This window comes from Petromyzon marinus, chromosome 33 (assembly GCF_048934315.1).
Source record: "Petromyzon marinus isolate PM22_M1 ecotype Great Lakes invasive population chromosome 33, UKy_Petmar_22M1.pri1.0, whole genome shotgun sequence".
In the NCBI taxonomy this organism is placed as follows: Eukaryota; Metazoa; Chordata; class Hyperoartia; order Petromyzontiformes; family Petromyzontidae; genus Petromyzon; species Petromyzon marinus.
The window spans coordinates 1152373-1272635 of record NC_133699.1 but is presented as its reverse complement, the minus strand read 5'-3'; the positions used below and the strand labels follow the sequence as shown (position 1 = coordinate 1272635).

The 120263-nt window shown below is 48.0% G+C and overlaps 5 protein-coding genes across 11 annotated transcripts; 2 read left to right on the top strand and 3 right to left on the bottom strand.

The window, feature by feature from the left end:
• Window positions 1–530: 530 nt before the first annotated feature.
• On the bottom strand, window positions 531–12333 carry LOC116948246 (legumain-like). The gene is made up of 14 exons (XM_076071430.1): window positions 12215–12333; window positions 11792–11941; window positions 10942–11039; window positions 10621–10702; window positions 8799–8884; window positions 8320–8395; window positions 7782–7844; window positions 7264–7330; window positions 5962–6080; window positions 4173–4262; window positions 3440–3652; window positions 2659–2835; window positions 2028–2095; window positions 531–755 (listed from the first exon to the last, which is right to left on the bottom strand). The coding sequence occupies exons 2-14, from the start codon at window positions 11933–11935 to the stop codon at window positions 713–715; spliced, it is 1326 nt and encodes a 441-aa protein (XP_075927545.1). The 5' UTR covers window positions 11936–11941; window positions 12215–12333; the 3' UTR covers window positions 531–712.
• Window positions 12334–26628: 14295 nt separating this feature from the next.
• LOC116948280 (uncharacterized) lies at window positions 26629–48594 on the top strand. 2 transcript variants are annotated; one of them, XM_032964794.2, is made up of 3 exons: window positions 26629–27103; window positions 31326–31433; window positions 46198–48594. In XM_032964794.2, exons 2-3 carry the CDS (start codon window positions 31346–31348, stop codon window positions 46812–46814), a joined length of 705 nt encoding a protein of 234 aa, XP_032820685.2. In that variant the 5' UTR covers window positions 26629–27103; window positions 31326–31345; the 3' UTR covers window positions 46815–48594. The 2 variants fall into 2 exon arrangements, with proteins under 2 accessions (XP_032820685.2, XP_032820687.2); XM_032964796.2 differs by lacking the exon at window positions 26629–27103 and adding an exon at window positions 27130–28032.
• A 1398-nt stretch (window positions 48595–49992) lies between these two features.
• On the top strand, window positions 49993–62258 carry LOC116948279 (uncharacterized). 3 transcript variants are annotated; one of them, XM_076071427.1, is made up of 5 exons: window positions 49993–50389; window positions 52886–52935; window positions 53712–53805; window positions 54819–56062; window positions 57783–57896. In XM_076071427.1, exons 1-5 carry the CDS (start codon window positions 50263–50265, stop codon window positions 57879–57881), a joined length of 1614 nt encoding a protein of 537 aa, XP_075927542.1. In that variant the 5' UTR covers window positions 49993–50262; the 3' UTR covers window positions 57882–57896. The 3 variants fall into 3 exon arrangements, with proteins under 3 accessions (XP_075927542.1, XP_075927543.1, XP_075927544.1); XM_076071428.1 differs by having other exon boundaries at window positions 49996–50389; window positions 52889–52935; XM_076071429.1 differs by lacking the exon at window positions 57783–57896 and adding an exon at window positions 58313–62258 and having other exon boundaries at window positions 49998–50389.
• Window positions 62259–65573: 3315 nt separating this feature from the next.
• On the bottom strand, window positions 65574–71238 carry LOC116948278 (anterior gradient protein 2 homolog). The gene is made up of 4 exons (XM_032964792.2): window positions 70809–71238; window positions 68941–69017; window positions 67349–67412; window positions 65574–65847 (listed from the first exon to the last, which is right to left on the bottom strand). Exons 1-4 carry the CDS (start codon window positions 71020–71022, stop codon window positions 65714–65716), a joined length of 489 nt encoding a protein of 162 aa, XP_032820683.1. The 5' UTR covers window positions 71023–71238; the 3' UTR covers window positions 65574–65713.
• A 7637-nt stretch (window positions 71239–78875) lies between these two features.
• On the bottom strand, window positions 78876–117570 carry LOC116948276 (inositol-tetrakisphosphate 1-kinase-like). 4 transcript variants are annotated; one of them, XM_032964791.2, is made up of 11 exons: window positions 117277–117570; window positions 95068–95175; window positions 93391–93415; window positions 91089–91214; window positions 90691–90808; window positions 89163–89267; window positions 87975–88015; window positions 87025–87190; window positions 85527–85594; window positions 83453–83618; window positions 78876–81523 (listed from the first exon to the last, which is right to left on the bottom strand). In XM_032964791.2, exons 2-11 carry the CDS (start codon window positions 95151–95153, stop codon window positions 81459–81461), a joined length of 966 nt encoding a protein of 321 aa, XP_032820682.1. In that variant the 5' UTR covers window positions 95154–95175; window positions 117277–117570; the 3' UTR covers window positions 78876–81458. The 4 variants fall into 4 exon arrangements, with proteins under 4 accessions (XP_032820682.1, XP_032820681.1, XP_032820680.1 ...); XM_032964790.2 differs by lacking the exon at window positions 117277–117570 and adding an exon at window positions 106295–106427; XM_032964789.2 differs by lacking the exon at window positions 117277–117570 and adding an exon at window positions 106287–106424 and having other exon boundaries at window positions 89163–89261.
• Between the last annotated feature and the right edge of the window lie 2693 nt (window positions 117571–120263).

The window sequence follows — 120263 nt, the reverse complement described above, 5'->3', positions numbered from 1 at the left end:
TTCTTTCGCACCGTATGTAGCCAACCGTGCTCAATCAGAGGAGGTGACACGGTGGATAAACTAAATTGGAATCCAGGCAGACGCCTGTAATTAAACTGGGGTCTCAAGTGGATTGGATTGATGCTCTCAGCCCGATCACCTATGTCTGCATAACATTTTTTTTTACTAAAGGTTGGGTTTTCACCTTGGCTAAATTTCAATTCTAAGAATTAAAATAATGTTTCGTCATGCAACAAACACCAGTCTCGTAGCAAATATAAAAAGGCAACTTAAAGAGGGTTTTTCCAAGGTTCTGTTAAAAGCTCTTGCTGACATACTCGTTGCCACTGCTCTGTGAGATTTGTGCAAAGGTGATTTGTCCCACGAAGTGGCACAGAGAGCACTCCGTGAATGAAATTGGGGGGAAAAAGACAAAAAATAGTGATATATTTTAAAAGTATCTACAGCAGTACCAGAGTCAATAGTGGCCTCCACGCAAGTGCATACGATGGAACACTGCAGTCATACGCTCACATACAACGAACACATCCTCAAATCTCATTTCTTTTATTGATAATGTTTAAAAAAATACACTTGTAAATTACAAAACAATCACGTTGCGCTCATTTCGTCAGTGTAGTAATGAGGGCGGTGTGCACTTTATTTTTTCTTTGGACACGTGGTGCTGCTGCTGCCGCCGCTTGCGATTCCTCTGCCACGGAGGGCGACGTTGCTAGGCCACAGCGTTGCACACCTTGTCCATGGCCCGTAACATGCTGCAGAGGGGCAGACAAGAACAACACGTTCATTCTCCTCGATTTCTGTGGCCCCCATGAAACACACACACACTGAGTCATACTTTACAAACCACCACCCCCCTGCCAACTATGTTCACATCTTCATCAAAATATTAAGGTCCATTAAACGCCAAGTACTGTGGAAGTTCAAATTGACCGTAGAAAATATGGCAGGTTAAGGACATCATTCTAACCGTGATAGAACATTAAGGTTGGCTTGGGCAGGACGTGATGAAATGTGTGTTAAAATTGTAGGTAAAATGATTACTTAAACCAACAATAATTCTGTTTATGGGGTGGAAAATGAAGCAGTCACTTTTAAAATGTTAATTAAAGTTGTGACATTTTCTGGGGGGTTCGTCTGCGATATGAAATGTCACAGCCTGAATTAATATTTGAAAAGTGGTCAGGTTAGAAGCAACCGAGAGTCTGTCTACCGAGGAGATGGAGCAATGACATCAGCTCGCATGCAGCTGCTATGTGGAATGTCACATTGCAGGTTCATGAAATATGATGATGGATCGGGGAAGTCTTCATCCAGCAGTGGATTATTAAAAGCTGATAATGATGTTAACTAAAGATGTGAATGAGTCAATTGTGCCCCTCTCATCTCGAACCTGCTGTGAAAGACTGGGAGGGGGGGGGGGAATGGTTGCAGCAACACCACTGATGATGTAGAGATGATTTCTTTAAAACGATCAATCCTACGGCGTAAGTGTTTGTGGTTGTGCTGTACAGCTGTCCGGGGCGTTCTCGGCTAGTACCGCGCGTTGTTCGGCACGATGTCAGACGTTTCGCTCCGCGTGCTGGGAGCTTCTTCATGGAACTGAACTGAAACCGAGCAGCTCACTTTCCATACAATCAAGGGGGGAAAGTGAGCTACCCATTTCACTTCCTCAATTAGCTCCCAGCACATGGGGCGAAACGTCGGCCATCGTGCCGAACAACATGCGTCGTGACACGCACCCCTTGAGACCCAAACAAATTACATTTCATTGATGTTTACCAGGAACAGAAACGCACTACGTTCATGTTTTAACACATGGCCCTATTTAAAAAGCCTTACATTTCAAGACAGCCCTCCACCCCTTCCTTTGGGAAATGTCCAGATCCACCACCTCTGTTGGGAGTCTCACGCATGGATCACGTTGGAGTCTCGTGTACGTACAGGTAAACTGGTTAACCCTTCGGCCAAACATCGAACGCTGATTTCCTCTTCACGCGGATCCGTGATCTGCCCCCTTCACTCACCTGGCGAGGGGGATGCGCTCTTCGCACATGCCCAGGAAGGTGTAGACGTAGCGCAGGGCGTGCTCGTACTGCGTGCCACAAGGAGGGGTTTCATCACAGGCGCTGTTCATCTCAAACGACTTCGCATTGCGCACGGGAAGTAGGTCAAGTCAAGATCGCTGTGCTGGAGCGTTACAAATAAATCGAAAAGCTGCAGCTTCCAGTGAAAACAAAGTACGGCAATCCCTTGCCAACCGCCTTCTCCCGCATCCGCCGTATTTATGTATCCACGGTTTTCCTTCGGCATACCAATTTGCTAACCGCGTGGGTATGCAGTTTTGTGTATCCTAGGGTTGTGCTGTATAGCTCGCTGACGCATTTTTGAGTTGTACTGTGAATTGTTTGACATGGTGTCCGACGTTTCACTTCGCTCGCCGTGAGAAACAAAAAAACGCGTCAAGAGGTAAGTAACCATCGCAGCGCCCTCCCGCCATGCTCTGCATCGTTGTGACTTTCTGAGCCGCGCCCGACTGACATCTGTGAAAGAGCTTCACAGCTCATCGGATTTCTCCAGGACAAACGCAGAGACTCCTTGTCCCGACACCAACGACTCGCTACGAAGTCGCTGAATCCCCGAGAGGCGCGTCCGTACCAGCGGGGTGTTCCAGTTGAAGCAGCGCGTCTTGAAGTGCCGCGTGGCGGCGCGGTAGCACGCGTGCTGCGTGAGACGCGGCCGCGGGGAGCCGCTGAGGACGGCGCTCGCCTGCTCCTCCGTGGCGGTCGATAGCCCCACGATGAGCTCCACCGACTCGCGGATCAGACGCCTCGCCTGCACAACGACGGACGTCAGCTGCCTCCCCCCACCACCACCACCACCCCCCACCCAACCCTCATCTCACCCCCTCCTCCTCTTACCAATGTAGGTACATTGGTCAGCGAGTAGGTCCGTGTGCACGTGATTGGGTAGGCGTTCAGGGGACACAGCTGGAGCGCGCGCGCGCGTGTGTGCACGCGTGTGCACGTGCGTGCGTGTGCGCACGTGTGTGTGTGCGTGTGCACGTGTGTGTGTGCGTGCATGTGTGCACGTGTGTGTGTGCGCGTGTGTGTGTGTGTGCACGTGTGTACGTGTGTGTGTGCGCGTACGTGTGTGTGTGTGTGCGCGTGTGCACGTGTGTGTGTACGTGTGTGTGCACGTGTGTACGTGTGTGTGTGTGTGCGCGTGTGCACGTGTGTGTGTGCACGTGTGTACATGTGTGTGTGCGCGTGTGCACGTGCGTGTGCACGTGTGTGTGTGCGCGTGTGTGTGTGCACGTGTGTGTGTGCACGTGTGCACGTGTGTGTGTGTGTGTGCACGTGTGTACGTGTGTGTGTGTGTGCGCGTGTGTGTGTGTGCACGTGTGTACGTGTGTGTGTGTGCGCGTGTGCGGCCGGACCTGCATCTGCGCGTCGATCTCGCGCAGCAGCCGCGCCTCCTGCGCCTTGCCGTCGGCCTGCTGCAGCCTCCGCGACAGCACGGCGAGCACCACGTCGGGGCTGGCCACGGCGTCGCGAGGCGGCCCCGCGCCACCCGGCGCCGGGGGCAGCGCCCGCAGCGAGCGCTGCTGCTCCTGTCCCTGGAACTCGATGAGCATCAGCTTGGAGATGGACTGTGACGTCAGGGTCACGTGGGGGGTGAGGGGGCGGGGCGATAAACATAGAGGCACGTGTCGCTACTTGGGTGTTTCCGTTAACATCGACGATTGTCGGATTGCGGCTGTTTGGATTCTTCTTTCTCATCTCGTGACGTGCTGGGTTTTTGTCTGGTGACCCAATTTTATCCCGATTTTGTTTTCAGCCGCGTCAAAGTGATGAAATGAAGAGTCCCACTGACAACTCTCGCCGAGAGGCTTGCATAAAGTAGATAGTTTCAACAACAGGATTTTGGCATTTTGCACGCAATCTAGCATTCCATTACAACTTTCCCACCAGCAGATTTCGATGCAAGTCTAAATTGAAAACGAATTTCTTTAGAACTTATTTTTTGTGCGTTTATTTTGTTGTCCTTCCCCCGCACCTCCGATGAGCACGGTTGGCTACGTACGGTACGAAAGAAGAGCAACATTCGTGCGTACAAATCTGGACTCTTCCATGATCTTACTTATCGGGGGAGGCAACTCGGCCCTGTACCTTGTCACCGAATTCCATGACGTGGCTGGTGTTTGTGTTCTTCTTCACGACCTCGTACTGCTCATTCAGATTCACTTTGGTCAGGTCCGCCTGCAAGAAACAATCATCATCGTTATCGTTACGCATCGTCGCCATTCACCACCATCATTGTATCATCAGTATATTATATTAAAAAAAAAATTGCTGACGTTGTTTTTGTGGTATTAAAGTTTTCCCTTCTTATTTAGCAGCGAGTAACCCTTCAAAATAAACTTGTTTTAGTGAGTTCGCATATTGTTTCAAATTAGTCTAATGTCACCATCAACACAACAATAATAATAATAACAACACTGCCATCACTGACGTTGTTCGCCATGGCTGGGAATCAAACTCAGGTAGCCAGGTTCGGTGAGCAGTACAATAACCACCAAGCCACCGCCGCACCCCATGCAAACACATATATAGACACTGCATAAACTATAACCATTCAATGTGAATCCAGTATATCTTGTGTATACCAGCTTGCTACTGACAACGAATCGTCACAGCAGCCGGTGACGGCCGTTCAGTGTTTGCGGTCAGAGTGAACAGCGCACCGGTGGCCACTTCCAAACACGTGGGTCCCGGTTACATCCACAGCTTCACTGAGCTGTGGGTACACGCCCAGCTTCTCACGTGTGCTTGGTAGGGGCTGGGCGGTAGTGTACGTATGTAGGGGGGGGGGGGGGTGTACGTATGTATGGGGGGTAGTGTACGTATGTATGGGGGTAGTGTACGTATGTAGGGGGAGTAGTGTACGTATGTATGGGGGGTAGTGTACGTATGTATGGGGGGTAGTGTACGTATGTAGGGAGGGTAGTGTACGTATGTAGGGGGGGTAGTGTACGTATGTAGGGGGGGTAGTGTACGTATGTATGGGGGGTAGTGTACGTATGTATGGGCGGTGTTGTACGTATATACTCCAATACCCCGACGGTTTTGGCAATCACGGGAGTTTTCAGGAACCTAACCCCCGCGAATGGCAAGGGAATGCTGTCTGTTGAAAGTTTTTCGCACCTCCGATGAGCCAACCGTGCGAATCGGTGGTGCGGGGGGAGGATAGCGAGCTGCGCTACGAATCCGGCGACCTGAGTTCGATTCTGTGTACCGGGCCTGGGGATCCCCTATGTCGACTAAGCCTCAAATGAGTACCTGGTGTGGTCGTAAACATCGCCACTGGGGAGTCAAAGGCGGTCGGACGTGGTGCTGGCCACCCACCCTCTCGTGCGCCGTGGTTGCCTTCATAGATGCTACACGCTAACAGCACTTTACCCTGCAGCCTGGTAAGACTATAACGGAGAATCTTTGGTGAGCGGGATGAGTGGGTGGTGAGCGGGATGAGTGGGTGGTGAGTGGGATGAGTGGGTGGTGAGTGGGTGGTGAGTGGGATGAGTGGGTAGTGAGTGGGATGAGTGAGTGGTGAGCGGGTTGAGTGGATGGTGAGTGAGATGAGTGGGTGGTGAGTGGGATGAGTAGGTGGTGAGTGGGATGAGTGGGTGGTGAGTGAGATGAGTGGGTGGTGAGTGGGATGAGTGGGTGGTGAGTGGGATGAGTGGGTGGTGAGTGGGATGAGTAGGTGGTGAGCGAGATGAGTGGGTGGTGAGCGGGATGAGTGGGTGGTGAGTGAGATGAGTGGATGGTGAGCGAGATGAGTGGGTGGTGAGCGGGATGAGTGGGTGGTGAGTGGGATGAGTAGGTGGTGAGCGAGATTAGTGGGTGGTGAGCGGGATGAGTGGGTGGTGAGTGGGATGGGTGGGTGGTGAGCGGGCACCTGGTCACTGTGCTCCATCCAGTTGACGCTGTACACGTCTCCCAGGTAAGTCTGCCTCTCGTCGTCGTAGTAGCAGGCGTACGACGACTCCTCGCTATTGGCAGCGGTCGTGGCGTAGACTGCGGCGAGACGTGCGTGAGAACATTTGTACTGTTTTATTTCCTAATTAGTTTTATTTCCTAATTTAGTTTTAGTTTGACAGCTATACAGCCTTTTTTTTCAGAAGCGACGGGGCCATCGCAAATGATTGCTCAACGAAGTGGCTTATCGTCACGTGGGAATTTATAGCAGCCAAAAATTAAAAAAGCGCGTTAATTCTAAATGTGGAGGGGAACACCGTAGGAGCCCGGAGAAGAATCGACGTGACCACGGGGAGAGAGACACGCAGACTCCAAATATACAGCAGGTGTCAGGGTCGAACCCCCGACCTCCTGCATACCAGGCGAGGTAGTTAACATCTCCTAGTCACCATCATCTGCCAATAAGTTGGAAGTCACGTTTTCCAAAACCATCACAGCCAAATTCGATTTGTAACTGGAGCACAGAGAATAATCAATAATCCCCTCGCTCGTGATAACGAACGAGGAATTGGGTGTCGTTGTGAATCTGTGCGTTTCTCTGCGGCTCTGTGGGCCTCAGTATACGCGCGTGGGTCGACAGACCTCGTTGTGTCTCCGCACGCATGCAGTCTGCGCCAGACCATGAGAGGGCCCCACGCTCCTGTAGATGAAGGAATACGGCGATCCCACGAAGGGTTTATCTCCGGGCTTCAATCATCCACTGGGCAGCGCTGTGTCTATGGTTCTCTCGGTGTGAGAGTATCCACGTGAACTTATACTCAGTTGCCCTTAACAAACGCCGAATAATAACTTTAACGCGCTCACTCCCGTCGTGAGAGAACGACTCAGAGGTGCGAGGAACCAAACGAGCGGGAAGGCAGCGACACGGTGAGACGGAAGCGCCCTGAGACAACCCAGGCGTGCGAGGGGGAAACGCTCTATCCGAGTGCTCTTCATTGCACTGGCGGCCCACGACAATGCACAAAGAGTGACAACACCCCCCATCATCATCATTATGGTGTGGCGGCACTCACGCTGATGGTGTCTTATCGGCGAAAGTGGCTGCCCCGCTGAAAATGAGTGAAAAACACTGCCCTTTCCCATTCAGTCGGAAACCGGAGGAGTCCGAATTTCAGTTATACTGCGTTCTCCTGGTGAGCCAGGGCACGGCACCTCCTAGATGAACACGGGACGAGAATGTTGCAACGGTTGTGAACGAGGGGGAGGTGTCCGTGGCGGTCACCATTGATGTTGGCGGGGAGGTTTTCCATCATGGATCCGGACTCGCACGCCTCGATGTAAATCACCATCTGCAGCAGAGGAAACGTCGGCCTCATCACGACACCGAGCAGAGCCTCAGGCTCCCGCATGAGTTCCCACAGCCGTGCTGTGGTCGCAAATCTGATGCGTTTGTTTTTAGGTTCAAGCAGCTACCAGACACGCAGACATTCAGTTCCCGAAGAAGCTGCCAGCACGCGGGGCGAAACGTCGGACAACGTGCGGTGCACCTAGAAAACGCGCCAAATACTCCCGTTGACAGTTTAAATGGGTGCAGCGATAATGAGTTTAGGTAAATGTAATCATTTCAAAATGTCGTATTATAATCTGTATCTTCTATATGTTATGATAGCCCCTTCTACAGAAGGGTCATTGCCTATTATGTATTTTCCATTTTAAGGTCCACCATGTGTTGAGTTACATATTTGTACGCAAAATACGTTAAACGTAGAGTTTTAAAACATTGTTGTGTGCAAGGCTCACCTTGGAGTACATCTTGTTGTCGTACATGTACTGGATCGTCTTGTTCAGGTCGTCCACACTCAGCTGATGGAAACGGTGGGCAGAATCGACGTTAGGAACTCTGAGCGGCCGTGCATCACCAACATCACGGTGGGACACACGCACCAGTCGCTAGGTTCGCGAAATTGGTTCGCTGTCGCGTTCATAATGAATGGAAACACGACTCTGAGAACCAGCGAATGTCAGCCAGGCGAGCAGGTGGACATGTGAGCAGGTGGACATGTGAGTAGGTAGACATGTGAGCAGGTGAGCAGGTGAGCAGGGTGGACATGTGGACATGTGAGTAGGTGGACATTTGAGAGATTGGGAGCATGGAGGAAAGGATGGGACAGTAAGAGATTATCTACCAGTAGCTTCCAACCATCGACACTCAGCCATCAACGGGCATCCTAGCTGACGACACCATCCAAACGCAACGTGCGTGACAGGACAGAGTCACCGCCGTGAAGCAGCGTGCAACCATTCGCCGTGCTCGTGATCTTCACCGATGAACCGCTACCTCGTCGTTGGGGAAGGCGATGATTCCCGGGGCTCCGTGGTCGGTGAAATACACGAACACGTGGTCGTTGGGACCACTGCCGGCGACATGAAAAAAACATCACGAGGATTCACAATTTGTGTATACAGCGAATGTGTTTGATTCCCGCCCACGGCCACCACCAACACCAGTGACGATTATCTGAACCGGTCCAGGGCCCTCCCCCCCCCCCCCATGTCAAATGAGTACCGGGTGCAGCGTGTAAACCTCGCCCCTATGGAGACGAAGGCAGCCGGCAGTGGGGCTGGGCACCCACCCCCTGGTGTGCCGTACCGGCCTTAATCGTTGCTCACTAACAGCACTCGCCCCAAAGGTCTGTTAAGACTACACGGGGGAGATTTGTCTTTGTGGCTAAGTCAAAATATGTGTGCGTGTCTGCAGAAAATTACGACATCTCAACGCATTGTCCATCACGTGAAGAGCGAGCGTTGTGCACTCGCCTCTTGAGCACCTTCCCAGAGCCCTTGCCCTGCACACCCGACTCGTCACCTTTCAGCACCGACAGGAACACCTGGGGAGTGACGTTCTGCGGGAGCACAACGCGGCCAAGCCAGGGTAAGGGACAGCAGCAGCGCTCAGCGGACAATCCAGAGATCACCGGCCAGGCAGGGTTGGTGGATCTCATATTTTTTCGTTTCCACAATTTTATGGCGATTGTGCTATCGGCATCCCGCCACCAGACGAACACAGCGCAGTGCAGCCAGGCCTTGGCGCTGGAGAACGGCTCACGGAAGTGGATATCACAGAGCTACCTCTGATCACCTTCAAATGACCTTTGGTCCACACAGAGTAGAAAGCAGCGCTCCTTACTTGCTCGGCAAATTGCGTGGTAATGGAAAAAAAATGTGGAGTGATGATGCTGTGGTTAGCACACCGCGCTGCGAACCCGGCGATCTGAGTTCGATTCCTAGCCATGTCTGACGTCGGTAGCGAGTGATATCTTAAGCGGTCCTGGGCTTCCCCCCTTCACCAACCGGCACTGACCAACGTGGTAAAGTATGGCCAACAGCACTGAGGATGACCCTGGGAAGTGGATATCTCAAGAGCTACTTCTAAGATCACCTTCAAGTGACCTCTGGTCCACACAAAGTAGAGGCAGCACTTTCTCCACCCACTCTGCATATGAGAGCAATGGTTACTTCCTGAGCCTGCCCTTGAAATGTTGTTCTAAAGTGATAATAAATGGTCCACTTCTCAGAGGAGAGGCAATGTTGCCTGCAGAGGCTGTGTTGTTATTTATTACCTGTGCCAGCCGTGACAGTCAATGATGGAACGCGCTGCAGTAGCGGGAGGTTAGGCGCTCACCGTAGGCAGAATTGACCTTAAATTTTTATGTGGCGATCCCTGTTTAATAAGCGAACAAGGCCAAGTGAGGCCAGGCGAGTAAGAGTTTAGAAATATCTTTCACGCGCGGTTGCGTGGGACATTGGGGCAGTACTCTACTGAACATTTGCTTTAATTTTTTGTTAGTAATTTAAAGTAGAGTTAATTTATATATGTGTATAAAATCCAGTTAAACCCAAATGTTGAGGTAAAACACGAACAAAAACAAGTGGCTAATTGAAGTCATTTTCTCAGGCTTGGCATTTAAAATCGATTCGAATCAAATCAAAATATCGGATGTTCGGTCTCATTGTCTCCAGCGAGTGGGACATTTGGGAATCTCCCAATGGGCGGGTCAACCCCTCACGTGGAGCGCCACACTGAGACGAGCGGGAAGCAAAATTATTCCAGCCCTGGTCAACAACAAGACACCATTACAAGGCAATGATTTACATAGAAACTGTTACTACGCTTGTTTACCCGGGAGATCCTCACCGAGTCTCATGACACTTTTGCAGGAGGGTCCTGCCAAAGTTTTCTCAGTAGGGGGCAACCATTTTGCCGTGGAGATTGAAATCGGGTGATTTGCGTGTCATTTTTCAAATTTGGCAAAATGTGCACCATTTAAGGCGTACGGCACACCGGCGCTGTTGAGGGCACAATAGCTGAGAGGCGATAACGTTTCTCGAGCAAGGCGAAGAGCAGGGTACAAACTTGGGAAAAGAGATGACGGGGGGAGGGAATTCCAAAGTGGAGCAGTGCGAGGAAAGCAGCAATTTGAGAAGTTGTTTTGACCTTGAGTGTGGTGGCCGACACAATGTGGATGCCCATACGGTCCAGTCTGTGTTGTGTGGGCCTAGACAAGAGATAACTAACAGCACTTTCTGTAACAAATTATAGCATGGACAGCCAGAGGTATATACAAAAAAAAACACTCACTTCTCCAATGTAGTCCTTGGGAACTCCGCTGTAAACATCAGGCCCCTTGGGCTTATTGATGATGATGCCCTTGGTTGGATTTCTGTGGAGAGGGTGGGGTGGGTAGAATATGGTGGAGGATACGTGGGTGGTGGAGCTGGGGTTGTGAAGGTGATGGTAGCAGCAGATGTAGCCCTGGTGTCGATCGGGGTTGATGAGTGTTGGCGACAATGAATTTCGGTGTCACCGATTGGGTTTCAGTGTCACCGAGCGTCAGTGTCCATGAGTGGTTGTTGTGTCAGCGCGCGCCGGCGTCGATAGACCGCCGGGGTTGCCACTCACTCGTCGTTGCCAGCGATGTCGTCGTACATCATGACGATGACCCTCTCGTCGGGCACTCCTGCCTTGTGCACGATCTGGTACGCGTGGCACGCGTCCGCCTGACGCGACACAGAGACAACGGCAGACGATGACGGCCTGGGAGCGGCGGCGCAACTGGCAAGCGCGGCGAGTCTGAGCCTGGCACGCGGATGGGCGGGCGGCTGGTAAAATTGTGGCATGAAGTGCCATTAGTCACCTAGCCATGTCTCAATTATAATTATTATTGTACAAAGTAGGAAGAGGCTCGTAATGTACGCGTAAGATCCAAACACGTGTGGTGCAACCAGGCTGTCAAAGTGTTTTCGACCCAGCAACCAATCAAACCAGCAAAGATCATCACTTAATGTGGACACTGATAAAGAGGATGGAACAACAGCTCTGAAGTCCGTAAATAAACAGAGATAAATGCGTGCTCGCAACCGCGCTGGGAGACAGAAGGAAGCACGCGCATTGGAGAGCGTCACGCAGGTTAAGAGACGAAGTTTCAACGATTAAGACATGTGACTGGGCTTGAGCAGGACGCGTGACAGCTCGAAGGGACGACGGCCCATGGGCGAGAACAAGGAACCGGCGGCAGCCAAAGGGGGAAAAAAAAAACAGAGTGCCCAAGATCACGTCCACCGTGGAGATGGAGCGACGAGATTGGCTCGTGCGTAAGATACTTGAGTGGATTGTTACGTCACAGGCCGGAGGGGGCCCTGGCACTGGGCTACATTGCGGGGAGATATTGGACAGGGCTCCCATTGAATTCCTGACATTCGTGCACCACGCACACCGAGGCGATGCCACTGAGTTGAGGAGAGGAGGCTACCTGGTGGCGGTAGTTGTAGTAGCCGTTGGAGCCGGCCACCAGCACGACCCACGTGTCGGCTCCATCCTCTGGCATCCGGAAGGTGAATGCGTGGACACCCGCGCCCAGCAGAGCCACCACAGCCAGCAGCAGCGTGCTCTTCATGTTGCCCTGCGATCAAAACAAACGCCGCAACGCGGAATCGCTTCCATAACGATTCCAATTGCATCACAAACACTGCCCTGGTACGTCGAATGTGTTCACGTGAGGAAACAGAACTACTTTATGAAACTAAAACTGAAAAATAGGTTTGTACCCACGTCCAATCTGAATCGTGCGACCTCCACATCTGACAGTTACTCCCTCAGATAACTAATGGGCCAAGGAGAACCCACCGCTGATGTACGTGCCAGTGAGGTGTACCTGTGCAGTGCGTAGCCTCACCTGTGTCTGTTCTCAAAGGAGCTGGCTTGGATTGCCAGCACCTGGCGTATAAATATGAGAGCAAAGCTGCTGACACAATGAAGGACCTTGAACCCATAGTGAGACTGTGATCGTGCGCATGCCGTCAAACGAGGGGTGGGGGGATAGAAGCAAACGCAAACCACCCACGCGGCTCAAATATTCACTATGTAACCAACGACAGTAAAGAAACAAGTCAGATGAGCATTGAGGCAGTGATAATTTATTTTTTACAGCCATAAAGCTCTTTTTCACAGATGTCCAGTAGGGGCAGGTCAGAATAAGTTCAACATACATACATTCCTATAGTGGGGAGGAGCCCAACCACATGACAACCACCCTCGACTCACCTTCATAGTGGTACTCAATTTATCGACCCCAGAGACATGATGAGCTCAGTCAACGCCTCAACCAGGATTTGAACTCACGACCTTCCCGCTTGCAGGTCACTCGCTCTGCCGCTGAACCACCGGGCCGCATTCCACGTGCAGTAAATATCCCTGATGTGAAACAGTCTGAGTGGTCGTGGCAATCCCCTTGTGATTGTTTTTTTTATGTTATAATGAAGGCAGCTTATTGTAGTTGCTTCTTTTGAGTCCAGTGTATTTTGATAATGGAAAACTATCGATGTTTCACGTTGCTGTCCCTTGGGGGAAATTAAAATACGTCACCGTGGAAGGGGAAATGGCAATTAATCAAAGCCCTTATTTTTTCCGGGTTTCACTTGCAAAAAAGAGTGAACAATGTCTAAATGTGCTCTCACCTACTCACCTATTTCATGTGTTCAAAAGATGACGCTAATTATACACAGTGGTATACTTTATAACATTGCTTTCTTTGCTCATTTACATTTTATTGTTACACATCATTCATAGGCAACGTCTAGCTTTTGCCGACTTCGGAGTAAATAACTGATCACAGTTCTGGGCTGATAACAAATGGAATGTCAGAGTATCTTGCGCATTCCATTAAGTGCAGCTAAACACACCTCATAAGTGGTTACTCAAGAAGATTCCGTGGCCGTGGTTGCACGAGTTGGCCTTGGAGGCTTTGGGAGGTTTTCATCCAGGAGTGGATTGACCACGGCTGACGAGAAAGTCTTGGTGGGTTTAAGATCCTATGGCACCATTAGCAAAGAGTAGATCTTGAAATTACAACCCAGACAAATTTCCTGCAAGCGCTTTCCCTTAAACAAATATATATATATAATGTGGCATCTCGAGAATCCCATTAAGCATTATTAAATGTAAGTGATCAATCGATTGATGAAGATCTCACTGTTCGGTGTGTGTGTGCTCTATCCACAGTTTCTGAACCTGGAAGAAGACCTTGACACCATGGCCCCTGTAAAACATCACACACAAACACGACCATGTTCCTCCTGCCTTGATCATTCAGCACTGACCATCGTGGTGAAGTATGGCCATGTAACCACCCTGATCCACACATGGCACGGGGAGGGCTTTATCAGCAGTGGATTGATAGAGATCTCAACATTAAACGATATGCGTTTCATTGACATCACAACAGATTCACCAATAATGGAATGTGCCAGGTCACAATTGATTATTTTTAATTGTAATACGAATGCGTTTATTTAGTAATACAGTTTTCTTTGATTGTTGAAGGGTTTGTATGTTACTCAATGATGAGTAAAGGGTGACTATGCCAATATAAATAAAACTTAACCAGAAAATGTTTCAAATATAATTCTTATCTGGGCACCATGGTATAAAGTGCAGTCTCTAACTCTTATCCACTCAATCTCTTCTGCAGAAGGGCTTAGAACATCACCAATTATATCTACTGTATTTCATTTTAAGGCAGTGTTCTTGAAAAAAGACGTGTTGAGTGTTTTGTTCTTGTCGTTGTTGTTCGTGCTATTACACAACTGCCAGCGCAGCAGCAGCAGGTAATGAGTGTTAGACACGACACTGTACACCCACGTGCTGCAGTCCACGCGGACGCTTTAATGGTGCACGCGCACCACGCGACCAGCAATGCTCTGCCTATGTACCTCAGAGGAAGCCAGGGGAGGCTGGCAGACGGATTCATGGGAACATCCGAGAGGTTGCCACCATTGCTAACCTCGCCGAGGTGGTCATAGAACTGCGTGACCACGTCCGCTCTGGTTTTGTCTCACCTCGTCGTGATTCATCGTCTCGCAAACATCTCGTCCTGAGGTTCAGAACCAGCGAGCATCCTGGTCACAATTCATGAATTAACCTTGAACTACTGAACAGCACTGGCTACATTCTGGATACATATATTTACATAACAAAAGCCTTAATTGGTTAACATTTATTGCGGCACTTACATCCTGTGCTTCCAAGTACAATACAGTACTATTATTGTAGCTGGGTCATTGCCTACAGTGTCTCGTCCATTAATATTAGTAGAGTAAGATGAGATCCAACATTCCCTGCTTCGCTTCGGGTCTTCAACTCCTTCTACAGATCCACCCCGGACATATTTCTCAGTCAGCACGAGGCCGATCATAACTCAGTCCGCCTACGTCTATGAAATCTGTGCAGTTTACTGGATTGAAGTTCAACACCATGCAGTTAACAGATCTTGGTGCCAGATGCCACATTGTCTGGGTCACCCAGGCAGGTGACACCCCTGACCTTGTACAGCCCTAGCCTTCTTGTCACTAAAGCCCCACGGAAGCCCGTGATCGGGCACGTGCCCTGCGATGACTTCGGTCCAAAGTGCATCGATGGTCATACGCGTGACCAGAGGCACGGATATCACCAAGACGCGTTCGTCGACACAAATTTATATTTAATTACCAAATCATCGCCAAGAAGACTGCCTCCGGTCTCATCACAGATCTCGGCAGCTGAACAAGGTGGAGCCTCGATTGTGCTCGGATGGGCGACCACCATGCATAACAGGCGCTATAGGCTGTGGGCGTTATATGTCGTGGGCATCAGTGGGCAGTGCAGCAACATTCACAGCTGTACTGCACTTCTATGCTGCCAGGTTCCTCCCACCATGGTCAATCAGAACTGACCATCGTGGTGAAATATGGTTGTATAACGACCATGACCCATACGGCATGGGGAGGACTTCATCCAGCAGTGGATTGACAGAGCGCTCAATAATAACTTACATGTGGTTCACATATCATGACAACAGGTCCACCCATAATGCAATGTGCCAGTAACATCTCATCATTGTACTTATAATACAAATACGTGTATTACGTTTGATAATTGAAGGGGCTGTTACTTAATAGCTACTAATAGGTAACTATTCATATGCAAACAACTGTTCTTTGGAAAACGTGTTTCATTTCATTATTACCTTTGCACTACGGGGTAAGTGCAGTCTCCACATGTTGTCTACTCGATCTCTCTGGCCTCTCTGTCATGCAGAAACCCCATTTCCCGGAACATCAGCAAATATATATTTGTATCATTTTCGAGAAGTGTTATTGACAAACGTTTTGAGCGTTTTATTTGTGCACTACTGCAAACGCAGCAGTATTACCAGATCATTCGTGTGTATAACGGTTGTGTGTTTCAATATGCTGTACTGTATTGATGTTTACGTCTGCAGTGTGCGCGTATCTATATATATACTGACAAAGGTCATCGATCCGCTGTACAGTCTGAAAGATTGTAGCTGCAAGCACTCTTACACGAGGGATCTGCAACCAAAACAATGAGACGGGTTTTTTTTATCGAATTCTGGAAAACAATTCAATATTCCAAGAGCCACAATGCCAGGTGAACACGAGACGATGGCCCTGAATAAACAAGGTCGCGATTCGGTCCTTAAAGAACCACCGCATCAGTAGGTCTGCTGACCCCTGCCCATGGTGAACTGCACTTCCCATGGTCAGCAGTCGGCAAACAACAAGAGTCAATTTGTTTTTCCAATTTCAAGTCACCGCAGGTTAACGACCCCCGTCTTCGACTGCAGCAGCATGCCCAGCTGCCTTTGTGTCACCGCTGCTGATGTTTACACACACACAGAGAGAGCGCCCCAGGTACTACTCTACTACATATTCAAGAACGAGTTCACCTGTTCCCACACAGATTCCCCGATGGTGAGCACCTGGTGACGCTCTTTGAGAAGCTGTGGCCGTAATTTTATTTTTGCTTGGCCGGTATCCTCAGGGAGCACGTGGCTCGCCTCGTGAGGCCCGCACGAAACCCCCGCAATCCTTTGTGCGTTTATTGTTGCATGGGTGAGCCATGAAGAGTGCAAAACAAATAAAAACCACGCCGCGTCACACCTGGTGTTTCATTAAAGCAGCACGGGATTATTTACAGTCGACAGCCAATGCGTTATGTGGTGCACAAGAATGTCACGTTGACAATTTATTCATGTATTGTTGCCAAGCCGTGAAGAGACCTGTCCAGCTTTCTACAGTCCACTTCATTTCCAGTCCAGCTTTGAGTGGATACCAATGAAGAGAGAGAGAGAGACGTTAAATGAGAGCCCAATTATCCCCCCCGCCCCTTCACTCAGCCCTGCCACGCCGAACTCTGGCTGCCGCTGCTGCTCGCGGATTTTGTGTTCCCGCTCCGTTCTGTGATCGGCGCTTTCTACCCAGCTCACTTTGAGTTGTAATAAAAGAAATTTTTAAAAAAGCCGAGACGTTACATGCTTAGTGTTGAAGGCTGTATGTAAAGAAGAAGGCCGGTCAATGCAGCGTATCTTGTTTGGTCGTCGATTGAACGGGATATACAGTATTTGGCTCAAACTCCATCCATCCCGTCCGATCTTGAGCTTTCTTGATTTCTTTACGTGGCCCGGTTTCTCTCCTTCCTTCAAGTGACATCTTCCTTCTCTGCCTCTTAGCTTCTTTCCTAACATCCTTCCAGATGATAATAGGTTTTTTACCCTTTTATCTGGCAACAAAACTGACACCTTTTTACAAGGGATCATGTTTGCATTAACCACAATACCTGCGGTCAAAATGCAAACAAAAAACAGCACTCTGATAATGTATGTGGCATTGTCCTTGAAATTGATTGGTCCACACCAGAGACAGCTTTTGTTAGAGCCCAGTCTCACGTGGTGTTCGACCAGATGACGCCAAAAGGCGCACAACTCAAAGACAACGCGCCATCAGAGTATTGAGAGCTCGGGGTAAGCATTTACACCATTTACATCATGGTGTCAAGGTGTTAGTTTTGTTGCCAGATAAAAGGGTAAAAAACCTATTATCATATTTTGCTACTGGCAAAGGTCTCGTGATGTAAATCCTTCCAGATCTTCCCTCCTCAAGCTTCCATCTGTGAGAATGTGCTGCATCCACATTTTTTTCCTGTTTGGGATTTTTTTCCAATTAGACTTCAGTGCATTTAAGAACTTTGTAACAAAATGTGAGTGGGTATGACTGTAAGGGTCAGCAAATGTCATCCCCGAGTTAATAAGTTAGTCAGAGTGCATTAGGTTTTACCGCATTTATGAATCTCGACGTGATTGTGGCCAAAACATGGCCCAAAACCCACCCAGCAAAAGAGTCCTCTAAATTTCGATTTAAAGCTTTCGTGACTGCAAGGATTCATTCATCTTCTTTGATTATTTCGGTAAAGTCACGTAGAATGAGAATAAAATAATAAATTGATAAAATAAAATAACGCAATAATATTCTCACGACGTTTCGGCCATGAAGGCCGCTTGTGTTGTGGCCGAAACGTCGTGAGAATATTATTGTGTTATTTTATTTTATCAATTTATTATTTTATTCTCATTCTACGTGACTTTACCGAAAGAACCAAAGAAGAAGAGTCTTCTACATTTTGATTTAAAGCTTTCGTGACTGCAAGAATTCATGTTCTTGGTTCTTTCGGTAAAGTCACGAAAAAAATTATCGCTATGATTTTCACACCGGATGATGATTGCTTGTGTTGCAGTCGAAACGTCGTGAGAATTGTATTGTATTATATTTTTATTATTTTGTTTCCCTTCTACGTAACTTTACCGAAAGAACCAGGAATAAGTCCTCTACATGTCGGCACGGGAGAAAACATGTATGACGTCGTTGTTGGCAGTGCCATACCGTAGGACTCTGAGGCACACAGTTAGGACTGTTAGTTTATTTGTGGAGCCTAAGAATTGGTGATCTTTTAGACATCATTTATTTCAGAGACCATAGTGGAGAGAGTTGCCGTCATCGAGTTCGGATGTGATGAAGACAAGCATGAGGGTCTCACCGACCGGGGTGTGGAAATGGTGGATGTGGATATACCTAAGTTCAGAGTGTACCTCGGACAATCGGTGGCTCAGTGTTATTGACGAACGTGTTGAGTTTTTGTTGTTATATGTGCTTATGCAACAGCGCTAATGCAGTATCACCAAATAAGTTATATACTCATGGATGATAGGATATATGTGGAACTTCCTGGAGACTGCTTCTAATGATCCCTAATTCTGGATAAGCACAGATAATCGGACAAGTTTAGCACTTGCAGGAGATGACTTCTGGGCAGCGCATCTACAGATAAGCAAGGATAATATAAATAATTGTGCCGCTTCAATATGATACTTATGTGCAGATAAGTGTGGTCATTATTCATATCTAGGTTGTACTGCCTGTCACATTTTACTATTCCAAATAAAGTTGTCTTCCTTTTCACCAAACCCAAGTGCCCTGTTAAACATATCCCTCGACAACTTATATAATGCCCTTAACCCCACACCTCAGTTGTCTACGATTTGCCAAATCCAAACCCAAACATCTTGCCCAATTTCATATTTTTAAAAAACGTATTTATTTTACCAGGTAAGGCCCACTGAGCTATGTAGCTCTTTTTCAGACGCTACATGGCTACAAATGATCGCTCAACGAAGTGGCTTATCACGTGGAAATGTATAGCAGAAAAATACTCGAAACGCGTGTTTTTAAATGTGGAGGTAAAAACTGGTGGACCCGGAGAAAGATCCACGCGACCACGGGGAGAGCATGGAAACTCAAATATACAGGTGTCAGGGTCGGGGTCGAACCTGCGACTTACTGCGGTACAAAATTCTACTCACCTGGTATCGACAATCAAGGGTATTTCCCTGTCCCCAGACGACCTGCTTGTCAGTTTTGTTCTAGTTTCCTTATTCACCAAAGTTCCTGTACCTGACACCATCGCAATCATTGAAGACTTGGTTCATCAAGGACTAAACACTGAGGTACCCCCCCTGGTGAGACACTGTTTAACCAATACATACTTCACTTGGAATGGAACTTTCTACAAACAAACTGAGGGCACCCCAATGGGCACCCCCCTATCTCCGATTATAGCTAACATTTTCATGGAGAAATTTGAGACTGACACCATCCAGACTGCCACTCTGCGCCCAACCTTATGGAAGAGGTACGTGGATGACACTTTTGTCATCTGGCCACATAGCCGGCCTGCTCTAGACCAATTCTTCGACCACATCAATTCCATACACCCAGCCATCAGATTTACCATGGAAGTCGAAAAAGATGGCAAGCTACCTTTTTTGGATGTCCTAATAAAAAAAAGATCTGATGGTTCAATGAGCCACTCTGTCTACAGGAAAGCTACCCATACGGATGCTTATCTGAAACCGGATTCCCACCACCATCCATCACAGAAGAATTCTCTCATCAAGACTCTTTACCATAGAGCCCAATGCATATCCGACCAGGAACACATAGGCAGTGAACTCAAGCACGTACACCAAGCTCTTAAGGCTAATGGCTACTCCGACTATACAATCCGCAAAGCTATCACTCAAACCATAAAGAAGGACCCTCTTGAGGAGCCTTTCAAAACCATCACTTTACCAGTCATTGCGGGGATCAAAAAAAAGATCTCCAAAATCTTGAATGAACACAAGATCCAGGTCCGTTTCAACACATTACATAAAATCCGTGATCTGGTTCCATCTGTAAAAGATGTGATTCCGGACACACAGTACCCTGGTGTCTACAAACTAAGTTGCCTCTGTGGTAGTAGTCACATTGGAAAAACCAAACGCCATGTCTCGGACCGCATTCGTGAACACAAAGCAGACCTTAAACATGGTAGGACCAACACCTCGGCCATGGCAGATCATTGTTATAATTCAGTAGGCTCACATGAAATTGATTTCTCCAAGACAGAGGTTCTTTGTAAGCCATCTGGCTACCATGAGAGATTCGTTCATGAGGCTATCCACATATACAAGCAAAGAGACAATTTCAACCGAGAGGATGGATTCTGGCTTAGCAATCATTGGAAGGATTTGATAAACCATTTCAGGTCTTAATTGATTGTTCACGCGTACGGTGGCTTTCAGACAGCATACATTAATTTTTCGTCTCCCCCCTCCTCTTTTCAGAACATAGATGGACTCGTCCTTCTAAGCAAACTGCCAAATCGCTGCGCGTGGTGCCGACGGTTTTTTAAAAATAAATAAAAAACACCATTTCAAAATAAATAAATAAATGCGAACCGCCACTTCTTTCAAATGTTTCTTGCCGTTGGGTTTTCACACCTAATGACGACCGTTTGTGTTATGGTCGAAACGTCGTGAGAATTTTTATTGTTTTATATATATTTTATTATTTTATTGTTTCCCTTCAACGTGACTTTACCGAAAGAGCTAAGAATATGAATTACTGCAGTCACGAAAGCTTTAAATCAAATTTAATGTCCATTTCAATTAACTTGCCAGGAGACTGAACCAGTGGCTCCTGGATTGCAGGTCCACTGTGCTAACATTGCAAGACGGCAGCATACCCTGCACCGTAGTATACATACGTAGATCAATACACTAATCCGTGTGATGTGTCCTGCTTGAAATAGCTGTGAGCCTGACATTTAAATGAAGGTCTGGGAGATCGATGAAAACTTCCATTACACAATGCATCCATGATTAGAACGTGAACAAGGATGTATGCAGGACTACGGCGTGAAAACCCATAACCGTGAATGCAGAAACACTGTGCAGCACTAAATCGTGATGCCGTGACAAGCACGCATCACTTGCGCCTGTTGGGGCAAGACGCGTCTCGTGAGGAGCATTGGGACCTTCCCGTCATGCGATCTCGCAAGACGAAACGGCGTGGCTATCGCGTGTGAATACTGCGTACTTACTACCAGATGGTGGAGTAATTCTGAACGTTGACACGCGGCTAAATGGTGGCAATGAGCAGTTGAAACAATGGTGCAGGCTTCTCAAATCCTCCCTGCCGCTGTCCACCAAGCAGTATTAATTGAGAACACTGCAGTGAATCGGCAGGTCACGTGTTGTGGGGTAAACTGTGGGGACTCCCACCTCTTCCGAGATGCCTGGCCGGTGTGAAAGTGTAGACCAAAAAACCCTCTAGATGGGCTTCTCCTCAGAGCTCCCTCGAGTGGGCAGCCTTTCGCCAGCATTGACATGAGCAATCAATTGCAGGGCTTCGGCTTTATCATTGTGTGTGTGTATATACTGTATACATTATATACAGCTTCTGTGGGCAAGTCGCCATGTGCCCCTCTCTGTCTGGGATGGGATGTGGGTTATTTATATATCAGCAGTGTGGGATGAACGGCTTCGGCCACACGATGCCTCTAATGGGGATGCAGGCGTCCTGCCGGTTGACCTTTTCATTCTTGAAATGCAGGCGGAGAGAAGCGGCGGTGGGCGGGAGGACGGGAGCATCACATCAATCATCCCAGCCCGGTGTCTCCTTTTTCTGCAGCAAATACAGCATTACTATGGAAGAAAACACGTGTCTATGTTTCTCTATCACGCACACACACATACACAGATCTCCTGTTCAGCACTTGCCGTTCATCACCATCAGCCATGATCGATCCACTGCTGGATTAAGGTCTCCCCAAGCCGCTGCTATCTCTCACGGTTTGGCGATGTAACAAAGACAAAGATCGCCCGTATATCCTTAACAGGCTGTTGGGACAAGTGCTATTAGCGAGCACCTATGAAAGGCTGGCACGGCACACACGAGGGGGTGGGTGGCGATGTTTACACACCGCACCACGTACTCACTTGAGGCTGAGTCGACCTAGGGGAGAGCCACAATCGGTTCAGATAATCGTCACTGGTCTTGGCCGTGAGCGGTAATCGAACTCGGGTCGCCAGGTTCATAGCGCAGCACCATAACTACTACACTACCGCTCCCCACAATGTAACCATCCACCTAGCACCTACACACGAGCTGATTTAATCGCTCCATCTCCTCGGTGGAGGTACTCAGACATGTTAAATTGTGATGGAGTGACTACCATTCTGCCACTTCTGTTAGCAAGTAGTTAATACATCTGGAAAGACTTGGGCATGGCACATGAAGAGGTCACGTGGCCAGAAGCTCTGACGATGCCCACTCACCTAGCTATACATTGTGCTTATTAACCCAAAGGCCCAGATCAGGTTTAGATGCCACTTTGTACATGGGCAGGAATCAAACACATATCCTGTAGTGTAGCATAATTTGATAACCGCTACACTGTCACGCCCGCCTCCATCACAATTATCACTTGCATTCATCATAATCAAGTTACAAAAACGATAAAAGCCTACACTTTAACACTTAGAAATAGAAACTAAGCCAGGGGTCGGGAACCTTTTTGACTAAGAGAGCCATGAAAGCAAAAAATTTGGAAATTAATTTCAGTGAGAGCCATATAATATATTTTAAAAGTGAATTCAACTAAATGTCAGTATAATAAGCCTCTGAATTTATTCTTTTAAATAATGTTATAACACTCACCATTAATGCGACTTCTGGTGCTGCATGGATTTGCTGATGTCTTTGTAGTCGGGTTGGTACTTTGTAGTCGGGTTGGTACTTGGTGAGGTTAAGCTTCATGCAAGCGTTGAGGCTTTCATCCGTTAAACGTGATCGTAGGTTGGACTTGATGTTTTTAAGATGTGAGAATGACTGCTCACATGCATACGTAGATCCAAACATGGTCAATACAGCAATACTCACACGCTGCAGTGTGTGGTATGTGACAGGAAGCGCGTTCCAAGTTTTGAGAATCAGCTGGTCTTCGGGTTGGAGTTTTTTCATTTCTGTCCACATGTGCTTGCTCGCCAACTCCGCTTTCTGTCATGTGATTCTTTCCAAATCTTCATTCAGTGACTTGAACTTATTCACCCACATGTCTGAGGCCTTCAGGTCAGCCACTTCTGCTTCAAAATCTCTGACGGAGACACCAGGGATGTAATTCAGGTCGGCTGTGTTCAGTGAACACTCGTTTGGATGGGTGATGAACTTAAAAAGACGAGTGTGCTCACGAAATTCTCCAAAGCGTGCTTTGAAGGACTGTAGGAGACTGGATGTGCAGCCAGCTAGCTGGTGGAGATCAAGGTTTTGAATGGGCTCACTTGCTGTGCATGCATCTTTAAATTGGCTCAGTTTTTCAAAATGTAGTAAACGACCTGTTTCAAGATCCGTGATGAAAAGCTCCAGCTTGTTTTCAAAAGCAAATACAGCTTGTTGAAGGGATAACACTGTATTTCCAATGCCTTGCATTTTCACGTTGAGCTGGTTCAGATGTTCAGTCAGATCTACGAGATAGTAAAACTTGAGGAGCCACTCGGTGTCGGCTAGCTCAGGATGCCCGACGCCTTTCATTTCAAGCAAAGTCCGGATTTCGTTCAGGCAAGCCGCAAAACGGCTAAGCACCTTCCCTCTTGACAACCAACGCACATTGCTGTGCAAAAGCAGACCAGGATAGTTATTTACAACTTCATCCAGCAGTGTTTTAAACTGGCGATCATTTAAGGCTCGGGCAACAATAAAGTTGATCACACGAATGACCAGCGACATCACTTCGCCAAACTGCCTGTCACACATCTGAGCACAAAGTGCCTCCTGGTGTATAATGCAATGGAAACTTAGGATGGGTCTATTTTCATGTTCACGGAGAAGCGCCACAAATCCTTTGTTTTTCCCCACCATACACGGAGCACCATCAGTACACACTGAGAGAAGTTTATCCATAGGTAGACTTTTTTCTTGAGCAAACTCCATGAAAGACTTGAATAAATCCTCACCTCTTGTGGACCCTTTTAATGGCAGAACAGCAAGACTTTCTTCGCGCAGTGTGTCACCAACAGCATATCTTGCAATCACGCTGAACTGCGACAAATGGCTCACGTCTGTTGACTCATCCAAAGCCAGAGAAAAGAACGGCGCTGCATTTATGTCCTTCACTTGCGTTTCCTCCACTTTGTTTGCCATCACGATGGTACGATCATGAACAGTTCTTGCCGACAGAGGCATGTCTTGTATCCGTTTGATTATCTTGTCTTTGTTCGGAAGATCATCAAAAAGTTCATTGGCTACATCCAGCATGAACGTTTTAGCATACTCGCCATCTGTGAATGGTTTTCCGTTCCTCACTATTGCTAAAGAACCAGCAAAGCTAGCCGAATTATAGTCACCTTGCCGGGTCCATACGCGGAGTTGCTGCTGGCTAGCTTGCACCCTGCTCAGAAGCTCTTGGCACGCTTTCTTTCTGCTGTCTCCCGCAGGGTATTTTGATGCAAAGGTAGCGTGGCGCGTGTCGAAGTTCCGCTTTACATTCGACCGTTTCAACGATGTAATTTTGTCATTGCAAATTAGACACACCGCAGAACCCGCTCTCTCCACAAAGGCGAATTCTTCGGTCCATTCGTCCTGAAATGTACGATACTCGTCGTCTTTTTTTCTTTTCGCCATCTTCTTCGTCGAAGGGTTAGCTTTGAGCTAATGACCGAGCAGACGCAGTCTCAGACTGATTCAAAAGGGGGCGTTTACCTGTTTTACCCAGCAACGGCAAACGTAGGCCAGTATCATCCAATTAAAATAATGGACAATTGCTCCTGCAGCCCTGAACAGGACATGCGCAGTGAAAAATCGATGGATGGATTAAAACAAGTGAGAATATTTTGTTTTATCTGCGAGCCATATGCAATCATCAAAAGAGCCACATCTGGCTCGCGAGCCATAGGTTCCTGACCCCTGAACTAAGCGGTGTTCAAAAAAATGCGTTTAATGAAATAAATCCGAAATGTGGCAGGTTGTACAAATAGCAATCTATAAAAAAAATCAAATAAACATGTATACACTGGGATGGTTTGTCGACAAAGATCCCACACGATTACCTTCATGAACTGTTGTGCTGTTATAGAGCACCGTTGAATAACAACACAGCGCACAAGATTTGGTGTGGCCGGGCCCACGACTGAACCCGATTTTGTCCCAGCAGCGCTGATGTTGACTCACACACGGCACCAGGTACTCATTTACTTTAGGCTGAGTCGACCTAAGGGAGGGAGGAGCAGTTCAACATTTTCTCCCGATTGGGAATCTAACCGCACAATCCTGCCGTGCACTCCACAGATTGTGATAACGAGACGCTCACGACCAGATGTCACCGTGTGTCTCTTAAAGTTCAAGGTCATACATCCTCACACAGCGTCCAGGCTTCGGAGTGCCAGCCCGTGGAGACCCATCTGTGTGACATCGAACTAATGAATCACACAGCTCATGCCTACCACGACAACCCCAGTGGTATGTGTTCGACCAGAAGGCTCTCTCAGCACACACGCTGGACCTTACAAGACCATAACGCATGTGAAAGGTTACATCAATGTCTCTCTATGTCTGCTTGCCCGGCTATTACTGGACTGTGTCGATTAATCTTGGATGTCCCGACTGCTTTATGCTGGGTTCAGCATTGATTGAAAACACTGTACGGTTTGTATAAAGAATGGATTTGTATGTTTTGCAGGATCAAATGCTTCATAGCAGTTGACTGTAAAAAAATGCTGTTTATAAATAAGCGTTGAAAATGTGGACTTTTGAAACTCCTATGCCATACAGAACTCGGCTTTGTTGATGTTTTATTATCGTCAGTGTTCACCTTCGTGAGATTAACAAAAAAACCGGTTATGGATTCACCGCACAGACGGAGATGTCTCTGTGGTGAACTTGAACAGTGTTTATCTTCACAACCGGTTTGCAAATGACCTCATGCCGCCGTGCGGTTTGTACTCGAGTTGAGTGCATCCATGACTGAAATTCAACTTCGAAACGGTTACCGGTTCGTTACTTTCATTAACCGGTAATAGGTGCTGAAAACGGTTACCGGTTCGCCGACTGTGTGTATTTAACAACCCTATCGCAGCATAAGCATCGTGAATACTGTACTAGGTATGCGCTATGCATGACTGACAAGTAAACGTTGATATAATACAGTACGTACGATGTATAGTTTAAGATATTTGTGGGTAAAGAATGCGGCGTAGTCCACTAATACATCACACTGTACGTGCACACTGTGTATGATGAACTTCTTTCGCACCGTACGTCGCCAACCGTGCTAATTGGAAGGACGACAAACTAAACACACAAACTCAGTCCTAAAGGAATTATTATTATTTATAACAATAATTATTTATTATTAATTATTATTTTATTATTATTTAAACGAGCTCCAGTGGCTTCATATCGGAAGAGCGTTCCAGACGGCCGCGGCAGCGATGTTGTATAAATATGAACACACCCGCCCTGAATGATGTACTGTACATGAGTTAATCATAACGAGGGCGGCGGGAGTTTGAATGTATCGTGGTGAGTTTAACAATATCACCTCTAACAGAGGTGGTGTAGATCGCGTAAATATCAATGCGCCGTTAAACCCGCCACCACCGGACACAGCCAATTAGTAACAGGGTTTGTCACGTAAACAGAACGTGCCAGAGCGTTGCTAATTCAGCAAAGCGGTGGTGAGAGACAGCCACAACACATCGACAAGGCAGCAGAGCCCTGAGTCAATGGCAGAAACCTGAGAATCCAAGCGCTGGGGTCGGAACTAAAACTGCGGAACGAAAACTGCGGCGAGCGCGGGGAGTTGCAGCCCGGAGCGGCCGAGTGGCGGACCGGAGCGGCCCGCCTCGTCGAGCGCGGTCAGTCTCACGTCTCAGTCTCTCATCTCAGTCAGTCTCTCGTCTCAGTCTGTCGTCTCAGTCTCTCGTCTCAGTCTATCGTCTCAGTCTCTCGTCTCAGTCTCTCATCTCAGTCAGTCTCTCGTCTCAGTCTGTCGTCTCAGTCTCTCATCTCAGTCTCTCGTTTCAGTCTCTCGTCTCAGTCTCTCATCTCAGTCAGTCTCTCGTCTCAGTCTCTCGTCTCAGTCAGTCTCTGGTCTCAGTGTCTCATCTCAGTCAGTCTCTCGTCTCAGTCTGTCGTCTCAGTCTCTCATCTCAGTCTCTCGTCTCAGTCTCTCGTCTCAGTCTCTCGTCTCAGTCTATCGTCTCAGTCTCTCGTCTCAGTCTCACGTCTCAGTCTCTCGTCTCAGTCTCTCGTCTCAGTCTCTCGTCTCAGTCAGTCTCTGGGCTCAGTGTCTCATCTCAGTCAGTCTCTCGTCTCAGTCTGTCGTCTCAGTCTCTCATCTCAGTCTCTCGTCTCAGTCTCTCGTCTCAGTCTCTCATCTCAGTCAGTCTCTTGTCTCAGTCTCTCGTCTCAGTCTCTCGTCTCAATCTCTCATCTCAGTCAGTCTCTTGTCTCAGTCTCTCGTCTCAGTCTCTCATCTCAGTCAGTCTCTCGTCTCGGTCATTATGACCAGGCATTGCCTGGTCATAATGCACAATGACCATGTAATGCCTGGTCATAAGGCATGTAATGATTGACTGACTGACTACCTTTCGATTCAGATGTCAATGCAAGGCCGTTATTAAAATATTGTCATCTTAGAGTACGTAGATTGTAGAATGTTTGTTGGCTGCACCTTTCGCTGGAAACGGTCACACACAAAATTTAGGAATCCAATAACATTGCCTCTTGCATGCGTGATTCGACGCTACGTGTCATGAGTGTCAAGATATAATTCAAGAATCGGGTGTGTGACGTTTAATGCGTTATCGTTGCTGTGAAAATTGTACAAGTGTTTGTGGTAACTTATTGTACAACGTTGCATTCGCATTCCATTTATAAGCGTATTGTTTTAACGATATCTGTCATGAAATCGCATACATACTTAGCATGCTCTTACAAAGGGTGACATCACAGATTTTAACACTGACACTATCACTTTACAGTTCAGAATCATAATATTTTTACGAGAGGAATCTGATGAGCCTGAAGGTATTTTAACAGATGTCCAGGAGGTATCTTAGATTCTGTGGAAATGATCTGCACTAGAACTGGTTTCCTCGCCAATTGGCCCAGTGGCAAGCATACTGACAGCCAGGATCAATGTCACATGATGCCACCTTGGACACTCATCACTTAGGCGTATTCATTACAGTTCAGTCCTGTGATTGAAGCACATTTGTCAATTCATTTTTCAGTACTCGGTGAATGTAACATGATGTACTGAAATATTGGTATTAGCTTGATCTTCGAGCATGATTTATGAACGTCATTTCTCATTTCCCAAACTCTTATAACATTGCTCAATTCAATACACGTTTTAACTTTTACTTATTACACATTTGATAGTGCTGTTACAGGCCGTGTGACGTTCTAAGCCTTTAGGCCTGTGCTGATTGGCCGTATTAAAAAAAATTCTCCATATCTTAATACGCATTGCTTTGCAACCAAATTTGTCATCCTCTGCGAATTTCAGCGCACCAACCCATGCTTGAAATGCAGAGGAAAGCTCATTCATAAACAAAAAACCTCTGAAATTGAGAACTTTGTAAAGGTCATGAGCTGCGTCACTGGTTATTAATGCATGATGGAATTATAGCCGGTGCACTCTCCTCTGCCACCGAACCCAGGAGATCAATATTGAATAGGTGTATCGCGTTGAAGGGTTGGTACACGCGTACACATCATGATACTCACATGGGAGTGACTGCAGTCCCTCCAAATGCAAGAGAAGAAACAGTCTGGCACGGCTCTCCAAGCAGATTTTTATCCAATAATTTACAATATTTTTGTTGTCCAATCACATTCGGTTGGTTGCACTAAACCATTAGCGGCCCTTTCCAATTCCCGCTTCTTTAGCTTTTCATGACATGTGAAGGTAAACTTCTTGTTTATTTTGTGTTGCAGGGTTAGGGGTTTACGGATATGGATGTTGGTGTTGCCATGAAGGGTTAGGGCAGGCATCGGCAACCTGCGGCTATGGAGCCACATGCGGCTGTTTAAGGACTTATTTAGTGACATTATTTATTAAGGACCACCGTCTCGTATTCACATGCATTGCAGCTTTTTTTCTTTCCTGAATTGGGAAAAAAGGTCTCTTGTTTTGGTTGCCGACCCCTGGGTTCGGGTAATGGTAGCATTGCCGCCTTTTCCACTGTAGACCAAACCTAAACATATTTCTCAATCAACCTATGTATATCAAAACTGTGCAGTGTACTGTAATAAAGTTCAACAGAACACTGGTACCAGATTCTTGTACAAATCAATTCCTGCCATCCCGAACACAGATGCCCAATCCTGGACTGTCTCGGTCGAACCTGGGCAGGTGGCAACCCTCGTTCGTGGTTTTGGGGCTAGAGTTCAGGGTTATGGGTTAAGGCTGGGTAGGTGTTTAGCGTTAGAGATAAGGGTTTGGGTTTATGCTTAGGGATTAGGGTTATTTTCTTAAGCCCACGTGTGGGAACAGCAGTATCGGTCTCCTCGCGTGTTAAAAACACTGACAACACAAAACGTGGCCAACCATCTCAAATGCATAATGCGATGTTGTGTATAGTATGGCAACAATGCATAGTATGGTGTTACATTTGTATGAATTGTATATTTTATTCTCCAAGCCCAATTATTAAAGATGATTATTTTTGTGACAGATGTTCTCAGTTTCATCTAATAGGGGTTATTATAGATACGTCAGCATTGGTGTAGTGTGTGATAAACTCATCCAATCATGGTCCTGATTTATGTGACAACCATTTTGAAGCAGTTTCTTAATCTACAATCCTGTTGGCTTAGCAACCGCGTTAACTGGGATGGTAAACGTTTGCTCTTCTGTAAGACTTCATACCGATGCAACCCAAAACAATGTAGTAATTAATAAATATAAATGAATATGACGAGAAGTAAATATACACTTATACAGTGATGCTTGGGGGGGGGGGCAAACCTTGTTAAACGGAGAAAAACGCTGAGAGGGGAAACGGTTGCCAACGGTTAAGCACGACTGGCTTCGAGGATTTAATTGTGGTGAAAATGTTAATTTCTTTGACTTTTGCTGAACTCGTGAAGGAATGTCTTGAGTATTTTTCGAGTGCATTCTGTGATTGGTACATGTAACAAATCATTGCAGTTGCCCGGGGCTTGGAGAGGCAAGGAGTGATGTGCTAATGAGATGGGATTAGCGGTGTGCACTCTTAGACTGAGCTGGGAAAAACTGGGCATTTGAATATGTGAGTCGATCCGCTTACCAAATTGTGGGATTGCTGTTTATGATTTTAAATGAAAACGGCAGGCAAATAGGGCGAACTGGAAAAATATATATTTTTTAGCAAATGTATTGCTAAATTTTTGATTGGCACTTTTATAATTAACCGAAATAAATCACCGTTGCTACTTTGCACATTGAAAAAGCACACTCTAGTCCTGTGTTAAACAAATCGACACAAACATATCAAAAGCATGCTATTTATTAAAATATAAACTGTGGCTATTTTAATCTGTGGCGTTGGTGTCCCAACGCAGCATGTTTAATAGCGATTTACTGTATAGCTTACGCAGTCCAAATTAAGCGCACGTTTAGATTTTGTTTCCTAAATGTGAAGTCGTATGTGTTGTTTTGATCCAACAACCTGACCATGAAGTGGATGGCTATCTCAGTTGCAGTCCATAGTGACAGCCTATGACCAAATCAACGTTAATACGCCCAACATGACAAGCTAAGCAGGTGTGAGCCTGGAGAATGCATGGATTGGTGCCCATCATGCACAAAATACAGGTGCAGTACCAATTGTGAGCAGTATAAAACAGCACAGCAACTTCCAGTGTTCTGCACTCCCACCTTTACAACCTGCACCGACCAGCACGGTGAAGTATGTTCGAATATCCGTCACGACCCACAGGGTGGGCAGAGGCATCATCCAACAGGAGATCAAAACGTACTGTACCTGTGCATCTACATGTGGAGTTGGATGACCAGGATAACACCCTCTCCTTGTCAGCGAACATTGTCTCAGTCATTGTGTGTCTCTGGTTGTTTTTACGATGCAGGGAAACATTTTCAAGTCTCCATGGTCTCCCAAGAAAGCCCAAAGCTTTCACTGCCATCCACGTGTGACCTCTTTGCTTCTGATACGCAGCTACCCTCCTGCAGTACCGGTAACAAAAGCCTTCATATCGATATAACCTGCACACATTGCAACTCATAATTAACCTAGCGTTGAAAAAGTCCCGTGGTATTAATGGTATGGGTGCCACGGTGGCAAGATGTTAACTACCTCGCCTAGTATGCAGGAGGTCGTGTATTTGATCCCGACCCTGGCGCCTGCTGTATATTTGGAGGTTGCGTGTCTCCCTCCATATAGCCGCGTGGATTTTTCCGCGGGCCCTCCGGTTTTTCCCCTCCACATTTATAAAAATGTGTTTCGAGTATTTAATTGCTTTAAATTTTCACGTAATAAGCCACTTGGTGAGGCTATCATTTGTGGCCAGGTCGCTACAGAAAAAGAGCTAAATATCTCAGTGAGCGATACCTTGTAAAATAAAAAAAATTGTTTGTGGTTAGTTTAATGTACATATCGATGTAGGGGTACACATTAAACCAAATGACCCGGATTGCATCAAAACTTATCAGATCTGGACAGCTAAGCAGCATCCATCCTGGATATTGCCTTGGATGCATGACCACACAACATTTAAATTTATGTTGTAGGCTATTGCGGGGTTCTGTTATCAGCATAGGTCAGTAAATCCATTGTACTGTACTATGTTGCCTTGACCAACCCGCACCAAGTGACGTGGTGAAGTGTTGTCAGATAACCCCCATGATGTGCACGATGCGGAGATGCCCTAATCCAGCAGTGGCTTGACAATCGTGCCATACGCATGTACGTGTAGAAGTACAGGCTCTAACTTTTCGTTTTCAAGCGCTGGTCGCTGCTTGAGATGATCAGCAAGTTTTGGCTTGTCTGGCGTCTCTTTAGCAAAAGAGTTATTTTTGCTGTTGTGTGGAGGGTTTTGCTGTTGTGTGGAGAATTTTTGCTGTTGTGTGGAGGGTTTTTGCTGTTGTGTGGAGGATATTTCCTGTTGTCTGGAGGATTTTTGCTGTTGTGTGGAGGGTGTTTGCTGTTGTGTGGAGGATTTTTGCTTGAGGCTCATTTAAACCATTCCACTACATCAAGTCCAGTTTTGTCAGCCACTGCTTAAGGATTTTCCTTCCATGAAGATATGTTTACACAACTATAGCGATATAAAGGAATGACATTAAGTAAACTCTCCGGTTGCTTGTGAAGATTGTACAAGATTGTCTAATTGTACAAGATTGTGTATATGTATGTGCTTAATGCAGATCTACCATGGATAATATTACGTTTATGTTTATTCCTTTATTTTACCCATCTTGGAAATCCATCTTATATTGTGACTGCGAATAGGATGGTGAGATCCTGACTCCTCTTCTGATATATTCATTTTGTTACTAACTTGATATAATTGTTGTTTAGCTGCCCTCTCTATTCACATGTCAAAGTGCATTGATATAAAATATTTAATTTGGGAAATTCCTCGATGGAACAATCTTTCAATCTCCAGCACACATGATGTACTTTGACATGGATTATAAACGTGAACTCTGACAATTACTATGAAAAAAAATACATGTAAGATGCATGATTTGGAATTGTACAGAGAGACAGAGGAACGCATGGATCTGAGAACAAGTGCAAATTAGAGACGTCATTGAACGTTGAGGAAAGTTCAGCGGACCTGGCATGGACGAATCGCCAGAGGGGGTGATGTCCGACGGACGAGACTGGTGGCGGAATGGCAGCCAAAGGAGGCATGTGCCTGAGAGGATGACCATGGCAGAGATGGAGCAATGATGTCAGCTCAAGCAGGAGTGAATTGGACCGTGGTGTCGCATTCATTATGGCTTGTGATGATGTGTGTACTGCGTGTGTGGAATTTGTATGTATGTTGAACTTCTATCACACCATACGTAGCCAACCGCACTAATCAGAGGTGCGGGGGAAGGACAACAAACTAAACACAAAAAAGTTCTAAAGAAATTTCTTTTCAATCTAGATTGAAAAGTGCATACAGTGAGGGAAAAAAGTATTTGATCCCCTGCTGATTTTGTACGTTTTCCCACTGACAAAGAAATGATCAGTCTATAATTTTAATGGTGGGTTTATTTGAACAGTGAGAGACAGAATAACAACAAGAACATCCACAAAAACGCATGTCAAAAATGTTATAAATTGATTTGCATTTTAATGAGGGAAATAAGTATTTGACCCCCTCTCAATCAGAAAGATTTCTGGCTCCCAGGTGTCTTTTTTACAGGTAACGAGTTGAGATTAGGAGCACACTCTTAAAGGGAGTGCTCCTAATCTCAGCTTGTTACCTGTATAAAAGACACCTGTCCATAGAAGCAATCAATCAATCAGATTCCAAACTCTCCACCATGGCCAAGACCAAAGAGCTCTCCAAGGATGTCAGGGACAAGATTGTAGACCTACACAAGGCTGGAATGGGCTACAAGACCATTGTCAAGCAGCTTGGTGAGAAGGTGACAACAGTTGGTGCGATTATTCGCAAATGGAAGAAACACAAAAGAACTGTCAATCTCCCTCGGCCTGGGGCTCCATGCAAGATCTCACCTCGTGGAGTTGCAATGATCATGAGAACGGTGAGAAATCAGCCCAGAACTACACGGGAGGATCTTGTCAATGATCTCGAGGCAGCTGGGACCATAGTCACCAAGAAAACAATTGGTAACACACTACGCCGTGAAGGACTGAAATCCTGCAGCGCCCACAAGGTCCCCCTGCTCAAAAAAGCACATATACATGCCCGTGTGAAGTTTGCCAATGAACATCTGAATGATTCAGAGGACAACTGGGTGAAAGTGTTGTGGTCAGATGAGACCAAAATGGAGCTCTTTGGCATGAACTCAACTCGCCGTGTTTGGAGGAGGAATGCTGCCTATGACCCCAAGAACACCATCCCCACCGTCAACCATGGAGGTGGAAACATTATGCTTCGGGGGTGTTTTTCTGCTAAGGGGACAGGACAACTTCACCGCATCAAAGGGACGATGGACGGGGCCATGTACCGTCAAATCTTGGGTGAGAACCTCCTTCCCTCAGCCTAGGCATTGAACATGGGTCGTGGATGGGTATTCCAGCATGACAATGACCCAAAACACACGGCCAAGGCAACAAAGGAGTGGCTCAAGAAGAAGCACATTAAGGTCCTGGAGTGGCCTAGCCAGTCTCCAGACCTTAATCCCATAGAAAATCTGTGGATGGAGCTGAAGGTTCGAGTTGCCAAACGTCAGCCTCGAAACCTTAATGACTTGGAGAAGATCTGCAAAGAGGAGTGGGACAAAATCCCTCCTTAGCTGTGTGCAAACCTGGTGGCCAACTACAAGAAACGTCTGACCTCTGTGATTGCCAACAAGGGTTTTGCCACCAAGTACTAAGTCACGTTTTGCAGAGGCGTCAAATACTTATTTCCCTCATTAAAATGCAAATCAATTTATAACATTTTTGACATGCGTTTTTCTGGATTTTTTTGTTGTTATTCTGTCTCTCACTGTTCAAATAAATCTACCATTAAAATTATAGACTGATCATTTATTTGTCAGTGGGAAAACGTACAAAATCAGCGGGGGATCAAATACTTTTGTCCCTCACTCTAGCTCCAGTGGCTTCCTAATATCGGAAGAGCATTCCACGTGGCGGCAGCAGCGCCTCAGAAAGCAAGCGATGCAGTGTCCGTCTTTGTTCGATGGCGAGACAAAAGCCACTGCAAGGCTTGCCTGGACATCCCCATTTGTCTCAAAACGAGCACGTGGAACATTGTGATCTCCCCCATTCTATACTGAAGAGGCAAGAGTGGCCCGGCATAAAAGCTGCTGATGAAGCCCCCTTCATGTGCCGTGACCGCCTTGATATGTGCCCGGAAACAGCGCTCACCCCCATGGTCTTTATGGCTAAATGGGACACCTGTGTCTATATAAATAATTTGAAGCCTCACGACTACAAGAGATACTTGCAGTAGCGTTCTGCTGTCAGGCGCACAGCTCGTGTCTGAGGGGTGTGTGGGCGTGCATTGCTAGGACATGATGACAGCCAGGAGTGGGCTCACCTGCCTTGGGATACGACCGCTTTGAGTCGCTGTAGGAACACGTACAGTAACACTGCCAAGTGAATCCATAAAATGTACCAAGAATCATTGTATTTTCTAGAAATTCGATGTGAATTACAGCCTAGCTTATACAACTTTCATTGGTCTGCAGGAAAATTAGAGGTCCCACAAAACCTGAGGGATTGAAGGCACAAAGGGATCACACTCATTAGGCACACCGTGCCAGGGTTGAAATTTGATTAATTCGATATTATTTTTTACATCTCCATTAAACCTATTTTATTTGCGCAATAGCCTAAATGTCACATTCCAGCCCTTTTTGTTAATCTGCTTCTGGATGAAGGCCTCTACATGCTATCTTGTACATGGTGTTTGCTTAACCATACTTAACCATACTTAACCATACTTAACCATACTTAACCATACTTAACCACGCTGATCAGGTGCCAGTTGGTGAAGGGGGGAAACCCGGGATTGCTTAAAATATCACTCGCCACCGACATCAGGCATGGCTAGAAAGCAAACCAGAATTGCCTGGTTCATAGCACCAATGCTAATCGCTGCACTAACCACTCCACCAAAATGTAAGATTAGCATGCAAGTTGCTGAGCAAGTGAGAAGGGCTGCCCTCTCCTGTGTGTGGACCAGAGGTCGCTTGAAGGGATCTCAGAGGTTGCACTGTGATATCCACTTCCGTGGGCCGATCTCAAACATGAATGCTTTTCGCATGGCTTTGCCTGAGATCTGAAATGAAACTTAATCTCATTACATGATGCGAATAGCACAATCGGCGTGAAATAATGGCGAAAACATTACATATTTTCACGGAATATCACTTGCATAAATGTTTTTTTCTTTCAGTTTATTTATTTTGGTATAGTCCTTGAGCCATTCGGCTCTTGAATCTGGTGCAACCGCAACAAACAAAAAAACACGAAAAACATCGTAAAGTGATTATGTGACTGTGCAAACAGAAAATCCATGAAAAAAAACAGCAAAATATTCCTGAAAAAAGCACCATACACCAACGCTGTGTGCAAAAAATCCCAGTGGGATGAAAGTCAAACAACAGCAACCACAAGAAAACTTAGATTAAGGCCATCAGTCTAACTCCGTACTACAACAAAAAAACATGTCCAAACCAAAAAACGTTTTCGAAATCACCAAAAAAATAAAGCCATAATTGCAACGTAACAGTGATCACAGGGACTGTGACCGAATTTTTACAATAAACTACATAAATAACATGTAACACCATATCCTAGAGCCATAGCTGGCTGCATGAGTTACTCCACAACAACAGAAGCATCAGTCGGAGTATCAAATGTTTCAATGCACCTTTAAGATCAGCACGCTAAATCAAAATACAGATAATACTTTTATTTTACGCCAATGAATAGCAGTGGCAGCTAGGGGTGTACAACTCTAGAGCAGTTTTGAGAGAAGATCTCATTGGTAGCGATTCAAGTTGCAGTTTATTGGCAATAGCATTCCAGACCCTGGGGGCATCAATAGCAAAGGCCCTGCCTCCAGTTTTTGTACAGCAATATGGAATGTGAAGCTGATAAATGAGCGAAGACCTCAGGTCAAATTTGTTCTTTGAAACAGAGAGGAAATCCAGCAGGTAGTCTGCGGATTTTTTTCTCAGTACATCGTGAATAAATACGATCTGGTGCACAAGCTGTCGAACATTAATAGATGTTAAGTTTGACCCAATGTAGAGATCACAGTGGTGAGTCCTATATGGGCAGTTCAATGTAAATCTTAAGGCCGAGTGATAGATGGAATCAAGCTTCTTCAGTACAGTACTTGGGGCTGATTTATACACGATGTCACAGTAGTCAAGTAGAGGCAGTATGGTGGCTTTTATCAATTCCAAATGGAACATTGGGGGGAAGCAGTGCTTGTGTCGATACAGAAAACCAATTTTATTTTTGTCTTTTTACCAATATAATCAATGTGAGCTTCAAAATGTACAGTATATGTAGTGACATAGTGGATGTCACTGTGTAATGCCAGCCCTAGAGGGTCACGGCGTGCGGTGCAGCGACATCGCAGACACCACGTGGATGTGGGTGTAGTAGTGGCCCTAGAGGGTCACGGCGTGCGGTGCAGCGACATCGCAGACACCACGTGGATGTGGGTGTAGTAGTGGCCCTAGAGGGTCACGGCGTGCGGTGCAGCGACATCGCAGACACCACGTGGATGTGGGTGTAGTAGTGGCCCTAGAGGGTCACGGCGTGCGGTGCAGCGACATCGCAGACACCACGTGGATGTGGGTGTAGTAGTGGCCCTAGAGGGTCACGGCGTGCGGTGCAGCGACATCGCAGACACCACGTGGATGTGGGTGTAGTAGTGGCCCTAGAGAGGCTCGGTGAGGGCTGTCCGACAGTGCCGAGTGGCACCACGCTCGGCGTGCAGTGCCGACCCCTACAGGATGGGGTGTGAGAGTGCCGGCCACGGGAATGGGGTTACTAAGGGCCGTGGCACTCTGGTTGACCCTGAAGGACACGTGACCGGTAAAGTCTACACAGGGCCCTCAGGTGGGGGCTAGGCGTGGTCACGTGTCAGGGTCGAGAACCGGCTAGAGGATTCTAGAAGGTGGTCGTGGCTAAGGGCGGAGTCGGCCACGCCACGGAGGATATAAGCCGGGTTCCCGAGAGGGACCGGCTGCTGTTGTTCATCCTGAAGAATCTAAGTTCTATGTCCTACAAGAGTCACCAACACGTGGACCGGGACCCAGGCCGGGGTCCGTCGTAGTTAACTCCATTCTAATTAGAGTAGTCAGCCTGGTGGTCCACCACCGTAGGTTGTTAATGTGTTAAGGGGTAGTACCCGTTGTGTGTTGGTTTCATTAAATGTGTTGCCTCCAAGAAGTGCGTCTGTGGCTCAGTTGAACCCACTACATGTGCATGTTGAACTTCTTTTGCATGGTATGCCGTCAACCGTGCTAATCAGCGCCGCGTAAATAATTCCAAGCTAAAATAATAGATTTTTATCCAACAAATTGATGTGTCGTTATATTTGTAACGCACACAACGTGTGCACGTAATAAATTGAATGCAATTAGCGAGCAGGTCGCGTTCTGTTGTCCGGGCGTTATTGAATTAGCGAGCAACGCTGAGCACGCGGCCGGTTTCTCAGCAGATGCCGTCTTGTAATGCGATATGGAGCAGGTAATGGGGCCTGTGCAGCTCACACGATTCGATTATTTCCCTGCCCTTCTGCTGGACACGCGAGCGGACCGGCCTGCTGCACGTGGCGTCAAGTGGCGCGGCCTGGCGCTTTCACCCTCGCCCTCGTCCTCACCCTCACCCTCACCCACGTCCTCACCCTCGTCCTCACCCTCACCCTCGCCCCCACCCTCACCCTCGCCCTGCCTCACTTTCCCTTGGCCTGTGCAAAAAGGCGTGCGGTAGTCCTGCGTGAGGGTGACAACAACGGGACTCCTCCTGCTGCTGCTGCTGCTGCTGTGGGGCGTTGAATCCACGCACCTCGTGCACCAGCAGTGTGAATTGGGTGCGCGCCACAGTGGACACTCTCACGTCTTCCAAGATGTGTGGCCACGTGGAAGAGTAGGCAAAAATACCCTCTCGTAAAGGTCTCACCTTGCAAGAGTAATCTAAGGGAATTAAATAGACGGATAAAACACATGCATATTAACACTGGAAAATCTGTACAGATGGTGCAGTAGTGTACTTGATGCACTGTCATCTATTGGCTGTATCATAGTCGTGCAAGTAGGTTTCACCCGCACGGTGATCTCGGCGTGATCCACTAACCCATACTGCGTGATTCACATCGACCCAGGGTACTGCTGCTGCGAGGTGCACTATAATTATATTACAAGTCACTGATTTATCCTGGAAAGTCACGCTAGAGTCCAACGACTCTTTTTGTGTGGATAATTTTACCACGTATCACTGTTTATACATGTGGGAGGAAATTGGAGTGCCCGGAGAAAACCCTCTCGTACGATGCGGGGTGGGGGGGGGACACACTCCATCCCCCTTACAGATGGAAACTGATGGAGATTAGTCAACTTGCTGCAGTGCCACCTCCTGGCCAGTCAGGGTTTGACCACCTCGACTCCCACGGGAAGGGAGTTAGGCAACAACATTTGTGTGATTAACCAACCCTCGCCCTCTCCACGGTGTTGGATTACAACCCTTTCCTACGCCACCACGCCACCAGCCCCACGACCAACGCCACCACCAGCCCCACGACCAACACCACCACCACCAGCCCCACGATCAACGCCACCACCACCAGCCCCACGACCAACGCCACCACCACCACCAGCCCCACGACCAACGCCACCACCACCACCAGCCCCACGACCAACACCACCACCACCACCAGCCCCACGACCAACACCACCACCACCACCAGCCCCACGACCAACGCCACCACCACCACCAGCCCCACGACCAACGCCACCACCACCACCAGCCCCACAACCAGTGCCGCACACGAGGTCGGCTGAGTACGTGCGTGTGTAGACAGGGAACTAAAGGGCTCGCGTTAATCTCAGATTATGGGCACGCTCTGCGGAATGAAAATGTTATTTTGTGTGCGCCTGGCACGTAGCAGCGTGGACATCTGGTGGAGGACAAAAGTTCACGCCCAGTCCGTCCCTTTGTGCGCTCTGCATCCTCTTGGCGATATGCACACAAACTTATTGTGCTTTGCTGTGGAGCATGTGTGTGTATATATAGAGTTCTCTCTCTACACATGTAATTAAAAAATATGTTTTACTCCATTACTCCATTGGCTTTCCAAACCAATATTAGTTTATTTTGTTTAACCAGGTGGGAACTCAACAGCCCATGAGAGTCTCGTTTACAGGGGATGAACGCCTATCAAGAGGTATTTGTTGAAGCAAACTGGACCGGTTTTCACATTCTGGGTCTCATCAGTAGTTGGCCTTATTAATAAATTGCTGAATAACTCGATGTTATTGGCAAGAGCACTTCATATCGAATATGGGACCTTGTTAGACACAATAGCACTGCCATAGGCAAACTTAGTATGCGTTGCTGTGGCAAATACAATAAGAATTCAGTTCTCTTCATATAAACAAATATGTTGTCTTCCATCAGCTGACGGGGTATTGGCTTTCCACACTAACATTAATAACTTCGGACTTTTTCATGGTAGTTGAATACCATGACTGTTAACATAATGTATCGTCATATTAGTGCAAATGCAATATATATTTGCGTGTAGCATTTTCTTGCTTGTCATGTGCGGAGCGGAGGTGGTGTTGTCAACGCACTGCAGTCCCGCTCGTGGCCAGCATCAATGGCGAATATCGGAACTCGTCCTGAGCTTCTTCTTGGTAGACTTGGCCTCAAATTATTACCCAGCACGGTGTGTACACATCGCTACTGGGGAGATCACGGTGTGTACACATCGCCACTGGGGAGATCACGGTGTGTACACATTGCCACTGGGGAGATCACGGTGTGTACACATCGCTACTGGGGAGATCACGGCATGTACACATCGCCACTGGGGAGATCACGGTGTGTACACATCGCTACTGGGGAGATCACGGTGTGTACACATTGCCACTGGGGAGATCACGGTGTGTACACATCGCCACTGGGGAGATCACGGTGTGTACACATCATCACTGGGGAGATCACGGTGTGTACACATCGCCACTGGGGAGATCACGGTGTGTACACATCATCACTGGGGAGATCACGGTGTGTACACATCGCCACTGGGGAGATCACGGTGTGTACACATTGCCACTGGGGAGATCACGGTGTGTACACATCGCTACTGGGGAGATCACGGCATGTACACATCGCCACTGGGGAGATCACGGTGTGTACACATCGCTACTGGGGAGATCACGGTGTGTACACATTGCCACTGGGGAGATCACGGTGTGTACACATCGCCACTGGGGAGATCACGGTGTGTACACATCATCACTGGGGAGATCACGGTGTGTACACATCGCCACTGGGGAGATCACGGTGTGTACACATCGCCACTGGGGAGATCACGGTGTGTACACATCACCACTGGGGAGATCACGGTGTGTACACATCGCTACTGGGGAGATCACGGTGTGTACACATCGCCACTGGGGAGATCACGGTGTGTACACATTGTCACTGGGGAGATCACGGTGTGTACACATCGCCACTGGGGAGATCACGGTGTGTACACATCACCACTGGGGAGATCACGGTGTGTACACATCACCACTGGGGAGATCACGGTGTGTACACATCGCTACTGGGGAGATCACGGTGTGTACACATCGCCACTGGGGAGATCACGGTGTGTACACATCACCACTGGTGAGATCACGGTGTGTACACATCACCACTGGTGAGATCACGGTGTGTACACATCGTCACTGGGGAGATCACGGTGTGTACACATCGCTACTGGGGAGATCACGGTGTGTACACATCGCTACTGGGGAGATCACGGTGTGTACACATCGCCACTGGGGAGATCACGGTGTGTACACATCATCACTGGGGAGATCACGCTATGTACACATCGTCACTGGGGAGATCACGGTGTGTACACATCGCCACTGGGGAGATCACGGTGTGTACACATCATCACTGGGGAGATCACGGTGTGTACACATGGCTACTGGGGAGATCACGGTGTGTACACATCGCCACTGGGGAGATCACGGTGTGTACACATCGCTACTGGGGAGATCACGGTGTGTACACATCGCTACTGGGGAGATCACGGTGTGTACACATCGCCACTGGGGAGATCACGGTGTGTACACATCACCACTGGGGAGATCACGGTGTGTACACATCACCACTGGGGAGATCACGGTGTGTACACATCGCCACTGGGGAGATCACGGTGTGTACACATCGCTACTGGGGAGATCACGGTGTGTACACATCGCTACTGGGGAGATCACGGTGTGTACACATCACCACTGGGGAGATCACGGTGTGTACACATCACCACTGGGGAGATCACGGTGTGTACACATCACCACTGGGGAGATCACGGTGTGTACACATCGCTACTGGGGAGATCACGGTGTGTACACATCGCTACTGGGGAGATCACGGTGTGTACACATCATCACTGGGGAGATCACGGTGTACACATCGTCACTGGGGAGATCACGGTGTGTACACATCACCACTGGGGAGATCACGGTGTGTACACATCATCACTGGGGAGATCACGGTGTGTACACATCACCACTGGGGAGATCACGGTGTGTACACATCATCACTGGGGAGATCACGGTGTACACATCGTCACTGGGGAGATCACGGTGTGTACACATCACCACTGGGGAGATCACGGTGTGTACACATCACCACTGGGGAGATCACGGTGTGTACACATCACCACTGGGGAGATCACGGTGTGTACACATCGCTACTGGGGAGATCACGGTGTGTACACATCGCTACTGGGGAGATCACGGTGTGTACACATCATCACTGGGGAGATCACGGTGTACACATCGTCACTGGGGAGATCACGGTGTGTACACATCACCACTGGGGAGATCACGGTGTGTACACATCATCACTGGGGAGATCACGGTGTGTACACATCACCACTGGGGAGATCACGGTGTGTACACATCACCACTGGGGAGATCACGGTGTGTACACATCATCACTGGGGAGATCACGGTGTACACATCGTCACTGGGGAGATCACGGTGTGTACACATCACCACTGGGGAGATCACGGTGTGTACACATCACCACTGGGGAGATCACGGTGTGTACACATCACCACTGGGGAGATCACGGTGTGTACACATCGCCACTGGGGAGATCACGGTGTGTACACATCGTCACTGGGGAGATCACGGTGTGTACACATCATCACTGGGGAGATCACGGTGTGTACACATCGTCACTGGGGAGATCATGGTGTGTACACATCACCACTGGGGAGATCACGGTGTGTACACATCACCACTGGGGAGATCACGGTGTGTACACATCGTCACTGGGGAGATCACGGTGTGTACACATCATCACTGGGGAGATCACGGTGTGTACACATCGTCACTGGGGAGATCACGGTGTGTACACATCATCACTGGGGAGATCACGGTGTGTACACATCGCCACTGGGGAGATCAAGGCATGCGACCATGGTGCTGGCCACCCTATCCCCTTGTGTGCCATTCTGGCTAACAGCACTTGCCCCAACAGCCTCTTAGGGCTATACAGGGGGTCTGTGCCTTTGTGTTTGTCATGTATGCATAAATTAATGTGTACCATTCACTCGTCAATCTAATTATAATCTTACTGCTGTCGTGTTTCGTGAAATCTTTCCGAGTGATATTACTTCAGGTGTAAATTTAATCGTAAGTGGTGACTCGCCATTGCTTTTCATTATTTTATGTAATGTGAATGTGCATTTAATTAATTTTATATATTAATAGGTTAACTCGCACGACTAACTTAAATTAATGATTCACATTGGCTGATGCTGGTTAACATATACTCTTTGTACAGCAGCACAAGTGTATATGTTAATCGACATTATGGTGCAGTGTTGGCATAATAACCATGATCATCAGATTGCCCTCTGTTTGGCAGACGTTGTGCTGCGAGGCGCTGTCGCGTTCCAATTCCCTGCGCACATTCACCAGGCACCGCTCAACAGAAAAACAATACGCGGTCAGCTTGACATGTCTGACTATCTTCAGGCTCTCTAATCATCATCATAACGCTATTGTTGATAGAAAAACGATGTTTGTTTTCATCATCTGAACGCAATCTCATCACACCATACCATATTTTAGAACCCACCATAATAACCTAATGGACTGACGGGAGCCGGCAAGAGTAATTCATTACCGCCAACAAAGGAAAGCCGATAGAAAGACTAGGATACACCAACAGCGTTGTCAGACGGCTACCACTGCATTACACAATTGGTTTACTTTACTATTGATTTACTTTCAAGATCTCAGTTGTTATCTTGGTAAGCTGTCCCAACATCAAATGGATACAGAGTGAAGTATTCGCATGTGTTGTATTATTACTATCATCATCATTGTGAGCCATGGTTTATCCACTGCTTGAATAACGCCTCTCCAAGCCGCCGCCGCCGCCGCCACCTTTCGCAAACCTACGGCACAATAATACACTTGGCTCGTGGATATACGAACTCACGAACTCAAAGCGTCGCCGCATTTCCTCGCTTTGCCTCCCACGTGCTTCGTACAGGATGCAGCTTAACAGCATCGTTGCCATCGAACCGGAGAAACGCCATGTTGGCCTCTGTTTCATGGGAATCCGCCTCAAGGGCCCATTTCCCAATGAAACGAACATGCGGAAAGGAACGAGTTCGTGCAACGACTTGAAACGGCGGAGCAGTGGAAAGAGCACTGAGCTCCACCATTCATAGGCGGACTGCCGGCTGTGTTTGCGGACGATCGGCTGAATAAATCCTTTAGAGCTTGCCACATCCCCCCCCCCCCCCCCCGGCTCGAGACGGCCGTGACCCACCTGTCCGTTGCCAGCTCCTCAGGCGGCCCCTTCATCCTGCGGGGCACGCGAGTAAATGTCCCGTCATTGACTCTGGCTGGCGGCGAAGTGTTTACGCTCGCCTCTTTGTGGCTCGTTAAGCACGCTCTGTGTTTTTTTTGGGATTGACCTTACACCCGCTTTGTATTTTTTGATTAAAGGATTTACCAGGTAGCGTGACGTGTTCTTATTTGTGCCATCTAGAGAGCGATGATCTTTTATTATCTGGAAGGTTTTATTGAATTTCATCTTCTAGAGAGATCTGCTTTCGGTCCAAATCACATTGTGAGTACATTTGTTTTTTGGACGAGTGTCATAGCTTAAGGTTACATACCAGGAATAGGCAATGTCGTACGTAGTCTGCAGTGGTTTTGCAGCAGGGGTTGATGTTGCGATGTGATATCCCAGTTGAGTTATTTGGATGTTTCGCCTATTTGGGAATTATTGTTTTGTGTGGCAAGAAACGAGAAGACTGGAAAAAGAACCACATGTTCAAGAGGAGATAACTGAGACGTGACAGCTAGCATTGTTGGTTTTACAAAAATATGCCGTCTAGATTTTGTGCAAAAACTCAGCTGTATTTATATTTAGTGAGTGAATTACCTGTTTACAAATAAGCTATGAACTTCCGTGCCAAAAACATACGTTTGTGTTGTTGTGAACATTGTTTAAATTATCGAGGTTTTAATTTTCAGTGACTTAGATGTATTGGTGGAACCCCCCCTCCCCCCCCCGTAGTTATGAACATTTATAATATTTTGTAAATATAGACATATTTGATTGATGATTATTATGGTTGTGTTATTTTGTAGGCGGTAATACTGATGACACTTGTGTGATTGTGATAATTATGAAGCTGCTAATTGTTGTTCGTGACAACAGCGTTAATGAACCTATTGACAACCCCTCCATGACAACAGCTGTATTTGTGGCAGGATACAGCCACAGTCCTATCGTGGTGAGTGCACGGGACTTGCAAATCTAGAGGAGGCCGGTTCGATTCGATCCCCCGGCACTGGAGATGAAACGATAATGCACGTTTTGTGCGCCCAGCAGTACAAATGGGTACACCGAAGTTATTGCTACTTTGGTCCTTCGTGGTGGGGTCAGCATAGAAGAGGAAGCCAAAATATATTCTGGAGACGTTCTCTAGAGCTGCCTCGAGTGGAGACCCTTCCGCCAGCGGTGGCGTGAGGCGAGCACTTGTAGGGCTGCGCCTTTAACGTTTTTTGTGCAATGTGTCCGCGTTGCAGATGAATCCGAGCGATCTCAGCCCGGTGCCGCGTGCTCGTGGAAAGACAGCCTCGTCGTAGCGAGTCCACCCACCCCGAGCGACAACGGCGGAGCCCTTGGCTTCGACGGCGATGGCAGAGCCACTGCCGGCAGAGCCGACGGCGATGCCCAGGCCGAAGCCACCTTGAGAGCGAAGGTCGAACGCTTCTACCGGTCCATGGCTGAGAACGGCAGGGAAGAGGTGCGAGAGCGTCGACGCCAGCAAGGCAGTCCGCAGGCACCCCAGCGTCCGCAGCAGCGTCGGACCGGGCAGCAGCTGGGGGAGCAGCTGCCGTGGCCTGCCATGGAGGAAGGGCCGTACCCCGTCCACGCCTGCCCCTGGGCCGAAACGGCACCGGTGGAGGCCGCGCGGGTGCGTTCGGCGCTGCTGCGAGCTACGGTGGCCCTCGCCTCGACAGGAGAACGTCCGTACGCCCTGCGCTCCGTCGCCATGGCGAGCCTCGTCCTGCGAGCGCACGGCTGTGGCGCCTTCACGACACCGGGGTCGCGCGATCGCGCCGTGCCCGGCTTGGCAGGCCCCGTCGTAGACTGGGTGCTGGGGGTCTTGGCCTCGCGGAGGAGCGGGGATGGGGAGTAGAGCGACGCGTCCCATGGCACACGGGATTAGGGACCGGGTGAGCACAAAATGTCAAAAGTGAACTATTTCTATTTCACCAAGTGAGGCCCACTGAGCTATATGGCTTCTTTTTCAGACGCGACCTGGCCACAAATGATAGCTCAACGAAGTGGCTTATCGCGTGGAAATGTATAGCAGCCAAATACTCTAAAAGCATGTTTCTAAATGTGGAGGGGATTAAAAAAACAGAGGACCTGGAGGAAAATCCACGCGACCACGAGGAGAGAGACAAGCAAACTCCAAATATACGGGCGTCAGGGTTGGGATAGAACCCACGACATCCTGTATACCTGGCGAGGTAGTTAACATCTCGCCACCGTGGCCTGCTTGTAACTGTCAAGTTCCCCATCGATGAGACTAAGCAGTCAGGGTGGAAAAGGAAATGCACACAAAGGGGGTGGCTGCGAGCGAAGATGATGTGGCGCCTTTGGATTATCACAATTGAGTGAGGTTGGCTGCAGCTGAGTCAGCCTGTGGGTTCGTCCCGTTAGTATTTATGGCTTTTATCTAGCAGGGCTGAAGAGAAGTGGGAGATAGGTACACAGGTGTAGGTAGTGTTTCTTTACAACCAGGTGAGAACCATTGAGACGAGCAGTGAAATTTATCAGAGACCCAGATAACACAATGGAAACGTACTAAATATACAGCATTAATGAAATAACGTTATTGTATTTTTATATTTACAAGCAGCTTTTGTATAGTAGCTGCTGGATGAACTCGCCCATGTAGGTCATGGGGAGTTGTTTGCCCGGAAATCAGGTCGCAGGTTTGACAAACACTGCACCACTATTACCCAGTACACATTACAGAGTCTGTAATGCCGAGTAAAATGGTAGAATCCTTTGAACAAAGAATACTGTGGTGAAACGGACCATTTTTAATCATGATCGTGTATTTTAATAGTTTTAATGTATTTTTTAAAAGTTAATGAACTCATTTACACATTACATTTGTACAAGATTGATAATGATGACGATGAAAATGCATTTCCATAAAGTGTGGAGATGCATGAAGGTTGCTTTAGGTGCCGTGTAGTTATGTTTCAACACGAGTGTGATTTTAAATCTTTGTGCATATCTCCACATTGTGGCCCCCACCTCGACGGACGCGACCTGAGCTGGGATTCTTCGGCTGCTCCGAGCTTGATGCTAACCCTGGTCGCCGACCACGGGAAGCCGATAATGCCAGGGGCAGGCGGGTCACGGCCTCATTTCGTGACCGATACACAACACGCACCTTGATTTGCCGTGAGGGCCGGGCGCTGGTGGTAGAGGCCGGGTGACCCTGATGGATGTCTAATTGCTTCATCGGGTGAACAAGTGGAGCGTGATTGAAATGCTGTCGTGCACCGCCCACACACTCTCCAGCGTTGTTCGGTTTTGTGCCGGCAGCAGATAATACCGCTCCAAGCTCTTTTATTGCATAAATGCGACGATTTTAGATAACGTGTTCCAAGTGAAGCAAGCTCTGCATATCTCAGCCGTTGCCGATAATGATACAATTTTACGATTATATGAATTTTACTGTTACGATTATGTGAATTTGCAGGAAGTGTCCTTTTGCTCGTGATGAATTGATGTAATGTATTTTCCACTGCTTTGTAATAAAATGGATTCGATTAGCCTAAGCTACACAAAACGTATGTGCGCTGTAATATACATGCAGGGCTAAACATGTGCAGTGTCGATGTCTTGTTGGCTACACATATGTTTGGAAATGAATAAATGTATGCATGCATAGACACCGTGCATATTAATTTGTTGCCTCTAATCCAATGTGCAGTATCATTTGGGAGCTGTTATTCATGGGGGGGGGGGGGGGCGCCACGTAGCCAACCGATGAGCACGGTTCGAAAGAAGTTCAACATGCGGCACATTCATGTCTAGTAGCCCAGGCAGGGCGGGGAGGGGGTCACTAAAACACGTTGAGTTTAACACGTAGTAGGCTTTCGCGATCAATATTATTCATGAAGGTTTGTGGGTTAGATCACGTGAGTATAAATGTTGTGTCCTAACCCTCCACTACCCGACACAGCCAGTAAGGTTGGTCACGTGACAAACCTTACTATCGAGTTGGAAGAACATGCTTAGCTCCTATTCTTAGCTCTTTCGGTAAAGTCACGTTGAAGGGAAACACCTGATGACGACCGTTTGTGTTATGGTCGAAACGTCGTGAGAATTTGTATTGTTTTATATATTTTATTATTTAATTGTTTCCCTTCAACGTGACTTTACCGAAAGAGCTAAGAATATGAATTACTGCAGTCACGAAAGCTTTAAATCAAAATGTTATGCTTAGCTCCTGTTTAAAATTTGGAGGGTGCAGCTTTCCCCCACCTTGCTCTTCCTCGTGTTCCCACAACCATGTCCTTATCACCGGGGTGGGCACCCTTTTATTATGGAGGGCCGATTCAAAAGCACGCTCTTGCGGGTCACACATTGATGCACGCAGCTGAGCCACCTCCTGTCACTGCAAGGGGCCTTCGCAGCGACACTAGTAACTTGAGCGTGCCAAACTTCGAAAGTGTAGCCAGCTCGAAGAATTTGTCCCTCTAGTATCCGAGTAGTGCGGATAGGTTGCTTGCAGTGACGGATTGTAGCGACGGTGGCTAGGATATGTTAACTACCTCACCTGGTATACAGGAGGTTGTGGGTTCGATCCCGACCCTGACGCCAGCTGCTGTATATTTGAAGTTTGCATGCTCTGCCCTTGGTTGCGTGGATTTTTCTCCGGGTCCTCCGGTTTTTACGTCCACATTTAGAAACATGCGTTTAAGAGTATTTGGTCGTAATGCATTTCTAGATGATAAGTCACTTCGTTGAGCGATCATTGTGGCCAGGTCACTTATGAACAAGGTCTGTATAGCTCAGTGGGCCTCATCTGGTAAAATAAAAAATAGTTTAGTTTTGGATTGATGTCATTTAGGAGCCGTATGTAAGTGGTAGGCCTCGTGTGACCTCTGGTCGTATGAAACGAAGTCGGGGGCCGCGTTGCAGCTCGTAGATTCCCCGCTGCTGTCCTGTCATTGGCGCCCCCCCTCTCCTCCTCCTCCCAGCCCTCACCACCACCCTCCACGTCTCTCCCATACCCAGCACCTCCTCGCAGCCCGCCACGCGCCTCCTGTGCGGCCACGTGACCGCGTGCTCGCTCATATAAGCGCGAAGCCGGATCGCGGAGGTTTGCTGCGCTCCACTCATCGCCACCATCGCCACCACCATCACCAAGCACGCCATCACCGCATCGCCGTCATCCCACCGCCTTCACCCCGTCTCCATGTAACCTCCACCCAAGCGCAAGTCGTAGATTCGCGGACACACACTCACTACACAGCGGCAGCAGCCGTGGGTCGGCTCGTCGTGTCGTCCACCAACGCACGCGCGCGTTGTTGCTACTCTGACGCTCGTCCGTGATGCACCCCGGCGTGCCTGGGGACGGAGGAGTCGGAGGAAGCATGGCTCGCTTCGGGAGCAGACGGCCGTGTCACGACCGACTGCGTTTGTGGCTCTGGCTGGCTCTGCTCGCCTGTGTCTCGCCGGGTAAGACTCGAGCGCTCTGATTACCGACGGTGGGGCCGGGGTGAAATTGGAGCATCGTCGGCAAGGCAGATGAATTTTTTTGGTCAACCAGCGCATGCATACATGCAATGCGCGAGTATTAAATCATTTCAAGAATCCGCATGTGTTATGTAACCGTCCGTATCCAAAGCTTGATTTCTCGTTGAATATGTACCAATATTGACCAATAGCCACAGCCATATAGGTACACTCGATGTGGTGTGCCGGTTGCTGAGTAAATGCTCCTTGTTACCAGTCCCCGATAGAACCAGGCTGGTAGCACTAGCGTTCGTGTCACACACGCCTCGCGCTTAACTCGCTAGATCGCCACCCAACTCTTGTGCCGTTCTGAGCTTAATTGGTGCTCGCTAACAGCACTCACTCGGTCTGGGAGCTTGTGCGGCTTAAACTTGGGTTAATTTGTTTATGTATGGGCTTCTCATACTACATACGTGCAAATGTACGTGCTATTATGTTATATTCCGTAAATGCGAATGCTTTATCTCTTGTCTATCTGATAGCTGGCGTTATATTTAGCATAAGCAAAGAGGTTCAAGAAAGGTTTATCTAACAGTGCCGCTGTAATTTAATCCGCACCCAAGCGCGTGCCTCCAATGTTAAACGCTCGCAGGTTTCAGAACCACAGACAGCGCCTGCCCGTCCGTGATCACCAATGAGACCGCACGCGTACAGTAGACAACGATTGCCCGTGTCGGCTGTATATAGTCTGCATTGTCTTTCCAGTACCGATGTCTACGGATCACACCAGGGTACTCGCTTAAGACTGAGTCGACCGCGTAGAGACCCAGTAGAGTTCTGCTGGCACGCTCTACCAGTGTTGGCCGAGATCGGGAATCAAACTTGGTTCGCCGGGTTTGTAGCGCCGTGCGCTAACCGCTATGCCACCAAACAAAGATCCCCCGTATAGCCTTAGCAGACTGTTGGGACAAGTGACGCTCAGCCCCACCAAACCGCACACGCGCACACACGCACACACTCACGCACACCCACACGCGCACGCACACACACGCACACACACGCACACACTCACGCACACGCACACACACGCACACACACGCGCACACACGCGCACACACACAGGCACGCACACACTCACACGCACACACGCACACACACAAAGATATACAAAAATCCCCCGTATAGCCTTACCAGTTGGGGCAAGTGCCAGCACCACGCTCGACCGTCTTTGTCTCCCCAGTGGTGATGTTTACACACCGCACCAGGTACTCATTTGAGGCTGAGTCGACCTAGGGAAGGCCCAGGACCGGTTCAGATAATCGTCACTGGTGTTGGCCGTGAGCGGGAATCGAACCCCGCGCTAACCGCTACACTACCGCTCCCCACACACACTCACACACACTCACACACTCACACGCGCACACACGCGCACACACGCATTCTACATGCGATGTTGACAAGAGTGAGTGTGCTGAAGCCCCTGTGTGCCTTCGTCCTCGTTGCAGAGCGATTGCCGCTAGCACCTGGAGCCCGCTCCTCGTTTGATAACTCGCAGCTCGGTCCAACGCGGCGACCTTGTGACGTGTGCACCTCGAGCGCCGGCTCCTCGCCTCGGCGAGAGCTCCATCGCGTTTGTCATTCCGGCTCCACGTCTTCCGGCTGCCATTCAGTTTGTTTACGTTTGATCACGTGTTGTGAAATATCAGACTTTAACAGATTTAGAAAGCACGGCATTATGTGAACCTCCCGAATCCCTAACTAGCCGTGCGCGTGCAGAGCAGAGGTTGTTTCCCGCGGCGTTACGGAGGTGGTGGACACGGGGGTGGGGGACACGGGGGTGGTGGACACGGGGGTGGGGGACACGGGGGTGGGGGACACGGGGGTGGGGGACACGGGGGTGGGGGACACGGGGGTGGGGGACACGGGGGGGTGGACACGGGGGTGGGGGACACGGGGGTGGGGGACACGGGGGTAGGGGACACGGGGGTGGGGGACACGGAGGTGGTGGACACGGAGGTGGTGGACACGGGGGTGGGTGGACACGGGGGTGGGGGACACGGGGGTAGCACACTCTGCACTATGAACTCGGCCGCATGAGTTCCATTCCTGGTCACAGCTCCCACACTATCGGATCGGCCCAGTGTTATCTGAACCATTCCCGAACCATTCTGCACCCCGAAACCTGCCCCTCCAGCCCTCCCGCCTCTCCAAACCCTATCCCACCTTCCCTTCACCCCCCCCCTCCATCTCCGATTATCACGGTTGGCTGTGTACGGTGCGAAAGACGTTCAACATACATACAATCTGCGTTGACTAGCGTGTTAGTATCGGTCAAATACCGTCCACGTGACCAGCACGGCGTGGATTGACAAGGGACTATTAATAATTATTATCGTGAGGATGAAAGTGTGACCTTTTCAATGTCGTGGTAGCAATGCCTCAGTGTTGCCTGCGGTGTCGCTGCTTATTCATAACGCAAGGCTGCGCATTGTTCCCAAGCAGCGTTCGCCTTCCCTGTACCAAGCAACATCGACACCATCAGCGACAAGGTATGGCCCCCACGACTTACTGAGACACTGGAATATAAAACCACATTATGAACTTGGTCTCCCTTTTCCTTCGCACAACAATGTAAACCCCACTGATATTTTCCAAATGACATTGACGTTGTGCTATTTTTATTTTAAAATTGTCAGAGTTTAAAAAGAGTGCTATATTTAGATGCTTTATCATTAACAAAAAAAATAATTTAAATCAGTCACATTTAACATAATTCTTGGTTGTTTTAATGTTGTTATTGGGTGACTGGACTGTAGCTATAAACTCAGCACCCTTTAGTGCTCATTCTAATCAGAGGTGGTTGAGACCTGTATTCCAACCCAGGCTCTTCGTGGTGCAAGGGCAGTTCACTCGCTTCTTGTTCGCCGCCTGAGCCACCCAGAGCGTATGAGTCACGATGCCACATTCACCCCGACTCCCTCGTGGTTTCATCATTGTTGTTCGCTCTGCATGCGCATGTCCAGGCTGCTAGCGCACTCGCGCTAAGAACCCGGCCACCTGAGTTCAATTCTCCACCGTGGATAACTTCAGCGGCGATAATCAGAACCAGTCCTGAGCATTATCTAGATGAACTCAACCTTAAATTAGTACCTGGTGCAGTGTGTAAACATCAGGGCTGGGGAGACAACTGCGAACCGGCTTGGATCTGGCCACACCATTCCCCTAGTGTGCAGTATCGGCCTTAATAGGTGTTCGCTCACAGAACTTGCCTCAACAGTCTACAGGGCTATATAGAGGGAATCTTTGTCTTTCTCTTTGTGTCCAGGTGATGACCTGCATGGTTGAGGCGCTGTCAGGTGCTCTCTCAGAAGCCACGCCTCGAGCTCCCAGCGACCGCTGTCTTCGGCTGCTGAGAGAAGGCATGGAGCACGGGGGCGTGGGGCACGGGAGACCTAAAAGGGGTTATGGGAAGTTGACAATGGGGCATGTGGCACTGGGAAAGGATCACTAATCACGAAACGTGGGCAATGATGAGTGAGACGTTTACATGTAAGGGCCTTTGTGACTCCGCTGCCTGTTCAGGGTCTTCGCATGCCGTAAATATTGTGTTTACGTTATTTGACCAGAATTCACCACGCTGCTCAATGTGGGTTAAATGCATGGTAAATATTCGTGGGAGCATCGGAATACGTAGCACAATGGATGTTGCTGCAGTATTGTGTATAGAATCACCATACGCATGCACTCAATCTCTCATCATATCTTGGAACCTAAGCAATTTGTGCCTGCTAAGTGCTATGATGGTGGACTGCCTGGAAACGCCACGTGCTGTAGGGTTGGGTTGTGAAATGGCCAAGAGATGGGAGTACGGCAATTGATTCTTAAATCCATCTGTGTTGAGTTATCGATAAACATCGGTGTTATCCGATTTGCTCTGGGTTCCTCCCATGTGCCAAACACTCGTTGATAGAATTGGGCAAAACGTGCCAATGCAGGACCCCCTTGAACAAAAGGGTTTTAAGATTCAGCAAGGCTTTCGTAGGCAAATGCAGGACATTGTTATCATTGCACAGATCATTGGATAGCAAGCAAGGCATGGGAATTGTGAAACTTGACAGGTCACAGAACGTCAAGGTCGATGACATGGGATGTGGGCACCTTGAATTAGACAGAGGGCAGGGGCCATTTCATCGTGACAGTGTAACAGACGGGAATAGATGCAAGGATTGAGATGCTACGTAGATACTGGACATTGGACATTGAATGTGAGAATTATGGGAACGTAACAATATTAAATAGAGCTAAGGGCATTGGATGGGCCAAGCAGTTGACTTGACATGCTGTGCCCCATAGATGGCATTATGCTCTTGGCATTGACCTCTCCTGGATCTGCTCAGTGATGAAGTGTAACCTGGTGATGACTTCATTGCAGATAAGAGGATAGCTGGCTTGCTGCATCACGAGGGCACTCGGCAGGATGGTGAAGAGGAGGAGAAGACGAGGAAGGCCTCTTCAGAGGAAGATTCCAAGCCGCAAGAAGATGACCAAACCAAACGCAGCGAGCACGGACACGAGGAGAAAACGGCCATGGAGCAGAGCCTGAAGTCGGTTTCAGGAGGACACCATCGCAGCAAGGTTGACGACGACGAAGATAGCGGCACGAAGACAGACAAGGTGAGCGGCGAGGAAGATGATTCATCAATGAACGGGAAGCAAGGCGATGAAGCTACAGCTCATGGCGAGGGTAAACATGACGACGATGATGACGACAACGATGATGACGACGACGACGACGATGATGTTGACGATGCTCCTGATGCTGATGACGATGAAGATGACGACACAAAGCAGGAGTCGGCACCCAAGCGCGGCACCGTCCACGCAGCACCGAGCAGCACGGGCTCGGCCTCGCACGAGGCTGGCATGGACATGGAGGAGAGCGCCATGGACGGCAAGTCCAGCAAACACAGCACAGGGCACGTGGACTCGAGCCACGGCGACGAAGAACACAACCACGACAAAGCAGACAATGACGACGACGATGATAACGATGATGATGATGATAACGATGATGATGAAGACAGAGAAGCCAACGCGTCTGAAGGCGTCGAGCCACAGAGGGCGGCGACGTCCGCTGGGCAGCTCCGGCCCCGGCACCGGGAGGCGAGCGAGGCCGTGCGGCAGGCCACGGAGGACGTGGAGCGCCAGCTGATGAAGATGAAACCGCACGACGAGGACGATGACGCGGCAGAGGACACCCGTCGCAAGCTCGACCTCGATAGAGAAGCTGAAGGCGGCGATGACGACGACGATGACGACGATGATGCCGGAGGCCAGGCGCTGGACAAGCGAATGGCCGAGAGCCTGAGCGACGAGAGAACCATGCAGTTCGACTCGGCGGAGCGGAGGCAGCGCGCCGGGAAGATGATCGCGAGGGCCGTGGCCAGATTCCGCTCAGGGCTCCACGTCTCCTCTGAGGCTTCCCATCGATCCCCCAAGGAACAGCATCGCGATGGCAACCATGCAGACAACGACGGCGACGACGATGATGATGATGATGCTGACGAAGATGATGACGAGGAGGAGGGTGAGGCGAAGCAAGGCTCCGATGGAGAGAAGATGAGTGGAAGAAGCTCTCGGCATGAGGACGATGTCAGCAGTGAAGGAATTGCAGAGGTCAGTAAACTTTATTGACGCTTGCACGTGTCGCTTTGTGCATATTTGCGTCATCTGAGTTCGTATCGAGGTGGGGAAATTAAATTAAGCCTGGCACGTAATTTCATGTTATCTTGCCAAAATACCATCTTTGGGTTTAAGTTGATTGGATTAATATAGGAATTCGTACATGTCTTTGGAGATGTAATAGAGTGTACTGGTGCAAATTGGAAATTAAATGTACTCAGCGGGCATTGGCAAGGGTCGGTGTTGTAGCCACATTTCAAATGTGACGCTTGCCCACGACTCTTCCTATATAGAGGAGTTTCGTGTGAAAAAAGCCTCCGATTGCGTATTTTTAAGGACAATTTCATATTTTGAGGAGATTTTCGTGGAAACTAAAGTGACGTCACCCGATGCCACATTATTCCAAGTTTGGTGGGGAAATTACCATTTGTGATTTGTGGTGATGCAATACTCTCAGATCAATGTGACACAAAACTATTATTGACCATACTCTTTGGTTCTATTCGGTAAAGTCACGTAGGTAAAAATAAAATAACAAAAATCACGACGTTTCGGCCACAACACAAGTGGCCTTCATCAGGTGAAGGGACCGGACTGTCCAAAGGACAGCGTTGGAGTGAAGACAGCCAAGCCCAGGTCGCGTCCTTTAAGCTTGTTGTCGCGGCATGCATACATCATGCAAATTTTATGCTAATTCCTTTGTCAAAGCGTTTTGCTTCCTCCCACACAGCTTAAAGGACGTGACCTGGGCTTGACTGTCTTCACTCCAACGCTGTCCTCTGGACAGTCCGGTCCCTTCACCTGATGAAGGCCACTTGTGTTGTGGTCGAAACGTCGTGATTTTTGTTATTTTATTTTTACCTACGTGACTTTACCGAATAAAACCAAAGAGTATGGATCCTTGCAGTCACAAAAGCTTCAAATCTAGAATATTATTGACCATCCGAAATGGCGTGTCTAGGCCTATTTTTTCGGATTAATCCAGAAATGATGAACCCATTAAAACGATACTATACTCACAACCCTTTTTTATTTATCAGGTAAAGCCCACTGAGCTCGTAGCTATTTTTCATAGTTGACCTGGCCACACGTGATAGCTCATCGAAATGGCTTATATCATCATCATCATAAACCTCACATGGGAATTTATAGTAGCAGCCAAATCATATAAACGCACGTGGTGGGAAAACCCGGAGGACCTGGAGAAAAATACACGTAACCACGGGGAGAGAGAGAACACACGAAGTTAAAATATACAACAGGCATCTTCAGGATCTGGGATCGAACCCGTGTCCTCCTCCGCGCCTGCGAGGGTGATAACATCTCGCCACATCGGATGAGTTTAGATGTAACGCAGCACTGATATTAGCCGTGCCCAGGAATCAATCTCAGGTCAGGGGTGGAGTAGTCGCGTGGCGGTCAGCGCACTGCGCTACGAACCCGGTGACTGGAGTTCATTACAGTGACAATTATCTGAAGCGGTCTTGTGCCTCACCTAGGTCAACTCAGACTTATAATGAGTAGCCGGTGTTGTATACAAACATCTCAACTGCGGAGACAGAGGGAGCTGCGCATAGATCTGGTCACAGCACCCCCCCCCCCCCCGCCTTGCGTCATTCCGCCCTTCAGAGGTGCACGCGAACAGCACCATTAGCCTGTGTAAGGCTGTAAGGCATCTTTGGTTTTTCCATTGAGTATGTTTTCTTTATCTCAGTTTCTGAGCACAGGCGACAAGGCCCAAAGGACTAGACTTCCCGCATTAAACAGCTCCATTGGAGGTGCAGGAGTTAATGGTGACTACATTTTGTTTTAATTGAGCAAGGTTATTGTTGCAAGAGCTCGTGGTGGTGGTGGTTAATCACAGTGTGGTGGTGGTGGTGGTTAGTCACAGTGTGGTGGTGGTGGTTAATCACAGTGTGGTGGTGCTTAATCACAGTGTGGTGGTGGTTAATCATAGTGTGGTGGTGGTGGTGGTTAGTCACAGTGTGGTGGTGGTGGTTAATCACAGTGTGGTGGTGCTTAATCACAGTGTGGTGGTGGTTAATCACAGTGTGGTGGTGGTGGTGGTTAATCACAGTGTGGTGGTGGTGGTTAATCACAGTGTGGTGAATGAGACGACACAGATCTGTGTCTGGCAGACCGAGCCCTCAACACTGGTGAAGTTGAATGCGGAGGCAAAGCAATGGCTTTGCGGTCGTTATTGTGGCCGTTCAAGCCAAAAATGCGTCGCCTCTCTGTGCCCAGAGGGACGAGCTGGAGGGCATGCAGATGGAGCTGGAAAAGATCGCGCACAAGCTCCTGCAGCTCAAGCGGCGCGGATGACGGCGCCGCTGGCACGAAGCTCGCTCGGCAGGGAGATGTTGGCCTCTGCACGAGCACCGGTGACCCCAGGGATTCATCTCTCGCCGAATATTGTCCAGGGCCCTTCTGGGCACCGCCGCCCGCCCATCCGCCATCCGCCACGGTCGCTATGAGATGTTAACTCCCTCGCCAGGTGTACAGGTGGTCGTGGGTTCTATCCCAACCCTGACGCCCGTATATTTGGAGTTTGCTTGTCTCTCTCCTCGTGGCCGCGTGGATTTCCCTCCGGTTTCCCCCCTCCACATTTAGAATCAACATGGCGCGTTCAGAGTATTTGGCTCCTGCTATAAATTCCCACGTAATGGCAAGCCGCTTCGTTGAGCTATCATTTGTGATAGCCGGGTCGCTTCTGAAAAAGAGAGCCGTACATCTCAGTGGGTCTTACCTGGTAAAATAATAATAAAAAATAGTGCTAGTTTCTGTTCTGCCTCCTTGAGAGCCGTTTTCACGACTGGTTGTCAATGGGGAAGTGATGGGAGTTGGGGGGGGAGGGCAGATCTATATTCTGGACCTCCGCCCCGTAACGCTGCGGTGAAAGTGACCCCCCTAGGTGCGGCTACTGACTCTGAACGGCGCCCGAGAGAGGAGCGCGCCCGGGGTTCAGGGCTCGGCACCCAACACCAAACGCGGGGGTTGCCGTGAGGTCCGATACGACGTCAAATTGGCAATGCGGCGATCATCATCATTGCGATATCAGCTTCCCATAAGCTTGTGATTGTGTTTCACCATTACTATCGCTCTGCTCTTGTAGTTTGCTGTAGTTAAGGTACAACTCAAGATCACTGTAGGGTTCGTTCACGGCAGTTTACTCAGTATAAGCCTGCCCGAATTCGTCCTACAATCTAGCAGGTACCTCGATGTCAGTTACACAAAATTACTTAAACAATTCGAGGAACTAAGGAAAACAAATCGACAGCGATGTTATACGATCGCCAATCTGTCAATTCCTAAAAAAAAATATTTAGCAAAGCTCTTATTTAATGGAAAAAATAATGGATAGTTATATTTCTATTTAAAAGGTTTGATTATTGAGCGGAATTTTATTCTATTTCACAATTGTTTAGGAAATCGAAAAATGTAACCACACACAAAAGAACGGGATCGCTGATAATCGCGATATTACGATATTTAGCAAAAACAAAGTCTGCGGGGTGCAACTACGGTGGATCTTGTGTGGTACGTAGCGTCCATCGCAGCGTGAACGTGCCGCGGCAAGCCGAGGCCACGCGAGGCCACGCGAGGCCACGCGAGGTCACGGGAGGTCACGGGAGGCCACGCGAGACAACGCGAGGCCACGCGAGGCCACGCGAGGCCACGGGAGGTCACGGGGAGGCCACGCGAGGCCACGCGAGGCCACGCGAGACCACGCGAGGCCACGCGAGACCACGCGAGGCCACGCGAGGCCACGGGAGGCCACGGGCGTCCTCTGGGCCACACGCGTCCTGACGCCGCCGAAACGCAGCTTGCGCATTCCTTAATCAATGCATATATACTATCACTATTGCCGGAAAGAGATAAATAAAAGAAGAAAAAAACACATAAGCAATTATTTATAGAATCGATAGTTATATTTTAAAGAAAAAAAACTGAATGTACGCTACCTATATTACCTGAGCGCTTTGCTGTGGCATTAAACATTGATGCGGAAGAACGCAGGAGTGGTTTTGTCTGAGAGCGGTGACAGCCGCCTGCAGTTGCTCGTACAACAGTTGCATGCGCTTGGAACAATGTTCCACCCTCGCTGCGGTGGTGCTACCGCCATGACCGCAAAGCTGGGGTTGCCACCTCGAAGGTTCAACAACAAAATAGCCGGAGGCCCATCGCGAGAAGAATGATGAATAGTTGACAATTACTGGACGAGGGGAGAACTCTGGGTAACTTACTGCGTTGTCTTGAGTGGGGCACTGTTACACAACCGGGAAGGCTTTTTCCACAAGATAATGATCCTGGGTAAATCCAGAGAGGTGGCAACCCAACTACCATGAGCCGACTTTGTGTACTGCTGAAGAACCATTCCATGCTAACGCTGCTGCACCACACTAGGAGCGTCGTTGTTGTGATCATTGTGGCCCGCAATTCTCGATCCACTGCTAGAGGAAGGTTCCTGCTCTGGTGATGTGAGCTCTAACTGGGCTATGAAGTGTGACCTCTCTCTGCTGAATGCGCATCGCTCTTTCTCGCCTTGATCACCCCCTCGAATTCTCTCCGTCAGCCACTCTTTTTATTCTCTGAGTTTGGCCTCCTAACCACTTGACTGGCTGCTGCTTACAGCAGGGACATTGCTCTATTCCAGTCTACGCTCTGGCCTGGCTCGAGTGAGCCTCTATCTCTGCGTTGACATTCAGTGGAGACAAAGCGTCCCTCAGTTTGTGTCCCGTCTGCAATGATAACTTCCACCCAAAAATGCGTTTTTCAAGGAAACCTTCCGATCGCTCAAAGCCCATACCTTTTGGTCAATTAGTCGAGCACAGCGGTGCCTCTGTTTCATTTACATTAACTCCGCGTGCTCTGTGTTCTCATCCGCTGGGAGACACAAAGCATCGAGAGACACCGTTGCAATTAGACGTTATATAACCCCCCTCCCCCAAACAATTATACAATCTAATTTGCACTGCGTTGTATGATTGATAGTTCAGCCATACGCATGCACCCTGGTGTAAATGCAGCATTTCCATTTGTCCCTTAATGGGAATGCTGCTCAGCTGTACAACCAACCCCCTCTTGGAAAGTCAGGTGCGGGTGTAGCTTCGCTGTAGACGTGGAGCGCGCACATCGCTGCATGGCACAGCTGATGTACAACGACAATGCACGGCGCTCCATCCTAGCACTCTGGTAGCTGGAGGGTGCCGAACTGAACCCTCGCTATGCCTCTCTTAAGATGCATTTTACTTCCGTGTGACAGCCACGTTGTGATTTCTGTTCACCTCGTTTTATTCCTCTGCCTAGAAGCAGGCATCGCCGTCGTGTTTACGCTCCTTCTCTGTTAGCTGTAAGACAATCACACACGCAGCGTCATCAGCTGATGACACGGGGTTCCCTTTCGATGACATCACACGTGGTCAAAGCGATGCACCACTTCAAGTGGAATTTTTCGCACGTGGAGTCCGTGACTCGCACGTGGACACACACACCGCCAGATATCCCACCGGTCCGGTACCACTCGATTCGTCAATGCTTCAGCGGTGCCCTTTGCTTTGTAAGTGCACAGCGCTCGTGTCAATCCACTGCTGGGTGGGGCTCTCACTACACTGTGCGCGAGGTGTGGGGTTATCGAGCCGTACTTCACCACGCTGCTCGGTGCGGGGTGGTGCCAGAGGAGGGCATTCGACATGGACACGCGGCAGTGCAGACCAACACACGTTTAGCGTCACTCTGCCCTCGACTGGCTGCCACGGAGCCGCGCAGCCTATAACACCTGCTATGCGCAGTGGTCACCCATCCAACAACGCGCGGTGCACGCCCCACTTCGCTTCACAATGCGTTCTGATTTGGCCAGAGACTGCAATTATTGACACTGCCAGGATGTACGCAGTAAGCTTCTCAATTGAGTCTCTCGTAGCATCGTTTCACTTTAATTGGCTCCCATAGGTTTGTCACCTCGGGTGGTACCGAAGGACGCTCCAGCCCAGCAGGGCCCACGTGGACAGCCCGTGTTGTGCTGACGCTACATACAACGCACAGACCAGGCTGAGTTCAAAATGCAAAGTCAGATGTGAACCCGACACACGCACACACACATATATAAATATACGATGCATATATCTTTATTTGAATCTTTCCTCATTTTACTTGCCCTGTGCCATTTGAGGAATAAACATTAGCCACGGTTCTTGTTCGTCAATGTCATTGCATTCCTGGTTTGAAACGTGTCATTGATAGCACTGAGTCACAGGGCTGCTGACACTGTGCCGTGGTCAGCAACTGGTCTGGTCGTCCAGAGAAGTCGTCGGCTCGATTTGACCTCCCGTTGCGGCAGCTGAAATAATCGGGCAGAGATTATGAATCCCACCACCACTCTAGACCTCTGTCCACGCAGTTAGCCGATCGGTAAGTGACGTGCGGTGGGGTAAAGTGTGGGTACTCCCAGACATCTCACCAGTGTGGAAGCGCCACGGTGGCTAGGAGATGTTAGCTACCTCGCCTGGTGTGCAGGAGGTCCTGGGTTCGATCCCGACCCTGACGCCTGCTGCTGTCTATTTGGAGTTTGCGTCTCTCTCTCTCCGTGGCCGCGTGGATCATCCGGGTTGTCCGCTCCACATTTAGAAAGACGCGTTGAGAGTATTTGGCAGCTCTAAATGTCCACGTGATAGCCCACTTCGTTTAGCTATCAATTGTGGCCAGGTCGCTCCTGAAAAAGAGAGCTATATAGCTCGGTGGGTCATACATGATAAAATATATTTTGAAACTCTTCATTGAATTAAGTGCGGTTTTATTCATACCATGGTGGTCAGATGCAAAATAATGAACATATGCTTCGGGTTAATTTGGGTAAATTAAGTTTCTCTTTCATGCCGCAATCACCAAATATGGATTCCAAGCGTGACCTTCATGAGAAATAACTTTCAGACTAAAATTCAAATTCTCCGGGATAAGCGATGCAAACACACTGCTTTAAACATAAGCACGCAGCTGGCTCTGATCCCGCGAGCTTTTCTCACAGCCAGATTCCAACTGCTCGATTCCATGCCCACTCTGAGACAAAGACAACGATCCCCCGTATAGCCTTAACAGACTGTTGGGGCAAGTGCGAGCACCTATGAAGGCCGGCACAGCACACGAGGAGGTGGGTGGCCAACAACCACGCCCGGTCGCCTTGGTCTCCCCAGCGGCGATGTTTACTACACACCGCACCAGGTAGTCATTTGAGGCTGAGTCGACCTAGGGGAGACCCCGGACCGATTTAGATAATCGTCAATGGTGTTAGCCGTGAGTGGGAATCGAACCCGGGCCGCCAGGTTCGTCGCGCAGCGCGCTAACCACTACACTACCGCTCCCCGCTACGCTGAGACAGACACACACACATTATGCGTGCACGCATGAGCAGACAAATTCATCAGGCAGCTCAGCACAATTTATTATTCAAACGACAACACAGATTGCGTGCCCAGATGCGGCGAATAAGATCTGCGCCACCAGAACGACAACACGAGTGTCAGCTTCATGTGCGCATCCAAAGCACCGTCAGGTCTCGTTACCATCGATGATGTAAGCGACTGTCATTGCGCGAAGAAGCGGGCTGAATGAGGATGCTCTTTGAGTGAGCTCGAGACGGATGAGACGAGGTTGTAGAGGCGAGGTGTCCGAATTAATTTAAAATCTCCCAGAGCCACGCAATCTGTTTCCCGTCTCACCAACTCCTTCACCAACTCCTTCCCTGCATCTCTCCCGCCATCGCCCACCCAGCTCCGAAACGTACACGCGTTATGTGCGATTTTATTATAATTTATGTTGATGCCACATTTTACCCAGACATTCGAGCAATATGTGTGCATCACTCTAATACTGGCGAAAGGTAGTTAATTAATATTTAACTCATGGCCCAAAAAGGTGACATAGAAAATAATTGTGCATGTATAATTCCTGTATGTACTGTATGTTAGTATGGGATGCATGTATGTAGATATGTGTTGGTATAACTGTTCATATGTACATTAAGTATATATGTATGCGTGTATAATATACACACTTGGCAGGTGGGTATGTTGCTGGGCAGGTGGGGAAAAGGTGGGTGGGTGAGTTGGTAGGTGAGCAGGTACAGGATGGCTGTATGAGCAGGCAGGTTGGTAGGCAGGTCGGGGGATATGTCGGTGGGTAGGTAATGCTATTCAGGACGGCACGGCCAACATCGCATTGTCCACACGCAAGTGCTCTCTACTCAATTTGTCCAATAACCAAATTGGGGCTTTCACAATATTTGTGTGACGACACAGTGGCTACCAGCGCTGTCATCACCACGTGGCACTGAACCATTGGGTCTTAGACACCAGCGAGTCGTTACTTCCACCGCGGTCGTTCTGCGGCGCGGTCCGACCACACCGGGACACGACGCCACGCTGATCGTGACCCACGTGATGAAGCTGATCATCTGGTGACGCCCTCCGCATTGGCAGCGGTGCAAAAGCACAAATAGCAGAACAACAAAAACTCAACACGTGTTCCGAAGAAGGGCCATCGCCTGAAACGTCACCTATAATATACCTCCATTATAAGGGCCACTGTGCTAGTGACGAATGTGTTGAGTGTGTTCGTTTTCGTGTGCGCGTGTGTAATCCGCATGAGGCGGTGAGTGGGCAGATGCACTGCGCACGCTCGCTCATTCACTCCGTGGTTGTTGATTCACAATCTGCCACCGGTCATCTGGTGCAGGTGTCACGTGGCACCTGGTGCAGGTGTCACGTGGCACGTGGTGCAGGTGTCACGTGGCACCTGGTGCAGATGTCACCTGGCACCTGGTGCAGGTGTCACGTGGCACCTGGTGCAGGTGTCACGTGGCACGTGGTGCAGGTGTCACGTGGCACCTGGTGCAGATGTCACGTGGCACCTGGTGCAGATGTCACGTGGCACCTGGTGCAGATGTCACGTGGCACCTGGTGCAGGTGTCACGAGGCACCTGGGTGAGTTGGTAGGTGTCACGTGACACCTGCCTGCCCCTGCTACCCCCCCTCCCCTTCCTCGCATTGTAAATGGAGATGACGACGAGCACGCCGAGGTAGGTGGTGCTCGTGGCGTGTTGCGCCTCCCCACACGCTACCCTAGGGGGGGGTTCGTGCTCGCGAATATCACTCAACGCCAGCTGCCCAAACCAGGCTGTATAAAACGTGTGTGTGTGTGTGGGTCTGTGTGTCTCCGTTCGTGTGCGGGTCTGTGTGTCCATGTGCGTGTGTCTGCGTGTATCTGCGTGTGTGTAGGTCTCTGGCGTGTGTGTGTGCGTGCGTGTGTGCGTGCGTGTGTGCGTGCGTGCGTGTGTGTGTGCGTGCGTGTGTGTGCGCGTGTGTGCATGCGTGTGTGTGCGTGCGTGTGTGTGTGCGTGTGTGTGTGCATGCGTGTGTGTGCGTGCGTGTGTGTGTGCATGCGTGTGTGCGTGTGTGTGTGTGTGCGTGCGTGTGTGTGTGCGTGTGTGTGTGTGCGTGTGTGTGTGTGCGTGTATGTGTGCGTGTGTGTGCATGCGTGTGTGCGTGTGTGTGTGCGTGTGTGTGTGTGCGTGTGTGTGTGTGCGCCACGCCGCGTGTGACGCCGCAGCAGAGCGGGTTTCGGGTGTTCTCCTCTCGCTCGCGGGCCTGCGCCTCACAGCTCGTCCTTGGCGAGCTTCAGCACGCGCTTCATGGAGTCGAGCAGCACGGCCTCGTCCCCGGCCTGGTACGCGTACAGGTGGTTGGAGTAGCGCCCCGTGACGTCCGCTCGCACCTTGCGACCTGGGTCTGTGTGGCGATAGCAGCAGCAGCAGTGGCGGCGGGATGAGCGACAGTGCTTAGGAGCGGTGTTGGTGCCGGTCTCATTCGTAATGGCTAAGGCATCGAACGAAGGCGGTCGTCACTGCATCATCGCGCGCTTTCAGATGCGCTTCTGCGGCCGTCTGGAACGCTCTGCCTTACGATATTGGGAAGCCACTGGAGCTATGCACTTTTGAAATCTAGATTACAAGCTCATTTATTTAGAAGTGATGTTTGTGTTCAGTCTGTTGTCCTTCCCCCGCACCTCCGATCAGCACGGCTGGCTACGTACGGTGCGAAAGAAGTCAAGCGTACGTACATAACACTCAAAGCGGTGTCAGTGTCGTCTCATTGGCAAAAGCGCTAGCAGCAATGTCGGTGTCAGGACCGGTGGCAGTGTTAGTATTCACTTGGATCGACTGCAGCAGTCGTTTCGTGAATTTGGTATTCGCGGCATCCTCACAGCGCCGAGGCTGTCACGGAGGCGCTGTGATTCACAGATGGGTGGAGTCTGTGACACTTGCAGAGCGTCAGGGATCATTAACGGCCACATGTAAGCGGACGCTCTGCAGTTTGTTTTTTACGGTAAATGCGTCCGTAGTATTAACCAGGGCTGCTGATGGGCTCGAACCACAAACTCACTCGAAGAACCCCAACCAACTGAGCCACTTCATAGCCATATTCGTTTAATCGTGAACAACGAAAAAAATGACTCCTGGTTCATGAATCCCTTTCTGCACACGTGGAAGATGAGAAACCCTCCGGTTTAGTGTGCGGCGACTGTCCCCACCACGCAGAAGGGAACCGTGGAGCCGATAACGACGACTCAGTGGCCCGGATTCACAAACACGGAGGAGGAGGAGGAGGCATCGTCACAGCCGCGATGCCACCACTCCGCTACCCTTGGCACAATGATCCTGGCTCAGCCACCTCGATGTACAAACAATCACAGCCGCTGCTCTCCGTCAACAGGAGCCGTGCGAGGGAATGAGAATATAAATTATCTGTGAGTGCTGCGGCGGACACACTGACACGTCATCCTGTTGCCGCTGATGATGATGATGATGATTATTATCGTGGTGTGGAGGGCGGGAGTGTCGCGGTTCGCCTGCAGCGCTGCGAACCCGGCCTCCTGAGTTCGATTCCCGCTCACGGCCACCAACACCGGTGACGAATATCTGAACCGGTGCAGGGCCTCCCCTAGGTCGACTCAGCCTCAAATGAGTACCTGGTGCGGTGTGTAAACATCGCGACTCAGGACTGACGAAGGCGGCCGGGCGTGGTGCTGGCCACCCGACCCCCACGTGCTGCTGCTACTCGCTAACGGCACTCGCCCCGTGTCGTGCGGTGTCTTTGCGGTGTGGCGTTTAACGGTGGGCGGCGAATGAAAAGCCAGGACATTCCCAAGGACAATTCTCACAGACTGCATTCCCTAATGATGCTAATGCGGCAACGTGGATTGCGATATGCATGCAGCGTGTGCACTTACCAACGAACATGATCCTGGGGTAGTAATAGCCGTCTGGAGCCATATTCTTGTCTGTTGTCTCAGTCTGTTGGGATCGAGCACGCACACAGATACACATGTTATACACATGTTATACACATGTACCCCAAGTGACAGCGAATTATCATCATGCTGTCTTAAACTGCCTGCATAACACGACGACAAAGGTCCCCCGTATAGCCTTCAGCAGGCTGTTGGGGGAAGTGCTGTCAGCCAGCACCTGTCAAGGGCGACACGGCACACGAAGTGGGGGAGGGGAGTGCACACATATTGTTCGCTCTGGGCTCGCTCCCTTAGGGGGCCAGGACCACAAGTGGTGGTAAGCATGGTGGTGGTGGTGGTGTGTGGTAAGCATGGTGGTGGTGTGTGGTAAGCATGGTGGTGGTGTGTGGTAAGCGTGGTGGTGGTGAGTGTGGTGGTGGTGTGTGGTAAGCGTGGTGGTAGTGGTGGTGAGTGCGGTGGTGGTGTGGTGACCATGGTGGTAGTGGTGGTGGTGAGTGCGGTGGTGGTGTGTGGTAAGCGTGGTGGTAGTGGTGGTGAGTGCGGTGGTGGTGTGGTGAGTGTGGTGGTTGTGTGTGGTAAGTGTGGTGGTAGTGGTGGTGAGTGCGGTGGTGGTGTGTGGTGAACGTGGTGGGAGTGGTGGTGAGTGCGGTGGTGGTGTGTGGTAAGCATGGTGGTAGTGGTGGTGGTAAGCATGGTGGTGGTGGTGGTGAGTGCGGTGGTGGTGTGTGGTAAGCGTGGTGGTGGTGGTGAGTGCGGTGGTGGTGTGTGGTAAGCGTGGTGGTAGTGGTGGTGGTAAGCATGGTGGTGGTGGTGGTGAGTGCGGTGGTGGTGTGTGGTAAGCGTGGTGGTGGTGGTGGTTAGTGTGGTGGTAGTGTGTGGTAAGCATGGTGGTAGTGGTGGTGAGTGCGGTGGTGGTGTGTGGTAAGCGTGGTGGTAGTGGTGGTGAGTGCGGTGGTGTGGTGAGTGTGGTGGTTGTGTGTGGGAAGTGTGGTGGTAGGGGTGGTGGTAGTGGTGGTGAGTGCGGTGGTGGTGTGTGGTGAGCGTGGTGGGAGTGATGGTGAGTGCGGTGGTGGTGTGGTGAGCATGGTGGTAGTGGTGGTGGTGAGTGCGGTGGTGGTGTGTGGTAAGCGTGGTGGTAGTGGTGGTGAGTGCGGTGGTGGTGTGTGGTGAGCGTGGTGGGAGTGGTAGTGAGCGTGGAGGTGAGCGTCGTGGTGTGATCGTGATGGTGAGCGTGCTGAGCCTGGTGGTGAGAGTGGTGGTGGTGAGTGTGGTGGTGGTGGTGAGCGTGGTGGTGGTGGTAAGTGTGATGGTGGTGAGTGTGGTGCTGGTGGTGGTTGTGAGCGTGGTGGTGGTGAGTGTGGTGCTGGTGGTGAGTGTGGTGCTGGTGGTGAGTGTGGTGGTGAGTGTGCTGGTGGTGGTTGTGAGCGTGGTGCTGGTGGCGAGTGTGGTGGTGAGTGTGGTGCTGGTGGTGAGCGTGGTGGTGGTGGTGGTGAGAGTGGTGGTGGTGAGTGTGGTGCTGGTGGTGGTTATGAGCGTGGTGGTGGTGAGTGTGGTGGTGGTTGTGAGCGTACCTGCAGGTTCAGCATGACAAAGTCGTTCTGCGCCAACTGCTGGAGGTCTTTGTCCTGAGCGAATGTGGCTCTCAGAGCTGGTGACAGTAACACGGCAATCGTTAGCGAATGTGGCTCTCAGAGCTGGTGACAGTCACACGGCAGTCGTTAGCGAATATGGCTCTCAGAGCTGGTGACACTCACAGAGTTGGTGACACTCACACGGCAGCCTCTAGCGAATGTGGCTCTCAGAGTTGGTGACAGTCACACGGCAGCCTCTAGCGAATGTGGCTTTCAGAGTTGGTGACACTCACACGGCAGCCTCTAGCGAATGTGGCTCTCAGTGCTGGTGACAGTCACAGAGTTGGTGACACTCACAGAGTTGGTGACACTCACAGAGTTGGTGACAGTCACACGGCAGCCTCTAGCGAATGTGGCTCTCAGAGTTGATGACACTCACACGGCAGCTTCTAGCGACGCTCGCGCGAGATTCCCCGTGCACCCCACGCCAGCACGGTCACCGTGCAGGAAGATTACAATCACAGACGCCCCACGACACATCCATAGATGTTATTTTATTTAACGCACGAGCAGGGGAGAGAGCGCACCACGCGTCTCTTTTGCAAGGACAACCTGGGATGTGAATGGAATGTATGTATGTCGTGTGCATGTATGCTGTGTGTGTAGGGTGGGTGTGTATGTATGTTGAACCTCTTTCACACCGCACGTAGCCAACCGTGCTTATTGGAGGTGTGGAGGGAAGGACAATAAACTAAACACACGAAACACATTAAGTAGTGTGGTGTATTTGTCCAAAACTAGATCGTTGTACAATTAACTACTGGAGTCTTCAATGGCTATTTACATCGCCTTTACATTACATAGACCCCATACCAATGTGGGTGTCTGTTTCTGGCTAATAGGGAATAAACACCTTTGCTCGTGAAACCCCCTGCCCCCCGCTGCAGAAGCTACTCGAACGGCGGCGGCGGTGGTGTCGCTGTTTCATCCCATTCGCGAGCTGGAGCCGTGAACGCAATTCCCTGGCACCCGGCCGGGGCTCGCCGAGCTACCGTTGGCTTCCGGTTGCCGAACGAATTCGTTTGATGGCAGCACTCATTGCACACACGAAATGCTTGCCACAAATGAACCACAATACCTCGCTGGTCTCGTCAAGGAGCAAAAACCATCACGCGAACGTCGATCTTCGCAGTGACTTTCGGCTCAGCCATCGAACAAAGACGATTGCCACCGCATCGCGCGCTTTCAGATGCGCTTCTGCGGCCGTCTGGAACGCTCTGCCTTCCGATATTAGGAAGCCACTAGGAGCTATGATACACTTTAAAATCACCTAGATTGAAAACTAAATTCTTTAAAACAGTTTTTTGTGTTTTAGTCTGTTGTCTTTTCCCCGCACCTCCGATTAGCACGGTTGGCTACGTACGGTGCGAAAGAAGTTCAAAATACATTACAATTTGATCCGGATCGCCAGGTGTGGCAGCTGCCCATTGCTGGTGCACGGCCACAGTGGCGGTGCAAAACCATCGGGTGGCCCCGAGCAAAAATTACATTTGGTTGGAACCCCTTCGTTCTATTAATACGATCCGAGTGAGATGTCAGAAGAGATCGAGGCGAGATGCAGACGTAGTGAGAGATACGAGAAGTGTCGACGTCGAGACACCTGCCACAGTGTGAGAAGATGCAGACAGGAGGCAGACGCACGAGATCAAGTGGCGCTTTCTACGTCATTCAGCTTGCCATGTTTATTCAGGCCTCAATATGAGCTGACATATTTCAATCAATAAAAACGAAATTCCGCCCGTCAATTCGGGGGCCCCTTCAACTGCTTGGGGCTCCTGAGCTGTCGCCTAGCTCGCCGCCGCATTCACCTGTGGAGTAGGGACACTCCTCCAGCCAGAAGATGACCATGAGGGGCTTCCTGTCGAGCATGGACGTCTTCAGCCCTTCCTCGTACGTCTGCACCCAGTTGATGGAGTCGCCCCAGCCATTGCTCAGCGTCTTCGTCACTTGGACTTTCTTGGCTTCTTGAGCTGTCGCCACCACGGCGAGCGTGAGCACCGCGCACAGAACCTGGACCTTCATGTCTACCTGGGAAACTTCGAAGCGCTATCTCACTTTGCCCGAGTGTGTGTGTGTGAGTGTGTGTACACGTGTGGGGAGTGTTCTGCGTGTTGCGATGTACGCGTTGGTTGCACGTTTCAGCGCGCGTGTGCTTTGTTGATCCGAGGGAGCTTGAACGATGTCCCGGCTTTAATATATAGCGGTCATCGCGCGCCCCTTCATTAGGGCGCCGTTGGGATGAGTGGCTGAGTTTGTGGCGCGATGGGGGGGAGGGGGGGGGGTGACGGAGTTGTCCAATAGGCGAGTGCCCAGTTGGCACTTAGTACTGGGCACGTGCCCCCTTCTCTTGCCCGGGCTCTATCTGGGCCAATGGTTGAATGCCCAGTAGCGGGGGGCTACCGGGGCACCGCCCGGCACCCCGGAACCCGGGCCCCACCAGGAAGCCCACTCACCCAGGCAAGGGCCCTTGATGCCATTAGGCCTAATGGCTTGGAGAGGGCTCTCTAACTACTGGGCCAGTGAGGGTGGGGGGGGGTGCGAGCCAATAATGAGTTGTTGTCACTATGTGTAACAACTCACCCTCACTAGTGAGTGCCGCACTCCGCTACTAACCTGGCCACCTCAATTCGATTCCCTGGTCATTGTTAACATCGGTGGTAAGCATCCGAATTTGGGCTGCACCTCTGCTCGGTCGACTCTTCAATGTGTTAGTACAGAATGCGGGTGCGTACACATCAGCAGTGGGGAGACAAAGGCAGCCGGGCGTGGTGTATGCCACCCCACCGTCTCGTGTGCTGCGCGGCCTTCATACGTGTTCGCTAACAGGACTTACTCCAACAGTGTAGGTAGGGCGACACCAGTGGATCTCTGTCGCTGTGTAACATACAATGGAAGTCCTCTGATCCGTGGCCCCATTACCCACCTCTCCAGTTATCTGCATAATGGGATCTCTTGCAGAGCAGCGCAAAGCCTCCGTATTAGAGAACAGCCCACGGAAGCAGACACCATAGAGCTACCTATGAAATGACTTTGATTTACATTTGCTCGACACAGAATGACAGTCAAGGACAGTCAAGCCAATATTTTACATTTTTAGAGTGGGAAATGTTGATGTTATTACACGCAGGAGAGTTATTCCCATTGGTATAAGCTGATTTATTTTCACAAATGAGGAATTGATTTATTGCAATGACTGTAATGGCAAAGTTAGGCGTTTCACATTTATTCACGTAAAAAGACACCGACATTTTTTGCCGTGGAAGCCCCTATATCACATCGTCCTTGTGCAAATAAAAAGTCACCGTGAAATGACAGCGAATGAAATAAATCATCCGCGGTTATCGCCAGAGAACTGCACGGATATCATGAGCTAATTGCCTATGACTGAACGTTTTCGATATTTTCATATTTAATTTTAACTCTTGTTCATGGAGAGAGAGATACAGACACGGGAAAAATGTAAATTACTGTTGGTAGCTATGTGATTAGATGAATAATAGCTTCGGACTTTTTTTCCGTGGTGTTTTAAAATCTTTGATAATAAGATATATTTACGATAAGTTAATAGGGTAATAAAACTGGATTTTTGCCTGTAATTGTAGAAAACGAGTTTATTTCACTGAATCAATTTCAATTAACTATTGTATAAATAAAGCATGCACGCAAACACATCTTAAAGCTAGAATTGCTTTAAGTAGGTAAAAACGTGGCGATTATAAACCCTTTTAAATAAAATTTTCTTTGGTGATTGAATCCCGAATCTCGTGGGCATTTTGAGCGTAGCTGACTGACGCGTGCGTGAACTGGAAGGCGTCCTCTGGTTGTGATGAACGCGTCCACTTGACACTTCGCCGGGGTTTCACGAGAAGTGCCTACAGGTCGACGCTTGACTCGCAACATCCTGATTGCATGCGGGGTGCGAAGGGGCCTCGAGTTAATGGTGGGCGGCAGGTGAACCCTCGACTCCAGCAGCAGCTGGCCAAGAGAGAATCCCGTCCGCTCGCAAGAGGGGGTTGAGATTTGTTTTTTTAGAGGGGTCTGAATTAAAATCAAAATCTGTGAGCAAATAGAGAAAAATCTAATGGTATTCATACATCCGACGATTAAAACGCGGTTTTGCCGTAAACTAGCAATGCTATGAAGTTATGTTATTTTCTAGAACGTATTTTTTTTGCATACGTACCGGAATGAGAAGTTACGGAGAAGTTTTTCAAATGTGTGTTGATCGCTGTCACGTCATCGCTTGCGATAACGCACGGCTCGTGGCACGCGTGAAAAACAATAATAGGTTGTAACCCTTCCTGGCAATAAAACGTGGAGGTGTTAAGATGTTCACACACCAAATAGAAACCTTTCTCAAGGAATCAAGTACTGCATTAACCACACACAGTACTTGTGAACTGGCAAAAAAAAAGATCCCGTGGTAGTGGCACGACTCAGGGCACGTGTCCGTATCAATTCCCCTTCACATATTTCCCACGTGTCTCTTTTCTTGAGACGCGATCAAGAAGACGCTGCAGACAATTTACATTCTCGTTTCAATCGTGTAACTTAAGTCCATAGAACGGTTGTGGTTAATGAGCGGTGCTGCGGCACAAGAGTGTAATTCGCGTAGTCCACTGTAAAAAAGTGCGACGAATACATTTGAAGGCAGCAATCATTGCACACGCAACGTGCTTGCCACAAATGAACCACAATACCTCGCTGATCTCGTCAAGTAGCAAAAATCATCACGCGAACTTAGGTCTTCGCAGCGACTTTTAGCTAAGCCATCGAACAAATACGGCCGCAGAAGCGCATCTGAAAGTGCCCGAGTTCGATTCCAGGCCATTGCTCGCGTTAGTGACAGGTGATATCAGCAGGGCCGGATAAAGGTGGATGGGGCCCCGATGTTGTTGTTTTTTTTTAGGGGGGGGGGGGGAGCCCCTCTGTGTATAATCAATTCCTTGCTTTAACTGTTTCATCACCACCAGCCGTGCCCAATGCCAAACACCCCATGGTTATTTAGCACGGTCATTTCAGTGCCGGTTTGAACACGTGATATATACCACTCGTAGCCATAAACCACCGTTAAAAACGAACGAGCGATTTTAATGCTGGACATTGCTTAGCAGTAAGACACATTGTGATGCAATGGGCTGTAATTACCACATTAGTACACGATGGGATTTATCACAGTGCTTCAGTATTGCATTTAAACCACTAAGCGGTGCCGGGGGGAGAACAGTTCTTCAATGTCAAGGCTGCTGGGCTGCAGCACCTAAAGCTCCTGCGCCAAACCCGGCCTGGTCTGGGTGAGCCCGCGTTCACTCAATGGCATTGCCCAGCGCAGTGAAGTGTGATCGAATAACTCACACCGTGGCCAACACATCGTGGGGGGGAGGCTTTAATTCGAGCAGTGGGTTATTGACAAAAAGATGAAAACAATTATATTTACAATTTTTTGTTCTCAACAAAGCTCTTTGGCGGACGAATGCCTCAAACCACAGCGATTTCTGGGCCAATTTATCCGTCAACTTGGCCACTTTACCTGTCACACACACAAGGCAGCATTTCATTCACACATGAAGGCCTCAACACTCATTTGCAGAAGGGTCATGCTTTGCGATTTTGGCACGTGAGTGGAAATGAGAGAAAAATCAGACATTGGAGGGAATAACATTACAGATTTCCTTTCAAAGTGGGAGTTTAAAAGCAGGGTGAAACTCCGTGTGATGCAGCAACACTTCCTTTGGCTGTTTGGGGCCTCAGATCCAGAGCTTGGCCTCAGATATCCTTCTTCCACAGACCAAAACCCAGACGTATTCCTCTCAGTCAGCCGATGTCCATCAAACATATGCACTATCACTGATTGTCCTGGCCAGACTTGGACAGGTGGCAACCTTGGCCTGACCAACGACGGCTCTGTGTGAATGCCGGCGACGTGAGAGCGGGTTGACACATGGCACGCATGGCGCTCACTTCTGCCTCCTACCGGCTCTGGAGCGCCACGTGCTCGCTCGGCGCGGAGGCCACGGGGCGCGCCGTGATGGCAGGCGCAGTGATGCGACGCTTGCTTATTCAGCACGAGGACAAGACCGTGCCACCGCTCTCGAGACAATCGTCCTGTGTTCCACGTCGAGTGTTTCCCACTGCCAGCATCGTCATCATTAGTCAGTGCTAAGCATTGTATTACCGTATTCTTTGGGTTTTTCGGTAAAAGTCACGTAGATTGTATTTTTTGTTTATCTACGTGACTTTACCGAAAGACCCAGAGAATACGAATTCCTGCAGTCACGAAAGCTTTAAGTCAACATTGTATTACCATCATTATTTATCGTCATCATCGAACATCATCCATCAATCATAATCTCCATAGATATAAAAGGCAAAGTTGTGAATATGTGTGTCTGTTCAAAATGTTTAGCGTACTTCCCGACATGCAACAAGCTTGAAATTTGCCATGTGGGTACTTTCCAGACTGTACACCATGCATACATTTATTAAAATACACTTTTTTGCACGGCAAGTGAGCTGTGACGTCAAATCTGTCACGTGACCCGCGCACGTAGAGGCGTAACGCATTGTAGTGTAGTGGTTAACGCGCTGCGCTACGAACCCGGCGATCCAAGTTCGATTCCCGCTCACGGCCACCACCGGTGACGATTATTTGAACTGGTCCTGGGCCTCCCCTAGGTCGACTCAGCCTCAAACGAGTAACTGGTGTGGTGTGTGAACGTCGCCACTGGGGAGACAAAGGCGGCCGGGCGTGGTGAATCCAAGTCCCGGGCGAAGCCGGGTAGTACAGCTAGTAATGTATAATCAACAATCCATAATTACTGCAACAATCACTAACATAATCTTAAATGTATGTAATCACCACAAACATCACCATTAGCAAGTGCTACCACGACCTAACACGACCTACCATTATCAGCACCACCATCATCACCACCACCACCATCAAACACTATAAGCACCACCACTTGCGAGCATAATTATCATCGTCATCAAAATAAACTCACTTTAACCACCACGACTACCACCGTCCATGCCAACATTATTACCAATATTTCCAACACCTTCACCCTCAGCACCATCATCATACTGCCATCATCAATAACCACCACCATCACTGCCATAATCAACACCAGCACAATTATTGCTATTATCAACAGCACCACCACCACCACCATCATTTCCACCATCAATACGACCAGAAAAAAAAGAGGCCATCAGTGGAAATAATTATATCGTACAATACTGGAGGAGGGGAGAGCTACTGGTAAACACATTGTCCTCAGTGGTGTCTTTTATTTCCTTTAGTACGCAACTTAAAATAAAAGTCATGCCTCACGATCCCAGCAGCAACGACAGATTTCGTCCTGGGAAAACCGGGACAGGACAGGTGACGAATTCACCTGCCCATGATGCTGGTGAGAGGCAATACTGTAATGGAAAAAAAACATTTGTGTGTGTTCTATGAAAGGTGTCGTCAGTGTCGCACAGCGAGCGAGGGCTCGGGGTATATAAATAGCCGTCGACCGGTTCCTGCGCACGAGGTAACGATGTGTCAGCGGCAGGGGAGCGCTGCCGAGTCGCCTATCGCCGCAAACACGAAACTGGAAAAACAGAGACGCCGGACAAGGCGGCCGCACGAACGAGCCTCGGCAAGCTGGCTGCAGGGAGGCCACTAAAACACCTCACATTTGTCCCATTCATAAGAAATGTGCCAAGGCGTACACACACACCACCACCAATAGACACTCTGCTCTTGAATAATCTATACCGCCTCGCTGTGTTTACAGATTATGTTCCCGTAAAACAATACTCGGCAGATGCCTTGGGAGGCATGAAGGGCATATACATCAAACCTACCTACCTCTACCTCTGACATTTATTTAAGTCACCTTGAACTACCTTTTGTGGCTCAGCCTCATGGGAGATGTTCTTCTCAAAATATCGTCAGCCATGTGTTGCCTACTCGAAATGAAGGACGTGGGCAGGTGCTCCAAATGGAGGGCAAACACATTTATTGTGGTAATCTGTAAAATGCAACAGCACGTGTCACACACAGCAATCTTCAACCGAGTGGGCATTGACCTCCTGACTGGTGTACAGGTCAGGTCACTCAATAACCCTGCCAGCCCCCCACAGGCAGGACTCAGTATCGCATGATGTGTGTCCACACGTGCATTGGTGTACTGCGCAGCACATAAGGACCTTCACAAAACCACACTTACTCCATTGCTGCACGAAGAAATAATTAAAAGAGTGGTCTATTCCTAATGTGCCACACATGATTCAATCCACTGCTGGATGACGGCCTTCCGGCCTCCCCCAAAACACTCGATTACTATTCCATAGCTGTCACCCCCTTATCAGTAGTGCCCCTACTTTGTTACAGACCAATTCAGACCTTATTGGTCACCCCGTGCCCCTTATAAATCTCAACGTTCATCTTACGTACAAAGTCTCATCACAAGGGAAAAACACAAATTGACAAAATATATATTTTGGCCGTATAAAAATGGCCGTATTAAAATGGCTGTATGGCGTATGGACCTGAAAACTACATTTCCCTGTACAAGAATACGGCTAAACCTTATGGGTTGACGACAGCTGTGCTATTCTTGACCATCGGCCCACATTCCCCTTCTAAGCGACGTTCGCTGCCCAAACTCCGCTTACATTCCCTTACAGTTGGGATTATTCTCATTTTCACCTACATGTTCTAGCATGCATGTAGGTAAATCATAATATAATATAAATAGTCCTCTAGAGCTCACACCTAACACAGCCCTAATTATACTGGGAAAAAATAACCGGTTGTTTCATTACACCCGGGGAACCTGTACACAAGACAGTAGAGTATTGTATTTCGACAAGCTGTCACTCGCATTCACGTGTATGGTAATGACATTTAATATACTAAAGACAAAGAAGGTGCCTGGCAGTCTGCCGGGGTGAAATGTTTCGCGAGCATCGAGTGGCGGTGGGGCAGAACCACCAATGCTCGTGCACCTTTGTCTCACCAGCTCTGAATGTTGACTACGTCAGACCGGGTACTCGTTGTAGGCCAAGTCTACCCAGGGTTGCTGCCGAAGTGAAACGGCAACCCAGAGGTCTGCGGTTCGACCTCCCGGCGCGACAGCTGAAACAACGGTTCACGTTTTCTTAAAAACCCTGACCCCTGACCCCTTCCCCAGCTGCACGAATGGACACGCCGCAGTTCTGTCGACCGGCAGGTCGCGTGCGATGGGGTAAAACGTGGGTATGCCCACCTCTTCCGAGACGTCAGGCCAGCATGGAAGAGTAGGCCAAAATAGACTCGAGAGGGGGCTCTCTAGACTTCAGCCGTGGGGAGCTCATTCTACCAGCAGTGGATGTCAGCATGTAATTGCAGGGCTGCACTTTTACCTGTATTATTTGTATGTAGAAATTTCGTCCGCACCGTACATAGCCAACCGTGCCAATCGGAGGTGCGGGAGGCCCAAGGTCCGATCGAATACCATTTGCCACCAGCTCATGGGCAGGCATGAAACCCAGGTTACCATACACAAAACAAAGTTTCCCCGTATAGCCTTAACACACTTGTTTGGGGGCAAGTGCTGTTAGCGAGCACCCCTTAAGGCCGGCACGGCACACGAGGTGGTGGGTATCCAGCACCACGCCAAACCGCCTTAGCTTCCCCAGCGTCGATGTTTACACACCGCACTCGGTACCGATTTCAGGTTGAGTTGATTTAGTGGAGGCCCAGGACTGGTTCAGAAAATCCCTCACTGCTGTTGGTGGCCATGAGCAGGAATTGAACTGGGAACCCAGGGTTCGTACAGCAGCACCCGACCGTTGCACCACAGCTTCACACACACATTGAGCATATCCAGTCTTACAGCTTGAATAGTTTATATTTATTTTTTAACAAACATTTTACGTGAGATTGGTATTTTAATTCCAGTCTGAAAAATAAGCATTCTCGACCCAAGTATTCTGCCAGTGGTATGCGCCGTTCAAGTTTTATTAACCGTTTACTTTGTCGGTCAAACAAGATGAAACGATACAATACTGTGCTACAAAACATCCACAATGTATCCATGAGTATGCACAACGACACGGTTATGCTCATTCAGAATAAAAGTTGTACAAAAATAACAATGCAAATCTGCCGTAAAACAATAACCGTGCTAATGTCCACAATTGTTTATTTATCTTTTTTTTAAGATAAATGTATCGATGCATGAGTACGTTACACCAAACACACAGGTTCAACGGTTTTAATAAGGATCAGCTTATAGTTATCCAACAGAAATGTGCCAATAGACAGAATTGATACACGTTTCAATTGTAAACAATTATATCAGCAGCATATAACATATATCCGGTATGTTCTTGCCTTTGATACATGTCAACACGGAACAGAGGACGCACACAATGCCCCAATGTCGCGTAACTCGGAAACGCAAATCAGTCTCGTAGCCAGGGTTGCCGCGATATTGGCGATGTCCGTGGGGAAAAAACTCGCCGTCCGTTTCGCAAAAATATCGCGTTATCGCGATTATCTTTCTTCTAACGCACTTAATGTCCCGGACAATGTTTATCGAGTAACAATAATTGAAGGCGATAACCTCATTAAATCAGCGCTTTGAATATCGGTGGAAGTTGACATTGCTTTCGTAGTTATTATTCGTTTATATTTTGTAACTGACGGTGGGCGCATTGTACGCATCGTAGATTATAAAGTTGCAAAGGCGAGCAACTGTTGCACCCATGGCGGCACTCCACGGAAAGGGGAGGAGAGTCAAGGATATGACGAATGGGAAGAGCGAACGAGAGAAGATACAGAATGGGACATGAGATGACAAGGATGGAAACGGAATGGGAAAAAAATGGGAGCAACGGGTGAGGGGAGATGAGAATGGGGAGGAAGAGGGCCTCAAAGCTGCATGGTGCAGCGTGTTTTCACCGCGGGCGGGGGAGAGGAGAGGGATTCACAAGTCACGTGACTTACAGGAAGCTTGAGCTGATTCAGAGATTGCAAGACTGATGACAGCTTGGTTGAGTGAATTACAGATGAAAAACTTTTTCAACCAAATCTTGAATCCTACTTAACGGCGAAAAAATGTTAAACAATCGCAAAGTTATGGGAAGCTGATATCGCGATAATAGTCATGCCGTGAACATTCAAATTCTATAGTATCGTGTTGTGAAACATTATATCACGGCAACCCAACTCATTGCAAACAAAATGATCTTGTCTTTGATAATAGAAATATATTAAGGCACATTCACATTGCTCATTTGATTTTGCAAAAATCTGCCTATAAATCCAGAGGTCAATGAGTTAAAATGAATCCAATACTCACGCAATTAATTTAAAACAGTACGTCTTACGAACTATTGCTTTCAAGTCAGCTGTTAATGCCAATTGTTGTGTTAACTTGGGATAGTAATCATTTAATGTAAATGTTATCAATACAGGTTTACTTAAATTATGCTCATTTTTAAAAGGTGTTCTCTGTCCTTCACGAGCAGAACTATGCAACAGCCAAAACGTAAAGTGGTTTTCTGCCCAAATGAGCATTAAGGCATTGGTGTTCACCTCTCGGTTACAGCCCTGAGTCAGTACTGGCGATTCCATGTTCTTATGATGGTGGTCGTATGTATGTTGAACTTATTTCGCACCGTACATAGTCAGCCGTGGTAATGGGAGGTGTGGGCGAGTGTCTCCATCGGGCAACCACCGTTGTTGACCTCCCAACAAAGTGGGAGTCATCTGTATCGACCCGAGGGATGAAAGGCCTAGTCAACCCCCCCTCTCCCGCCAACCAGGATCTGAGGTCACGACCTTCCAATTGCGAGCCGCTTGGCTCTACCGCTGAGCCACCCGGCCGGATCGTAATAATTACTTAACGGTTACTTTGAAAGCCTCATTTATTTAAAAAGGGCAGAAAACGACGTTTCATGAGAGGAGCCAAAATACAAACAACACACTGTATAAATAATATATACAGTATACAAGATTAACAAAATGGTTGTGCACAGTTTCTGCATTTCTTTGCTGCTGTATAGTAGGCTAATGCAATTAGATTTCGTTCGCTTACATTTGTGTAGAAAAATACTGTTTTGTCGCACACTCAAATCTGCGACAACATTAACAGCTTCTTGCGCAATAGTTCCCTTAAAGAAATGAAACAACCCAATTTTACGGTCGTAAGAATTACCATGCATAAAAATGGTAGACTTTAATCTAAACCCGATGTGTCACAATACGTTTCCTTTTTTTGTTTCATTAATCCGCTGACGGGGTTGCGTTAATTAAGATGCTGGGTTTATGCGCTCAAGGAATGTGTGCCTCCGCTCTGTTGGCCTCAACTGAACTCAGGTGGAGCCCAGTGCACAGTGAAGCCAAGGGAGCGGTGGAAGTAAACTCAAGTGTACGCGCTCGCTCATGGAACAGGCTTCAGGGTGACTCTTTGTCCTTATTTCATCACAGAGTTGAGGTAGTCGGCCAGCCACTCTGAAAACTCCGGCACGCAATCGTATGCTGTGACGACAAAATCATCATGGTTATTGTCGACGTAAACAGCATCGTAATCACAGTCATCATCTTAGCCACCACCGGCATTCTTTGGGCTGGGTCACTGGGCAGCTGGGCGTTTGCCTGAGTGGGCAAGTGGGTGCATCACACACTCAGCTCGTCGTACACGTCTCAACTACAATCATCCAGCAAATAAAATCTGGCCGAGTGTGTGAGAATGGCACAACTGCAGGTCCTGATTACAAGGGAAATGCTTGGTTGCCTATAGGGTCCAACGAACATTGCCGCCACCACCATAATCATCAAACAATATCAATTAGTATTCTTTGGTTCTTTCGGAAGTCACGTTGGTAGAAAACCTAATAGATCACGACGTTTTGATCGCAACACAAGCAACCGTCTTCAGGTTAAAAAAGAGGGGGAATCTGCCGAGGCAGGCTGTTTATAAAGGTTTAGAGATGGGCGGGCAGCTAATGTTAATGTAGGAACGAGCAGGAGAGAGAAATTTGCTTGTAAATGTAAGCTCGGCTCAATTAGCTTCATGAAAAGGAATCAGCCCACTTACACAGAATGACCCACTTTCTGCGGATGAGTCACGGTGATTAAATGTCTACCCTTGGCAAAGGCAACCGCCAGGCATGGTCGTAGCCATTGCAACCGCCAGGCCCCGGTGGCCATGCTGCACGTGGCCTGCAATCCAGCACTGTGGAGGCAGCACCGAGGACTGGTGGATGGATCGCACCAACTCGTGAAACTCTCTCCCTACCTCTGGGCGTTGTGGTTGCCATCTCATGGCTTGCCAGACACATTTATATCTGTATGAGGATCGCGTTCTAGCACCGCACCCCCCCCTCCCGCGCACGTGCGGGTTTTGTGCAGGTACTCTGGTTTCCTCCCACACGTCAAAACACATTCCAATACAGGACCACAGAGCTTGGGCGATTATTCCCGCCGCTTCTGGCTGCCTTCCCGCTTCTCTGTGGTTTTCCGCGCTGAATCACTCTCGCTATCTTTGACAGTTAATAAAACCTGTGTGTGTTACAAATTATAAATGAATATTATTACGTTGTTATTCTTATTATCATTGTGCGACTGGCAAGCCTTAATAGTTGCTCGCTAGACACCATTGCCCCCACAGTCGAGTACGCTAAATTATACTCTTTGGTTCTATTCGGTAAAGTCACGTAGGTAAAAAATAAATTAAAAATAAAAGAAACAATTAAAACACGACGTTTTGGAGGCAACGCAAGCTTCCTTCATCAGGTGGGATCAGTCACAGCCACCACCTGATGAAGGAAGCTTGCGTTGCCTCCGAAACGTCGTGTTTTAATTGTTTCTTTTCTTTTTAATTTGTTTACCTACGTGACTTTACCGAATAGAACCAAAGAGTATGAATTCTTGCAGTCACGAAAGCTTCAAATCTAGAATTAACTACGCTAAATTACTCAACTGGGATTATACATTGTAATCACCACACCTTACTGGCAGATTCATGCCCGAGATCACTCTTGGAAAAGAGACCCAATCCTGGTCTCTTGAGTTCTCACCTGGTTAAACAATAATAAACTTGACAAGCTGGCCTGCGGCCAGATCTTCAGCATGAAAGCTACGAGTCTGCCTGCTGCACGTATTTCATTCTCTGCTTTTATCACCTGAAATCAAAAGGGAAGTTCAACCTCTGTATGCCCAGGACTTTCCTTTTTAGGACCCGCCCCCTCTTACTTAGGCTCTGCCTCATCCTGCTTAGGCCCCACTCCTTCCTCCAGACACAGGGGCGGGCATGTTTGGGTAGTGGGGGTGGAAACAGTCAGGGAAGGGATGGGGCAGCTTCACGACGAAGACAACCACCACCACAATCCCTCTTAGAGCAGCGAGCTAGAAACGGATGCTGCAGCGGGGAGCGTCAGCGTGTGCGTGCTGTGCGAGTGCACGTACAGGGCAGGGCGTTGACGTCGATGACATAGTGCCGCCCGGTGCCGTTCTCCACGATCACGTCCACGCCGACGAGCGTCACGTGCAGCGCGTCCTGCAGGGCGTGCACCACTTTGTGCACCCAGCGCTCGCACAGCGGCATTGGCATGGGCGGTTCCTCGTCGTCCAACTGGAGACCATTCAAAATGAGCGCCGTCAAAGGGATCACCGCTAAACCGGTTTCACAATCGGTTATCGGGTTTCTGAAAGCCAAGAAGCGGTAACCGATTCCGGCGGAAGTTCAGTAACGAACGCAGCGATTGGCACGCGCGAACATGAACAACGCTTCACGGCAAAAAGTTAAAGGTACAGCCTTGCAATTTCTTTCTTCACGCCACTGCTGGCGGATGAGCACACACTGGAGGAAGATTTACAGGGCATTTTGTCTGCTCTTCCACGCTGAGCAGGCGTGTTGGAAGAGGTGGAAGTACCCACGCTTTACTCCGCAACACATTGCACCTGCTGATCGACTAACTGTGGCGCCTCCGCTTGTTTCTCAGTTAAAAGGAAAAACATTTACATTCATAACTCAACATTCCTATTTATTGCTTGTGAGAAACCAGCGACCGGTTTTTGGCCGCGTATTTTATGCCAGTTGCCGGTAACGCAACAAAAACGATTTAATCCCAAACCCTCGTGGAGATGCAGCGTGAGTGACCCGCGCTCGCACGCACTGGCGGGCAACGCCTGTCGCGTTATTTTTACATGTTTCCACAACCTTTGATTTTTACACGTCAGCATTACAGTACTTGCCACTTTATACTTTGGATGTTTTATAATCTACGCCTCGAGTTGGCTGGGCTCTTCTCTACCCCAACAGCGACTCTGTTGTTGTTGGTAGTGGCTGCCGTGGGCCACAGCCACCAACACCACCGACGCAACTTGCTAAACCGGATTTTTTGTGTTGCCAATAAGCATCGAATTAAATTGAAACGGCAGAAAAGGTTTGAAAGACATACTCGTGACATCGAAGAGGTGGGAGTAACTAATACTGACACGGATATTTTAAAATTGCTAACTTTTCAATTTGTGCTATTAAAGTAATTATTTTGCCAGAATATTCTTTAAATCCAACAGAATATATATATAAAAAAAAGAATTTCACAATACGTATTATCACGGCGTTGTATTACATAAAAGAAGATTACTTTTAGTGTGCCAAGTAGTACAGGCTTGTGAGTATGACAAAGACAGCAGTCTCTTATTCTGCTGCGGCAGAGCAACGCGTCCTTTACGAGTATTCACAAAGAAAAAAGTCCAAGGGAATTTCTGTCCGAATGACCTTTGAGAGAGGCTTGCACATCTCATTAGAGTCCTGAGCCGGTGATGGGGATTCCACAATCCTATGGCTGGGGCAAGTCTCCTCCTCTGGACAACCACCGTTGACTATCACTACACCGGGTGGTATTCACGAAGCATAAACGCTTCCCTCTGCCTCATACTGGTTGGTCCGCACCGCTCACGTTGCTGTTGGCTTACAAATAAGCTGCTAAGTGGGTTGCTGGCCTGTCTACGAAGATGTTTATGCCGCATGGGTGGGGCTTTCTCCGTCCACACCTTTTTGCTCCCACGCGAAATACTCGCAGAGGAATGTATCGGTGTTGTGACAAGAGTGACGGTTTTCTTGGGTACACAAAGTCTAATAATCTAGATCACGGGACCTCCTTTGCCAGTACCAAAATATGAGAATAGGTTTTTTTTCCCCTTTTTTATGGCAACAAAAAACACTTATTCTCATATTTTGTTACTGGCAAAGCAGGTCCCATGATGTAGAAGCTCACACCGAGCTCTCATTACTTTGATAGTGGAATTGTCTTTGAGCTGTTCGCCTTTTGGCATCCTCTGGTCTAACACCGTTTGAGACGAGGCTCAAAAGAAAGCTGTCTCTGGTGTGGACCAATCAGTTTAAAAGACAATGCATATATTATCAGAGTATTTTTTGGTTTGCATTCTGACCACAAGTATTGTAAAAGGTGTTTTTTTTGCCATAGTAATAATAATTTATTTTACTAGGGAAAGCCACGGTGAGTAAACTTACGACTGAGAGAGGGGAGTTCTTGTTTGGTTTGCAGACCTCATGGCTGTGAAAGAAAACCGTGTCTGCATCTGCAAGGCGACATCACCGCAGTGAAATTTTAATGAGTGCATGACACCGACTAATACATTGTTTTTTACAATACATTTTTTTAAAATATATATAATGCATCCGAGGTTAATTAAAAGATGTGCTATCAGGAGGAAGCATACTTCAGGTCGCCACCTGTCCTGCTTTTCCCAGGATCGTCCTCTTTATGACATCGCCGCTCTATGATATCTGAAGTCTTCCGGGGACATTACAAGTCTCAGCTTGTCAGTTGCTTAATAATACAGTTCTCAAGTCATGTTCTTCTCCCCTCTTATAATATTTCAGGATATTCCTCTTTCCATGATATGTGTCGGTTTAATTGTATCTATGAGGTGGCAACCCAAGACTGCTAAGGGCTTGAGGACAGGGCCACTATTTCAAATGTTTTGCTTTCATCCACAAATTAAAATCGTGTTCTTGTCATATCACGAAGACGTTTTCGTTTGGAACTCCTACAACTCGCAGTGTACCACAGAACTACTTCTGAAATCACCTCAACAGGCCTCTTTTATCCACGCTCGGGGCATACTTTCTATATGCCTTGTGAGGAGTGTTAATTGCATGCGTATAATGCCAACTTATTAAATTCTCAAAGCTGGAAAATCCATAGGTGACTTATATTTTTTACGTGCTGGGTTTCATTGTGCAGTTATTGGTGACTGGACTGAGACCAGTAACTCATGAAATATGAGAATCTGGTTTCATCTTTGACAGTTGCTTGGAATTTGAGCCCTGGATCGACATGTTCTATCACAGGCAATTATTGATCACTGCAACAGTCCACCTGACTGCCTTCTCGTGCAGCTTAAACTTTGCTCATTGTTAATGCAGGACATTGTTAATGAAGGACATTAATTAAAAAAGCAGAATGCAATTCATTATGAATGCTTGCTATTTACAGAAAATATATACAGCAATGGCCCTTTTTTCAGATCAGAGGGAGAGAAGGGCAGAGAGATTGGTAGAATGTATACTTGGAGATCACATGTTACTTGTAAATCTAGATTGAATAATAATTTATTTAGAACTGCTTTTCGTGTTTACTTTGTTGTCCTTCCCCCACACCTCTAATTAGCAAAGTTGACTACATACAGTGCAAAAGAAGTTCTACATACGTGCATAGAGATCATGGAAGCTAAGCAGGGGCTAAGCCTGGATGGTGCTTGGATGGGTGACCACCATGCATTTAGCAGGTGCTATAGGCTGCTATGTCCCCCACATGCTCCCTTGCCTTCACCAACCCACGCCACACAGCGTGAAGTATGGCCAAATAAACCCACCATGGCCCCCACACGGCATGGGGAGGCCCTCATCCAGCATTGGATTGACAAAGAGCTCGACAACAGAATGATGAAGGTGGCGAATGTGTAAGTTCGCACACTCTCTCTCTCTGGAGCAACGCACGACGCACCGTGCTCTCCCTGTGGGAAGTTTTTGATGGAGAGCCGCAGGCTGTGCACCCAGCGAGTGCCCACCACGTACACCTTGTGCAGCACGGCGTTGTGGTTGATGAAGCTCTGCGCCACGCACGGGGGCCGCACTTCCCTCAGGCCCCGACGCCCGAAAATCACCATCATCTGCAGGAGTCAATGCGGGGAGGGAATTCCCCACCGAGCGCGTCACTGTATTTTATCCCGGGCCGACGTGAAATTAGCTACGGCGCCATCGGCTGGGCCGGGCCGGGCCGAGCGGATAAGTGACTGCGGGCGATGCGACGGGCAAGACGAGAGATCTGCGTTATTCTTTGAAGAAAATAAAACGAAACGTGCCACGCTGCCAACGTGTCGTGGGTTATTCGTGAGGCCACCATTTTGGCACGGACACTTTTGGGGGGCAGGGAAATTGACGGCCGAGGGGTGGGAGAAAAAAAAAACACTATTCGTGGAAAAAACGGTCAGCAGGGGAGCAAATAATTATGTCCCTGGATAATAACAAAGCTCCCACCCAAGGACATGAGTGTCGGAGCAGCCCAATGCCCCTCCCCTCAACACGCCAGAACCTCCCCACCCACTAGGAATCGGCAAATCTTATTGGCCGATCTAAAATAAATTCTAAGGGAAAAGTCGAAGTGATTTCCTGCTGCTCAGATGAGCATTGAGGCAGTGATCAGCCCTTAAGCAGTGGTGGAAAGTCAAATTTCCTATGACGAGGATGAACCTCTCCAAAGGATGTGTGGCTTACACTCAAAGTGATATATTTTTTTTGGAATGCTAAATCTGTAATGAATTAAGTGCATCATAAGTTTGAACAACAACATCATTGCATTTTCATTTAGTCCAGGACAAACATTTACCAAATTAGCATGGTTGGCTACGTACGATGCACAATAAATTCAACGTACACACATACGTATGACCTTACCTCGTTAGAATTGTTTGCTTCAGCCACTTTTGTCTTACAAACTGCAAAAGGCAAAAGGATATGAACACGTGATATTAAAGTGCATCATTTAAACACCACCTCAGATGAATGTAGACTGCAAGATGTATAGAGCACTAACTTGTATTCATTTGACCTCTCTGGCCTCTCTATTTATGTGCAATGAATCAGGGCCATTACCCAAAACGTCACCTATTGTGTTTGTCTGCCAACGCAGTATCACCACACAATTTGGATTCTCATAGCTTTGCATGCCTTTGGTTCTTTCTCAGCAATCCAAGTAGGTGGTAGAGGCTCCAACTGACACTCTTCCCAAAACGTTTACAAGCTCGAGAAGTTGTGATGTCATCTTCCGCTGCCGTTCTCCCACACAAAGGCGATGCACTGCCAGCTGCTTTCGAATGTACATTTTATTGTCTTGTGACATTGATGGCAATGCTGAAATTTTATGTAATTTTAGGTAAAATAAAGAAACAGCACCAGACTCATCGATGGCCGGTGCCCCCTAGGCATTCTCCCCCCTGGCTGTGCAGCGCCCTACCCAGCGCTCTCCGCTAATGGGAGACAGTGGCGGAGTTTAAATCCTGCCTCAACAGGCACAGCGGTGGCGAGGAGCTGTCGTCTCCCTCACCTGGTACACCAGAGGGCATAGTGGGTTCCATTCCGATTCGGATGATGCCTGTTGTATGTTTTGAATTCGAGTCTTCTCTCTCCCCGTCGTTGGTGGAGTTTTCTCCGGGTCCCTCCCGTTTCACCCCCCACATTTAGAAACGTGCGCTCAGATTATTTGGCTGTGACTAAGAATTCCCAGGTGTGATGATATAAGCCACTGCGATGAGCTATCAAGTCTGGCCAGGTTGCATTTGACAAAGAGCCAATAGCTTAGTGGGAATTACCTGGTAAATAAAAAAAAATGCAAACCGCAGTAGTTTATTTACTCTTGCTTTCAGTTCTCTAAATTATCTCCTATTTGTCTTCTCGGTATTTCCTCCGCATGGCGAACAACTTATTTATTTATGGTGACGCACGGCACCGTGAACACCTTGTAGAAAGGCGCTCTGTAAAGGTGATTTGCCATCACCGTTGGCGCTGGGTGAACGTTTCGCTTGCGAGCGCATGCCTCCCCCGTGGCGTGCGTGCTGCATTGTAACCGTGACGCCGCAGTCTCACCGAATGGAAACGTGACACCGTGCTGAGCCATCAGGTTGCAGATCTCGCCAGGATCTGATGTCTTGAGCTCCACGAAGTTGGGAATGCAGATCCCATCATCTGTTGCTGCCCACAAGCAGGTTAAGGCAACGATCAGCGACATTCTTCGGTGGAAAGGCCACCTTGAGCTGGTAGGTTAAACGCTCTGTCATCGGGGTATCTAACGCACAGTTATGGTTGTATATATAGTAGTGTATAGTGACTTAGTGTAGCTAAGAGACGAATGGGGTGTGAAAGTTTGAATATGACGGCTCAGCAAAGAGTAGTCGTAGTAATAATAATATAGTCAGCTGACCGGTTAGCCAGGCAGCTAAGTACTGTGGCGTAAGAGCATTTAAATAACAATGGAAAGGTTGAATACAGTAAAGTGATGTACTGTAATTAAGTGCCAAATGAGGTATCATTTTGGACATTTCGAGTTCGGAACAAAAAATATATACATACATTAAAAAATATGTAGAATTATATACAAATTTAACAAAACTAAAGTTTTGTGCAATCAATAACAAAATATACGTATCATTCCCACTGGGTGTCTACTCAACCAATCATTCTTCTGGGCTTGAACAAATCAGTACCATTTTTGGAAATACAATAACAGTGGTTGGAATGGACTAAATGATCCCTGACATTTGAATGTGGATCTTTCAACAGTGGCTCATAACCAACTGTGGAAATTATCACTGTCAAATGTTGTGGACATGTGACATGGTACCATGTGGATGTGACATGGTGACATGTGGCATGGTATCATGTCACATCCTTTAATGCAAACAAAATTTAAATGTGTTAAACTAGAATGTGTACAAGCCTCCTCCACACGGGCTAATCTTGGCATCAATGGAACCAGATGTTGGTGGTCCCACGAGGCTTTAAATATCCCTTACCACATCAGCCTATCTCTTCTTTAGCCTGTCCTGTCCCCAATTAGCCCCCTCTATGCAGCCAAATAGGCTCCTTGAGGCATGCAGTAGCTTTGTTCGTGGGCTACATGACCCAGCAAATGCCTTTTAACTTGTCGGAGCCCACTTGATGGGACTCTGTCCAGACATCTCAGTGGTGTATGAGAGCTCCTCACAATTCAGCCTTGGTAAAATCAAGATGGATAATGGAAAAGCTGACCTGCAAGTGTTTATTTTAACGAAGACAAAGATACCCCCTCGCCCTATAGCCTTTGACAGACTGCAGGAGCAAGTGCTGTTAGCGAGGAGCACCGATGAAGGCCGGAACGGCATACGAGGGAGTGGGTGGCCAGCACCAGGCCCGGTTGCCATTCGTCTCCCTAGTGGCGATGTTTACACACAGCCTCAGGTACTCATTTTAGGCCGAATCGACCTAGGGGAGACCCAGGACCGGTTCAAATAATCATCAATGACATTGGTAGCCGTGAGCGGGAATCGAGCATGGATGGCCGGGTTTGTAGCGCAGCACACCAATCCATGTGCCACCGCTCCCCCTGTACATACACGCACACAGCTGTGCCGCTGACCTGTTCCCCCTTGCTGTAGGCGTCTGATGAGCGAGTAGGTGACCCCTCGGTCCAAGAGGGTCTTTATGCTGTCCAGGGGGTCCATTACCAGCATGCCTGGCCTGGAGGTGATGTACTCCTGTGAGCCCACACGAACCACACTCCATGAGCTTCAGGGCCTATGAGTTCATACCTCACCACCGACATAACCAGAAATGTCGCGTCTCTCGTGTGCCAATGAGCAAATCACTCTGAACAATTCATACATTAAATATTCTATTAAAATTTGGTTTATTCATATCACAGCTTTACAGTCGAATTGAACATAGATTATTGCATGGACCTTGTTTACACCTTACTAATAGTGATTTGGGGATGATGATTACAATGACGACGATGATAATGACAAGGACACACACCTGGAAGTCATCTATGATTCTGCGTGCGCGTGTATCTCCGGTGCTGGCATTGTGCATCTCCTCCGTGAGCCGGTGAATGAGCACCTGGAAGGAGCCCTGCTCGCTCAGAGGCCGGGTCTGGTTTATCTGCAAAAAGATCAAAAGACAAAGAACCCCGTATACCCTTAATAGACTGTTGGGGCAAGTGTTGTTAGCTTAGCACCTATGAAGGCAAGCACAGCACACAAGGGGGTGGGTGGCCAGCACCACGCGCCTTTGTTTCCCTAGTGGCGAAGTTTACACATCACACCAGGTACTCATTTGAAGCCGAGTCGACCTAGGGGAGGCCCAGGTCCAGTTTAGATAATCGTCACTGGTGTTTGCCATGAGCGCGAATCGAACTTGGGTCGCCATGTGCGCAGCGCAACGTGCTAAACTACCGCTCCCCACGTGCACACACGTGCAAAGATCCTCCTCTGAGACTGCATACACTGGAGTCTCCCGGTACATGCGCCATTAGCGGGCACCTATTAAAGCCGGAAGGTACACAAAAAAGGTCAATGGACCCACTCACACCACAACCTCCCTGTTGTCAGTGTTGGCCCTAACACTTGTCAATCTAGAAGAGGCTCAAGACAGATTCACAAACCAATTTCCAACGGTGATGAGCATCACAGTCAGGGATTGAACTATGGATATTGGCACTGCGGTGCAAAGGGATCACCCACTATGATAGCCTTCGACACGAGTAGAGGCGTGGGTTGCCTAGGCACACTTGCACAGAGTAATCCTCCACTGGATTGTTAATATTACGTTAGAAAGTGAAAAAATATGTTGCATTTCGTGAAGATTACAACAAATCATGTTTGCATAAAAACAAACTCGAAAAATGTATAACGTTGATAAAAGGCATGTTTGTGTCACTCCTTTATATATTTATATAAAGTTAATTATGTAAATTCTCACGCCACGCCAGAGATTTATTTATGAAATCTTGGGGGTTGCAATCCAATTGAGAATTGTTTAATCATCTCGTTTTAAACAGCGTCGTTTGTACAGTATAACGTCGGCAACCTGACCTTCCCATGTCCGCCCTGACCAATCAACCACCCGCACCTGGAGTGCAGCATTGGCGCACGGTGTAACTGTCGTTTTCCAAAGCTGTTCCCACATCTGACCTTTTCACATATCCACCTATACCTCAATCGCCAGTGAGCCGGATACGCGACGTTCTACCGTATTAATCTATTCTTCATTCCGTCTCGATTCTACTTTTCTTTAACTCCGTTATCTTGACCATTGCATCCAACTTCCAAAATTTTGAACAAACAAAAGATCCAGGTTCCATTCAACACAGTACACAAAATCCGTGATTTGATCCCATCTGTGAAAGATGTGATTCCTGACATGCAATACCCTGGTGTCTCCAAACTAAGTTGTGTCTGCGGCAGCAGTTACATTGGGGAAACGAAACGACATGTCTGGGACCGTGTTCGCGAACGCAGGGCAGGTTTGAAACACGGCAGAACCAATACCTCTGCCGTGGCTGATCACTGTTTGAACGCGGTGGGCTCACACAATATTGTTTTTTCCGAGACCAAGGTACTCTGCAAACCTTCGGGCTACCATTAAAGATTTGTCCATGAAGCCATCCAGATTTATAAACACAGACATAACTTCAACCGAGAAGATGGATACAAATTAAGCAATCATTGGAAGGACGTGATCAACCAGGTAAAGTTTTAACTGCTATAGTGTTCCCTTCCTACCTGCCAATATTCGCCGACTCTCAAATTTCTGTGTCCTAGCCAAGCTTACATTTACAAACAAATTTCTCTCTCCTACTCGCTCTCTCCTGCTTGCTCCTACATTAACATTAGCTGCCCCGCCCATCTCTAAGCCTTTATAAACCTCCTGCCTCAGCAGATTCCCCCTCTTGTTCACCAGAAGACGATTGCTTGTGTTGCGATCAAAATGTCGTGATCTATTAGTTTTTCGACCTACGTGACTTTACTGAAAGAACCAAAGAGTATATATTGTTCACTTTCATCTTTTGGATTTTGAATGTTGTGAATCTGGTACAGTATAGTTGTGCATTTTGCTTCGCGGTGCTAAATTAAGAAATGCTGATGCATTGTTCTATAAATAGACGAGCTTTCTGGTTAATCCTCGCTTCAAACTGGAATTGAAAAATGTGGACAAACCCTGCTTAAAATACCAGGGCTATATTTGTCAATTTCATAAAATAGAATGTTGTATGTGCATCTTGCAAACGACATTGAAGTAATATTTTAGCACAGTCGTGTCCGTGTATTAACATCACCTTTATCACTTCTATTTTCTTTTCCCTAAAAGGAAAAAAAATACTGTCAATTAATGGGATAAATACACACAAATTAGTTCACACACACACAAATGGGTGACTCAGAAGGTAACAATAATAAGAGAGATTCTTACATGACATGTTGTAATCATCATGTTCCATGTACTATTCAGTAATTTCATTACTGTGGAATTTACCTAGACCGCAAGTTTAACAAAAAAACTCACATTCGTCAACAACACCAAGGCCTTAAAAGAAAACCAATATAAAAGGCAACATTTTGGACGACCCTTCGTCATAGCACCTGAATCACTGCACACGTGTCACCGACTTGGAACTGTTATATAACTCGGAACACAAATAATCATTAGCATCATCTAATGGTTGTTAAAAGTCACCATTTGCCGAGCAGAAAGTGGCTTCACGGGTTCGAGATTGGACAGCATGTGTGTCAAGGATGTCTTCTTTCTCCGTATTTATCTAACCCAGGGGTGGAGATCATTTTGCTTACCGAGGGCAGTATAGGACTTTCATTACCTTGGCAGGCCGCACGTGAGCACACACCTCGGTCACTTCTGGAGGGGATTATTTACAGAAGACGGGCGAGGGAGAGGGAGGCGAAAGAAGCGTGGCGGATGAGCAGCACGAGAGCGATGCTTGGGATGGCCACGGTGGATGCGCGCTGAGGCCGGTGAGAGTCCGCGAGAGATGGAGGCGATATTGTGCATGCCGTCACAGCCGTTCAGACCTCTGGGCATTCCGGGTAATGGTACACAAGCCTTCAGTGTGTAACATAGGCATGTGTTTGTGTGGATGGGTGCAATTCACGTGGTGGTCAGGGGCCACATACGAGTGGAGTAGCCAATGTAAATATAGGTCGGGTGCTCCGTAAGGCTTGCATGGCCCTCAGGCACACTACGATTAACATCCTGTGTGAATACGTACGGAGTTTATGTCCACAACAATACGAGACTCCACTCACATACTGAATCTCAACCGTCTGTAGACCGGCTAAATAAAGACTGTAAACAAGAAGAGGGTCCAGCACTACCGTGGAGGTTTTCGCAGCGGTGCTGTAAAGCTCTTCATTGTTTTTTTCGGGGGTTGTGCCGCACGTTTTTTTGGAAATGATGTCAAGACTTGTCGCTTCACATGTTGGGAGCTTGTCAGAGTATTAATTCAATTGAATAAATTTATCTCTTCTCAAACCATGAGAGAAAGTGGCAGTAATCTATATATACATGCTACAAGCATATAGAAGTATGCGTTTCCATAACATCCAACTCATGGTGCAATTCTATATGCTCAAGAGCTAAATTCCAATATTAAATGTGGTTGGCCAAGAGCAGGCTTCAGGAGAGAGTTTGTATAGTTTGCTATTACTCCGGTGAAGGAGTGCAGACTGTCCATAGTTTGCATTGCATGGCCACAGTCACAGTACTGTGGATTGTCGTCTTTAATGCATATCTATGGGTCAGTGTCTTTCATTTTCCATTCATGAAGGAGACCTGCGCATTGGTCCGTCGATGTTCTGATGCGGTTGATTGTTCCACCGGTGTCTTCGAGAAGGAATGTCAAAGCCAGGAGGTGCAGTGATGTTTGGTACAATTGGCGTTAGTTTATGTGAGGCAGCCATTAGCCCAAACCCTAACAACACTGCCCCCCCTGCGTGCTCACCGGCAGATCTCTGCAAACTCCTCCATGTCCATGTCACGGAGTTTAGTGCCACTCACCCAGATTCCTACCCGGCCTCGGAAAGTCATAGCGCCAGCAACCCTGGTCACCCTGGGAACAAAAGACAAAGACAAGAAGACCCTTCAAATAGCCTTCAACAGACTGTTAGTGCTGTTAGCGAGCACCTATGAAGGCCGGAACGGCACACGAGGGGATGGGTGGCCAACACCACGCCCAGCCGCCTTGGTCTCCCCAGTGCTTATGTTTACAAAAGGTGGCCCAGGTACTCATTTGCAGTTGAGTCGGCCTAGGGAAGGCCCAGGAGCGGTTCAGCTATTCGTCACCGATCTTGGTCATGAGCGGGCTGCTGGGTTCATAGCGGTGTGCCAACCACTGCCCCACCGCTCCCTGCCATGAGAACAATACAGATACACACATGCACATACATGAAAATACACACACATGCATATACGACAGACACCAAATAAACTTTCTTTAATACACAAACACATTAAACAAAGATCCCCATGTAGCCCACATAGACCGTATGCAATATTGGGGAACTGCAGGCTTTATGAGGCACTGTAAGTTATCGAGGGCAATCTGTCACCACCACCTCAACAAACTCAATAGCCAATATTGCTCGTGACGGCTCAGCTCAGGCTTGCCTTTGGCTCAAGTCAGCCGGGTCAAAGGCCACTGAGCTACGTAGCTCTTTTTCAGAAGCAACCTGGCCACAAATGATAGCTTAACAAAGTGGCTTATCATGTGAAAATGTATAGCAGCCAAATGCTCTAAACGCATGTTCCTAAATGTGGAGGGGATATACCGGGGGACCTGGAGAAAAATCCACACGACCACGGAGAGAGAGATATGCAAACTCCAAATATATAGGAGTCCGGCTCGAGATTGAACAACCTCCTGTATACCAGGCGAAGTAGTTAACATTTCTGCTCTTACATTGTCTCTCGGTCCGTGCTTCAATGCCCCTTGATAGCCCTGCGATGCCACCTTTTCTGCTGCTGTGAATTATCTCGCCCCTTCTGAAGACTCGTACCCCTTCTAGAAACTCCACATCTCCCTGCATCACAATCCACCCTCCTCCTTTGGGAAATAAATCATCGGTCATAGATTTGAGACGATAGAAGAAAACATATCTGGCTTTGTAATCCACAACCAGTATTGGGAGGTCTCTCATCAAATCGTATCGGTCATCTTTGGCAACGTACAAATCGTCTCCCACAGCCATTTGATCAAAGATGATGCCGGAAATCCTTATTCTCTTTTCAGGACTGTAACCTAACTCCTGCATCCATGGAACACCCCGTTCTGCACTGCTCTCATCAGTTGCCAACAACTCTTCTCCAATTTCTATGAATACGTCATGGATTGTAGCCCCTCCTATTGCCTGTTTGTACATCTCCCCATCACATGCCCGACATCCTTCAGCCTTCCACCATGACTTTTTGTTGTTATTGCAACAATCACCTCCAAAACTAAAAACATGTTCTCTCATCCTCAATTTTCTGTCCACCAATATTAACCCCTCGCTATCTAGCCACCATGACTCCCAAGATTACCAGCTTTGTCAATGCCTCATCTAATCCGGTGCTGTTTCCTTAGCTATCAATACCGCTCCTGTCACTTCCATCCTGAAAATATACACTGGACCTCAAAACACCCCTGCAAACATCTATTCTTTCTCAATCGCCCTTTCTTCAGAAAAGTCTTCGGGATGAGAGAGTCTTACCTCTCCAAGCATTTCTCCCTTCATGGTCTCCAAGACCCACTACAGCCTACTCTCCTACGTATGCTAAATGATTTATCTTCAGAACGTGGATCGCTTTCACTCAAAGTGCTTCAACGGGATTAGAGATTCTTACCTCTCCAAGCATTTCTCCCTTCATGGTCTCCAAGACCCACTACAGCCTACTCTCCTACGTAGGCTAAATGATTTATCTTCAGAACGTGGATCGCTTTCACTCAAAGTGCCTCTACACCTCTCTGCTGCTGCTGCTGACATCGTAGACCACTCATCCTCCTCGAGTACACAGACACATACATCCAGTGTACATACACGTGCATACAACAACTGACGTTTGCCACTCAAGTGGCAGTGATTCCACCATGGCGCTTGTACCCAGTTAGGTGCACTTTGAGGCCACATGACCTGTGTGCGCACACATAGACAAACGTACACAGACAAATGCATAATATCTACGCCCACACAAATGTGCACACACATACAAAGATCCCCCATATAACGTGGTAGTTTTTTTGTTTATTTTATAATTTTTTTAACCTATCTACGTGACTTTACCGAAAGACCCAAAGAATATGAATCCCCCATATAGCCTTAGCAGACTGTTGGGGATGAACTATAGAACTTGAACTTCTTTCGCACCGTACGTAGCCAACCATGCTAATCGGAGGTGGTGTCCCAAGTGCTGTTAGCGAGCACCTATGAAGGCTGGTAAGGTACACGAGGGGGTGGGTGGCCAGCACCATGCCCAACCCGCCTTTGTTCACGCACTGTACCAGGTACTCATTTGAGGTTGAGTCAACCTAGAAGAGGACCACAAACGGTTCAGACAAGTCACTGGTGTTGGCTGTGAGCGGGAATCAAACTCTGATCGCCGGGTGTGTAGCGCAGCGCGGCAACCACTGCGCCACTATGCAAACACAACAACAACAACCGCCATTCGCCACTAAGTGGCGGTGACGTCACCACGACGCTTGTGCCAGGCTATGTGCACCCTGAGGCCACGTGAAGTGTCGAACGCCCGCTGGCAGGAGGTCACGGGGCAGACCCAGGTGCCACGGGTCGACTGACTGAGATGACTGGCCTGTGCACCACCTGTGCCCCCTACTGTGCGAACCTGCTGTGCTTTAGCCACCCGGCGTTCCGCTCGTTGTTGTGAGCGTCGCTCCTCCGCCCTCCGTTGTTGTTGGAGGGCGACTGCCTCCAACTGCCCAGTAGCGTCCTTCACGAGCCTCCTCCACAGAGGCCGATCTTGACACCGCTGGTACCAGTCATCGGCAAGTCCACTCAGCTCCACGTCCTCCTGTGCCACATCACTCCATCTCTTCTCTAGCCCGTGCCGCGCCCGCTTAGCCCCCTCAATCCGGCAAAACAACCCCCTACCTCCTCGCGGTGCCGGATGGGCAACTCTGTCGTGGACAGTGCTGTGGGGGGAGGTCCAATTTCGATTGGCCCCTCCCCTCATGGCATCTGTGTCCACCACAGGGGCTAAACGGGGGCTCTGGACGGGTGCGAGGGGCTGGTAACCCCTCCACCTTCAATTAATTACCACTAAACTACGACAGAAAAATATATCTAATATGCAAACACACACACATACATGCACACATACATACACGCACACATACATACAAACATGCACATAGATGCCCACCTATACGCGCATGTAAAAAAACATGTCTGAAGTCACTGATAGTAATGTTGAAAATGCAAGTGAATTTATAAATGATGAACCAATTAAATATTTCGTTTTCATTGGGATTTCCCTTCCCCTCTGCTATCTATGGTGCAATTGACAGTGGGACAAATATTGATTAATATTGATCTCATGAAGGCAATATACTTTATTGCCTGTATTGCTTTACTTGTGAACGTAATATGTATAAAAACACACACATACGCAGATTCTGCCTTTTGTCCATATTAAAGCCGGAACGGAAATGTAAAATATCACCACATTTTCTTTGGGTCTTTCGGTAAAGTCACGTAGATAGGTTCAAAGAAAATAACAAAAAATATAAAAAAAAACTACGACGTTACGACCACAACACAAGTGGTCGTCATCAGGGTCGCTTGTGTTGTGGTCAAAACGTCGTAGTTTTTGTATTATTTTTTATTTTCTTTGAACCTATCCACGTGACCTTACCGAAAGACCCAAAGAATGAATTCCTGCAGTCACGAAAGCTTTAAGTCAAGATATCACCACATTCCTTATTAATATGGTCTTATAGGCTAACGTTCCAAGGCAATGAGCCTTCATCAGCGCAGAGGGGCAGACGTGATGATTCCAGGGAGAGGCCGCACTATTAACAGCCAGCGCAAGCCACTGCTGGCAGAATGGCCTCCCGACTTGGGGATGATATCTTCGGTCTACTCTTCCACGCGAGCCCGGCGTCTAGGACGAGGCGGCAGAGTTACTCACACTTTACACCACCACAAGCGTACCGATGGTAATAACCAACAACGCCACCATTCCTGCTGGGTACTCATCATTTAGGCTGAGTTGCCCACCCAGCCCAGACTCGGCACACCAAACACGACGACTAAAGTGTTGTTGATGACCTTGTGCGAACTCGGGGGTTAACCTTCCCATATTTACAAAGCAGTTGTTATCACTGTGTACACAAATTACATGCTAAATATACTCGTCAGGAATTGACCCCTGATATTTTCCGAATGTGTATTACACACACAGTGTATTATACAGGTACACACACAGTGTATTATACAGGTAAACACACAGTGTATTATACACACAGTGTATTATACAGGTACACACACAGTGTATTATACAGGTGCACACACAGTGTATTATACAGGTAGACACACACACAGTGTATTATACAGGTAGACAAATGCAGTGTATTATACAGGTAGACACACAGGGTATTATACAGGTACACACACACAGTGTATTATACAAGTAGACACACACAGTGTATTATACAGGTAGACACACAGTGTATTATAAAGGTACACACACAGTGTATTATACAGGTAAACACACGCAGTGTCTTATACAGGTACACACACAGTGTATTATACAGGTACACACACACACAGTGTATTATACAGGTACACACACACACAGTGTATTATACAGGTACACACACACACAGTGTATTATACAGGTAAACACACAGTGTCTTATACAGGTACACACACACAGTGTATTATACAGGTAGACACAGTGTATTATACAGGTAGACACAGTGTATTATACAGGTAGACACACACAGTGAATTATACAGGTAGACACACACAGTGTATTATACAGGTACACACACAGTGTATTATACAGGTAGACACACACAGTGTATTATACAGGTAGACACAGTGGACTATACAGGTACACACACAGTGTCTTATACAGGTACACACACACAGTGTGTCTTATACAGGTAGACACAGTGTATTATACAGGTAGACACACACAGTGAGTTATACAGGTAGACACACACAGTGAATTATACAGGTAGACACACACAGTGTATTATACAGGTAGACACACACAGTGTATTATACAGGTAGACACACACAGTGTATTATGCAGGTAGACACACAGTGTCTTATACAGGTACACACACACACAATGTGTCTTATACAGGTACACACACACAGTGTGTCTTATACAGGTACACACACACAGTGTGTCTTATACAGGTACACACACACAGTGTATTATACAGGTACACACACAGTGTATTGTACAGGTACACACACACAGTGTATTGTACAGGTACACACACAGTGTATTGTACAGGTACACACACACAGTGTCTTATACAGGTACACACACACAGTGTATTATACAGGTACACACACAGTGTATTATACAGGTACACACACACAGTGTATTATACAGGTACACACACAGTGTATTGTACAGGTACACACACACACTGTGTATTGTACAGGTACACACACACACTGTGTATTGTACAGGTACACACACACAGTGTCTTATACAGGTACACACACACAGTGTATTATACAGGTACACACACAGTGTATTATACAGGTACACACACACAGTGTATTATACAGGTACACACACAGTGTATTGTACAGGTACACACACACAGTGTATTGTACAGGTACACACACAGTGTATTGTACAGGTACACACACACAGTGTCTTATACAGGTACACACACACACAATGTGTCTTATACAGGTACACACACACTGTGTATTGTACAGGTACACACACACAGTGAATTGTACAGGTACACACACACACAATGTGTCTTGTACAGGTACACACACACAATGTGTCTTATACAGGTACACGCACACAATGTGTCTTATACAGGTACACGCACACAATGTGTCTTATACAGGTACACACACAATGTGTATTGCACAGGTACACACACACAATGTGTATTGTACAGGTACATACACACAGTGTATTGTACAGGTACACACACACACACAATGTGTATTGCACAGGTACACACACACAATGTGTATTGCACAGGTACACACACAAAATGTGTATTGCACAGGTACACACACACAATGTGTATTGTACATGTACACACACAATGTGTATTGTACATGTACACACACACAATGTGTATTGTACAGGTACACACACACAATGTGTACTGCACAGGTACACACACACACTGTGTATTGTACAGGTACACACACACACACTGTGTATTGTACAGGTACACACACACACGCACTGTGTACTGCACAGGTACACACACACTGTGTATTGCACAGGTACACACACACAATGTGTATTGTACATGTACACACACACACACTGTGTATTGTACAGGTACACACACACACTGTGTATTGTACAGGTACACAGACACACAAAATGTGTATTGTACATGTACACACACAATGTGTAATGTACATGTACACACACACACAATGTGTATTGTACATGTACACACACACGCACAATGTGTATTGTACATGTACACACACACGCACAATGTGTATTGTACATGTACACACACACACAAAGTGCATTGTACATGTACACACACACAAAATGTGTATTGTACATGTACACACACAATGTGCATTGTACATGTACACACAATGTGTATTGTACATGTACACACACACGCACAATGTGTATTGTACATGTACACACACACAATGTGTATTGTACATGTACACACACACAATGTGTATTGTACATGTACACACACACAATGTGTATTGTACATGTACACACACACAATGTGTATTGTACATGTACACACACAATGTGTATTGTACATGTACACACACAATGTGTATTGTACATGTACACACACAATGTGTATTGTACATGTACACACACAATGTGTATTGTACATGTACACACACACAATGTGTATTGTACATGTACACACAATGTGTATTGTACATGTACACACACAATGTGTATTGTACATGTACACACACACAATGTGTATTGTACAGGTACACACACGCACAATGTGTATTGTACAGGTACACACACGCACAATGTGTATTGTACATGTACACACACACACACAATGTGTATTGTACATGTACACACACACGCACAATGTGTATTGTACATGTACACACACGCACAATGTGTATTGTACATGTACACACACGCACAATGTGTATTGTACATGTACACACACGCACAATGTGTATTGTACATGTACACACACACGCACAATGTGTATTGTACATGTACACACATACGCACAATGTGTATTGTACATGTACACACACACAATGTGTATTGTACATGTATACACACAATGTATATTGTGTACAGGTACACACACATAATATGTATTGTGTACAGGTACACACACAATGTGTATTGTGTACAGGCACACACACAATGTGTATTATGTACAGGTACACACACACACACAATGTGTATTGTGTACATGTACACACACACAATGTGTATTGTGTACAGGTACACACACACAATGTGTATCGTGTACAGGTACACACACAATGTGTATTGTGTACAGGTACACACACAATGTATATTGTGTACAGGTACACAGAGGTACACACACAATGTATTGTACAGGTACACACACAGTGCATTGTACAGGTACACACACACGATGTGTAATGTACAGGTACACACACAATGTGTATTGTGTACAGGTACACACAGGTACACACAGTGTATTGTACAGGTACACACACACAATGTATTGTACAGGTACACACACACAATGTATTGTACAGGTACACACACACAATGTATTGTGCAGGTACACACACAGTGTGTATTGTACAGGTACACACACAGTGTGTATTGTACAGGTACACACACAGTGTGTAATGTACAGGTACACAGTGTATTGTACAGGTACACACACACAGTGTATTGTACAGGTACACACACACAGTGTATTGTACAGGTACACACACACAGTGTATTGTACAGGTACACACACACACAGTGTATTGTACAGGTACACACACACAGTGTATTGTACAGGTACACACAGTGTATTGTACAGGTACACACACACAATGTATTGTACAGGCACACACACACACAGTGTATTGTACAGGTACACACACACAATGTATTGTACAGGTACACACACACAATGTATTGTACAGGTACACACACACAATGTATTGTACAGGTACACACACACAATGTATTGTACAGGTACACACACACAATGTATTGTACAGGTACACACACAGTGTATTGTACAGGTACACACACAGTGTGTATTGTACAGGTACACACACAATGTATTGTACAGGTACACACACACGTGTAATGTACAGGTACACACGCAGTGTACACGGCTGCAACATACATATACAGTGCACAAACCTATATAGTCATATACAGTTTACACACTTAGTCTATATCAATATCTGGACGAGCGTGGCCTTCTACGAGGCGAGTTGAACCACTGAGCGCCAAGAGTGGCTGTCTGAACCGGCCTTGGGGGGGGGGCAGACGTACCCCCCCACTGTGACCAAGCACTGACACCCGCGTGGTGAAGTATGGTCAGACGACACGGCCCTTGGAGGGGTCTAGCAAGGTGTGTAACAAAGCCGGCTCTGTGATCGATCTCGTTCATTAATTACGCTGCATTGAGAGAGACAGCAAACGCGCTGATGCGCAATGTTGTCATCAGCACAAACCTATAGAGAACACAGCAAAGACAAAGATCCCTCGTGTAGTTGTTTTTAAAGAGACGACTGTCGGAGCAAGTGCTGCTAGCGAGTGGTAGCGGCACCTATGAAGGCCGGCCCGGCCGCCTTTGTCTCCCCAGTGGCGATGTTCACACACCGCAGCGGGTACTCATTTGAGGTTGGGTCGACCTAGGGGAGGCCCAGAAGCGGGTTCAGATATTCGTTACCGACGTTGGCAGTGAACGAGAATCGAACTCGCGACTTTGCCGGGTTGGGAGGGCGGTGCGCTAACCACTGCGCCACCGCTCCCCACAACCATGCGTGCAGACACAAAGCTACACCTCCCAGAGCCTTCTAACTATTGACTGCTGTGCACACTGTAACGTGAAATACACAAACAGTATTCCTCTTATATATCCTACGCACATGCAAACGGATTAACGACGAACAATGAATGTACTATTCATAATACACACGAACATTACTTGTGGTATAAAACCACTCGTCGATATGCACCAAAGTACCCAACTACAAAAGGGGATCATTGACGAACGCAGTAACTCAAATGCGATTCTCTCGGCTTAGCGGGCGGCATCGTGTATCAAGTACCACGAGTGTCCCGTACAACACTGTACACAACACACCAGCCACTGTACACAACACACCAGCCACTGTGCACAACACACCAGCCACTGTGCACAACACACCAGCCACTGTGCACAACACACCAGCCACTGTACACAACACACAGGCAACGTGGTTCGTGTAGACAGTCTACAGGTGTGACCACACATGGACAAATATCTCCCCTCTAGAACAACAACAGCTCACCACACACATCCACAAACATCTCCCCTCTAGAACAACAACAACAACACAGCTCACCACACACATCGACAAACATCTCCCCTCTAGAACAACAACAACACAGCTCACCACACACATGGACAAACATCTCCCCTCTAGAACAACAAAAACACAGCTCACCACACACATCGACAAACATCTCCCCTCTAGAACAACAACAAACATTACACACACACACATCCTCACCAAACAACATTACACACACACATATCCTCACCAAACATTACACACACACATATCCTCACCAAACATCACACACATCCTCACCAAACATTACACACACACACACATCCTCACCAAACAACATTACATCCTCACCAACCAATATTACACACACACACACATCCTCACCAAACATTATTACACACTCACATCCTCACCAAACAATATTACACACACACTCACATCCTCACCAAACAATATTACACACACACATCCTCACCAAAAATATTACACACACACACATCCTCACCAAACAATATTACACACACTCACATCCTCACCAAACAACATTACACACACCCTCACCAAACAATATTACACACACACACATCCTCACCAAACAATATTACACACACACATCCTCACCAAACATTACACACACACACATCCTCACCAAACAACATTACACACACACATCCTCACCAAACAATATTACACACACACACATCCTCACCAAACAACATTACACACACACACATCCTCACCAAACAACATTACACACACACTCACATCCTCACCAAACAATATTACACACACACATCCTCACCAAACAATATTACACACACACACATCCTCACCAAACAACATTACACACACTCACATCCTCACCAAACAACATTACACACACTCACATCCTCACCAAACAATATTACACACACACATCCTCACCAAACAACATTACACACACACATCCTCACCAAACAATATTACACACACACATCCTCACCAAACAATATTACACACACACATCCTCACCAAACAACATTACACACACACACATCCTCACCAAACAATATTACACACTCACATCCTCACCAAACAACATTACACACACACACATCCTCACTAAACAATATTACACACACACATCCTCACCAAACAATATTACACACACAATCCTCACCAAACAATATTACACACACACATCCTCACCAAACAATATTACACTCACATCCTCACCAAACAATATTACACTCACATCCTCACCAAACAATATTACACACTCACATCCTCACCAAACAATATACACACACTCACATCCTCACCAAACAATATACACACACTCACATCCTCACCAAACAATATTACACACTCACATCCTCACCAAACAATATTACACACTCACATCCTCACCAAACAATATTACACACTCACATCCTCACCAAACAATATACACACACTCACATCCTCACCAAACAATATACACACACTCACATCCTCACCAAACAATATTACACACACTCACATCCTCACCAAACAGCAGGCGTCGGCTCGGCTCAGGTGACTCTGCCCAGGTGAGTTGGGAGCTCAGCGCTCACGCGCGTGGCCACGGTGGGCGTGTGACGAGCGCCGGCTACGTATGGGTGAGGTGGGTGTGTGGGGCGGGGTGTGGGGGGCGGGGTCTGGAGGGTGTGTGGGGAGGGGTGTGTGGGGCGGGGTGGGTGGTGCGGTGTGTGTGGGGCGGGGTGTGTGAGGTGGGTGGGGCGGGGTGGGTGGGGCGGGGTGGGTGGGGCGGGGTGTGTAGGGCGGGGTGTGGAGGGTGTGTGGGGTGGGGTGGGTGGGGTGTGGAGGGTGGGTGGGGTGGGGTGTGTGGGATGGGTGGGGTGGGGTAGGGTGTGTGGGGTGGGTGTGGAGGGGGGGTCTTGTGTGGGGGAGTGGGGAGCGGTGGCGCAGCGGTTAACCCGCAGCGCTGGGTAGCCAACACCAACACCAGTGACAAATATCTGAACCGGTCCAGGGCTTCTCCTTGGTCTCAAATGAGTACCCGGTGCGGCGTGCAGTAAACATCGCCACTGGGGAGACAAAGGCGGCCGGGCGTTGTGCTGGCCACTCAACCCCCCTCGTGTGCCGTGCCGGCCTTCGCAAACAGAACTTGCCCCAACAGTCTGTGAGAGGCTATACGTGGGATTCTGTGCCAGTTCAATACGACGTAGGCTTTCGCGACCAATATCATCCATAATATAGTTTTTTGTGGGTTCGATCGAGTAAATATATAAATGTGTCGTTAAACTCACCACCACCCGACACAGCCAAGTAGGAAGGTTTGTCACGTAAACAGAACATGCAAATTCCTCACGAGTACAGCACACCGGTGTGTTGGACAGCAAATCCACAACATTTACAATCTGAGTACGACGTTGCACCAGTAATTACAACTAGCATCATCAGGCGGACAGCCAGATTTATTAGGGATTCTCTGTGTTTGGAGTCTCAGATGAATCTAAAGTTGCGTCGATTTTACGTGCATTTCTGCTGATTTGTAAGTTTTTAATTAACGCTGCTGATATTGTGCACTTCCAGAAGAAGGCCGTGTGAAGCCGGCTGATTGTGCACATTTTCGTTCTACACGGAGAGACGGGTATATATGGAGGTGATGTAGCTCGTCTCGTTTGTTACGAGCATTCTCCACAACGACAACGATTTTTTTTAAATTCTGCGTTGTCTTTTTTCAATTTGGCGTATAGCTACATTACCGGTCAGGTAGGGCTCTTGGTTTGTCTCGCACGGTCGCACCCAGGCAATATATCGCAGCCCCTCTTTCCCGATCACATGAGTACATACAAGTTGTCGTTCCTTGACACTGTTATTGAAAACAAGTCTCATGGTGCTTGTCAAGGGGGCCCCAAATGGTCGCTTTGGCCACCAGGGATGGGCTGGAGTGGTCCAAAGCACCCCCTGCCTGACGCTCGTTACGCTGCTGGGTATTTTTGCGTCAAAGTCGGACCCGTATCTTAAAGTGAGGTCTCTTATCTATATCTGGCAGTTCACGAGCATTGGTTCAAGTAACTCAGTAAACTTGGAACTTTTGGGCCAATGTTGCATGTTGACTGGGAAGCCTGACTCTGCTGATGAGACATTGTCATGTCAGCAACGTTCCAGGGTTTGCCTGTATTTAATCAATGCTCCATATATCTTCGTCACTGTTGTGGGTATACGATTGAACAAATTGAGTAGAATAATGCATGAGCTGCTGTGGTTTCATAACGTTGTGTTTGTTATATAAGTGTTCTAATTGAAATAAACTTGGCAGCACAGACAGGAGTTGAACTTGGCTTGAGAGCTCTTTGACAATGAGAACCCTGTAAGAAGGCCTTGAGGTTGACTCACAATGTGCCTGAGAAGTCGCCTCCTGCAGCTGCTCGTCATCGCGATCAGCTGCGCCTTACCAGGCACGGAGCATGAAGCCAAACACTGGAGGATAACATTGATGGCCAAGCTGTGGAGGTCCAATAAACACTTGCAAGGTCTCCTCCATTGCCTCACAGGAGCGAGAGAGAACAAGAGAGAGCGAGCACTGCTTTGTCATGGAAAAGATCAGATGAGAACTGAAGTAATCAATATGTGCACATTGGTCAAATCACGATGTTGGTATATCCACGCATGCCACCGCTGAACTGTGGGCAGGCCCGCAGTGGCTATGGCTCTGTGTGGTCCAGGGGCCCGCGGGGAATATCTCGTGCCATTGGAGAGCCGCTCCATCACGAGACGCGTCCCTACGCCGTCAAGACAAGGAACGAATAGCGGAAGGCAGTGGAGAAGCAGAAGAGGGGAGGGGGGAGCTGTAATGAAGAGCAAGAAGCCATAGAACAGCTTTCAGGAGTCGAGAAGGTGAAACGATACAGCAGTGGAGCCGTTTGTGAGATGGATCTGAAGATGTCCCGTTGTTGCAGCGTGGACGTATGAAGAAGTCGTTCGTGAATACGTGGAGATAAGCACGGCCCAAGGAGGAGATCCGCATTGGAGAGAGAACACTGACTGAACTGAACTGTGGCAATCAAGTTATTTGTCGTGACCAACACGAGCTAAACAGTGACTTTATAACTACAAATCAGTGGGCTATCATCACGGTGAATATATATGTGTCCAGCTGTCACCTGACGGGGAGAGAGTGCTGTGCTGTCTCCATCCACGAGGAGATCACGTGTCCACACTTCGTCGGAGTTCAGCGCCGATTGAAGCAGCTGCTGATGCCAGCTGCTGCTGCCAGCTACTGCTGCCAGCTGCTGCTACCAGCTGTTGCTTCCAGCTGCTGCTGCCAGCTGCAGCCAGCTGCTGCCAGCTGCTGCTGCCAGCTGCTGCTACCAGCTGCTGCTGCCAGCTGTTGCTGCCAGCTGCTGCTGCCAGCTGATTTTACCGAATGATGCTGCCGGCTGCTGCTGCTGCTGCCAGCTGCTGGCTGTGTCGCTACGATATTGCACCATTAACGTGGAGCCGCACTGCACCGGAGGAGTCATCCCGCACAACGACTCCAACATGCAGGAGAAGCCGCCTGCTCGTCGGCTTTGGCGAAGGACACCACCAGACTGGGCTTAAAATCCATCCATCAATACGCATCACAGCCACTTCGGGTTTGTGGTACCAAGTCTCTATCGATGTTGAGGCTACTTTTGGTATTAGTTTTTGTATGTTGATCACTTTCAAATGCAGAGCGTTGCCTGATTTATTTGCTGTTTGATTCATACCGATACCTTCGTAACAGTATGATAAAGTTTACCGAACACCGGTTGCATACTAAAGACGGGTGTTCTGGAATTTTGAATAAAAATAAATGCTGCTCGCATTAAAGTGCTGTTCCCGTGTGTGCTTTACCACTGTGTTTAACCATTCCGTTGCGTGCGACGATATACAACGAATTTGGTATCCGTAGGTTACCGTCATCATTCAATGATATCCTCGACAACAAAGCACTCAAATCATTGACAGTTACCAATTAGAATGACACCTTTCAGCAGCATTCAATTCTCAATAATCATAACGGCAAGTTCCACAGCGCCATAACATGGTGAGCCATTCACAAGCGCACTGAACAAAAACACATTCAACAATAATCACGAGTCTGTAGAAATAGTGAGAAAAATATATGAAGTGTGAAAAGTGAGGTTTTGAGTGAGGTTTCTAATTACAATTTCGCCAATGACTCAGTGTCTACGGCATGCAGGAGCATGACTATTGCAGCCACGTGGGCTGGCAATGAAAAAAGTGCGGTAGCCAAACCCCTTTGTTGTGTTAGGAGCACGCACACAGAGGGGTCACCGTGCTACGCAGAGGTCAGGCGACGTCAGGACTCACTGGAGGACCCTGACTCACGCAGCAGTCGGCGAGACACTGGCTGGGGAGGCTGGCCACCCCATTCCAGTGCCTTGTAGCCTGGCAGACAAAGTGTGAACGCCACACGCGGCAAGTTCTGCGACCAGAGTAGCCTGTCGCCATGCGGCACGACGAGTTACATAGGGGCACACGACTAGTGCATGACAGAGTTACTCGGAGTGGTCCAGCTAGCCACTTGCACACGAGGTGATCTGATCGCTGCTTCTCCACGATGGTGGTCCTCTCAGGCGTGTGCCTTCCTTTGGTTGTCATTCCGTCACGAGTCGCGACCATCGGTCTGAACCCCTTCTAGCGAAGTGTCCTGCCCAAGGCAACTTACTTTCCTTAACTGTCAAGATGTCTCTAATTGCTTGTGTTGTCTTATCCGTATGCTCCTCTTTCTGTCTCTCAGTTTAATTACAAGCATGCACCTCTCTGCATTTGTCTGTGAACATTTCAGTTTTTCTTACATTTACTTTGTGACTTTCCATGTTTCCAATCCATATGTTCTAGATTTCTATTTAAAGCTTTCGTGACTGCAAGGATTCATCTTCTTTGGTTATTTCGGTAAAGTCACGTAGAATGAGAATAAAATAATAAATTGATAAAATAAAATAACACAATAATATTCTCACGACGTTTTGGCCACAACACAAGCGGCCTTCATCAGGTGAAGGGACGAGACTGTCTGATGAAGGCCGCTTGTGTTGTGGCCGAAACGTCGTGAGAATATTATTGTGTTATTTTATTTTATCAATTTATTATTTTATTCTCATTCTACGTGACTTTACCGAAAGAACCAAAGAAGATGTTCTAGATTGTTATATTAGCCGATTGAAAACGTTGTACTTTAGGAACGTTGGTGTGTTGCTTTTCAATTCACTTTACAAAATAACTCCTGCTCTGCTTTAGTCATCTCTCTATAGCCACGCTTTTATCCCAATTTGCTTTAAATAATATTCTGCAATTGAGGTTACAGAAAATGTGTTTTTTTTAAGCGTTGATGAGTAGGCTTGCTCAAAGCAGTGTATTATTTCCTGACTCTTCTCATTTTTTTATGTTTGCTGCTCTCTGTATGTAATCTTGCTGTAACAATTCCTTTGTTTACGTTATTTTCATTACTTCCAAATACTTATTTGAATTAAGACCTTGTGAGAGCGATGGACAACTCTACGGAATTACTGTGGACATCATCAAAGAAGCAGGCCTACCTCTCAACACATCGGTCATAGACCTCAATGGTACAAGGGGGCGATATTGTCGGCGATCGTTTCATATTTGTGGCTCAAGCACTACGTAGCAAAGTGAAGGTGCTGAGTGGTAACGCAGGGGGTGGAGGGAGCTTGAGCCATGGACCTGCCCTTTAGGTAGACAACTTGAGATAACAAAGATCTATCAGAGTAGCGAGGTGTTTGTGATTTATTTTAGGTAATCGAAATAACTGAAAATCTGGCTTAAATACGAAATTTATGATTCAAAACATTTCTAGGTTACGTGAATCCGAAAATTGTTGATCACTGGAAGTGACCGCTTCGATTACACCACGCCAATGCTATTCCCACCAAAATACGTGTTACATGACATCGGCTGACATTTTTATTGGCACGAAGACCCCCGTTATACTATTCCACAACACCAACAACTGCCATTCGCCACTAAGTGTCGGTGACGTCTCCACGGCAATTGTGCCATGCCAGCTGCACTTTTAGACCACGTGAAGTGTCGAAGGACCGCTGGCAGGAGGTCACAAAACAGATCCAGGGGCCACGGTTTGACTGCGCTCCAAACTTTGCTAACTTTATGCATTTTAGCCGCTCCGCTCGTTGTTGTGAGCGTCGCTCCTCTGCCCTCCATCGTTACTGGAGGGCGATTGCCTTCAACTCCCCAGCAGCGTCCTTCACAGACCTTTTGCGGAGATGCCAATCTTGACACTGCTGGTACCAGTCAAGTAAGCAAGTACATTGATAAACACGCAACTCGTATAACCTAGGTTATCCAAATGATTTGAACATACGAAATTGTCCTTAAATATCTAAATTTACAAATCAGAAACATATCACCATAATTAATACTCAGCTCGAATTCAGACTCCAACAGCCAACATAACTGTGTGCACCATGGCTGACCATTGAACCCACGTGACCAGCGTTGTCGTGCAATGCATAATCCGCTTTTCCCTGCGTGTAAACTTCTGCACACATTGTTTTTGTGTGCACATGCATACCACTGCAGCATAGTTACAGTAAACACTTCAAGATCAGCTCTCCTAGCCTTTGACGTGCTCTCGGAATGTTAAGTATCCTAACTGTAGTTGCATGTTATTGTACTGCACGTAATTTGTTAGGCGACTGCAAGCTAGATCGGTGCCTTTTTTAATTAGTAAAAGCTGTTGACTAAGACCACACATAGTTGTGGTTTAAACAACCCAATTTTTTGCGGTTTGACATTCTTCATCGCACGTGTTTTAATGTGTCAAGAGTGTTCAGGACCTCAACTCATATCAACTACCCTAGAAAACCTCACAGAGTCTCAAGACTCATTTATAATTCTTGTTTTTTTATAAACCTTTTGTAAAAGTGTAGGGTGTACCTTGCATTCCAACCGTAGTGCCTTTTACCGACAAGCTCTACTCAAAGTGTTCTGGAAAATATCGAGGATGAAAATAATCCCTGCAGAGTTTGCACATTGACTACGATCTGGTACAACAATCTAAAGTAATTTTCAGTGTGCATCATGCCCTTCAACAGCATTCAATTCTCAATAATCATAACGACAAGTTCCACAGCGCTGTAACGTAGCGATCCATTCACAAGGGCGCTGAACAAACGACAAAAAATATATATTCAACGAAGAGTCATCAGTCCGTTGCTTCGAGAAGTAATATATGCAGTGTGAGAAGTGAATTTTGAATGAGGTTTCGAATTTGAATGACGCAGTAGCAAAGCCATTCCAGGTGCGTGGACTGGCAACGGAAGAGCGTGCGGTAGCCAACGCACTTTTTAATTTTAGGAGCACGCACACAGAGGGGTCACCGTGCTACGCAGAGGTCAGGCGACGTCAGGACTCACTGGGGGACCCTGACTCACGCAGCAGTCGGCGAGACACTGGCTGGGGAGGCTGGCCACCCCATCCAGTGCCTTGTAGCCTGGCAGACAAAGTGTGAACGCCACACGCGGCAAGTCCTGCGACCAGAGTAGCCTGTCGCCATGCGGCACGACGATTTACATAGGGGCACACGACTACTGCTTGACAGAATTACTCGGAGTGGTCAGTCATGGATCTATAAACTCCCTGAGGCAGACGGCAGCATCCAGACGTTTCAAGCTTTTAAGTACGGCCCTTCTTTATATATATATAAAAAAAAAAACGTTCTACGTATTTAAAAAAAAAGTAGGCAAAATACCAATGTTGAGGATCTCAAGAATGTGCCACTAGTTTGAGTCTTGAGATTACTGAGCCATAATGTTGATTTGGTCTAAGGCCACTGCTGATGGCACTGATAAGTAAGTGAAAGGACGCGTCTAAAGTTGCTGCAGGTGTTGTGCAATGCGTGGTCTTCGTCATCATCATCCTGATATTGAAAATCAAGTGACACTCACGCATAGATTAACAAATTAAAACATCCGTTATAAGTAACATGATCATCATCATTATAGTCAGCAGCCATGATCAATCCACTGCTGGATGAATGTCTCCCTAAGCTGCTACCAAGAGAGGACGTAAGTGATCAAACATGATTGTACTTCGTCGTGGTTTCCGAATGAGTCCATACCACGTCAAAACCGGTCTCAATAACCCCTCCACGCTGCACATATCATACACTACTCTCTTGACGACAGTAGTCATATTTACTGCTCTTACCTAGCAGCACTGCAGTGTGTTTGTACATGCGATACACAGCAGTTCCGTTGTTGTTACATTGCTCCAATTAGCACGAAACAATGCACTGCTCTCCAGCACTGTGCGTGTTGCCGTAATGCGATGCTATGTAATGTACCACAGTAATCGTATGTGTTCATTAGGTATAATTCCTAAAATAAATAATGACCGCTTCTCTCTCTCTCTCTCGATGTTTTACAATAGCATGCGCTGTAGTGGCATGTTCTGAATGTGCAGCCAAAGAGAACAAATATAACTGAAGTCATTGTGATTACAAAAAAAAAACCCACGTTAGCTCATTTGGCGGATACATTGATTGGCTTTGAGCAGTGTGACTAGAGAACGGGTCTGTCCGAGCATAGTGAATTCACGGGGCAGCGGAGCATTGATCTCGGCGCAACACGTGTCGCTAAGAGCACCGCGTGCCTCACGGCTTGTTTGCACAAGCGCAGAGCCTGCTGCACTTTCAGAACCCCGCAGCCACGGACGCGAGTTCGCCGCCACCAAAGCAGTCGAATGTGGGCATGACGGGAATAACCCCCATCACCGCAGCGAAACTAGAACAGCGACTGTCACACACACACACGGCGCCCCGCAGGAAGCGAACAGCCTCTGTGTACTGTGCGAAATCCATCAGCGAGTGGAAGTCCACTGTGGACCTCTGATCTTAGCCGGCTCCCTCTTGTCCTGCTCGAACTGCCCCGCCACCGTCGCCTGTCTCCCTGTCGTTGCCGGCTGCCAACTTGGGTCACAGCGCGCTCACATTGACGACTCGAGACTAAGTGGAGCACAGTGAGCTTCTCCCTCAAGTTTTGTTTAAACCGCGTAAAGTGGACTCGCTCGAGACACGTGCCTAGAATGGATGATGATGATGATGGAGCAGACCGGTGGACACGGCAGCCCAAGGAGAGAATTCCACCCCGCGAGGACGTCCAAGAGAGAGATGGAGCGATTAGATCGGAGCATGTGCAGGCGACGCATTCCTCCATCCTAGGACGACTGAGAGGGTGGGTTGGACTTCATCCAGCAGTGGATAGAAATTTGCTGGTGACGTTGCGATGTATGTACGAAATCAGCTTGTATTGTTTGCCATAATTAACGGGGGTTTTGTTATTTTAATGAATACATTGTACGTACAAGAGTCGAATGACTTGTTTTGTCAGCGGTAGCAGCAGCGCTGCGTAATTATGCATTTGCGTCAGCGTGACACGATTACATCATCAAACGATGCAGTAATCTTCGCCGGAGATTTTAATTCCCAACGTGAGTGCTTAGCAAGCAGGGAGAGCTGAGCGCGAATGCCTCGCGCGTCAACGTTTGACAATCAGTTGCCGCGTCACTGGACGGGTTAAAAACACAAAAACACGGCCGTGAAGCCTCACAGCGGTCGTGTCTATCGGGGAAAGTGTGCGGGCAGACGTCCTCTCTCTCTCTCTCATCTCTCTCGTTCGTTGGCTTTGAACAATACCTCTCCAACTCACGGCTCTGACAGCCAGGAAGTAAATGTTGTGGATTTGCTCTCCGACACACAAGCGGTTTGCTGTACTAGTAACGAATTGGCACGTTCTGTTTACGTGACAAACCTTACCAATTGGCTGTGTCGGGTTTTTACGACGCATTTATATTTACGCGATCTAACCCAACACAAACACCTACATTATGGAGCCAAAAGGTGATCTCACCTCCCACTGACGCCCGTAATCATTCTGTGTGCATAGGCGGCAGCAGCAGCAGCAACAACATGAGTACACACTCGTGATGCGAGTGGCGGCAAGTGGCTGCTGTTGATGATAGGGGCACGAAGGGCTTGCCGTGATTTTCAGGATGCGATCGGGTTTCGCGATATCACGTCGCCATGACTTTGTGTCGGTGTGTTCACGCGTTTCAGTGCACCGTGTTTGTGTGCTGATGTTCTTCCAGTATGAACGTAAAGGCGACCTCAACGTTCTTCAGCTGTAGGTCACTCAACGTATAAAGCCTGTCACGAGTATGTCCCATCATTACAACCCACTATGCTCATGACGCACACGCTGGCAGTTACACAAGGTACGCTGCGATGGTATCATTATTTTTATCATTATTAAATCAAACTATTACCAAAACGACGACGTCACGTACTGTAATTGCCAAGCCATTAAAATGAATTGGAAACATTAAATGGGAAAAAAACTGCAATTGTCGAGTTAGTTTTTTTCTCAGTCATCTTACTCGGGAATTGAATACTGTACAATGCGAATAAAATATGAAATGGGCCAATGGTGAGATCCTCTGATTCAATAAGTCATGGGAAAAAGTGCCGTACCAGTCACTCATGTATGACATTTACAAATGTCCCCATTGCTGCGAAGCGTACTCCAAACATCGCCTTGGGGTAGTTTGGTCGCAGAGATATTGCCGTGGCAAGAATGTATAATTAATGTGTTTACCAGATGATAATTATTAGCTGACAGGTCTGTATCATAGCTGCTCCTACCAATGATTAACAGACTACTCCGCTCGTCCTTATACTTGTGAGTGGCACGTGAACAGATTCACGCTCAACGCCGTGCCCGTGTTTCGCCCGTGATTGCTTCAACACGACTCCGTCTCGTTTGGACAGCCGAACGTCCTTGTGATCAGTGCTCTCGCCACTTGACCACTCGAGACGACACGACGTCGGGATGATCCCCGCCACGGAGTGTTCCTCTCGTGAAGTTGGCTCAGCGTTGGCCACCAAAGGCGCCGTCGCGTTTCTGGTGTGTGCATGTAGGGCCGTTGTGCGGCAATGGCGCACGGCTAAAATAAAATACCACATTTTGAGAAGTACTTGTAAATAATTAGCAACTAAATAAGTCACTGAACGTGAACAAGTCACTGTTCATAATTAGCATTGGTATTCAGGTCGCGCTGGCAAAATAGGTCATGAGTTACATCGGGCACTCCCCTGAGTAATTAAAGGATGACCCACAACATCGTTCATTCCAATACACACACAAACATAAACAAACTGTTATGAGGCCAATATGCAGTCACTCATTCTGCGGTGAACAGATAATGCTACTGCAACTGCTGATACTAATGTTAAAACAAACATAATGCAAACAAAGAAAACAACCTTACCCTAGCCAACTTTTTTTTAGTAAGCGAGAAAAGCATCCGGTCATCAGTGACATACAATAGTTAACAGAATACTTTATCTTTTAAAGGCAAAGAGGAAGAAAACAAAAGCCTATCCACACTTGTAGTGGCAGCTCTATGTCAAAACCCTGGCTCAAAAAAAAACCACCCACCTTGACACGGCACAAAGTTGTGAGTAAAAGGTCTCGTGGTTGTGGCGTGGTTGTTGGTGGTGGTGGTGGTGGAGGCAGCAGTCACAGCGTTCTGGACACGTGGTTGTGGCGTGGTTGGTTGTGGTAGTGGTGGTGGAGGCAGCAGTCACAGCGTTCTGGCCACGTGGTTGTGGCGTGGTTGGTTGTGGTGGTGGTGGAGGCAGCAGTCACAGCGTTCTGGCCACGTGGTTGTGGCGTGGTTGGTTGTGGTGGTGGTGGATGCAGCAGTCACAGCGTTCTGGCCACGTGTGCCACCCACCCAAAACCCCGCCTCTGGTGAGGTCCCCCCGCCTCAGTTGGGGAGGTGGTGAGAGAGAGGGGGGGGGGTGAATTCCTCGGGTCCAAAACCATTGGTCGGAACGGCTCCCCACATTGTCATGTCCGGGCGGCGCAAGACAGCAGTGCGATTGTGGCCATGCCACACAAACCACTGTCGTCTGCGCCCCTACAACCGAGCCGGAGGAATGGCAAAACGATACGAACTCTCTCCTGAAGCCCTCTCGTCGCGGCGAGCAGAGCTCGACACGAAGCTCCTGCACACATTGCTGCCATCATACGCAAGAAGAGAATGTCAGGGTTGGGTTGGCTTCAAGTGCTTAGCACAGCCGTGCCAAACCAAGTGACGGGCCCCATCCGTTCCGTGCAGGCAGGGGCTGGATTAAGTTTGACGGAGCGGTGGGTGGGGGCCTGGCGCTGTTGAAGTTGTTTTTTTGGGGGGGTGAGGGCTCACTGTGTATATTCAAATTTATACGTTATATAGATACAGTGAGGGAAAAAAGTATTTGATCCCCTGCTGATTTTGTACGTTTGCCCACTGACGACGAAATTATCAGTCTATAATTTTAATGGTAGGTTTATTTGAACAGTGAGAGACAGAAAAACAACAAAAAAATCCAAAAATGTTATAAAATGTTATAAGTTGATTTGCATTTTAATGAGGGAAATAAGTATTTGACCCCTTTGCAAAACATGACTTAGTACTTGGTGGCAAAACCCTTGTTGGCAATCACAGAGGTCAGACGTTTCTTGTAGTTGGCCACCAGGTTTGCACACATCTCAGGAGGGATTTTGTCCAACTCCTCTTTGCAGGTTGACGTTTGGCAAATCGAACCTTCAGCTCCCTCCACAGATTGTCTATCGGATTAAGGTGTGGAGACTGGCTAGGCCACTCCAGGACCTTAATGTGCTTCTTCTTCAGCCACTCCTTTGTTGCCTTGGCCGTGTGTTTTGGGTCATTGTCATGCTGGAATACCCATCCACGACCCATTTTCAATGCCCTGGCTGAGGGAAGGAGGTTCTCACCCAAGATTTGACGGTACATGACCCTGTCCATCGTCCCTTTGATGCGGTGAAGTTGTCCTGTCCCCTTAGCAGAAAAACACCCCCAAAGCATAATGTTTCCACCTCCATGTTTGACGGTGGGGATGGTGTTCTTGGAGTCATAGGCAGCATTCCTCCTCCTCCAAACACGGCGAGTTGAGTTGATGCCAAAGAGCTCCATTTTGGTCTCATCTGACCACAACACTTTCACCCAGTTGTCCTCTGAATGATTCAGATGTTCATTGGCAAACTTCACACGGGCATGTATATGTGCTTTCTTGCGCAGAGGGACCTTGCGGGCGCTGCAGGATTTCAATCCTTCACGGCGTAGTGTGTTACCAATTGTTTTCTTGGTGACTATGGTCCCAGCTGCCTTAAGATCATTGACAAGATCCTCCCGTGTAGTTCTGGGCTGATTCCTCACCGTTCTCATGATCAATGCAACTCCACTAGATGAGATCTTGCATGGAGCTTCAGGCCGAGGGAGATTGACAGTTCTTTTGTGTTTCTTCTATTTGCGAATAATCGCACAAACTGTTGTCACCTTCTCACTAAGCTGCTTGGCAATGGTCTTGTAGCCCATTCCAGCCTTGTGTAGGTCTACAATCTTGTCCCTGACATCCTTGGAGAGCTTTTTGGTCTTGGCCATGGTGGAGAGTTTGGAATTTGATTGATTGATTGCTTCTGTGGACAGGTGTCTTTTATACAGGTAACAAGCTGAGATTAGGAGCACTCCCTTAAAGAGTGTGCTCATAATCTCAGAGAGAGGGTCAAATACTTATTTCCCTCATTAAAATGCAAATCAATTTATACAAATTTTTACATGCGTTTTTCTGGATTTTGTTGTTGTTATTCTGTCTCTCACTGTTCAAATAAACCTACCATTAAAATTATATACTAATCATTTCTTTGTCAGTGTGCCAACGTACAAAATCAGCAGGGGATCAAATACTTTTTTCCCTCACTGTATGCATGTAACGAGCACCTATTCCCAATGTCAGACGTGCACTTATATATTGATTTATCTAGGTTATTTCAGGTCTGTTTTGTTATGATATTAGATTTGTATAGTTTGAAAAGAAAGTTAAACCGAACAAAACTGATGTTCATATTCGGCACATGACTGGTAGCATTACCCAGAGCGGCGCTATGGCTACAATGACCCCCGATGGCACTCGAGGATTTAACGGCGTGCTAAAGTAACTCGTTTCCACCATTCTAGAGCAGTTCCTCTTTTTATTGGGGAGGGGGGTCGGTCAATGCGAGACGCTGGCACGCAGTGAACCGGCTCAGTATGTACGTGCACTACCGTGCAGGGATTATTGGCCGTGTGCATGCATGCGACTCGGTGAGGCCTCCATTCAGCAGTGGATTGAACAAGGCTGCTGCTGATGACGTTGCAGTGTTTGTGTGCACGTGCATGTGTGCGCGTGTGTTAACTCGTGCCGAGGCGGCCTTCAACAGGCTCTTGCCCCAATAGTATGTTAAGGCTATACGGGGGATCTTTGCACTAACGTTAACAGTGGGGAGCGGTGGCGCAGTGGTTAGCGCGCTGTGCTACGAACCCGACGTCCCGAGTTCAATTCCGGCTCGCGGCCAACATCAGTTACGATTATTTGAACCGTTCC

Excerpts from the sequence above, each read along its gene's own strand:
- LOC116948246 (XM_076071430.1), bottom strand. The coding sequence starts at position 11,935 with ATGAAGAGCACGCTGCTGCTGGCTGTGGTGGCTCTGCTGGGCGCGGGT. Across the intron at positions 10,703-10,941 it reads GACATCGCTGGCAACGACGA|AAATCCAACCAAGGGCATCA; the intron begins GTGAGTGGCAAC and ends CCCTCTCCACAG. Across the intron at positions 756-2,027 it reads GAGCGCATCCCCCTCGCCAG|CATGTTACGGGCCATGGACA; the intron begins GTGAGTGAAGGG and ends GCCCCTCTGCAG.
- LOC116948280 (XM_032964794.2), top strand. The coding sequence starts at position 31,346 with ATGGTCTCCCAAGAAAGCCCAAAGCTTTCACTGCCATCCACGTGTGAC. Across the intron at positions 31,434-46,197 it reads GCTACCCTCCTGCAGTACCG|ATGAATCCGAGCGATCTCAG; the intron begins GTAACAAAAGCC and ends TCCGCGTTGCAG.
- LOC116948279 (XM_076071427.1), top strand. The coding sequence starts at position 50,263 with ATGCACCCCGGCGTGCCTGGGGACGGAGGAGTCGGAGGAAGCATGGCT. Across the intron at positions 50,390-52,885 it reads GCTCGCCTGTGTCTCGCCGG|CAGCGTTCGCCTTCCCTGTA; the intron begins GTAAGACTCGAG and ends ATTGTTCCCAAG. Across the intron at positions 53,806-54,818 it reads TCTTCGGCTGCTGAGAGAAG|ATAAGAGGATAGCTGGCTTG; the intron begins GCATGGAGCACG and ends ACTTCATTGCAG.
- LOC116948278 (XM_032964792.2), bottom strand. The coding sequence starts at position 71,022 with ATGAAGGTCCAGGTTCTGTGCGCGGTGCTCACGCTCGCCGTGGTGGCG. Across the intron at positions 69,018-70,808 it reads GGAGTGTCCCTACTCCACAG|CTCTGAGAGCCACATTCGCT; the intron begins GTGAATGCGGCG and ends TACTGTCACCAG. Across the intron at positions 65,848-67,348 it reads CCCCAGGATCATGTTCGTTG|ACCCAGGTCGCAAGGTGCGA; the intron begins GTAAGTGCACAC and ends ATCGCCACACAG.
- LOC116948276 (XM_032964788.2), bottom strand. Across the intron at positions 83,619-85,526 it reads AGAACTCCCCTCTCTCAGTC|TTGGACGACGAGGAACCGCC; the intron begins GTAAGTTTACTC and ends AATGGTCTCCAG. Across the intron at positions 81,524-83,452 it reads CGACGTCAACGCCCTGCCCT|CATACGATTGCGTGCCGGAG; the intron begins GTACGTGCACTC and ends TTGTCGTCACAG.